The 128119-nt window shown below is 35.6% G+C and overlaps 4 protein-coding genes across 7 annotated transcripts in view; 2 read left to right on the top strand and 2 right to left on the bottom strand.

Moving 5' to 3' along the window:
• Positions 1–7275, bottom strand: part of LOC140142789 (carbohydrate sulfotransferase 11-like) — a 15744-nt gene extending 8469 nt beyond the window's left edge. Inside the window, exon 1 of one of the 2 annotated variants that reach the window (XM_072164789.1) lies at positions 7190–7275. The gene's annotated coding sequence lies outside the window, so the exon portion shown is untranslated. Of the gene's footprint in view, positions 1–7169 lie in introns of both variants that reach the window. The other variant, XM_072164790.1, reaches the window with a different exon arrangement.
• A 42095-nt stretch (positions 7276–49370) lies between these two features.
• On the bottom strand, positions 49371–113902 carry LOC140142793 (carbohydrate sulfotransferase 11-like). Of its 3 annotated transcripts, none has more exons than XM_072164796.1 (4): positions 113749–113902; positions 53568–53744; positions 51305–51363; positions 49371–50745 (listed from the first exon to the last, which is right to left on the bottom strand). In XM_072164796.1, the coding sequence occupies exons 2-4, from the start codon at positions 53692–53694 to the stop codon at positions 49879–49881; spliced, it is 1053 nt and encodes a 350-aa protein (XP_072020897.1). In that variant the 5' UTR covers positions 53695–53744; positions 113749–113902; the 3' UTR covers positions 49371–49878. The 3 variants fall into 3 exon arrangements, with proteins under 3 accessions (XP_072020897.1, XP_072020898.1, XP_072020896.1); XM_072164797.1 differs by lacking the exon at positions 113749–113902 and adding an exon at positions 66403–66476 and having other exon boundaries at positions 53568–53741; XM_072164795.1 differs by lacking the exon at positions 113749–113902 and adding an exon at positions 66403–66476.
• Positions 70945–72267, top strand: LOC140142296 (uncharacterized). Its single transcript, XM_072164265.1, has one exon. It carries the CDS (start codon positions 70945–70947, stop codon positions 72265–72267), a length of 1323 nt encoding a protein of 440 aa, XP_072020366.1.
• A 1105-nt stretch (positions 113903–115007) lies between the features above and the next one.
• Positions 115008–120314, top strand: LOC140142795 (adenosine 5'-monophosphoramidase HINT1-like). The gene is made up of 3 exons (XM_072164798.1): positions 115008–115279; positions 116854–116958; positions 119838–120314. Exons 1-3 carry the CDS (start codon positions 115040–115042, stop codon positions 120003–120005), a joined length of 513 nt encoding a protein of 170 aa, XP_072020899.1. The 5' UTR covers positions 115008–115039; the 3' UTR covers positions 120006–120314.
• Positions 120315–128119: the final 7805 nt, after the last annotated feature.

Raw genomic sequence — 128119 nt, forward strand, 5'->3', positions numbered from 1 at the left:
CCCGAAAATAGATGCAGACCACCTATTAATAGAGGAGTTCGGATTTCTAGTCGTGACTTTTGGAAATCCAAACTTTTAATGTGTCCAAAAGCTAAAATAACCGTCAGAAAAATAGTTCATGATCAGAAGTCCTCAATTTGAGAGCTCATTTTGGACATTTCCATGAAAATTTTCATTAATTTAATTGGATTTCCAAGCTTTTTCAAGTGACATTGGCAACTGGAACTCCAGTCGTTTTCAGAAAGCAGACTTGGAAATCCGGACATTTCTTTGAATGAAAAGTTACTCCTCTATCATGTCTATAGGGAGTTTTTTTATCTTATTTTCTGGAATGGCCTATTCAAGATATATGAGACGCGATACATTTGATATTTACAAATCTGCAATCCTTGATTAAAATATTTAGTTGCATCAAAACAACTTGTTGTCTTGGGATTTGATGTAGCCTAGAAAATGGTGAATACGTTTATCAAAGTTTTATGTAATAAACTACAATATTATGATTTAAAATTGTAAGTTCAATATTGTACAATATTATGATTGTTCGAAATATTACAGATTGTAAAGGTAAAGATTTTTCTATGTATTTCCGTTGTATTAAACTGCTTGGGTGGATTAATCTTTATATCATAATTATGATTATTATTATGGATTTGGTAAAATTAATTATTTGTACCTCAATACAGTATTCTATTACCTCCACAAACCATTATTCAAAATCGCGCACTGTGATTTGTTGAAACGCGTCACGTGAATAACCATTAATTAGCAATAAAGTGGCCAGGGCAACGAACTTTATGCTATTCTCGCATCACAGCGCACAGCAAAGCGCGATGCAGTGTATTAGCGTCGTTACGCATTCTACGCAAAGCATTACGCTTAATTACGCATTCTGCAATACTCGCTATCACTTACGCTTTGGCTACGCGTAGGCGCTCCACCTTTAGGTAAACAACTTGAAATATTTGGGCAAAAATGTGATATTTTCTCTTTAAATCGCACTATTCTGTGGTAATAGAATAGAAATAAAAGGTGCAGCACTACCCTTTACACGCAAATAATGTGTCCTCGGCAGTAAAAAACGTTTAAATAATTATTTCCATTTTTACTGCCTCGGACACATTATTTTCGTGTAAAGGATAATACATTACCCTTTATTTCTTAAATAGTTACTGTAGTAATAGTCGTTATTGTAGTATTAATATTCTTTTTAGGGACAGGTAAATTATTTGTCCGTGCCAATAGTGTCATACTCAGTGCAACAGAGAAACAGAGCCAAAACAGTCTTTATATGTTAAAGAGAAAATCCTGCATTAGGGCTTTAACAGATTTAAAACAATAACCTGAAAAGCACATGTCGTTAGCATGGTTAGTGATCTACAGTAACCCCGCAGACACCATGTTTATAAAGCGCATAATGTACACATCGCTGTCTGCAATAAGCACAGACACAAATTAAATGTGACTATTTGAAAATCAAAACAAGATCATGTCTGATGAATTTAATTGAATATTATAGTTCAAGTTGAAACGCAAACACCTCTCCTCGCTGGTACGCTAAAAATAATTATATGGCGAGTATGAGCACATTCATCACGATCGTTACAGAAGTTATACAATACCATAATTACCTAATTAAAACAATTAAGCTACTACAACAAAAATAAAGACATAGATGTACTGATACGAACATAGAAGTAAGGACTTTTATTATAAAAACCTCGATACTTTGGAATGCTTGTATTATATATTTCAATAGAAGAACGTGAACAATAAAAATCCAAAACACTGTGCAGCTGTTACTTTTCAACACAGTATTACCTAGTATTCGAATTAGTATCATATAAAGTGTCGCTTGTTTATTGTAGAAATTCGTCGGATTGGTCGTATCTCTCGCAATATTATAGTTTGCATGTCTTTTGATTCGCCAGATATCTGATCTACTCATCTGTTACTGTACAAAATGTTTTTTTAGTATTTTATTTATGTATTGTATCGCTGGTTCTCCATTGGTTTTTAGTTCTTGAAGGTCATTTCCACCTTCGAATATTTTGAATATCTAATTTGTATCCGGCCTTGTATCAATGTTAGAATTGAATCAAGATGCCATAAACCTTGACACGGTAGATTAGATTTGCTGTATAATCCAAATAATCATTCCAGAAGAATAACAAATAAAAAACATGAGTATTGCATAGTAATATTCTCCTATGATTACGACTGCACTGTGTTAATCTCATTATCCCCATGTGGTCAGATTAGATGGACAAGGACATCTACAAGGTCAGCCATGGTATGCACATGTATAATGTACATGCGCCTTATCCTTTACTATGGGAGGTATGTTTCTGGCTTCTTTTAATTTCAAATGAATACGGTAAAATATTTATATGCTCTATCCAAATCTAACAGGAGAAACAACTCTAGTCATATATAATTTAGATCCAAATTATATTGGCGGTTTCAAGCCGGATATAAATGTGGTTTCCTCATGTGTAAAGTTTCCCATTAGATCACCATAATATGCTGTACAGCCAAGGTCAAAATGGGACTGATAAATCCATCAGTTAATGCTTCATTACAAACAAATACTACACGCGAATTACTCTGCCGCAGCCAAATTAACAACTGGATAATTCAATAGTAATTAGAACATGCAAGTCTACGTAAAAAAAGTTAGCAGAATAAGTGAAGACCGATTTAGCATGTCAAAAGATCTGAATCTTTTAAAACCAAATAAACCTGATTATTTAAGATAAATTTCAATAAAACCACGTTATTTTAATCAGTATTATCAGCCACCAAGCTATATATTACAAAGCAAGTCATTTGCAGTCAGTGACTTGAAACTGAATGATGAATTATTTAATAGGGAAGCAGATACTGTAGCAATAAAACAATGACTTATCTGTATACGGATGTAATGCAACATAATGTAAATATGTAGGAGTAGGATACGTTATGGCTAACATAAGTGAGATATTGTACAAACCAGGCAAACGAATATGAAACACAAACGGGTCATTCAGATGCAATCCAAGTATAATCGATCTCGCGCGTCGAACAATATTAATATTCATAAAGTGTGAGAAAAAATAATGATTTTAGAGACGTAATTATATTATGCTTTTCATTAAAAATACATTGCTAAAATTGTGTCTTATAATTGACTTGGCCTTCCGTTTAGTTTATTTTGCTCATATTCCCATTGGTTAAATGGCTCATATTGTTAATTATACAAGCCACAAATAGAGAGTAATTTTAAATAAATTAGACGACGGTATGATTAACAAACTCTCCTGATCGATGTTGCTTCTCCAGGAAGTTAACTTTAATTTTCGAGTGAGGAAAATTTGTTATGAAGTAGACAAGAAAATACACAAAATCAGGTATGCTATACCTTATCAATATCAGTGACTTGGAAATCATTGAATAAGTAGTTATTGTAACCATTTTGTCCCTTAAGATCTCCATCTTCATTTTCAATTTTCTTTAAGGTGTGTTCCATTTTTCTTTTCTTCTTTCTCCGTTTCCTTTGAACTTTTTTTCTTATTGAGTTAACAACGCTCTCCTTTGCCTTTCATACGTTTGTGTGTGCATACACCTGTACCGTATTGGCTTGTTTTTCTTATCTCATCGCCGTTTACTTATATTAATGTATATATTTACGCTCGAATGTATCATTAATCATTAGTTGTTGTTGTTTTTTTAATTTGATGTAACTAAGTAATTAGTATGACTCTTAAACTTGTGCTGCAACAGAATGTTTAAATGAAAATAATGTACAAGAAGCCAGACATTCCAAACAGTGGCCAATATCTCCGAACACTAATACCTCTAGTGTATCAAATTATTCACTTTATTTCGTCTTTTTTAACTTAAAAAAAATTTGAGAGAAACAAACTTGATAATGGTGTAATCAGTGAACATTTTAGTAAACTAGCACCATTAATATAATTATCATTTCTGCTTCATTTTATTTTGCTTCCGGGTACATATAATTCAGGGCTCCCATGTATAACAACCTGTGAAGCTGTAACGGTATACCGTGAATGCGTATTGTGAATATGTCTAAGAGCATCACAATGTAATCAATGTAAAAATCTGTACTGTAAAAAGAATAACGTTTCTAATTAAGCACCTTTAGTAAACAATAAAGTAGAAATAATTGGCTGATACAAATTGTGAATAGTGCAATAATGTTACAAAAGCAGATGTACTTACCAGTGAAATTTGTTTATATAATAGCTTTGTCAATAGAATAATAATCTCCGGGAAACCCAAATATTTTGCCAGGGGGGATGGTCCATACAATCACCCCCCCCATGTTGATGTCTGTATGTGGGTTTCTGACCAAATTAACCTCATTTTGGCCATTTTAGCCCCCAAAGTGAAAATTTTTCACGCTTCGCGCTACTTTATTCCACTTTTCCACCATATTTCATCAATTTAGCTTCGATATGGCTTCGCGCGCATTTGAACCATTAACTTATTCTGTCGCTAAAAGTTGCTTCATACGCTTATAGGTCTCCGTATCGGTATAATTGTAATTTTGTAAATGCACTAAAACCATTTCAACAATGTATCAAATTTTATCTAAGCACAATACGTTTATAGGTCTCCGTATCGGTATAATTGTAATTTTGTAAATGCATTAAAATCATTTCAACAATGTATCCACATGCATCTAAGCTCAATACGTTTATTGGTCTCCATATTGTTTATAGTAATTGTAATTTTGTACATGCACTAAAACCATTTCAACAATGTATCAAATTTTATGTAAGCACAATACGCTTATAGGTCTCCATATCGGTTCTAATTGTAATATTGTAAATGAGAAGCTTCTGTAAGAACCTACCATTGGAACCAACATTGGACAGAGAGCGTATAAAAAATCAAATATAGGACATTGCTGCTTATTCAAACTATATATTAGGCTATAGGGGAAAGTGGGGTAATCCCGGGCACCTTTCGTTAAGGCTACACAGGTACAAGATTAAATATAGTTCATCAGTGAAAATCATATCAATGCAAAGTAGGAGTAATGTTCTAACTAGTAACCAGTTTTTAATAACTCAACATCTATAGTTAATAAGTTATAATTAAAAAACAAAATGAAAAAAAATGATGGGGTAATGCCGGACACGGGGTAATCTCGGACACATGATTGTTGCTAAGATGGAAAGTGGAGTAGGATGATAATCCCCTGAATGTATTAGGTACTTCTGTTACCTCAAGCATGCAACTATGGGGGCTGTTGTTGTTGTCTATATTTTCGAAATAACAGGTGTCCGGCATTACCCCATCTGTATAGAGACGCATGTGTGTCCGGGATTACCCCTCACGGTCTCGATTTATTTTTTCAGTGCTTGTTCTACTAATCCATTTTAAGATACCAGAATTCATACATCCAGCTAACAATCAAGTATCAAACATAATTTTCAGCCATAGGCCTACTTAATCTGTGTCCCTTGTCGCTTTAACTGTCACCCAGCTAATAAATCACTGTTCAGATAAAAAGTCAAAATGACAATTTCTGTTTTTCGTAATTTTCACAAAGAAAGACGAGACCCAAAGCGCTGGTAGTAGTACACGTGAGGTACACCTTGAGGTAGCTAATGCCCTAAGGTAGTATAATAGTGCCATCCTTCTCCTTTTAGCTGCAATCGACGTGTCCGGGATTCCCCACAGTCCGGCATTACCCCACTTTCCCCTACATTTACAGCAGCAAGCATATGATAGACAAATCACCATGTAACACTACACGGTGTACTGGACGTTGCTATAGGAACCAGGGTATTATTTCTCCTAATTACCTCCTGGCAATATACATCAGAAAGCATTAAGTATAATTATGAGTTATACTTGATCATTTCATTTACGGAGTGTCAGCAAGATATGACAACACTCGCTAAGTATTATTTCACGAAATCGCATGTGTATAATAAATTATGATGATTAATTTGTTTGGGCAAAAATAACATAAATACATTCACGTATAGCTCAGTGTGTATCTATTTCCTTTCAAAACATCTGTTAAAATATTAACCAACGCATGTTCTCATCATTGATGGTTTGGTGGACTGTCATGTTACATGGATGTAAGCGTGATCCTAAAAATGCCTGTTACAGCGACCCAAACTAATTGCAAGACCTCTTCTACATTGAGGCTGGCTTCCCCTTTTAAAGGGAATTTTTATTGCACATGGAAACGTCTGTCATAATTATAACATTTGCTGAGGAGAACGCCCACAATATTTTTCAAAATTCTGTTTTTACATGATTATATTGTAGTTTGTTAAACTAATATACCCTGCAAAAATCAAGACTGTATGTGCTGTAGTTTTGTCAAAATCCGAGATTTTGAATAAAACGCAGGAACCGTCGTTTTTAATCATCCACGATATTATGCAAATTAAAAGTAACGGTATTATATACGAAGGTAATACAATTGTTTTTGATGTCACGTAACGACCAGGAGGAAGGGGCAGATGGCATCTTTGGCTTCCTTCGACATTTGCGTTGTACAACTCGTCTTAACGCAATTAAGACCACAATTCATGTACATGTTCACGCATATTTGTTCCAATAGAGTTACTTTCAGAGTTGGCCAGCGAGACGATTTTGCAATTTGCAACCTTGAACATTTGGTTTGGCAAGCTAGTGTTGCTTTGAGAATAATTTTATTATCTGACGAGTTTTGAATATTGCCCCAATGTTACTGTTAATAATGGTAAAATAGATACATTCTAAGCTTTTCACTACCAAAAATGCTAAACACGAACTGTGCACTCTGTAACATTCTTACAAAGTACAATGTTGGTTTTCCATTGTGTGCAATACCAAGGACGATTTCTTGAAATCTACACGTATGTATTCCATAATATATGAATCAATTCCAAATGATATTTACTTAGTATTTTTTATTAGTATTCCACGTGTTTATTTATTTTGCGTAGGATGAAAATCTTTTGAGGTGATAAAAGACTTTGATGAACAGTATTAGAATATCGAATTACAAGTCGACATTACACTTCAAGGTGACAATAACAACAAAATCTATATCGGTTAAAAAAATGCATGTCAAGATGATAGTAGAATATATGAGTTAAATACGTATAGTTAGTGATTATAGTAATTATTAATATGACATAATAATATCTTACGTTCTTTGTATCAGTCTTACCAAAGAGACAAGCAACCGTATATCCATATATTCACTTGCAGTATATGTCAGAGCACAACAGCAGCGTAAATTCATCCACGCACGTTACAACAGAATCGTTTCACAAGCTTTAGCTCTATTAATCATCCTAGCTCATCCTTTAGTCCAAATTGCAGTTGAAATGGCATCCCAAGACGGTTGCCATAGTAAATGCATCATTTACTCAAGTGTACAATTCATTAGTGGTGAAAGTCGTATGCATAGAGATGTCATTTTAGTTCACGATTGGTATGGTCTTATAGTGTCTCATACACTCGCAATTTATGGTATTATGTGGATGCCCAATTGCGTATGGATGAGTTTGAGTGACAAATCATGAAAACAGCGCCACGCAGAGACATACGTGAATATTATCTCAATACACTCAAAAGGGCATTTCGTGATCCACAGCCTCATAGCCCCACTTTAAAAAAATGTTGAGATTTTTATACCACTGCAAACCTCTGGCTACATAATGTTTATGTAACATGATGCAGTCATGTCTACAGTAGAATTCAATTCGACCTTTGCAGGACTTAAACCCCACATAGGGCCTGCACTTTGGCTCGTTTTTTTGCAGGTTTACATGGTCCAATAATCACAAGATGACTGACATGTGGTAACAAAGGAAGCAGTCACTGCAATTTGATTATGTCCCATATGATTGGCCATTCAAGACACCCCTGTGAATATACTATAGCGGCCTTTTCAAAATATAATACCTGTTTGCTTGACTGTATTGACAATACCCGGGAACAATACACACAGTATATGCATTGGACAAACTTTTTACAATAAGCATGATAAGTGATGATGTGACCTCCAGATTTATACATCGTTCGTCTCGCACACTGACAACATTTGATTGAATGGTCTGTAGGCTACTGCGCCGTGATTACGGTGAAGGACACCGGTTCAAATCCTTTGTTTGGAGCCAATCGATAAAAGCATGCAGGGCCTCTATACCCATGTAGGCTACAGTTTATCCCTACATAACCTATGTCTTGAATACGCTGGCAAAGTTATGTAATAATCGGATTAATACTATATAGCAGTAGGTAAAAACAAGTTTTGAATAATCCGCGCTATAAAGTCCCATTCAGTGATCCCAGCGAAAGTGAAAAAATCAAATTGTTACGTTTATAATTTTTTTAATGAAAACAAATGGCAAAAAACAAAACAGGAAAACAACGAAGTTGAAGCCCCATTCAAATACATGTAGCTAATTTATATACTGTCAGTACCGGTATATAAATTACAGACTCGCGTAAATGCATTATTTTTTGTCTTAGACACACGGCGCGGCTTTCGGCTGAACCACTGCACTAGCAAGCTATGTTAGCACATCTATGACAATGACGAAAGGTACAAAATCAGCCATAGGCCTTTAGATAGCAGAAGACACAAAAGTGGTGTTTTATGACCTTTGACATTCTTTTGTGGCGAGTGACATGGTCTTTCAATTCACGCCGAGTGTCCTTGACAGGTTTGACTATGCTTCAGTGGTCATGAAAGAATTCAAAAGATAACCTCTGCCCCAATAATCCCAAGCAATTGTCTGAAACTGCTCCTCGGATCAGTCCTCAAATGAAAGTCATAATAATGTCCAAAATATAAAAATTACTGACTATCATTGAAGACTGAGTTCCGCAGTCTAGTATCCAAAATCTGAATTTTGATGATTTTTACGATCGTCGGGATGAAAAAAAGTCAAAAAATCACTGAATGGGCCTTTAGTTCCTCCTCTCCTTACCCTGGCAATATAAATCAAAGAAAAATAAAGAAAAAAATAAAGAAAACAAGAAAAGAAAATTAACCAAATTAAGGGATCTGTTTTGAGCGTTTCGATAGTATTTTTGTGGGACATGAGAGCACATCAGACATATCGAATTGCATTCTGAATACGAAGAATGTCTTTCTGATATCAAATAAATTTCATTGTTTGAAATTCACGATATAATACAAATTTTATGACAAATTATTAAAATTTGATATTTTTCACATTTTTGATAAATAACAGTCCTCGAAGTAAATATCATAAATCTAATGTTATATTCTTAAACAGTCCCTGGCATACAGATACCATACATAGGCCTATGTATAGTAAATTTGTCTGCTTTATCTGTTTTGTGCTGTTTAAGCAAATGGTTAAACATAATTCCCATAAAATGTAAGCTTTTACTGTCAGAGATATGTCCCCTTTTAATTTTGAGCAGAGCAAGTGAGGTAAAGCAAAGAAAATTGAAATTTACTACTACTAGCGCCAATGAATGTTATACGATTGTAAAACGGTACGATCCTCTGGGTGTGTGGGGTGTGTACGTATGTGTGTCCTGCACGCGTATTTTTTTCTGCAACTATAACGGGACGCAATACGATACCGGTATGTTATAAGAATCAAACTTACAAGAAAGATGGCTCTTTTCAAATCCTACAATTCTGTCAGAGAAAATATGCATATTTGCATTATATTTTTAATTAATCGACATAATTGATTAATTAATAAATATTTTATTTAATGATTTACCATAATTCCAAATATGTCAAACAATATGTCAAATTAAAGCTAATGAAATCCTTTATAAATTGGTCAGAGCGCATTTTGCAGAATGCATTTAGTACTTTAGTTACATGATTCCAAACATTCTATTCCAATTTTTTGCTATACACGCATAGGAGCTGTACTTTTAAAATCCGCGCCTAATCAATAATAATAGTATTTCACTCCATTGTCAAAGTACTGTGCTCCCTGTAGCATTATGGAGTGACCAGGTCCTAGAGCACACCGCTCCACGCCATACATAAATTCTCCCAGTCACATTTCCCCAATATGAAATTGAAAAAAAGTTAAATTTTAATTTTACTTCTTTTAAAGTTTGGCAGAGGCGGGGTTCGAACTCACGGCGCACCACGCCGCTTTGGAGATGCTCTATGAGCCTAGCGCCTTAGACCACTCGGCCACTTGTCTTGATGGAATCTTTTATGAAACGTATTTGAAGATATAATCGCAACTTCAATATAGGCCTACCACGTGACAAGCAAAAGCAGAAAACGTACCATATTTTGGAATTTTATTTGCCTAAAAACATTAATGTGTATTAATAGCGCTCAATTGTTGTTAATCCGACAATAAACGTGATAAATGCGCGTCTATATGGACAATACATTATATCGATTTTGACATGTGCTCGCACGGTGTCAGTACATTTCCATGGTCAGTAAAATACTATAGAGGAACCTACCATTTTTCTTGTATACACGTTCGATGTTTTTATCAATTACATAAAAAATCAATTTTAGACCCCAAATGTTTCTTCAGGAAATAAAAGATTAGATTACCATAAAAACGAAACAGTAATCTTTTGCCGGGTCTAATGTTATTTATACATAGAATTTTCAACGTTTTTTCTATCCTTATTCTTGCTCAATTAGAAAAATATTTTGGCGTATATAAAATTGAAATAAAATTCTCTGCCTCATAAACGACCTCAAATGTGCCACAATTGGGTATCACGAATCGTTATATATGATGTGCAGTTAATATTCATATTTTCTTTTATACAGAGGATGCTTCAGTTTTGACAGGAAAAATATTTTCTTGAAAACCCTCTCACTCGGTTATTTCAAAACGGTAACCACGCTTCCCTAGAATGTGCAATAATTTAGCATTAAAATTTTTCTTATTCTAACAGCAAGCGTTTCTAGAATGCAGTATGGCGAAATGTGGTGTAGTCCTAGAGTGTGATGGTTTTGTAGCAGATGACAGTGCTCATTCAAGCCTGTCAAGGTCAGTTAGTAGCCACTTGCTGAATGGATGGCCATGATCAGCTATCAAAGAGATGCCTTGTGCAGCTGCCAATCACAGTAGAGGTTTGATAACATTTTGTTAAAAACCCAAATGTGATATAAGGACAAAGCTGTGCATGTTGGTACTTAATTGTTTGGATTCTTACGTTGAAATTCCCTTGTATTAGTATTTTTATGTGTAGTGTATAGTGGTCATAAATTATATAGCTTTTAAATTTTGGGCATTTTTGCTCTGTTGCACTGTACCATTATGGAATTTGAGCAAATCAATTACCGACACAAGCAGGTATACAGTGTATTATTTTATTTTTATTTCGTATCTCAGAAGCACAGCTCACTTGGTAAGGCATCATAATTTGGTACACTAGCGCTTCGAACTTTAAATCGGAAGGTGGTGAGTTCGAGCCTCATCACGGTCACATTAATTTTATAAACCAAATATTGTTCGAACTTTTCATATTTGTTTTTCTTTTATTGTTTCTTTTCTTTGTCTTTTTTTTCTTTCTTGTTTTTTTTTATTTTTTTCTTTTTTTTTCTTTGATCCATATTGCGAGTGTAAGGAGGAGGGATCTAACGGCCCATTCAGTGATTTTTTTTCATCCGGACGATCGTAAAATCATCAAAATTCAGATTTTGTATTAAGATAGCGGAACTCAGTCTTCAATGATATAGTCAGTAATAATCTTTTGATCATTATTATGACTATCATCATTTGACGACTGAGTTCTTATGATACATCATCCGAAGAGCAGTTTCAGACAATTGCTTGGTATTGTTGGGGCAGAGGTTATCTTTTGAATTCTTTCATGACCACCGAAGCAGAGTTAAACCTGTCAAGGACACTCGGCGTGAATTGAACTGACCATGTCACTCGCCACAAAAGAATGTCAAAGGTCATAAAACATCAACTTGGTGTCTTCTGCTAGTGGTTCAGCCCTAAGCCGTGTAGGCCTATTTAAGACAAAAATAATGCATTTACGTGAATCTGTAATTTATATACTGACAGTATATATAAATTAGCTACATGTATTTGAATGGGGCTTCAACTTCGTCAATACTGCCGTTTTCTTGGGTTTTGTGCCAATTTTGTTCATTAAATTTTTTTATAAAAGTAACAATTTGATTTTTTTTTTTCACTTTCGCTGGGATCACTGATTGGGGCTTTGCAACGCGATATATATTCAAATCTTGTATTCACCTACTGTTATAGCATTAATCCGATTATTACACAACCTCGCCAGCGTATTCAAGACATCCAATGCAAATAATCACCTAGATTATGACGTATCATACCGTAAATATGGCGGAGTACTCAAATTCATTCAACAAAAGCATGATTACAAGCTATTGCAATCTACCGCGACAGCTCGTCTCACACACATAACAAATGCACAAATACGATCAAATAGGTTGACGACAACGTTTGATTGAATGCACTGCATTGTGCCATGATTACGGTGAAGGACACCGGTTCAATTCCTTTGTATGGAGCCAATCAATAATTTCACGCACATCCTCTATTATTGCCCAATTATTGCCCGGGATGATTGCACACTGTAAAAGAGCTATTGTTATAATGTTTGATGAAATCGTGTTTAACTACCGTATTTGCTTAAGAACGGCACAATACAGATAAAGCAGACAGATTGACTACATGTGGTACATGTATATACATATAGGGAATGTGTGTGAGTTGAGTATTACCTAATTATAATAGGGGCGTATCCAAAAATGAATTCACGCCCCTTTCAAATGTCGAGCCAAAGTGCAGGCCCTATGATTAAAAGCTATTAAACCAAGATAACACTCATTGAAAGCAGCTCAACTGATTAAATCATATCTTCTCTGGTTAAATACACACATCATATGTTTCTGCTTTTACACGTACAATGGAGCAATGGCTGGGATTATAGTTTCAGTTGGGTGAACGATTATAAAGCGAGCGCTAGAGAACAATTCTGTGTGGGCTTTTGTTTACGAAATGAGACAAAACTCTGCTTATTGTTAACCAGCGTTCTTGAAAATGAGAAACATGGTGGTTTGCAGACTTAACACGGTTTGGAAATAATTTCTTCATATTTTTTGGTGTTACCTGTCGTTTACATATCATTCCTAAAACACCAAAGTACGAATATTTCCAAACATCTAAATTAGCTCAAAATTTAGGACATGTTACAAAACTATATTGTCTAGAATTTTAGAAGAGTACTTTTAATATTGGCCGGTTATTTTTCACACAGCGACGTTAACTAGGCAATGTACTATTACCTATAACATTAACTAAAACACCAAAGTACGAATATTTCCAAACATCTAAATTAGCTAAAAATTTAGGACATGTTACAAAACTATATTTTCTAGAACTTTAGAAGAGTACTTTTAATATTGGCCGGTTATTTTTCACACAGCGACGTTAACTAGGCATATCCCCATTCTTTTAACGTAGGCTATTTGTAGAGGTCACGCGTCAATGGGAAAGAGCACTGTGTATTATGTATATGAAAACGGACAGTAACTGCAGTATGAAAACAATTTCTTGCAGATTAAGGGATGGGGTATGAACCTTTGGACAGTATTTATTGTGGGACATTAGAGCACATCAGACATATCGAATTGCATTCTGAATACGAAGCATGTCCTTCTGATATCAAATAATTATGATTTGAAATTCGCAATGTAATACACATTTTATGGCAAATAATTAAAAATTGATATTTTTGATATTTAACAATGTTGGAAGTAAACTTTATAAATCTGTTGATTTATACCAAAAAAAAAAAAAAAAACTTTGGGGGAAAAAATCCACATCTTCAATATGAAAGGTCAAAATTTTCAATTGATCATCGGCTTTTCCTCCCAGCTACATACATTTTAAGAATATGTCATTAGATTTATATAAGTTTCTTCGAGGACTGTTAAATATCAAAAAGGTGAAAAATATCAAGTTTTAATAATTTGTCATAAAATTTGTATTATATCGTGAATGTCAAAAAATGAAAATTATTTGATATCAGAAAGACATTGTTCGTATTCAGAATACAATTCGATATGTCTGATGTGCTCTCATGTCCCAGAAAAAATACTGTCGAAACGCTCAAAACGCTCATTCCAGATCCCTTAATTCGTTTAGCAAAAATATCGCGAAAGTAAGCAAGCAAGCGAGCGAGCAAGCAAGCAAGCAAGTAAGTAATACAATTTGGATTCGTTTTCCTTTGAATCAGAGCATATACCTCGCAAATGGATATTGAACAGAACTGTGTCATGACAGCTAGCCACTTATTCACAAGATTACCAAATGGTGGGTGTTAACTAATCTATCACAATTGAGGCATTATATTGACAGTTTTGTTGACATTCGAGAACAAATAAGCATTTACCAATCAATCATGGATTCACTGCAAATCAAGTACACGTGCTTCAGTTTGGGACCAAATCGGATTGACAATATCAAACTACATACTCCTGGTAACAAATTTCTTTCCTTTTCTTTTTTACGTAACACACAATGTTGTATCTAGGTAATTTTGTGTTACTCGCTCCAAGAATTGAACACATTCATATCCTAGAATTTCTTGAAATTGCTCATCAATTTTCAGAGGAAAACAATGTAGAAACTCATGCACCATTGTCTTTTAATTGAGTCGCTCTACATTGACGGGTGTGGTTTTTTTTATCCAAGAGTATATTCTACATAAAGACAATTAGAGGCCCGATGTTATTGACCATCCATTTTCTCGATCAATATTTGGGAGGACAAAATAAATAAATTCCAACCTGATTCATGATTGCAATTGAGCACCAATTTTCCAAATTATGACTTTGATATCAATTTGATATGCCAAACATTAAACATCGCTCAGCAATTATCTACTTGAGTGTCAGGTCCCAATTAGAAAATATAAAATATGATCGAAAATAAGATTTTTCAATTTCTTAGGATGTACTATCAATGTACTATCAATACAAGCCATGCATATGATGAGATCAGGAGCGATCTACTAAGGATAGCATGTATAATTTCAGTCGATGTTAGAGCGGAATGGAGCTTTACGTTTTTATCATTTTTGCTTGTCTATTTTTTTCTGGTAATATTTTACAAAATAATTAAATTATTAGAATGTTATAAACATATTCAACACTTTAATTCCTACAAATGTCAAATATTTTAACGCTTCCTCTTGGATCAATGATAGTTCGTTTAATGAAATCACCCTCGGTGGTATTGCCGGTAATGGAATGAATACTTTATTATTGATGAGGATATTACAATGCCCTTCAGCTTGAGCGTTTCATTACAAAAGTTATAGAAAAAGTCTTTATGTATCTGTCTGCCAAAGGTTTTATCTGATTTGATTTCGGTTTCATCAAATTTAAGACGTCATTCTTTACGAGCAAATGATGAGAAACCAATAAGAGTATATTAATTATTGCTGCCTTAGGCTGCGATCACATAGAAGTATACTATTCGGGTATACGGTGCACGTTTTGTAGGTGCACGCGTATAGCTTAAATCGAGCAAGGCAATTTCATATAGTACCGGGTCACATAAGGCTACGATCGCATAGAAGTATACTATTCGGGTATACGATGCACGTTTTGCAGGTGCACGCGTATAGCTTAAATCGAGCAAGGTAATTTCATAGTACCGGGTCACATAAGAGCTATTCGAAAAGGCCGTACACCTGCGTATAGTATAGTATAGTGGGAATCGTGCGTGTTCGATTTTAGTGCAGCGTATACCGTCCTAATTTAAAAAACCTAAACCATATGTGGGTAAATTATTTTTTAATAGATGCACTATCTAATTCTGCACATTATGACACCTCATTGAATGCAATGTGACCTTAAGAAGTAAAGTTACAAGCATTTGATAAGACGAAGAAAATGGGTAAACTGACATACTCGCTATTGGCTATACGAAATACGCTCATTCGATCAGGCTGAGTTCACATAGTATACTCCTATATGAACTCAGCCTGATCGAATGAGCGTATTTCGTATAGCGAATACCGTATACCGTATACTTCTATGTGCAGTCAAATCAATATAGATTTAAGGGTATTGTTGTCGAAGCAGCCAAAAATCGATATATCTAAATCAATATATAATTGCAAAATAACACTTTGATATTTTGCAAAAGTTCATTCTACAAATCATATACTTTGAAAACTTGCTTGATTGATTGTTGTTAGTGAGTTATGTACGTTTTACAAAAGTGTTGTTGTTTCAGCCCTCTTTACAACATAACTCAAGAACCACAGGACCTACAAAAGTATATATGTGATATTTGAATAATTATTTAACAGTACACACTCGCTATGAACTGATCAATGTATTTTTTGCCAAAGCTCACTACCATTCGCAAGATGCTGTGAACTACCAAATCGCAACAGTTTAAAATAGTTGATAACCTTATAAAACTAGAACTTCATCATTTACAATTTACAAACACCCTGGTTTATCTATCTAAACCTAATTGACGCTATACAAACATGACAAATCCGATCCTGGCTGTGATGGTATACTGATTTGTGATTTGAGGGTTGATATATTTAATATACGTATAATATATTTAATTATACGTTCTAGTTCTACTTTAACCAAACTTGAAATGCCAACTGTGTCGCTCAAGAAACAAAAACAAAATACGCAGGGAATATGTAGCAACCTAGACATTAGGCATTGTCCGGAAGAACAAATCGAATGAGAAACTTCCGTGAAAAGCAAATCTTCTTTAAAAAATATTAAGGTGGACTTTGTTGACGTCACCTATTTGGCTTGATTTGACCACCATTATGCCGCTGTACAATTTACTGTGATTATAAAGTGCCAAAACAATTGAATTTGAATAACATTTGAACTTATATTATTAACTATCGAGTTCATTTTCGTATTTTGATGAAATATTCCATATACTTTAACCTTTAACCAAACTTGAAATGCCAACTGTCTCGCTCAAGAAACAAAATACGCAGTGAATATGTACAACCTAGACATTAGGCATTGTCAGGAAGAACAAATCGAATGAGACACTTCCGTGTCTTCTTTGAAACATATTAAGGTGGACTTTGTTGACGTCACCAATTTGTTTTTAGAAGGCTTGATTTGGCCACCATTATGCTTCTGTAAAATTTACTGTTAATAATTATTGGGAGCATTATAAAACGCCAAAGCAATTGAATTTTAATAACGTTTGAACTTACATTATTTACTATCAAGTTCATTTTCGTATTTTGTGATGAAATATTCCATATAAATCGTGTTGGAATTAAGTCTACATTCAGTCCAGCAGAGTGCCATTGCATAATTATCTTTATATGCCAACGGCTTCACACTACAGTTAAGCTCATTATATGACCCATAGCCGGATCAGGAAATCCACAAGGACGGTGAAGGTTATCAAAGGTAGACAGAAGACATCTTAAATTTCGCAGTGCAAAATCTAGTGTCAACAGAAACACGCATTTCATAGTATGCTGCTTTAGCGCTTTAAGACATGGATTTAAAATAGAGTATTCACATCAGATAAAGAGTCCAGTTTTCTTACGCTGTTCATACGTTCAGAATTAATCACAAAGAGATAAAGTAAGTTAATACCGGCAACGTATACACATAGGGATACATCAGTACGACAAGTATTAAAGAGGCTACGTTTAAAAAAAAAAATCCTTAGTAAGGTAACACATCCTTGAAAGTTTATGTTTAAGCATAAAACACCAGCACCTCTATTCTTTAATGAAGTTTTAAAGAGTAATGCCAGAGACAACATAATAAGTAGACAACGTAAGTCCTAAATTTATCCAAGAACATTCGCGCGAAACTCCAATACCTGTTTACTTTCAATAAGTCTAAAGAAATCTCATGAAATTCAATTTACCCAAAGTGCGTTAATCTTAGCTTGACTCACGGGTGTTGCATAAAAAACAAGTGTGGAGTATATCGGAGAAAAGAAGGCAGAAGATAAAGATGTTTCAAAGGGAATTAATGTTATCAATTGTTTACCAGCTGTACTTCAAACGTATTAGCTTTTAGATTGGGTTATATATGCACCGGCTTTATTGAAGAGTGCTTAGCAAAACCTTGACATCCTTTATTTATTTATAGCTTTTATTTTCTTCAAAGAGCAACTTTACGGAATCACACAATATAGGAAGATAGTTAAATTATACTATGTATTAATTCATCCTATTCTAAAGAAAGTTTTAATATTCTTAAATATCTTAATATGGTATAAATATTTTTTTAAATCTTTAAATCGTTAAAACCATAAACCTTCTTTTACCTCAACTATTTCTTCTAAAATCAAAGAATATGATGAACGAACAACGGTTGCCCTAATACATACAAATCTCTCAATAACAGAGTGATGTTCACAGTGGCTTCTCTCGTCTTACGAATCACGATTCATTATTGTATTCAAAGAAATTACAAAAACAGATGTATTTACAAGTGACATTTGTTTATATAATAGCTTTGTCAATAGAATAATAATCTCCGGGAAACCCGAAAATCATATAAAACTTTGAAAGCACTAAAACCATTTCAACAATGTATCAAATTGCATCTAAGAACAATACGATTATCCGTATCGGTATAATTGTAATTTTGTAAATGCACTAAAACCATTTGATTTGATTTGATTTGATTTGATTTGATTTGATTTGATTTGGTACTTTACGAATAACATACAAATTACACTGCATGAACATGAAGTATAACGAAATTACAAAGCAACACAAGTACCAAGGATAGCCCAAAAAGCCTTGGGAAAAGCTTAACATTGTATCAAATTGCATCTAAGCACAATACGCTTATAGGTCTCCGTATCGGTATAATTGTTATTTTGTAAAGCACTAAACCCATTTCAACAATGTATCAAATTATATCTAAGTACAATTCGCTTATAGTTCTCCGTATCGGTTATAATTGTAATTTTGTAAATGAGAAGCTTCTATAAGAACCAACCATTGCAACCATCATTGGACAGAAAGCGTATCAAAAGTCAAAACATAGGACATTGTTGTATATTCTAACTATTATACATTTACGGCAGCAAGCATATGATAGACAGATCACCATGTAACAATACACGGTGTACTGGACGTTGCTATAGGAACGGCAGGTATTATTTCTCCTAATTACCTCCTGGCAATATGCATTAGAAAGCATTAAGTATAATTATGAGTTATACTTGATCATTTCATTTACGTAAATTGGAGTGTCAGCAAGATATGACAACACTCGCTAAGTATTATTTCACGAAATCGCATGTGTATAATAAATTATGATGATTAATTTGTTTGGGCAAAAATAGCATAAAATAATTCACGTGTAGCTCAGTGGCCCGACTATGGGTATCTATTTCCTTTCAAAGCAGCTGTTTAAATATTTAACCGATGCATGTTCTCATCATTGATTGTTTGGTAGACTGTCATGTAACATAAGCGATATCCTAAAAATTACGATGACCCAAACTAATTACAAGACCTCTTCTATATTGAGGCAGGCTTTCCCTTTTAAAGGGATTTTTTTTATGGAAACGTCTAACTAACCCACCCACGATATTACTTTACTTCTGTTAAGGGATCTAAAATGAGCGTTTATTGCGTTTCGACAGTATTTTTTGTGGGACATGAGAGCACCTCAGACCTATCGAATTGCATTCTGAATACGAAGCATGTCTTTCTGATATCAAATAATTTTCATTTTTGAAAATCACAATATAATACAAATTTTATGACAAATTATAAAAATTTGATATTTTTCAAATTTTTGATATATAACAGTCCTCGAAGTAAATTATATAAATCTAATGACATATTATTAAAGTGTATGTAGCAGGGAGGAAAAGCAGACAATCAAATAAAAATTTTGACCTTTCGTATTGAAGATATGAATTTTTTCCCAAAAGACCTTTTTCTTGTGTGTGTTTTGGGGAAAAAATCCATATCTTCAATACGAAAGGTCAAAATTTTCAATTGATCGTCGGCTTTTCATCCCACCTACATACACTTTAAGTATAAATCATCAGATTTATAAAGTTTACTTCAAGTACTGTTAAATATCAAAAATATCAATTTTTAATGATTTGCCATAAAATGTGTATTACATTGCGAATTTCAAAAAATCCAAATTATTTGATATCAGAATGACATTCTTCGTATTCAGAATGCAATTCGATATGTCTGATGTGCTCTAATGTCCCACAATAAATACTGTCCAAACGTTCATACCCCAGCCCTTAACAAGAAAACCACGTTATCAACTGGGAGGGGCTAAAATCATAGACAAAGACTCGAATCAGTTCACTAGAAAAATCCGAGAAGCCATGTGGATCAGGAGGAGGGGTGACAAAACCATGAATCGAGACATTGGGATGTATTCTCTAGATCACGTCTACGACTCGCTGCTAAACCAATCAAGAACCTGTGGGAATGAGACTACCAAGTCCCACGGCGGGGAGTGCAGTGAGCCTGGACATCTGTGATCAAGATAACATAACCGGTCATCGAAAGCTCAGAAAGTGAGTACTATTTTACTGGATTTGCCTACCAAAAAAATCATTAATTATAACTATCGAGTTCATTTTCGTATTTTGTGATGAAATATTCCATATAAATTGTGTTTGAATTAAGTCTACATTCAGTCCAGCAGAGTGCCATTGCATAATTATCTTTATATGCCAACGGCTTCACACTACAGTTAAGCTCATTATATGACCCATAGCCGGATCAGGAAATCTACAAGGACGGTGAAGGTTATCAAATGTAGACAGAAGACATCTTAAATTTCGCAGTGCAAAATCTAGTGTCATCAAAAACCACAAATTCTAGAAGGAAATGTGGTCACAAATATCTAACCACATTGTCGCCTGGTATACGTGGTACACAAAATGATAAGCAACAAGCATGACAAGTCGCTACGATCGAGAGATCTAGTAAAACCGAATGCAACTGTAATTCGTTTCCGTTTTACCCATTTGATAATATGTTGTTAAAGCGCCTTTGAGACATGGATTTAAAATAGAGTGCTCACGTCAGATAAAGAGTCCAGTTTTCTTACGCTGTTCATACGTGGCGTCAGCATTTATCACAAGGCGATAAAGTTAGTTAATACCGTCCCATAAACATATCGATATCAGTAGAAACCTACACTGAACTTTTATGGCCTAAGGGATAGTAGAGCAAGCTTTCCGAACACGGCAATACAGCGGATAGAGAAAAGGGTAATTAAATCTCTTACGAAATCACTGATGGTCTTTAAATGCACAATTTATTACTATGCAAGGGGTATTATATATATTGAAATAGTTTTATTGATACCGGCTTCGGTCACAGTTTTGAATGTTTAAAACGTGACAGGTTTGGAGAAGGTAACCCCAAGCGAGTTAACATGACCCAATCTTGGTCCCAGAAAAACCATATAATTATTTGTCTAGACTAGTGGGTACTTTCTATGGATAGGCGCGACTTGCTAAATTATTGGTAATAATTCTATTATTTGTTTTATTTAAGCGCGAAGTTTTGGAGCAGCAATCCAAAACCACGAGCCCCCTTAGACTTTAAACCGCGGGTCTGGAAACGTTATGTGGATGTCATTTTTGAAAAGGAAGGTAGATCAAGTGGAATATCTCACCACGCATATCCCTGCATCTTAATGAAACGGACCCAGTCAAATTTAAATACGAGAAAGAGCATACCATTTCTAGACACGTTCATTATGGTTCGGCTAAGCTACTGAGCTACTGATGGCCACTCTCATTTTTGAAAAACGTGGTATAGCTACCGCAGTCAGTCCCCACACCACATCAAGAAAAATGTTGATTCATCCAAATGACAAAAGAGATCCCGTGAGTACAACGGATTGTATTTATGAAATCCCTTATTCAAATTGTGATAATACTTATGTAGGTGAAACTGTGCGTCGCTTTGAAACAAGATTGAAAGAGCACAAAAAGAAACAGAGAAAGTAGCTCATAGTACTTGCCAAACAAGGAAACAATCGGTCAGTGAACAAGAAGGAATGTAATTCGGGAGCTCTGCGTATCAGAGAAGCAATGTGGAGAATTAAGAGAGTATCGAACACCACGATCAGAGAAGAGGGGCCCATTATGACATTATCCTAGTCACATTTACGATCCAATTTTGGCCGTTAGCACGCGCCCTCTGTTGGTATACAGAAGTTGGATCGAAAAACATTACGCAGAAGATGGCCATCGCTCAAGATGGTCGAAACTGTCAGGGGCCCATTACGGCATTATTCAAGTCACATAATACGAACCAATTTTGGCCGCCAGCACGCCCTCTGTTGGTGTACAGAAGTTTGATCGAAAAACATTACGCTGAAGATGGCCATCGCTCAAGATGGTCTAATTGTAAATTTTGCTTTAACAACAAGATAATTTACCACCCTTTATTAGTTTCTCTGATATGAGCTTTAATGGTAACACAAAGATATAAGAACTTAAACTTCAGTCAAAAACAAACAAACAAAATAATCACCCTAAAGAGAGTGTCGCCATCTCTTCCGGGACTCTTGGAGTCCATCCAGCGGTTGTTACACTCCAACGGTGTCATCACCCACATCAAACCTACTAACACCATCAGATCCGTTCTAGTCAATCCAAATGATAAGACTGTCAAATTGGACAACCCTCTGCGGTGACTGTACATCATGTAAGTGAGAGTGCCTGCTCATTGAACACGGGAAACTATCATCGTCCCAGTCACGCAGGCTCCACCCGCTCTATTGATTGGGAAGGAGTCCAAATCTTAGACAGGGGTAGAAATTGGTTCCGCAGAGGAAGCCATCCACATTAAGCGCAAAGATAGTGATTAAAACATATACAAGGGACGCCACTAACTGCCACCAACCTATGATTTGCTCATCCATTTATCTGACCAGCGGAGTCAACATTCGTTGGACGTTGATCCAGTTTCACGCTACTATCAAACCCAAATCAGTCGGCATTAAAGAGCAGTGGATGCTAATCGCAGGCCACCAACTCCACAATGTAAGTCGTGAGAACTTGGTTAAAATGTGTTACTTTCTCGATGTTACCAATATCATTTCATCGTTTTTTGTACATAATAACAAAGTTATAATTTGACGGAAATCGTACATTATACCTTAAAAACGACATATGGGGAAAAGCTGTGCATTTTAGAAACCTTAGCCAGCACAAATTGTATTTACACTTTTATATAACAAACGCCACAAAACGACAAGATTCTTGAATAAAATTCATCGTGATTGTTCATAGATGCAAGTAATCTGGTACTCACTAGTAAATAATATTTTCTACTTCCGAATAAACTGCTTCTTGTTCAATATTCAACGATTTCATTCTTTAAATGGTGGTAGTGACACAGTTTCCATTCATAAATTGTGTAAATAGGCCTTACAATAATGGTTTTGCTTTCTGTATTGAGCATTCTTCTGCCCAACAAGCAAAAAACCCCACGAGGCTTAGACGTTATCGATCTCAAATCAATTTAACGTACCGTCTGCCTTGAGTTAAGCGCTCTACAGACTCCGAGTATTGTACGTACAATATTGTATGCAACATATCTACGTTATTTAATCTATTGCCATTCTATTTCCAGTAATGTTTAAGTTCTAACGAATGTTTGATGATGAAAAATCGATAATATGTTACATGTAATATCTAGTAGAAATATATTATCGATTTTACGTCATCAAACATTCGTTAGAACTTAAACATTACTGGAAATAGAATGGCAATAGATTAAACAACGTAGATATGTTGCATACAATATTGTACGTACAATAAAAAGTCTGAATACTGCTTAATAGTTTGACATCAAGTAAGGCCACTTATATTTCTGTGTCTACAGTAAGTCTTTCTAAGTAATTAAAAATTATCGAAAGTTCATCGCTATTGCGATTACCGCGATAACTGGAAACCATTGCAAGGAATGGTTGAAGCAAAAAACTCGGAAAAATAACTCGGAGTAAATAAAATGCCGAGTAACTTTAAGGGTTGACGAGGTGTTGTTGGTTGAAGCAACTTTCATTAATATCTAAATCAATATATATATTATTGAAAAATAACACTTTGATGTTTTGCAAAAGTTCATTCTACAAATCATATTTTATTGTTATTAATGAGTTATATACGTTTTACAAAAGTGTTGTTGTTTCAGCCCTCTTTACAACATAACTCAAGAACCACATGACCTAAAAAGTTATATATCTGTGATATTTAGATTCTTCTGCACGCTCGATATGAAATGATCAATGCAATTTTTGCCAAAGCTCAATACCATTCGCAAGATGCTGTGAACTACCAAATCGCAACAGTTTAAAATAGTCGCTAACCTTAATGACCTTGTTTTACGAGTATTACTCATCAGTAGCGTATTAGCCGGAGAACATGCGGCAAACATACTTGTTGGCTTGAACAGGTGCTTGTGAAACAAAGAACACCAACGCAGCAGCTAGGGCGTCTCGAAACTACCAACTTGCGACTTTGCGCTCATTTCGTGGTAGTAGGTCACATTTGCGTAACGTTAAATCAAGGAATTGTGTTTGACCATAGAGTATTCCGGGTGCACACCAGTAAATAGCCTCCATTGACTTTCTGTACAAACAGGGTCCAGAGCGACTCAGTTCTTCAAAACTTACCCTTTCTGCAAGTCGAAGGTCAGATGAAGTCATCTATTGTAGAAATTATATACGGAGTCCAGCATTTATTTCCAGAAAAATGTCTGTCAACTTGCATATAGGCCCTGCATCTGTACATGAGGCGCTGAATCGCACAAGACGATGAAGAATATAACAAAGTGAGTATTTGCTACTTTTGCTTAAATCAAAATACATTATAACGTCTTTACGGAAAAACTTCAATCACGCACGAACATTAATTCATTTACTCTACAAAATGAACAATGACAACTAAGAAAACAAACAAGAAGCCTAAAGATGACTTCATATGGGTCTTTAGAAACTTTCATAAATGGGACCAAGTTTAAAAAAGGGTGAAAAGCCACACAGGAAAGATTTTTTAAACTTTGGCCCCTTTTTACGTTTTGAAACCTTTTTGGTAGATATTAATTCTTTTTTTTGAGGTAAAAAATATTGCGCAGTAAGTGGGTTCTTTGTAGCCATGCGAGGCGAACTAGTTGGATATCCATATTTCGCGGTTATTGGTTCTTTGTAGCCCTGCGGGGCAAACTAGTTGGATATCCATATTTCGGGATGAGTGGTTTTTGAAGCTTCGAGGGGCAAACTAGTTGGATATCCATATTTCGCGGTTTGTGGTTCTTTTTAGCCCTGCGGGCCAAACTAGTTCGATATCCTCATTTCGCGGTTAGTGGTTTTGACGACCCGTAACCACCCCAATCAGCTGCATGGGGTAAGAATTATTAAACAAATTAATACATGATGCAGTCATGTCTACAGTAGAATTCATCTCGACCTTTGCAGGACTTAACCCCATTAAAAGCTATTAAACCAAGATAACACTCATTGAAACAGCTCAACTGATTAAATCGGATCTTCTCTGGTTGTGCACAAGTGACTGTTTTCATGTGCGATATCGCAATAAAGCTGGTATTCATAGCTTCAGTTGGGTAACCGATTATAAAGGAAACGAAAGGAAACAATGTTATGTGTGGCTTTGTTCACGAAATCAGACAATGTCGTGCTTTTTGTAAACCAGCATTCTTGAAAATGAGCAACATAATGATTTTTGACTTAACACGGTTTAGAAATAATTTCTTCATATTTTTGGTGTTATCTGTCGTTTACATGTCCTTCCTAAAACACAAAAGTACGACCCTCTCCAAACACCTAAATTAGCTAAAAATTTAGGACATGTTACAAAACTTTATTTTCTAGAACCTATTTAGAATAATTTAAATGTAGCTTTTACCGGTGTTTTTGTGGCATCCTTCAGAAGTGAGCGGTCCGATACCAATATTTTCGGTCAAATCTCCATTCAAATAACACGGGGAGTTGGCTAGCTATGCCTTGCCCTCACTCATATTTTACAAAAGTACGACCATTTCTGAACATCTAACCTAGCTGTAATTTTAGGTCATGTTAGAGAAATATATTTGCTAGAAGTTTTGGAGAATAAATAAAATATTGGCTGGTTATTTTTCACACAGTGATGTTAACTAGGCAAGTGTCCATTCTCCCAACATACATCATTTGTAGGGGTCACGCGTCAATGGTGAGAGCACTGTGTATTGTGTATAGGAAAACGGACAGTAACTGCAGTATGAGCTGAACCGAATAGTTCAGCGAGGGACTGGAAACGACATATTGATGACTATAGAGTGTATTCAATAAACCCAAGCAGAACGAGAGCTGCTAAGTAACCGTTATCCATAACCATAAACACATGCATGATCAGACAACGAGTGTTCAATTTCCTCATAGCTTCCCACGTTGTACACACGTCAGTCGAATTTGGCGGTGTTGGTTTGTTAGCCCTCCAAGCTATAACATCGTTCACTTTTTGTTGAACTTTGTATGTGGGCCTCACTGTAATAACATAAAGATCAGTCTGATCAGTGTGATATCATTTCAAGAGGTCACTTCACATGATTAAGCTAAACAGCCTAATTCGGCCCTGATTTGGTAAAATGATCTAACTTGAAATTAAAATCGCTGTTCGAGAAAAAGAGCTTTAAAGTTGAACACTTTCTTTTTGAATAAAATAAATTATTAAACAGATCTAATGTCTTAGAAAATATATAAAGTCACTGGCCTTCTCCAAACCTCAGGTTCAGATCACTAGCGTTGGTTGAAGGAACAACATACAATCAATCAATCAATTTATTTCATCCATTCATATACATACTATATGCCATTACGGCACCCTTGTTGGCCCTGATAGCATCGGACTTAATGTCCAATTTTCTGCATTCAAACTTTAATTTCCTTTTGGTCACGCCCTGCCCATTTGGTAGATCTTCATTCTCTCCATTATAGCATTTTTTTGTATTAATTTCTTTTCTCTTTCTTTCTTTCTCTCTTTCTTTCTTTCTCCCCTTCTTTCTTTCTCTCTTTCTTTCTTACCTCCTTTCTTTCGTTTTTTCTTTCTTTCTATCATAGGCCTACTTTCATTATTCCTTTCCTTTTTAGTTCTTTTTCTTTTCTTTATTTCTTTCTTCTCTTTTCATTTTCCTTCCTTGCTTTTTTTTCCTTTATTTCATTCTTTCTTTCTTTCTTCCTTTCTTTCTTCCTTTCTTTCTTTCTTTCTTTTTCTTTCTTTCTTTCTTTCTTTCTTTCTTTCTTTCTTTCTTTCATAGGCCTACTTTCATTCTTTCCTTTCCTTTTTCCTTTCTTTATTTCTTTCTTCTCATTTCTTTTTCCTTCCTTTCTTTCTTTCCTCCTTTCTTTTTTTCTTTCTTTCTATTTTCTCTTTCTTGTTCATTCTTTACTTTCTTCCTTTATTTTCATCAGTCTCTCTTCCTCTTTCTTTACATTTCATTTAATATCTAGAGTTTGTCTGCGACTGCTTTCGCTCGCGCTGCTTTAATTTGCGTGTTGCGCCATTTCTAGTACGCATCTTTTAACATCGCGTTTCTCATTTTTATTTTCCGCGCTCGCAGACATTCTCTATTTTGCTCCCTTTGATAAAGTACTTTTGTACGAAACGTCAGTGTATAATTTTATATGAAAACATCGTTGAACAACACCATTTTGTTCAATTACTTTTCATTATTTGGTGGCATGGTGGTGATTTGAGGATGTCACCAATGAAAAGAGCTGCCTCACATTACCCATGATATGGATTTATCTCAAAATGTCCAAATTTCAAGTTATTGTCAATTCATTTTAAGCCAGTGGTAACCAGTATTTCAAAAAAGGGTGTAGCTTTGAATTGATGTGATGGGATTCAATTTTATTCAATATCTATGCCAACCAACAGATCGTTCTACGGTTTCATGATTTAAATTACTATAGTATAGGCCTATGGCCCTAGAGTGCCGAGAAGGATTGATGCAAACATCATGCATGTGAAATGTTCCAAAGGTTAATGAACGAGAATGAAAAGAACAGATTAACTTTATCATGTTTGTGTCCCTATGCATGAGTGCGTATATTTATGGCCTTTACACTATTTCCTTATGTTCTTGTTAGGTATGGGGTATTATTAAAATAAAAAATAGTTATATTAAATGAAATACTGGCATAAATAAATCGTCTTCATTCAATTGTGCTCTGTCTAAAGCAAGTAGAAATAGCTTGTACACTTTCAACATGGGAACACGTTTTGACGTATCTATAATTAGTAAAAGATGTAGCTCAGCGGCCAGCCAACAAAAAGAAAATGTCTATAGTAGGCCCTTAGCTGGCCCTATACGTGAAACAAGATTTTCTCTCTGAATTGGCCGTATTTTACGTGTAAGAAAATCAATCGCATTATCGTGTTCACTCAAAAATTTAGAAAATAAATGGGCACTTCTGTATTTAAGTATGATATATTTTCGATGGTAAATATATTTCACTTTCAAAGTTTGTAGTTTTCATAATTGCAATTTCTGAATATGATATAAAAAGCGGTAATAAGTCTATAAATGTAAGAGTATCGGATCATTTTGAATATTAATAAATGCGAAACGCCGTCGGTAGACACCAGCAATATCAGGGATTGCCGCGATTCTTGCAGTAGCTTTTATGAATAGAATACAATAGTGGATACAATAGCGGATACAATAGCGGAACAATAGAGCTCTCTTACGGGCAAATAAACCTCGTCGCGTTTTGCTAAATTTCACTTCTTCTTTTTCATGAACTAACCGTTATTTTTTAAACTTGTGGCAAAACATCTACCGATGTTTTTAATAAACCAGAGAAAAAAATTGAGCAGTCAGGGTAAACAGCACAAACCAGCGTACGATTATGTTGTTAAAACACTTAAAACACTTTGGGTGTCCCAAAAAAGGTTTACTTGTACATTATTGAAAATAATGTTAACAAAAAATTAATATAAATATTCTTTTCATGGCAAAATTTATGTACAATCTACTAGTACCCCTGTGAATGTCAAGTTCACAACTTGAGTACTTAGCCCGCATTCCACGCATTCCTGAGCAAGATGTTTATGTATATGAACAAATCCATTAGCAATTTACGGTTTCCAAACACAGGTTCACCTCCTAATTTTACTATGTCACTGAGCGAGAAAAGAACGGTAAGGATGAAAAACAGACAAAAATAGTACAATTATTGCCAATGATTATCACCACAACAAAAAATAATCCAATACTTTAAAGGAGTATTTCGTGATCCTAGCATCCTCTTCTTATGACATTTGTCAGTACATATCCACGAAAAAGCATATTCCCAAAATTTCAGTTGATTCCGATTTTGCGTTCGCGAGTTATGCATGATTATGTGTATTACACTGCTTCATCGACAATACGTTGTAATTTTGTTCTGGTGCACCAGAACGAAATTCAAATTTCGCGATATCTTTGCTAAACGAATTAATCTGCAAGAAATATTTTATACATAAACATTATGTAGCCAGAGTATTCCAGTGATATAAGAATCTCAACTTTTTTTGAGAAAAGTGGGGGGATGAGGCTGTGGATCACGAAATGCCCTTTTAATAGCACCAATCATATCTTAATTTTTTGGTTATTGTACCAGATGTAATTCAAACGTATTAGCTTTTAGATTGGGTTATTATGCACCGGCTTTATTGAAGAGTGCTTTAACCTTGAATGTCTTGATTTATTTATATTTTCCATTATCGTTTCAAAAAGCAACTTTATGGAATTACACAATATCGGAAGAGAGTGCAATCAAATTATTCATGTATTGAGGATCATATTCTCAATGAAAGTATAAAAATATTTTTATCTTAGTATAGTATAAATATTTTTTCTAAATCTTGGAATACTCACACACTCTGTGGATTTGGAGGCCTTGCTTCAACGCGTTAATGTGTAATTTTCAAACATGGTATTAAAGCTTTCCATTCACAATATTTTTAGCAATTTTAGCAATTTGTATATAATTTTGTACTTGTTAAGCACTTGAATATTTGAGAGATGTTGTCTGGAGTATGGTGTGAGAGAATAAAAACCACTATATTACCATGGCAACATGACAAGAAAATTGCTAAAACATAATTCAGAGCCTCCAATTTCATGAGGGCCAGTGCAAAGTGCTTAAAGCTAGCAACAGGAAATACCTGGAATTGGATGACCATTACTGGCCCTATTGATTGAGAAAAAACACTTTTTAGAACAGTGTCAGAATTTCAGTTTGTCCCACCAATCCCTTTGTCCACACTTTTCTTGAACCTGTGTCATTTTGTCACGTAGACTACGCAATCACCTATTTCGAACTCCTGTACTTGATCGTAAATTCAATCGAACCCCAACTGGCTGACAGACACTATGTTATAAGTGTCTTCATATCATTTGCTATCCAAGAGACAACTGTCAAATGTGATTACTTACTTAAAGACAACTCTGTTTATATCATCACACAAATGACAGGCAAGGCAGATACGAAGGTATATAACCCTAGATGATATACCCTTAACCTTACCGTTTGGGACAGTTCCTTTGTTTGCTTCTATAGGTAAATTAGTTTGTATCCTGATATGTTACAATCTTTTGTCTCATTTTGACAGTACCATTTGTATGGTAATATTATTGTAACTAGAGCGATAACCGCACCATAGCTGAACCATGTGGCTTCGGCAGTATATTGTGGTAGGCCTATACCTACAATTGAAGCATTTTGAAAACCTGACCTTTGACCCCTTTATTGCCCCTTAATGACCTTAAATGAATTTTAAAATATTTGCAACATGTTTAGAATGTCATAAGAATCATTGCGTTTAAATTTCAGCTCAATCGGAGCATTTTGTAAAACTTGACCTTTGACCCTTTATGACCCCTCAATGACCTTAAATGATTCTTAAAATGTTTTTAAAATGTTTAGCATGTCATAAGGATCATTGCATATAAATTTCAGCTCAATTGGAGCATTTTGAAAAACTTGACCTTTGACCCCTTAATGACCTGAAATGAATTTTACAATATTTGCAACATGTTTAGAATGTCATAAGGATCATTGCGTTTAAATTTCAGCTCAATTGGAGCATTTTGAACAACTTGACCTTTGACCCCTTTATGACCCCTTAATGACCTTAAATGAATTTTACACTATTTGCAACATGTTTAGGATGTCATAAGGATCATTGCATTTAAATTTAAGCTCAATCGGAGCATTTTTGGTTTAAATGACCTTTTTTGACCCCTGGATGACCTCTGACGTTTGGAAATATTTTTATTATATTCCTTATGTTTTCCTCTTTCATATGACACCACTCATGGGGTCATACCTTCGTGGCATTTAGAGATATGTCCATTTCAGACCAAATGGTTAGTTAGTAACATATATAGGCTGATACCATTTCATGGTTCAGCAAAAATGAAGGTTTCACATCTTACAGTTTCACTCAGTAAATATTCAAATTATTTAACTCCACTCAGTGGAATGCACCACGAGTTGCAGTAATTAATATAATTATATTAATAATATTTTCACCCTTTTTACCAACGTGGGTTGAGAAAAGAAATATTATCACAGCTAACATTACACGAAAATATTCATGACCAAATCGCAGACTGGAACTTGATCTTTCTTTTCCATTCAGTGCCTTTAACTGGGCATTAAATGCAATAACACATCAACCTGTTTGTAGATTAACGGCTTTTTAAAGTTAATCGCTTCATGGCCATCTGCATAAAAGAGAGTAGCGTTGATGGTCATCTTTCAGTTCTAATACATGAGTTATTGGTGATGGCTTGACTGACTGTAAATGTCATTAACATGGAACGTGTTTTTATTCAATTCGATATACACGAGCTGGGTCAACTTGTGGTATTAATCAGTATGGTGTTATTAATCTCATTCAATTTATTCAAGTAAAAATTAACTAGTGGTAAATTAGGAGAGTAAAAGTTTATCTCTATTCGAAGAGAATAATTATTACATTACAAGTTGACACTTGTTGCAATTTTTTGTTCAGGAGAAATTGTGTGGGCAAAGTTCAGCCTCGTACGTGTTCTTTCCCCGTTTGAAGCGTACGTGTTCTCCCCCGTTTGGCTGATGACGTAGGTAAATGAAGCGGGCACTTTATCATGCTCTCATCATACAATCACAATCACTTTGACAAGTTTGACATTAGCAACAATGAGTTGTACTATCACTTACCATAACAATGCTGCATAACAATATTATTGTCCTCATTTCGGGAATAAAGCTCACGCAGTATTGTTACTATGCATTTGCTTTGTAATATTTCATCCAACTGAAACTATAACATTGCAATATACAGGGAAATCAGATACATGAGTTTGTGGACTTAACACGGTTTATATGCTAGTCTCAGATGAAATTCTACGCGCAAATTACGTATTTATTTTTTAAGCCTAATATTTCTCATGATATTGATATACATATGATTTGTAATATCACAATTGTCTAATATATATAAAAAAAAAGAAGCGGCTGATTTTATCCATATGTTTAAAAACCATTAAATTTGTAATACTTAATTTGGAATTTTTTTCTGTGAACAACAACAGTATACCTTCTGTCCATTGAGAGCGTTTATAGTCCCTTTTCTCAAAGCGGCACATCTCATTTCATGACGTCACCGTTTTTCTAGGCCAAATCTGTCTCGTTCGAAGGAACTCACCGCTTAAGTTGGTTTTTGCGGAATATCAATTTTAAACGTCTTATTTTCTCGAAAAAGGAGTCATTTTCATTGTCCTCATAATATTAGCTTGCCAATGATATGATGTTGTTTTTGCAATAGACCTGCCCTTTAATAGCATTATAATGATATTTCAATTTTCGGTATTCACAAATGAATTCGCAAACCAAAGCATAGGACCAATCAATAATCCACGCTGTAATCTATTACACTGATTTGAAGTGTGTAAGAACAGTCATTCTCTGAATAAAATGATATTAAGATTTCGTCTTAAACTTTATTTGACTTTTGCTTACAATTTTTGAACCATTCTTTCGATTTGATTTACATGACTTTACCTGAAAATGTTTGTCTCGGAACGCTGCGATATGTTATAGTTTTAATTACGTTGACCCTTGTCTCAATTATTTCCTTCCCGGTGTACTAAAACGGACAAATAAGCGCCAAAATCACTTGAGCTAATGTCTTAAGTTCACCCCCTACGGTCATTTTAGAAAACACAATTAACTTACCATCTTACCCGGGGATAATGTGGTCGATTAAATTTCCAGGGTATGGGGTTGTTGAGACAAAGCGATTTGTTATCACTCTTACACATTACATATTCTAAGTAATATTGAGTTGATTTGATATTTAAATTACAATAGCGATTTCCTTTCATATTTAAACAAAAAGATCAGTGATAATAAATTATTGCAGCAAATTTTGTAAGATTTTTAGCCAAAAATATAATTTTGAGCTATGCTTTGGCTAATATTAGCCTCTTTAAAGGTTTTTAAACCAAATAGATTCCCTAGTAAGGCAATGTTGAAAGTCTATATTTAAACATGAAGCGTCAGCACCTTTATTCTTTATTGAAGTAAAAGTAATGTAAGACACAATTCAAGTAGACAACGCGAGTCCTAAATTTATCTGACAATTTTCCCCCGAAACATCAAAAGCTGTTTACATTCAATAAGACTAGATGCAACAAGGACTCTGATGAAATTCAATTTACCCAAAGTGCGGTAATCTTAGCTTGGCTCACGGGTGTTGCATAAAAACAAGTGTGGAGTATATCGGAGAAAAGAAGGCAGAAGATAAAGCTGTTTCAAAGGGAATTGGTGTCATCTGTTGCTTTACCAGCTGTGCTTCAAACGTATTAGCTTTAAATTGGGTTATATGCATCGGCTTTATTGAAGAGTGCTTAGCATAACCTTGACTGTGTCGGATTTATTTATATTTTCATTTTCATTTCAAAAAGAAACTTTATGGAATCACACAATATCAGACTAGAATGAATGTGTAAATATTTTTATCTTAGTATAGTATTAATATTGTTTCTAAGTCTTGATGTCATTCTAAGCATGACATTTCTTATATCTCAACTAAACATCACAAAGGAAGTAACTAACCCCCCTTAAATAATGGATATTATTCAAAAAAGGGTGATTGTATTACAAATCTGTGAAATGCGTTGGAAGCAGAATGTATTTCTGCACATTTTGACACCTCATTTGTAGCAATTGACTAAATATTGACAAACATTTGTATGTAGGTGCAACTTTCAAATCTGGACCTCACTACATTAAATTGAATATATGAATACAAAAACCACCTAAGTCCATACTTAAACCAAATTGAGTTAAGCATGGGAAAGTGTTCCTTTACATAGGCCTGTCATATGTATGAAAGAACAACTCAAATTCATCCTCTGTGTCTATTGAGCATGTGAAAAATAGCATGTATGAAAGAATCACCCAATTCCATGATTTGAGTCTTGTAACACATTGATTAAAATCCAGTATGTATAAAAGTCCACTTGTAACACATTCATTGCTAGAGAGTGACTTTTGAAAAAAAAAAATGGGTTTAATAAAGGAAAGTGTGTGGTTTATATTACATGGCAGAATGCTTATTAACATTATACATACCTGTGCGCTTTATTTTGTATTATCTTACTAGTGGTAATCTCATTCTAACATTGTTGTCTTTGTATATGATTCAAACAACCACCTAAGTCCAAAATTTAAAATGAACCCCACGAAGTCCCTGAAATGCTAATCGTCATACCTAATACAGGTTAATCCACTCATTTGCACGTAAAACTTACCATATTGACCAGGTAAATCTAATTGAAGGAATTAAAATGATACACAGGTTTTTCTCTCAAAATCACTTCCCATGGACTTAGGTGGCTTTTGTATTCATGTATTCAATTGACCGGTGTTTTATTGTTTTTTGGGCTATCGTATCAAATGAGGTGTCAAAATGCGCAGAAATAAATTCTGCTTCCAACGCATTTTACAGATTTGTAATACAATAGCCCCGTTGTGAATAATGGCCATTATTTAAGGGGTTAATTACTTTTTTGAGATGTTTATTTATCCTACAATCATGAATGTAAAGAACGAACAACGATCGATCTACTTACAAATTTCTCAATTACAAAGTAATGGTTTCTCTCTTCTTACTACTCAGAAAGATTCAAAATTCATTTATTCAAAGTGATTGGGAACGCCTGTTTTAATTTAACTAATAACATGTGTCAAATATTGAGATTCATAAACCATATAATTAATGCGTTTTATACTCATGAGGCCTTGCTTCAACGCGTTAACGTAGTCCTTCAAGAATGACCCACGGCTATGTGGGGGGGGGGCTCGGCGAAGCCGAACAACGAGGCCGAAGGCCGAGTAGCGAGGCCGAAGGCGGGCTTTGCCTCAACATGCTCAATACTAGTATACATTGTAGTTTTAAACTTCTCAAGCCGAGAGTCATTCTTGAAGGACTACGTTAACGTGTAATTTTCAAACATGATATTAAAGCTTTGCATTCACAATACTTAAGCAATTTTAGCAATTTGTATATAATTTTGTACTTGTTAAGCACTTGAATATTTCAGAGATGTTAAATCTGTAGTACGGTATGAGAAAATAGAAACCACTATATATTACCATGGCAACTGCTTATGACAACATGACAAGAAAATTGCTAACACATCAGACATGATGGGTAACTCTCATAAAACATTACATCTTCATTACCATTAGAGATAGAACTACACTGTCTATTAAAAAAATCATTTCTCTAACAGATGCTTTCCCATAGTTGAAAGTGTGCTTGATTCGATGTGTGCTCATGACAACATGACAAGAAATTGCTCAAACATGATGTGTAACTCTCATGAAACATTGCATCTCAATTACTTTTAGAGATAGTGCTACACTTTCTTTTAAAAGTCAATTTCTCTGACACATGTTTTTCCTATAGATGAAAGTATACTTGATTTATCCGTTTTGATACTTCATGCAGCAGTAACTTTTTTCGACTTTAGCATCACTTACGTCAACACGTTTGTCGCTTGTAATTCTAACAGGTTTTTTATTTCCACTTTCCGTAGCTTACAATAATCATTATTGTCAATATGTTTCTCATATATACTGTAATATTTTTAACGTCTACCGCGTAATATCATTTGTGCCTCGTCTAATTTCTCCCCCTTCTTGTTATTCACTTTTCACTTCATTTAGATCAAACTAAATGAAGAAATATATGTAATTGTTTTCGTTTATCATCACCATCATCATCTCCATTATATTTTTTTCTTCTGTATTCATGTTACTTTTTTCTATTTCTGGAGTGCGTTTTCCATAAAATGTTTGAATTAATACCATTCCATATTCCCCGTTAGAAGAAAAAATCCGAATAGACGTAAACCACCCAATTGCAATGCCACAATAACTACCCAAAATACCGGGCAAATTTCAATATAGGAGCCTGAGTAACCAACACTTTTTCCCTCTCTTTCGAACATGCAGTAAGTCATAAGAATTCTAATATCATCCCAAAGATAAGACCCAAAGTATAAGCCAAATCGGCATTAGAAGTTTGTAATGCATTGTGGGACAGTTTTGGGACACTTTGCCTTCTGACCTATTGGGAAAATTCAGAAAAATTGGTTTTTGTGCGTACGAAATGTAATCTAAAATGTTTTACAAGAATGAAAATAAACCCAAAAAACATTATTGGATAAATTAATTATTTAAATATATTTAATGATAACATTATGACAATAATAAATTAATTGATAATAATTACAGCAATTTCCCCGATATGTCAGAGGTCAAAGTGTCCCAAAACTGCTCTCAAAAACCGTAAGTTAGAATGACGATGTGGCTTATTGACCTTAAGATGATTTTATTCCCTGAGACTTGAAAGGACAAAGTGTTGGTTAAATACATTTGTCCCTAATCCATGCAATTCGACATTACAGCAAGTCGCAACCGCCTCGTGCTCCAGAAGTGAGTACCGTACAGTTTTCGCCAGAGAGGTAACGCTGCTCATGAGGAGAATTAAGACCAGCCGCGCACAGTATCATCGCCCCGATATCTTCATGGCAGAAATCGCCATGGTAGGTTGAATCCACAGCCACGCATGGCCATTTTGTTCCGACCTTTGAGACACATAATGAGCCGAGGGACATCCGACTAAGGCTACTGACAATAGCCTGGTAATTGACCTCTCTGTGTGTGAGTGAGCATGCATAAGCCATTGATGAGGTAAATGGTCATATGTGATGCGATTAAGCAAAATCGGTCGGAACTCGGAAATATTGATTTTGAGATATAGCCACACAAAGGAAATATTTTCTTTTGTTTCCTCTTGTTTTGGAAACTCTTTAATTTCAATGGGGTTTTCTGTAAAATCCTGCTTTGTAAATGCTTTTTACTGTCCTTTAAGAAACAGAAAATTTGATGTTTCCGAGTTCCGACTGATTTTGCTTGATCGCATCACATATGTGACCGTACAGCACGAATGAGCCGTAAATGTCCTCAATTGTATTCTGAGTTACAGTGTAAAATGGGCATGAAGGTCGTATTCATAGGTACCTCAATTTGGTGCTACGTGTACCTCATTTAATGAGATACACGTAGCACCAAATTGAAATACCTATGAATATGACCTTCATGCCCATTTTACACTGTAACTCAGAATACAATTGAGGACATTTACGGCTCATTCGTGCTGTACGGTCACATATGCTTTTAGACTGCTTGCAGAAGTGAGTGCATCTAGCCTACGCTACGCTATAGTTCGGCACATATAAAATCAGAATATATTTGTCAGTTTTTGAGTTCAAGACACAATGGTTCTTTCTCAAGACGCAAGCTAACGACTATCATATCCGTTGAACATGTATATTCAAGTGCAAGGAACAAAATCTGGCTTCTTTAGACTAAATCAATTACGGGAGATATTCATCATTTTCTACCCCGGTATCCAAAGATTTATCGTTCAATCGTGCATAGCACATTCACGATTGATCAATATCAAAGACCCTAGATACAAGAGTGGATACAAAATCTGCCATTGGGCTTTAAAATAAGTTGACTTCCTCTTATCGACCGACCCAAAAATGTCCCCGGAAATGTGTGACGGAAATTGTGTTCAGCCACATTTCTTGCATTGATTTGAATCACATTTATTTTCCGTAGTACGATTAATACCCGCCTAAGACGTTGAGCTCCAGAAAGCATTACGCGTCACATCATATTTTTGGCTAAAATTTAAAAAAAAAGTTATATCGACCGACCGACCCAGTTGCTGGCACCACTGGCAAGTCAACTATTTTTTAGGCTTTGTGCACTGTACACACGAACATCAATAGTGATTTTATTGTCCAACAGTCAATAAAATCAAACTAGATTGAAGAGAAATATTATTTTGTACTCAATCCTGCATCTAGGGTATCCAATATTGAACAATGAAATTGATCGTGTATAGGCGGCATAATAGTAACTGTCCTGTGGCTCAAATGTAACCTCATTTTGCTAGTAACACAATGAATTCAATCATAGATCCTAGAAATAAAAATTTTCTAGGGTCTATGATTCAATCGAGAAAACCATACTCAAGCAATAGCTTTAAAGCCATAATGTGCGATTTCCTTTCAATCTTAATTTTGTTATTCTTTACCCAACATTCTTAAATAATATTAGTAATAACTGTCGAGAAGGGTTTCTGTCCATTTTATGCCGAAGACAAGGTCAAGTGAAAGAAACCCCACTTGCTATTTTGGCCGTTTAACATAGAGTTCTATGGCGAACTTAAAGTCATAATATGACTTTATGTCAAAATTTCTCTGTTGACCTACAAACACAACACATTTGGCCGATTCCATTTAAAGCCATAATGTGTGATTTGCTTCACAGCGACGCCCTCAATTTGACTCGGATTTCTACTTTTTGCATAATTATAATGCCCAGTGGTGTACAATACCACGTAAAAGACTAGCCTGAAGTGCTTTAATAACAGTAAAATTTAACCTTTTATATTAAAACCGGGTCGACCCGGTTTTATTCAGAGTTCATCGATCGACTGCTTGCTAACATCTCCCGTGGATGTCAGCTTATGTGTACACACGTCAAGCGCGATGCTCCGTGTAGTATTACATCGCAATTTTCTTTCTTATACCTCATTTGTTTGGCTCGAAATTAAAAGGGGACAATGTGATCGGTGAAAACAAACATTTAAATAGGAATCTATTCTTTGTGCAGATCACACATTATTGCTTTAAGTGCAAGTTGCGTCATGTGTAAAAATTTCAAATATGCTAAAAAGTCAGGTTAAAAAAAAACCAATTTTATATTATAAGATCGCATTTTGTGGCTTAAAGCCATAATCATATAATGTGGATTTATTTTTGGCAAATTTGTACTGTTTACACATGTCCCAATTTACAACTAAAATGGAATCAGCAACAGGGAGTTGGTAAGTTGTGTTTGTATAATGTGGTAATTAACACATTAAGTTCCTCATAAAACTCCATGTTAAGGGAAGGTGTGCACCAAAAACACTTTTTTCTTATTAAACCGGCTAGACACTTGGTGTCAAGGACAATGCGTTCCCATTGAAAATCATTGAAAATGCAACTTTTGATTTTTGGGTTTGAGGCCGGGGCCACTGCCATTTACAAGGTGGACACCATGCTCGGGTGATGCACGCGCGTACAGTGCAAAGGGTGTCAAATTACCAAAATCGGGAACAAAGGGTATACTTTTACAACAGCTTGGATGCGTGTAAAGGGTAGTTAAATCCAATCACACTCTTACCTCCGAAATCGTCATAATAAGATAATACTGCCCTAATAACAGCAAGGATGACTATAACTGACGAGTTTCTTGATGTGTCTGGTGTATGTACAGGGTGTCCCAAAAAAAAGAGGCCCCACATTGCGCCCTCTTTTTCACATATTTTTGAAACGTTGATCAAATATATTTTGGTATGTAAAGAAACCCTAAATCGTTAGCTTTAATAAACCAAAACAATTCTTTCAATCGGCTCACAATTTGTGAAGATATGCCTTCTTTAAGAAATGTACCCGTTTTTCACTCTGTCCACGGATGAGGTTTGGCTACATCAAAGATTTAAACGAAACACACGGTTAATGACATGGATAGATAATAGCATTAGTCTTGGTAAACCATTCACTATAAGCGAGGATCACCAGCTAGCTTCAAACATCTTCGCAACTCCGTATTACTGCTGCATTCGCAAGTATCCGGCGCACAAGGCCTTAAAGATGGTACGCAACGCAATTAATGCAATGAGAACTAGGGCTGAAACCTGTATTCGTCACGAAGGCAACCAGGTAGAGGGCATAGCAGCACAGTAAACTCACTTCACAAGAACCAAAGACAAACTAAACAGCCCTTTTCAGGGCTACCTTTTATTCCAAAAAGAGAAATGACTTATGTTGTCAATAAAAAGAAAGCAAGAAACGAGAAAAACATAAGTAATTGCAAGTATAGCAAAAGAAGTCCCATCCCACATCAATTTCGCCCAAATTAATGACACTTAACATAACCCATAAGGCCACCGGTAAAGCCCATTCCCTTAAATAAAGTTGTTATTTTATAAAGTTATCATCGAGGAATGTTTTATATTCATGCATGGTATATGCACTTTCATATCTTTGAAGTAGCCAAACCTCCTCCGTGGACAGAGTGAAAAACGGATACATTTCTTTAAAAGGACATATCTTCAAAAGTTATGAGCCTATTGAAATAATTGTTTTGGTTTATTAAAGCTAACGATTGAAGGTTTCTTTACATACCAAAATATATTTGATCAACTTTTCAAAAATAGGAGAAAAAGAGGGCGCAATATGGGGCCTCCTTTTTTGGGACACCCTGTAAATAGTACTGAGTACAACTAGCGCTTACAATTATAGTAATTCTTTGGCTTTCTCCGTTGACTAATCTCCTGCTGTCAAATAAGCATTAACCCACGAGGCATAGACGTTATCGATTTCAAATCACCCGCACGTGTTGTCTGCCTTGAGTAATAGTAGATATCACGGAAGGCAAAATATTCCTTGTCTACCATTCTTTCTAACTAATCGAAAGGTCATCGCTGTTGGGACTGACTTGCTAATTAGAAAATATTGCAGGGAATGGTTGAAGCAGAGAACACAACAGTTTAAAGGAAAGAAAATGTCGAATGACCACTAGTGTTGTTTTAATATTCATCAGTAGTGCATGATTAGGTGGGGGGCAAGACTTGTTTACCATTCGCTGATCGGGTTACCCTGGGTAAATATGATGTAATAAAATAAATAAAAAATCTATATAGCACGTTTACGGCATCACTACACACTTTAAGGGTAGGCTAGGTATTTTCATTATCAAAATCAATATATTATTGAAATATAACACTTTGATATTTTGCAAAAGTTCATTCTAAAAATCATATACTTTGAAAATTTGCTTGATTTATTGCTGTGAATGAGTTATGTACGTTTTACAAAAGTGTTGTTGTTTCAGCCCTCTTTGCAACATAACTCAAGAACTACAGGACCTAAAAAAGTATATCTGTGATATTTGCATTCTTCTACACACTGAAATGATCAATGCACTTTTCGCCAAAGCTCACTACCATTCGCAAGATGCTGTGAACTGCCAAATCGCAACAGCTTAAAATAGTTGCTAACATTAAGCCAACCAATAGGCATCCGCTAGTGCACTCGAAGGACAATCAACCACAGATCAAGAACTTACATAGACACCTATGCATTATAAAAGAAAAACACAGGGCCAGGCAGTGGTTCACAGCAGTTCAGCAACAGCAAGAGTGAAGTGGTACAGCAAAGCGTAAAGCATCAGACATGAGCAATAAGATGCTTTCCTTGGCGTTGTTCTTTCTTAGTTTCCTGAATAAGCGGCGCTTCTTGGTTGCTGATCGTTTGCAGTGGTCATTAAACCATACCTTGTCGCCAGTCTTCTTGAAAACACGCTTTGCTGGTTTAAAAATCTCCATTGCATCTTTGATAATAGAGGTGATGTTGCTTCAAGTTTCTCTGGGTCATTAGATTGTTGTGCAAGAGACCAGTCTACAGATGCAAGAAAACCTTTCATTCCCCCAATACCGTATTCACTCGATAGTTAGCACATGTGCCTTCTATCGAGGGCTTTTGAAAACGTGCAAAAAACGAAAAAAAAATGAACAGCGCCATCCACAAAAGTGACAAAAGTGTAAAGGGTTTTGAGCAAGTCATCGATACACATAGCTATATACGAACAATTAAACCTGCAAATTTGTGTGTTAACTACATTAGCTCAGTTGGTAAAGCGACAGACTTTGAATCATCTTAAAAAGAGCGAACTGAGCAGGAGTTTGAGGCTCGTTATAAACTTTTCCGTTGCTTTATTTTTATTTTGGGGTTTGAGCTTTTTCTTTTTTTGCTTTGTTTTTCATTTTGTTTCTTTATTGTTTCTTATTTGCTTTATTTTGTTTTGTTTTTTCTTTTCTTTTCTTTTCTTTTTCTTCTTTCTTTCTTTTTTGTTCTATTCATACTGGGGTCATGGGCTATTTATTCAACAATGTAGTTGGGTATGCCCTCAATGTTAATGAGGTGGTCATGGTCCTCTTTGCCATTACACGCTACAGAAATTCCATATTTTCAAAGGCTCTGATGATGGTTCCCTTCTATCAAATGACTATCATTGAAGACTGAGTTCCGCAGTCTATTTCAAAATACTGACTTCGTTTTACATCAAGAAGGACACAATAAGCTACAATAACTGAGCCTTAAACGTGATATGAACATGCTTTTTAACCGCAAAGAAATCTTCTGCATTTTATAATTTTAATCTTATCCATTATACTTTTATGATTTTGTGCAATACGAAAAATAAAAAAAACAAAGAGCGTGTTTATAGTGAGCCAGATTATGCGGTATTTAGCTGGACTGCCACGCAGTCTATATTTGTTTATGTTTTACTAACCATTGCAAATCTAGACTATGCGGTAGTTTAGCTAAATAACGGAAAGATTGTCTCACTATAAACACGCTCATTGTGTAACATGTAAAATCCCGCTCCGATTCAATTGTGCCTGTTACATTGTGTGCTTTATTGAATCAGGGACCTTTATGGAGGGACTGGAAACAATGCTGGAAACGGCTTCCACCCATTGTACCATGCGAGTTGCTGGTTTACAAATTATCCTCAGTTGAGCAAGCATGAATAATAGGGCCTACGTTGATCAATAGACCCTGGTACGAATCCAAGCACAGTTACAACACAGCGCATGGATTGTCTTGTACATTGCCTATAATGACAGACTCTAGAAATGCTAACATAAATCTTCAAAGAACATCATCTTAAGAATTATTTCAGTACATGTATCGAAATCAGTAGGAATACCAAGCGTCCGGTGTACACATTCCAGAAAAAATATAATTTTGTTTGTTCTAGCATTGTGTATCTTCACAAAATTATCACATTTTGTCTTCAAAATCCTATGTAAATGATTTTCCATGCTACACAGAAATTGTGTTCGACAAAGGATAGACATTTTACACAATTTTACATAACTTAACTTATTTTGATGTTTTTTTTAATATTTAGTAGGGCAACATGAGTAAATAATAAAATTCAAACATAGCGCCATCGGCGCAACTCGCATACAATCGAAGGTCGAAAAGATACTCTGATAACAATAGCTTGACAATAGCTATCAATAATCTGTTTCCACTTTCCAGTCCCTTTATACACGGTCCCTGATTGAATGGCCAAAAATACGCCAACAATGACATAACAGCAAGCCAAAGACGAATTCTGATCACGAAGTGGGTTGGAGAAGTATGGAAGGACATTGACACTACAATGAAGGGAACCAGACATAGACCTACTGTACATATTTCGAGGAGCATAACAAACACGAATTGGTGTCGTATGACCTTTGACATGCATGCATTCTTTTGTCGAGACTCGAGAGTGACATGGTCTTTCAATTCGTGCCGAGTGTCCTTGGCAGACTTGACTATGCATCAGTGGTCATGAAAGGATTCAATAGATAACCTCTGCCCCAGTAATCCCAAGCTATTGTCTGAAATTGCTCCTCGGAAGATGTATCATACTCCTAGTCATATAACGACCAAAAGATAAATGACTGACTATCATTGAGGACTAAGTTCCGCAGTCTAGGTGAAGCTGAGTCCTATCAAAATCAAACAGAAAACAATTTCGTGCCTAATTTTAACACCGGGATTTTTTTCAAATGTATATCCAAGAACTATGTTTTTATTCAACATTTTTTATTCAACATTACTGAAAAAAAGTATTTTATTTGACCGAGAATTTTCAGAGCAAAAAGGCGTATTTCTGAATTGTCTGAATTGTGCTGAGTTCAACATGTATCGACCGACTTTTAGCACGACTATGCGTAACCATTCGCAAGGGAAATGTTACGTGTAATCCGATTATCACTATGTCAGCTGGATCACGCTTTTGAGTTCTGCACCACGATCGATATGATCGCAACACAAAGTCTATGGCATGCAACGCCATTTATTGTTCTGTTGTGTCCCAGCTATGTCTGCCATTGATGTAGCATGGGTGTAGGAATGCATGAAATTGGATGTAGGGGTGAAATTTTAAAGTCCAATTATTCGCCAGCGAAGTGTTACGTGTAATCCGATTATCACTATGTCTATTTTTAATCTAACTGATCTCTAATTGTTCCTTTGGTAAAAATAAATAAATAAATAAAAAGCCCACAAAAAACCCTTCAAGAATGGTCAAATGTAGGCCTATATTCGTAGTTACAAAAAGACCTGTAAAACAAACATGGCAGAGAAAAAAAAATCTAGATAGTGAAATACTGAACAGATTTGAACTTCATCGAGTCTCAAAGTCCGGCGTTTTCCAAACTGAGCTAATGGGGTTCAGACCAGACGGGTCTAATTCTGCATAAAACCGGGCAGCCTTATTTCTATAGATCTGCTGCACATTCAAATTGCATTGTATTGCATCGTAATTTCATTTGTGTCTATGCTAATTATGTTTACACAACATGAACTCACGTGTTTTCAAGCAAATTCGCCGATAATAGGTGATCAAAAGCGATCGGAATGTTACAAAAGTACAGGTCGCATTCAGCTTACTTCATATGAGATGATCTTTGGAAAAATACGGCATAATTGGTCTTGGTGCTTGCGGAATGCCATGCAGTAAAATATTAAAACGTTGCGGCAATTCATGATTGACAACTAGCAATCGGCGTGTCCTTCGTATCCTCCGCTGTCAATTTCTTATCAACTCACTAATTCTCACAAAAGCTTTGTGTTGATTACGTAATGTGTGGAGGCAAATTGCAATAAGTACAATGAAATAATGAGTAGGGCGGGCTCCGAGGCGGGTTTCTTCTTCATCTTACGTAACAGTATTGTTCTCCAAAAACCCGGAAGCTTGTCGTTTGGAGCTCTAGCTGAAATACAGCAAGATAATGTAAGATAGTAAATGTAAACCTGTATTTTAGCTAGAGTATCTCGAGCTAGTTCAGACATACATTTGCAGGTTGAATTGTTCGTATATAGGTATGTGTTGAATAAATAACCCATGACCTCAGTATGAATAAAACAAAAAAGAAACAAAATAAAGCAAATAAAAAACAAGAAAGAAATAATAAAGAAAAAAAAATGAAAAATAAAGCAAAAAAATAAAGAAAGAATAAGTAGTTGAAAAAAACGAGTGTTAGATTAAATCAGGAAAGTGGAAAAAGAAGGAGGGAGAACGGAATTATATCCTTGAGATAATCCCGTAGGTAATCCTGTCGCACCTATTCATAGTCATAGTCCTTTATTCTCAAGTAGTTACACATCTACTTGAAAGTAGCCTTTGATGTGATGTGTGTTGCCGACTACGGTTGATTAATTTTCACTCCAGAATTGAAACCATATCCAATGTTTCTATAGAGAATCCCTTGAAAGTATGACACGTGTGTGTTAAGTACCTGATGTTGCTCTGAAGGGATGCCACACGTGGATACTATAAGAAAGAAATGTAGTTTTGTAAAGATTCCAAAAAATCCGCCCATTTTGGAACATATATTAATTATTAGGAGAGTGTTTTAGGATTTTGTTAGAAAAGGGATGATTTTTGATCATCTATATTTTATTGTTTTATGTATTTTCCTGTCATTTCCTGCACACCTAATAAAGATATTTTGATAATTGAAAATAGGCTGTATCATAAATCGTAGAGGTTGAAAGCGTAACCAAGCGTGCAAAATTATTATTTGCCATGGAACTTCGGTCATATTTTATTTGAAATAAACTGGATGTTAGGATCTGCATGCATGGTATGCATAGTATTGATGGTATACAGACACTGACCTTTCCCTAAAACTAGTAAGCAGCAACTTGTGTATCACACCCGTCATGGGTTCGAACCCTTTTGTTGTATTTTATTGTTAAACCTAAATAGCGTGATCGCTTTTGAATGAGCGGCAACACACATATTTTGTTTGAGGATAGCTGGATCTATCTCCTTTCTTTACATCTTCTCTGATTAAATTTATCAAGAAAAGCTCAAACACCAAAATAAAAATAAAGCAACGGAAAAGTTTATAACGAGCCTCGAACTCCTGCTCAGTTCGCTCTTCTTTAGATGATTCAAAGTCTGTCGCTTTACCAACTGAGCTAATGTAGTTAACACACAAATTTGTAGGTTTAATTGTTCGTATATAGCTATGTGTATCGATGATTTGCTCAAAACCCTTTACACTTTTGTCACTTTTGTGGATGGCGCTGTTCATTTTTGTTTCGTTTTTGCACGTTTTCAAAAGCCCTCGATAGAAGGCACATGTGCTAACTATCGAGTGAATACGGTAGTCGGCCTTATCGCACTGCCACACTTTACGTTTAGGTTCTTTGGCAAATTGTGTTAGACCAAGAGCATTACAGATCTCAAGTGGGCGGCGTCCAGCAGCATCTTTTATACGGCTGCCAAGCCACTCCTTGTGGTGAACATTGAAATCGCCAAGAAGAACTACTGATTGTGCATTGCATTCAGAAAGCTTCGACAAGGGGGTGGAGTTAAGATAGCTGATGATATCACTGTTACACAAGGTGATCAATAGACAGCAGCAAGAGTGTTTTCTGTCACTTCATTGTTACTGAAAACCATATCAGCTCCAAGTCCACTGCATAAAATATGGCGATACCCTCCAGGCAATAGATGGCGATCCCTCCTTCCTGGTATAGGTATACAGTCAGCACCATCGTTCACAGTAGCATCCAAGAAGGTTTCCACTATGATAATAATGGATGGCTTTAGTTCACGGCACAGATTGGACACCTCACCTATGTTCGAACGTAGTCCTCTGATGTTCACTTCTAGTAAAGTCAGATGCGTTGTAGCAAGAAAAGTTGAAGAGTGGGGAGGTAGCTGGCCCCCTCAACCCAGATACACACCTAAGCGGTGCGGTGGTATACATTTAATAGTATACAGTGTTCAGTGTGCTGAAGATCAGGACATTGGTGTGACACCGACCAACCCAGGCCCTGTAGAATCACGTGTCCCAACATAGGCGAGCCAGTTCAGGTGATAACGACTCGACTGTCTATAAATATCTTCAGGGCAATGGCACAGTTTTGACATTGATCATGTTCTCATTTTGGACCGTGCACACCGTTGGTTTGAATTGGGAGGCAAAGAAGCTGTATTGGTACGAGCCGAGTAACCGTCCCTCAACATGAATGGGGGCGGTAGCATTAATATGCCACATAGTTGGATCGGGTCATCAAGCAACTTCCTCGCCGATTGACCTCGGTCATCCACCCAGCCGAAAACAAGAGTTTTTTCTGGTTGACATGATTTAATTAATAACAATGTTTATTATTTTATCAAAAACACCGTAGATACAGGTAGGTACACGTTATTTTACGGTAAAATGACTGACAACTGGGATGCCAGCACTTTACAATAAACTATTATGGAAATATCCCATATATATTTGACAAAAAAGTGACCGAAAAATATATTTGGTTTCGTTTGTTTCTTTTTCAAAATTATAACATTTTCCTCAAGTATCTATACTTTTCCCCGATTTCTGGAGACAATTTGGAAAAAAAAAACCACCCCATCTCTAAACCAATTTTCTGACATTTCTGACCCAAATTTACACCAAAAAACCTGAAAATGTCCCGGTAAGACCCTACGGAACTTACAGTGTATGATTTAAAAATGGAACAGGAGTCATGTTTTCTTATATTATAGAAGGTTTAATAAAACACTTTGATACGTAATTTTCTGTAATTCGAAGTAAAGCCGAACGGATTGTATTTGTGCAATACTCCTTAAAACTGTGCAACCATTACGAAAACTTTAAATGGTAAAAAAACTAACACTTACAAGCCTAAAATCCTCTTAACTTGTTTAACTATACTAAAGCCAATGACGCATTTCTAAGGTAAATACCATTTGCACGATGTGTGTGCGTGAATATAAAAATACAAATTTACCTATATATAAAAAAAAAAAGAACTTTGATAAAAGCTTTTGATAAAGACACACAATCAAAAGGAAGCAATTCAGATATTGTGAATGAAATAAGTGGAGATTGTTTCAACACTTAAGTTTTATTTTTATCATTTAGTTAAACTTTGTCCCACGCCCAATGACGGCGATGAGTTAAGTGGAGATTTTCTACTTAAACGAGTTCATTCCCACGCTCTACCGGGATGAGAATAGGTATGACATTTATAGGAAGAAGGGTTACATCTCAATGTAATGGAGGCAATGCAAATCTGATTCTAAGGTCATGTAGTTGCCTGCCTTCTATTAAAGATCAAAGTCGTGATAAAACCTTGGAGCCGATATCATGTAAAAGTTTTCGAATCGCGATTAAGATACGCTGGAGATACATTGTTTTAGGGATTCAATCATGTTTCACCGTTGTTCATCACCGATTAACAACGATGCGTTCGCGTCGTCTGCGTGGTTTACTTCGCGAGGGCAGCTTTAGCTGCCCGAGCGAGCTAAAGATCGTATAATTCACATGATTATTGCATGAGGAATGTGAGTTAATCATTGACAGTCAGCCTTACAAAAAGATCGGTGATTTCTGTTGATATCAGCAATAAAACTGAATAAAACGGCAATCTTTATCCGATACTTCCAAAATACTGAATTCAACTTGCAAGCGTGATACGCACACATATTCAAGACATGACGAATTTTACGCGCTCACGCGTAACGCGGATGTGCGCTGGCGTTCGCGTATACGCTTACTGCAAAAGTGTGGATTCATCATGGATTAACTCCTGTTGGCTCCTGTACAAAAGTATAGGAGGAGTTGTTGAATTCATGTTCAATCAGATTGCTTTGAGATATTGCCCAAATTAATTGTTATACGTTGTCATCGCTGCTCGAAAAAAACCCCATATGTATTATTCCAAAGGGCAAATGCAATACCATATATGTAACAAGTGGGCCCCAGTTACATCAATCTCAAGTGCAACTTTGGTCAAATTCCTTTTTGTATGTCAACTTCAAGAAAATGCCCCGACACACCTTTACATTGAACTGTAATCTGTATCTGTAAATAACTAAAAACCAACACCATTTTTATACAAACCCTGTTAATTTTAAACATTTTTTTTTGCGTCTCAGGCAAAATGACAAAATCGTTACATATGATATTAATGTAAGTGGGGCCCACATGTTACATTTTTTTGAATTGTGAATTTGACCTTAGGAATTACATGAAATTTTCCCGCCCAGCGACGAATTTAAAAGTAAAACAGAATATTTCTGATTTACTTCCTTTGATCGGCATTATTATTGAAAAGTCAATAATTTTAAAGTTTGTGTCAGCTTTTATCAAACTTCATTTCACTGTACCCAAATAATTCAAAGTCAAGCTTGTATTTTGCATATAATTTCTTCATATCACGTCTAGATACTTTGGAATAATATTCTTTGAGCACTTCTGGTTTAGAGCTATTTGTTGGACTACTTTGCTCTGCTTGTGGAAAATGAATAGTTTGGCCCTTTCCAATAAGCTTCAAAATATACTTTGCATCCGTTTCGAGTGTTTCAAATCTACCGATGACATCATATTTAACGTCACAAGGAAAGCAGCTATCGTATACTGACTTCCAGTGTCTATTGTCGGGTGAATTTGCTTGAAGTAGAAAACTTATAAACTTGGGAAATGTCAAAGAGGAGTTTGTAATTGACTTTTTGTCTTTAAATTTTGACGCTATCACTTTTCCTAATGTATTTTGCCACTTTTTGGCTCTGTCAAAAGTCGATCCTGGGTCCAGTTTATTTCTATATACAGACAAGACACGACTGTAAGGGTTCCGTGTGAACATGAACTTCTTATAATGTCCCAAAATATACCGTCTCTGCGGCAGTGTATACTCCTCCAGGACACTTAGTTTTTTCAAACCCGGACGATTAACAAAGTACTGTGGAAGAGTCTTTCCAGGATGTAAAAAGCCATTTAACTGTAGAAACACCATCTTCCAACTCGTGCAGGCAACTTTCGGTACAAAGCAATATATCAGTTGGTTTTTATCGTCCACAATAAGGTTACGAGGCGGATCTATGGCCATGTTGAGATGCGTGAGTCGATTTGATGACAAGTAACATCCTCGTTCTAGGATTTGTTTTCTTCTCTTCTGAACATTTGTTTGTATTTGCATAAAATCGTCATTGTCAAAATGGTAACTCTGAAAATCAAAATATAAAGTAACGAATTAGTCAGATATCGATCATATACTTCTAAAATGTAAACCATTTGATCAGATGAATGCATATTTTCCATTCAAAATGCCTTCTTTCAGCGAACAGTGATTATTTGAAAATGGTACACAATAACACTCGGATTAATGTCAGTTGAATCTTGCATTAGATTGTTTCGATGTGTCGGGTACACAAGGGCAATATTACAAGTGGGTAAGCCCTATTGTGTCTTCCATACTTCAAACAGCTAATGTGAAATAGAGAAAGTATGTGTCATTCTCTTCATTATTCGGCCAAAAATCTCCAAGAAGCCTCGTAATTTTGCCTTTTGGGTGCTGAGCAAAAACCCACCAAATTAGTACAAGGGGCTTTTTCTAGATCTGTTCGTCGTACATACGATATAATGCTGGTAAACATTCAGTGCAAGACATAATAGCACGGTGACCTCAAGATAGCTTCCGCGGTATAAGAGATTCAAGAATAACAACCAGATATTGTATATTTTCTTACTACGTTTCAATAAGTCCCTTTATTCTTCATACATACCTCGTTCGATTGACGAGCGTTTATTTGCATATCATAAATAGTTTTCTCTATGAGCAAATCTGAAAAAGAAAGATCAAAATGTTAACTTTAAAGACTACGGCGGAATTTTTTTTTTAAAACAAGCAGTAGCAAGTATCTTTGTGAATTTAATTCATGTCACACTTTGTCCTAGCGTCCTTTCATATGTTAATAATATTGAGTTGTTATTACCCTTTGCCTCCCACTACCGGTTAGTGGTAGTGCATTTGTCACACGATCACGATTGTTTGATGGGATTATTTTTGTATTTTTCTTAAACATTATTATAATGTTGAATTCTAGACCTGAATAATACCAACAGCTATAATAACACACTAATAAACTGTATATACACATATATTTTGTAGCAATTTTTAACATAGATTTTCATTTCTATATCAAATTATTCATCTTTTTCTGCTTTTTTGTGGTAATTTTAATTCTATAAACTGTACATTTGTTTACAAATTGAGGGCGCTATTTACATATATTCTTAATTTAAACTAGCCAAATAATATGAGTTATACCTTACATTTCATGATAAAAAGTTTTTGGAAAATTCCCTTGTCATTTGTGACCCGGCAGCACAAACGAGCCGTAAATTCCCTAAATTGTATTCTGAGTTATGGTGTAAAATGTGTACGAAGGTCGTATTCATCGGTCACTTAAGCTGGCGCGACATCTGTCTTATTTTGATAGTCACAACACCAATCAATAATCCTATTATTGAAGTGGATAATAAGCTTCTACCTTAGATAGCTATAGAACTTTTAATAGCTCTGGTCTTTGTTTGCTTTTGCTAAATCCTTTTCAAGTGGTGGGTTATTTGTATAGGTATGCATAACCAACAATAGAGGTTATCCGTGTTCTATACACCTATCCGACTTCGCCATTACTGCGGTGTCCCCGATGTAAAACTGCGGTGTCCCGAGGTCGGGGGTTCCATCCATTATTTATTGTGTTGCCGTCAATAGAGGGCCAAATACAGTAAACGCTTCTCGGATTGGTGTATAAGCTGCATATCCTATCAACGACTGCTATACCTTGTTTAGGACTTTCAAAAGAAGTACCTGCATGTGCAACCATGACTGTTTCAAAATAGCCCGCCAATAGTCATGCAGGTAACTCCGAGGTCATGCATTGAATTGTTTTGAATAAGGAATACTACGGGAATCAGCGCCTTTTGTTAGAAGTCACACATGAGTGAAGTGGATAACCTCTATTAACAATGAGAGAACCTTCTTAAACCTCGTTGACTTGGGGATGATTTGAAATGACCGCCAATTATGACTGTTTGATATTTATTGCCAGCAATGTGGAAAAAGAGACACACATAGAAACGAACAAAGCTATAATTTTGTTGAAGGAGCAAAGTTTAACTAACCATAACTCCGCTTCTGGATATCGTTTGAAGTCAAATGATATACCATTTTAAAGGTTATGATGTTTATTTTTAAACACGAAATAAAACAAAATTGACCGAGGGAGGAATTTACGGCTCATTCGCCGTGGACGGTCACATTTGTTAGTCTGTTTTCTGATGTTCTAATCCCATTTTACAAGTGCCTACCCCTTGTAAAGATTCAAACTAAATTTTAGATAAATAGCGCCATCATTTTTCAACTTTTCTTTAAAATGACTCGGTTTTACATGCCATCAAACAACCGTGCGATCTGGTCCATAGAGGCCATACTTGACGTTTACGACTCTTCTTCATTCCCTGCTTATCTCATTTGTTTTGCACTTACGAGGGTACCCAATCTAAGGGCGGGGGCAAAAAAATCCAATATTAAACCTTTTTTTTTCACTGTCCAGAACAATAACTTAGGGGCTGTGCAATAATTATCAAATTTCCAAACGGCTCGCCAAAAATCGCACCCCCCCCTCTCGGCCCGCCAAAATCGCTTGCCCCCCCCCTCTCGGTCTGCCAAAAATTGTTTGCCCTCCCCCCTTACACATGCCAAATTTTTGGGATCCCAATTTCCAAACCTTAAATGGTCTATATGTTGCGAGCGCAGCGTGCAGGAAAATATGCATATTTAAGCGTTTCCGTACTGTTTTTCTAAGCATTTTAGCGCGTTTTATTTAAAAGGCGCCCCATGAATGTGTGCCCAAAATCGCTTGCCCCCCCTCTCGGCTTGCCAAAATTGCTTGCCCCCCCCTTCGGCTCGCCAAACATTTCTTGCCCCCTCCGCCCCCCCAATTTTACCCTCCCCAGGGCTCATAATTATTGCACAGCCCTTACCTGGTTCTCTGGAGACATAAGAATAATTATCATCGAAGGTTCCGGGGGAGCTCACATAGAATAGAGTACACAGAATGAATCCCAATAAAACCATGAAAAGCCCGACGAGATTAGATGATATTTTCATGATAAGCTGACACTCATTCTACAGCCGTTACCTCATTCTTTCCAATTCTTCTGAAAGAACAATACAATATTTACACATAGTGAGAATCATCACACTCAGCCCAACCCATACTGCTCTATTACTCCTGTAAAATGAAATACGAGCTACACACTGAAACAAGAAAAGATCCGGAAGGTTGGACATTGATAATTGTCATCAATGTTTTAACACCTTGTTAGGTATCCGACGTGTGAAACGTTAACACTAATTGGGTCAGACTGTTCCACAAACATTTTATCCCAATTTTATCGCAATCACAAAATAAGTGCATCAAGGATTTCTCAGAATTATTATAAAAACTACGAAGTATAGAATCAATTCTACAATTTCATGAGGGAACTTGTTTGTGCAAATTGCTTTGTAAAATCTACCCTTGGTAATAAATAATGTAAGGTTTCAGCTACAGAAAATGGTTGGACAATAGCTAATCATGTTTTCAAGGATGTACGTAATGTATCCTGGGATATTGCATCCCATGTTTATTATTTGACTAGGCTGTAGTACACGTACAATAAAGTGGTGTATTCATATAAATGAGAAACCTTTCAGATTGGAACTTCTTAAAAGAATATAGTCGAATTGTTAAGATTAATGCTGATCAAGACACCATAATCACCCAATTCTGCCACTAATTATTTTCATCATTTCTGCTCTCTTGAATATTCTTCGGAATATTCAGAATCCTAAAACATTGGTAAGGTGATCCTAATCTCAGTTTGGCACACAAAACAACCCTAGATTAAACCACGTACTTTGGCTATACAACACAGGTGGGCGTCGTCTGCACTAGATGTAGAACAGATTGCGTTGTTTGCAAATCTTTCATGTTTTTACTTTACCAAACCAAAACCAGACAATTGCTTCTCAAGAACCAATGTGAATGGTTAATGTTACTTTATTTCATGGCTTATATTAGTAAACTATCTCTGTTGGGATGTTTACAAACAAATGATATTCGTCAGACGTCACTGGGCGGGAAAAACCTCATAATACTATTTCAAATTTCAGATTCAAAACCTCATGTGTAAAATGTGGGTCTCAATTACAAAACCTCATATGTAACGATTGTCATTTTGCGTGATACCCAAAAACATAGAAAATGGCGTCGGTTATTTTGCTATTTACAGAACCTTACACAGTTTACAGTTAAAATAGAAGTATCAGTAGGTTTAAAAGGACATTTTCTTCAAGTTGTACACAAAAGATGAATTTGACCGAAATGGCACATATGACGTTTTGATATTGGGGCCCATTTTTACACATGAGGTTTTTCATTTAACCTTTGAACAAATGAGGTTTGACGAAGAGTTAAACAAAATAATGAAACGCAATAATGAGATTGCAAATCATTAGTAAACCCGTATAGTCGTTATAGAATCGTATATGTGAGCGTCCACGTCGAAACGCTCGTAAAGTCGGCCCCTGGTCAATTTTGTTTTCTTCCGTGTTTAGAAAATATATATCATAAGCTTACTCCCTCAGTAAAAGGGTACATTAGTTTGTAAACATTTTACTACTTCCTAATGGACATCAATTTCATTCATCAACTTTCACTGTGCTAATGCACTTTTCCATCTAATTAAATCCAAGCAAGAATGACAAAGAAACTTAAAAGTATTCTAAGCATGCTAAGTGTCAAGTAAGGGTCAATCAAGACAGTGACAATATGTGATAGAATTGGTTCATCCTCTTTTAAAGCGAAACATAATAATTATACAAGGTAAGTTCATGAACATAGAGCGTGTTTATAGTGAGCCAGATTATCCGGTATTTAGCGTGTATTAGCGTACTAGCGTGTATTAGTGTATTAGCGTATCCGGTATTTAGCGTGTATTAGAGCACGGTGGCCTAGCGGAACGGGCACTGACTCATAATCGGAAGGTTGCGGGTTCGAGCCCCGGCGACGCCATCGTGTTGTGCCCTTGAGTAAGGCACTTTATCTCGATTACTCCTCTCCACCCAGGTGGTTAAATGGGTACCGGCATTCTTAAATGCTGGGAAGGTAACAGACTCGCTGTAGAGGAGGTGTAGCGATCCCCCTATAGCAATATTACATAGGAGTCTGGCCCAATCGCCAATGAAAGAGAGATGGGCACTCCGATCACTGTTTATACAGGATCGCCTCCTTTACCTTTACCTTTACTTAGCGTACTGCGAAATCAATTGTTATTGCAGTATAATCTTTACGTATATAAGCACGTTCATTGATTAAAGCTACTTCAAGTTTACACGTCAGACTTTTGTCGAAGGAAAATCATAATTGTCAATATGTTTGTATTTCCCTACACATGCTTATCAACACCTCCGCATAATTTTGTTTTCTTTTTTATTTGAAGGGTTGTTTGTTAATGGCATTCAATAAGGTCACAGCTTTTAAAGCAACAGGGGAATGAATAATATTGATAAATTTTCTATAGAAAGAAACTCGGCATCTTAATTGAAATCTATTCCGGAATCAGATTTCAAGGTCACAAAAACTAGGAAACGTAATTTTTATTTATTCTGACACATCATCTCAAGAACTGAAAGACATCTTCAGATGTAAGTGCAAAATTTTTATTTTCTTACTATCTTAAAATGTTTACAATATTCTTTTCTTATACAGGCTGTCCCAGAAATAAATACCGGGTGAATGAATTTGGACATAAGTCGAGAAATAGACATTGGAATCAAAACAACAAAAATTAAAAAGCGCCCCGTAGCTCATTTTATCGTGCATCATATAGACGAATCCAACGAGCCAAGTCATGGTCAGGATTTGGTCGGCCATATCTGGTTCCCCGCATGCACCAAACAGGTGTTGTGAGTGCCCAATTGGGTGGATTAAACCAAATACATTTATATACCAGTACCAAGGCCCACAGAAGTGCTAAACAAGAATCAATGGGAATACAAAAGTGCACTAGAACAAGTGATGAAAATCATTGCGCATATAAACAGACAAAGTTCGATGGCCAAAAATTGCCCATTCCAGAGCCCACAGAAGGGTCAGGAAAACAGTACAAAAGTACACTGGAAGTGATGAAAATCATTGTGCACATAACAGACAAAAACAACCGATGTTTTGAGCAGATAAACTGCTCTTCAAAAACTGAAGGCAAGTTCAAAATAGAACTCAGTAGCAAACAAGACAACAAACTCAGAGCAAAATAAGCTGTGTCTTAACTCAATGGAAGCAAGTTCACCAGAAGCAAGTTCACTAGATATTTACAAGTATCGAGCATCATCTTACATGCAGGCTTTTATTTTTAATATCGTGCAGTATTGTCAAATTTGAAGAAAACCTAATTAAATTTTTTGCAAGAAGAACGAAAGGATTTCACCGAACAAAATCTAAAGCCCATTTACATGTTAGCCAATACGCGAATTCAGGGTTTCCCTGCCGAAATTCCTTCCCACAATGCAATAAGCGTTTTGCATAACTATATATACAGTTTGGAGGTTAATCAATATTCTTTGTTATGCAATACGCATATTGCATTGTGGGAAGGAATTTCGGCACAAATTGACTTCCGGTAGAGAAACCCTAAATCCGCGTATTAGCACATTGTGTTGAGTGACCTTTCTTTCAAACTTTGCAATCAGTCAACCGATTCAAGTACAATTAGCGTATAAGATGCAGAATAAGATGGGCTACACGCTGTGTTTTACATTTTTGGATTATGATGCCAAATTCTCGACCTCTCTCCAAATTCATTCACCCGGGGTTTTTTTTCCTGGGACACCCTGTATTCTTATATTCACCCCCACTGTATCTTTTCAAACATAATACTGAGAATTTGTCTACAAAATTATAATGCATTTAGCTTTGCCAAGCTTTTTGACGCTAATGCCGTGTATTTATCGATGTCGGACTTAACTGTATGTAGTGGGTTTGCAGTTACTCGTTAATAATCCATTTAGTGCTTTCTGTCAACGACAATGTGTCTTTTGGGACCGCAAGTGATACACAATGATTAGTTTTATAAAATCCTCCAGGATGTACATAATGTATCCAAGGATATTGTATTCTCCGTTTATTATTTGACTCTGGCTGTGGTACATGTACATTGTATAAATACTTTGACGGTTTCATCATACAAGTGAGAAACCTTTAAGATGGCAAATTCTTAAAAGAATAAAGACGGCTTGTTTAAGTTATTGTTAATCATCACACCACAATCACTAATCGCTATTTTTTTCATCATTCTCGCTTTCTGAATATTCCGAATCCTAAAACATTGGTAAGGTGAACCTAATCTCAAATACTGCACAGTTTGGCACACAAAATAACCCTAAACCACTTTGCTTATGCAACACATACGGGCTCCAACACTAAATGTAGAAGAGATTACGTGGTATGGAAATCGTTCATACATGCATTTTACTATACCAAATCATAATGAAAACACGAATTGCCACTACTGCGTAACTGCATCGTAACGTCACCTGTCAGCTTATATAACTAAATGTTTAAAGTGCACTTAGAGTAAGTAGCCTGTAAGTAGAACATTTTGAGATATCAAGCAATAGCCTCAAGGTTGTACTACTACTAGCTCCGAAAGATCTTGGCGAATGAATATGGAAACTTTACCGGGAAAGTGTATACATACATGTATACATAAGTATAGCTTTAACAGAGAAGTTCCTGCCATTAGTAATCACCATACACACATTCTAATAGGGTTTGTTTTAGTGGTATAAGCAAGCATTTTACTACTTCCTGGTGGATAATTTCATTCATGAACTTTCGCTAATGCACTTTTCCATCTCTTTAAATCCAATCAAGAATGACAAGTGCCAAGTAAGAGTCAAACAAGTGCTGGTATTGCAGTTTGGCACACAAAACAACCTTAACCACTTGTAGCTATGAAGAGCGGTGCCTGGTGGCTCCCCTTCCCTTTTTTTATACTATGAAACACATTACTCACGCTACGCCACTGAACACAGATGGGTGGAACACTAGATGTAGAAGAGATTAAATAGTTTTAAAATCTTCATGTTTTAATACACCAAACCAGACAATATTATTTCTACTCAAAAGTGTAGGGTTTAATGTTACATCATTTTATGGCTTCTGTTAGCAAACTCTCTCTGTTGGGATTTTTACAAAGAAAAGGATCTAGTATTAACGACAAGATTCGCTGAGATTACGACTTTATCATCATTGTTATATACTCGCACAGTTCCTCATTTTTTCAAATTAAAACACGAATTGAACTATCCAATCAGGCATATGTTCAACGAGGTACTTTTGCTATTTCGAGATTGTCACAATTACTCAAAATGTGTCTTAATCCCTGATACAAACTTGAATGCTAAGAACAACCTCATCCATATATTTATCGTGTTTATTATGATCGTCTTTCATTCTTGGAATTATAGGGTAATGGAAAATCACTTTATGTTAAAGGATGATACATAGCAAAGACAATAGCACTGACTACATTATTTATTCAACAGTGTATATTATTGTGAACAATGCACCCACATGAATATCACAAGAGCGTTTTTCTCAAAGGACATTTGAAAGGTCTGATATGAATCGGAGCAGCGCTAGCGGAGAAAAGCAAAGTTAAGGAAATGTAGATTGTATATTAGTAAGAGGGTAATTGTTCGGAATTCCTAATTATTTGCCAAAACTGTTGGAGAGTATCCTTACATTCGTTGACGTATAAATTAGAATCACTTTATTTTAAAGGATGATACATATGCACAGTCAATAGTACTGACTACACCATTCAACTGTGTATATCATTGTGAAAAATGTACCCACAATCGGTTTAATGTACATGTACTATATAAAGTGATACATCAAGGACAATCTAAACGGCTTGTATGTAAGCGCATTAGTCCATCCTAATGCAAAGTGGCGCCAATTCCCAGATACTATATTGCACAATGGTTTACTTCAGAGAGGTAAAAATATGAATTGAAACAAGAAAGAGATTTGGAAGATGTTTATATAGGTTGCATGGATGACGCCATTCCACTATTAAAGTCGGAATTGAAACAGCAGAATCATGGCTCTTGAGGAACCTCGACAAGAAGTCATTTGGGATAATATTGAATTATCTGACGCATATAAATAAATAGGCAAGGGTAGGATACAGAACATTAAAATTACTTCGATTAAACCAGGTATATCATAAGAGCTTTTTCTTAAAGGACATTTGAAAGGTTTGATTTGAGGCGGAGCAGCGCTAGCGGAGAAAAGCAAAGTTAAGGCAATGTAGATTGTATATTGTGTAACTGTTTGGAATCCCTAAGTGTTGGCGAGTACACGAAAAGTTTATACATTTTAGCTTTGGAACAGAGGAGTGTCCCGATGGGCGATTATTCCGAGCTTATTCAAAATGCACGAGATACAACTGATGCAAATAGTTATTAACCTAATTCATAACCGACTCTTAACTCTTCTCTTTGCAAAATTTTTATTCGCTAAAATTTGTTTTAAAAAATAAACAATTTTAATCACCACAAGTTACATTTTGGCCTTTAGGAGTTTCGTTTCGTTTACCTTAAAACACCCACATTAACCTGCTCAATTGCCTTTTTGAGAAATATACAAATCTGATATACTTGACTGAAATATTTAGTTGCATCCAATTAAAGGTTTATAATGATTATCATTTTTTATAATAAAATATAATAATTATGATGGGTCAAAATATTGCAGTGTGTACATGTAAAAATAGGAGAAAGATTTTCTTTGTATATAAACTGGCCTCCAAAATATAATTTTTCACAAGGTCATATCTTAAAATCCTGTCCATAAAATGAACAAAAATTACACACAGGATTACTTCAATACTCTACTCTAAACACATGTCAGTAATTAAGCAGTTGTCCAACTGACACAACAGTAAAATGCACTGACACGGAACAGCTTCCGGGACCACATTCACAGGCGAATAAATGGAACCCAGGTCTTGTTCCACACTATTCCATTTACTCACAGATTTCTTGTGTTGGGTGCCAAATATTGGGCTAGGAATGTGGTCTAAGAAGCTGTTCCATGTCAGTGCATTTAGCTGTTGTATCAGTTGGACAACTGTTTATTTACTGAACAGTGTTTATAGTAGAGTATTGAGGTAATCCTGTGTTCAATTTTTGTTTATTTTTATGAACAGGAATTTAAGATATGACCTTGTGAAAAAGTTAAAAGTTTCTTTTTGAGGCCAGTTTATTTCTGGTGTATTGAAAATGCATAATTATAACAATTATTTTGGATTTCTTAAATCGTTAAGTATTAAGATGAGAGTGTCGGAGATGCAGATATATTGATACGGTAAGACAATTAACACACTATACGTGAAAAATGAAAGATGTTATGATGCAATGAAAGTAAGACATAAAACACATTAGTGGCCCAGGCTAATTATGTCATGCTCTGTACCATAGAGCTGAAACAATCGTGTGCCGGCTTTTGAAAGCATGCATTAGGCAGATGGTTTCGTTATTATATTAGGTTCAACTTAAGATACTGCATATTATAATGGCTTATAACCAGCAAAACAGTGTCGTTAACGTGGTTAGTGATCTATAGTAAACCAGAAGACATATATCATGTTTATAAAACGCATAATGAACACATCGCTGTAATATGCACAGAAAAAAACCACAAATTGAATGTGACTATTTGAAAATCAAAATAAAAGTATATATAATATCTGCTCATCAAATATTATACTTAGTCGATAACCAAACACTCCTCGTTGTTATGCTGAAAATATATGGTATCTATGAGTATGAATGCATTCATCACCAGGTTATACGATGCCGTAATTACGATAATTAAAACAAAAGAACTAATATAACAAATATTAAATTAATACAAAAGAACTAATATAACAAAAATAAAGATGTAGATAATGCGTATACATAAAATACAAACATAAGAAAAGATATTGACTATGAAACCTCGGTACTTTTGAATGCTTGTAATAATATATTTCAATAAAAGAGCGAGAGCTACAAACACCGTGCAGCTGTTTCTTTCCATACCTTATTACCTAGTATTCGAATTCGTGTGATATAAAGTATCGCTTGTTTACTATAAATAGAAATTCGTCTTCAAGGTGGATTTGTCGTACTTCTCGAATAGCACTTTTATATTCCAGCTGTTTATTATGTTATCATACTTATATATCTACTGACTACAGTGAATTCCTCTGTACTTAACTGTTGTTTGATGGCATATAGAACTGTATATTCATTTTTAAGCGAAGTTGAACACTGATGGCGCTATTTATCTTAAATCATATACTTGTATAATGACATTAAAACATCAGAAAAATGAGTAGGAATATGGAAGGAATAACACACATTTGTTGAGCTAAATTAAACGTAAATATATGTAAATAGCGCCCTCAATTCGCACACAAATATACAATTTATAGAATAAAAATTACCACAAAAAGGCAGAAAAAGGTGAAAAATTGATAAAGAAATCTAGGTTAAAAATAGCTTTAAAATATATGCGTGTATTTAATAGTATGGTAGCTGTTGGTATTGTCCAATACTAGAACTAATAATTATATAAAGTTTTGTTAGAAACATTAATAAACGATCAAATCAAACAACCGTGACTTTCATGTCTTTTGATTCGCCAGATATCTGAGCTACTCATCTTTTACGGCTTTTAGTATATGACTTATGTATTATATCAAAGAGACTCAGTGCAACAAAGCCTCATCTCCCATTTTTGAGAAAATTGCGCTTAAGGCCATGTGTCCTGAACTCGCCAGCCTTAGCATTACATCACAAATATTATGAATTTTTATACCAATCGAGCTTCTAATTAGATTATCTCCACAATTATCAACCCGAAACTAGCAAAAGTATACATTTTATGGAAAGCTGAAGGCTTAAGCAATTCAAATATATACATTTCAACTCATTATAAAGGTGACCTTCAAGTTATACAGGGTGGAATAAAAAAGATTCGAATAAAAAATGGGTTACTTAATGCATTGCTTATTACCAACTTGCAGTAATGAACTGGAAGTAAACAACATTCATTTGGTTAGAGGATAGGGGGAACCCATTGGTAATCTCGGAATACAGGGTGTCCCAAAGTATGTTCGAATTTTTTACATGTTTATATTTTACATTTAAATTTACATTTTGCCCCTAACCCACGCAGTAAAAGTAAGTCCATATTTAGATTCCTCATCACATTTCCCTTCAGAAATTCTATACTTTGACTATGGTAGGATAAGTAATTAAAATTTTACAGTAACTTTTAGATTTGAAGTGCATCCGCGTTACTTTCTACAGTGTTTAATATGAAAACGGGTAGTTTGTATGGAAAAGTTTGTATTTTCTAGACTAAACCAATGATAAATGATTAAAAACAATTAGTACAATTGTTTAGCTGTAAGGTCATGAGTCTTTTAGATGCTAAATAGAGTCAAAATCCAATTTACAGCCTTTACAGGAGCAGATTATGCACTTAATATCAATCCCTTAGAGTTTGTGTGTACCACATCCCCCACCTCCACATCCCCCACCGCCGCCACCCTGCCCATTCTGAATTCTATGAAGCACAGTGTCAGTATTAAAAAAGCTAACGCAATTCTTTTTGCAGGGTTTAAAGTGCATTTTATTAGCAATAAAACGAGACCACAAGCATGACAATAACTTCTTGCTTAGCAGAGATATCATCATTTAATTTGAGTCGAATTTGGGAAAATGTAACATCGCCATCTTTTTTGAGTGGCGAGTTCAAGACGCACGACCTTTGTAAAAGATTCTTTTATTTCCATAGTCTATGCTGGATCTCCAGTGGTTTTGTTGAAAGACATGTCCGTCTTTGAATAATCAATATATTGACTATTTACTTTGTATCTGGGCTTGTATCAAGGTTAAAATTGTATCGAGGTTTACAAACAACATTTGTGACGTGTCATGTCAAAAAGAGACACTTTTGGGCAGGTTATGAATTTTGAGGTTTTTACATATCTTAAATATAGAGATATTTTGCTCCACAACGCCGTTTTCCCCAATGAAATCGGACATTCCTAAGCGAAGATATTGAGTTCGGAAGTTATGGTATTATAAAATTGGAAATTGAGATATCGGCCTTTAAAAATATTATTGACAATGTTGAGAGTAGGAATTAACTTGAAAAATGTCTCAAAAAATACAAGATGCCAGTTATATTTCGGTCTGAAACTATCAGACAATATTTTTAACATTAATAACATCACAAATTCGCAACAAACCCAAATTGTGAAAAAATCACCCACCGGCAGATTTTTGGCTATTTCTCCATTTACGATCCTGCCCAAAAGTGTCTCCTTTTGACATGACACGTCACATTTGCTTTACAAGCCAAATATTCAGTCCAGTAGATACAAAGGGAACATGAGTATTGCACAATAACATCCTCATGATGGACGATTTTCATCCCAGATACATACACTTTAAATATGTACATATCATTAGATATATAAAGTTTACTTCGAGGACTGTTAAATGTTATAAATATTATTCTTTAAGAATTTATCATATGATAAAATTTGCATTATATCGCGAATTTCAGAAAATCAAATTATTATTTGATATTAGAATTATATATTCTTCGTATTCAAAATGCGATTTGGTGTGTCTTATGTGCTCTCAGGTCCCACAAATATACTGTGCAAACGTTGCTATCCGAGCCCTTAATCAGCTTTGCAAATGGAATATGATAATAAACTCAAGGAAACCTGAAAATCACCTAAAACTTTGAAAGCACTAACACCATTTCAAATAGCTTCTGTAAGAATCGACCATTGCAACCATTGTTGGACAGAAAGCTTATCAAAATTCAAAATATACGGTATTGTTGCCTAATATGTATAGCAGCAAGCAATAGATAAAGCATGTAACGCTACACGGCCTACAAAAGGTTGCTATAGGAACGGCAGCTACAATACCTCCTAATTGTATCCCTGGCAAAATGCTTCTGAAAGCATAAAGTATATTATGAGTTATACTTGATCATTCAATGTACGTAAAATGGCGCGTTATCAGGATATGACAACACCCACTAAGTTTTATTTGACGAATAAAACAGGCAAGGGTAGGATACAGAGCAAATCACTACGACAAAACTCAAAGGACATTTGGAAGACCTGATTTGAAGCATAGATAACCAAGGTTAATGAAATTAGGTCGTATATTGGTAAGAGGGCAATTGTTCGGAATCCCGAATTAGCTGTCAAACATATTTGTAAGTACCCTTACATGCTGTTCCCGATTTGACCAGTTTTTGTCCCCATGAATTGAAACATAAATACATTTTGATGCGGGTTTAGTTTGCACCCAAGACAAAGGCGTACCCCTTTCTCATATAACATCGTCCCCTGAAAATCACATAAAACTTTGAAAGCATTATAACACCATTTCAAATAGCTTCTGTAAGAACCAACCATTGCAACCAACATTGACAGAAAGTGTATCAAAAGTCAGAGCACACGGCATTTTTGCTTATACTAAATATTACATGGCAGCAAGCATAGACAATTCACCATGTAACACTAAACGGTGTACTGAACATTGTCTCCCTGACAAAATACATCGGAAAGCAAAAAAGTATAATTATGAGTTATACTTGATCATTCAATTTACGTGAAATGGGGTGTTATCAGAATTATGTCAAAACCCGCAGAGACTAATGAACTAAGATAATAAAATCGTTTTCCTGTGACGTAACGACCACCTGACACATTTCCGATTCATTTGACAATGTCAACTTGTGCAATTCACATTAACGTTCACGTATGTGTGTTCCAATTATTTTCAGAGTTGACCAGCGAAACGACTTTGCTATTTTGGAACCTTGAACATTTTCTCTGGAACGCTAGTCTTCCTGTGAGAATAATTTTATTATCTGAATACTTTTGAATATAACCCCAACGTTACTGTTATTAAAATAATGAAACCTTTAAAAATATTTACCAATGTTACTGTTAATAATGACACGTTAAATCTTTATCACATAGAAAAATTGACGGCGATGATTACAATTTAGAGGGTCGGGGACGAGCATATTTTATTCCGGCTTTACTAGGATTCTTTTGAAAGTTCAATTTCAGACTATTATTGCCCCAAACGAAGGTGTGTCTTATCTTATGGGCCAGTGCTCGCAAGCAATATTTAGCATTTTTACCCTATTTGGGCCAAATTTTTTCGTGCTAAAAAGGAAGAAGCACAGGGTAATTAATGCTTTATTTTGTCTTCTATTATAACCATGGGGGTCGGACCCATGTAGAAATTTAAGGGGGCTCCGCTGCCTAGGTAAGCTTTTCAAAAGACAAATACTAAACACAAACCGTGCTCACCATAACATTCTATCCTATAAAATACAAAGTTAGTTTTCCATTGCCGGCAATACCACGGAGGACGATTTCTTGAAATCTACACTATGTATTCCACAATAATTACGAATGAATTGCCAAATCATATTTGCTTAACGTTACATCAAGTTAAGACGAAATTCTTTTGCATATGATGAATCCTTTTGAAGTACAAAAACACTATGATTAATAACATTAGAATGTGGCGTTACAATTGGACATTTTACTTCAAGGTGACAATAACAACAAATTGTATGACAAAAATGCATGTCACGATGGTAAGAGAATGAGTAGTAATTAAATAATTATAGTATAATGCATCATAATATTTTTACGTTCTTACCAAAGAGCACAAGCAACTATATATCCATTCATTCACTTGCAGTATATGCCAGGACATAACAGCGTAAATTCGTCGTTTCACCCGGCGTTTCACAAGCTTTAGATCTATTAATCATCCTTTAGTCCAAATTGCAATTTAGACAGCCTCCCAAGACGGTTACCATAGTAAATACATGATTACACAAGTGTATAATTCATCGTGTTCAGTGGGATGTCATTTTAGTCAACATTCCTCTTAGGCTGACACAAGCGCAACTGATATACTCGCAATATATAGTATGAATGCCCAATAGCGTGTTGGTGAATTTTTGTGGCTTGAATAATTTTATTATCTGAATACTTTTGAATATAACCCCAACGTTACTGTTATTAAAATAATGAAACCTTTAAAAATATTTACCAATGTTACTGTTAATAATGACACGTTAAATCTTTATCACATAGAAAAATTGACGGCGATGATTACAATTTAGAGGGGTCGGGGACGAGCATATTTTATTCCGGCTTTACTAGGATTCTTTTGAAATTTCAATTTCAGACTATTCTAGCCCCAAACGAAGGTGTGTCTTATCTTATGGGCCAGTGCTCGCAAGCAATATTTAGCATTTTTACCCTATTTGGGCCAAATTTTTTCGTGCTAAAAAGGAAGAAGCACAGGGTAATTAATGCTTTATTTTGTCTTCTATTATAACCATGGGGTCGGACCCATGTAGAAATTTAAGGGGGCTCCGCTGCCTAGGTAAGCTTTTCAAAAGACAAATACTAAACACAAACCGTGCTCACCATAACATTCTATCCTATAAAATACAAAGTTAGTTTTCCATTGCCGGCAATACCACGGAGGACGATTTCTTGAAATCTACACTATGTATTCCACAATAATTACGAATGAATTGCCAAATCATATTTGCTTAACGTTACATCAAGTTAAGACGAAATTCTTTTGCATATGATGAATCCCTTTTGAAGTACAAAAACACTATGATTAATAACATTAGAATGTGGCGTTACAATTGGACATTTTACTTCAAGGTGACAATAACAACAAATTGTATGACAAAAATGCATGTCACGATGGTAAGAGAATGAGTAGTAATTAAATAATTATAGTATAATGCATCATAATATTTTTACGTTCTTACCAAAGAGCACAAGCAACTATATATCCATTCATTCACTTGCAGTATATGCCAGGACATAACAGCGTAAATTCGTCGTTTCACCCGGCGTTTCACAAGCTTTAGATCTATTAATCATCCTTTAGTCCAAATTGCAATTTAGACAGCCTCCCAAGACGGTTACCATAGTAAATACATGATTACACAAGTGTATAATTCATCGTGTTCAGTGGGATGTCATTTTAGTCAACATTCCTCTTAGGCTGACACAAGCGCAACTGATATACTCGCAATATATAGTATGAATGCCCAATAGCGTGTTGGTGAATTTTTGTGGCTTGTCATGAAAACAGCGCCACGCAGAGACATAAGTAAATATTCCTTACACAGACGCCACAGCGCAGAAGCCTTCTCAACTGAATACACTTAAATTTGATACCTTTCTTTCAAGGACAGCAGCAATATTTCTTGTTCAACTTGATGACTTCTTAATATTGATCAATATGGATTCCTAAAAGAGCGCGATTTCCATGTGAAAATATATTTTGGAAAATAGCATTTTGACTCGTTTTCTCTTTGATTAGAGCATCTACTTTCTAAATGGATATTAATGCTCCGTTTGCTGGCATTGTAGGCTTCAACATGAAAAGTTTCGAGATATTTTCTCAAAATTTCAAGACCCATCTTTAAAACCACTGAACAGTTCTAGGATTGTTTGACCTCATTTCATACATTTTTTATGCTGATTACAACTATGGTCATGAAAATTTACATTTCTGACATTTTTGAAAATTCTAAACTTGTCTGCAGTTGACACCCGCATGGATCAAGTGCTTACAGCTGTACGTGTGATGTTTGGTATCATGCAACATTATATTGATGTTTAAAAATAATAATTTTGCACTACCATTTCTTGGAAATATTCCAAAAACATTAATGTGTAAGAAAACTTTTTAAAGTTGTCTTACACATTAATGTTTTTGGAATATAACCCTTCATCCAGCAGGAATTCTTTATGCAATAACTATATTAACTTAAACGAAAAAAGGATATTTACAAAAAAAAAGTGGGTAATGGTGAATCCAACGGACGAGGACACAAAACACATCCATGCATCAAGGATCAATAATTGATACAAGATGATACCTTGAATATAAAAAACAGGAAAGAGCAAGGTATACCCTGTGGGGAAACAAGTAAAATACAGACTAGACAGTATGCAGGGGGACAAAAACAGCAAATGTAGGCATTAGAAGTAGGCAAAGTTCGATAGCCAAACATTACCAATACCAAGGTCCACAGAAGTCCTAAATAAGAATCAATGGGAATACAACAGTGCACTAGAACAAGTGATGAAAATCATTGTGCATATAAACAGACAAAATATTGCCAATTCCAGAGCCCACAGAAGTGTCAGGAAAACAGTACAAAAGTACACAGGAAATGATGAAAATCACTGTGCACATAACAGACAAAAAACAACCGACGTTTCGAGCAGATAAACTGTTCTTCTTCAGGGGGCAGACAGCAAAATATAAAAGCAAACAACGAAAACTACATACTGTAGTTTAAAAACAAATTCAAGTCAAAAACTGAAGGCAAGTTCAAAATGGAACTCAGTAGCAAACAAGACAACAAACTCGGAGCAAAATAAGCTGTGTCTTAACTCAATGGAAGCAAGTTCACCAGAAGCAAGTTCACTAGATATTTATTTATATTTTATAAGTACCAAGCATCATTCATCTTACATGCAGGCTTTTATTTTTAATATCGTGCCGTATTGTCAAATTTGAAGAAAACCTAATTAAGTGTTTTGCAAGAGGAACGAAAGGATTTCACCGAACAAAATCTAAAGCCCATTTACATGTTAGCCAATTAGCACATTGTGTTGAAAACCTTTCTTTCAAATTTTGCAAACAGCCAACCGATTCAAGTACAACTAGTGTATAAGATGCCAAATAAGATGGGCTAAGCTGTGTCTTAACTCAATGGAAGCAAGTTCACCAGAAGCAAGTTCACTAGATATTTACAAGTACCAAGCATCATCTTACATGCAGGCTTTTATTTTTAATATCGTGCCGTATTGTCAAATTTGAAGAAAACCTAATTAAGTGTTTTGCAAGAGGAACGAAAGGATTTCACCGAACAAAATCTAAAGCCCATTTACATGTTAGCCAATTAGCACATTGTGTTGAAAACCTTTCTTTCAAATTTTGCAAACAGCCAACCGATTCAAGTACAACTAGCGTATAAGATGCCAAATAAGATGGGCTACACGCTGTGTTTTACATGTTTGGATTCTGATACCAAATTCTAGACTTATGTCCAAATTTATTCACCCGGTATTTTTTCTGGGACACCCTGTATTCTTACACTAGTATTCAATGTATCTTTTCAAACATAATACAAAACTATAATGCATCTAGCTTTGCAAAGCTTTTTGACACTTATGCCGTGTATTTGTCGATGTCGGACTTAACTGTATCTAGTGAGTTTGCAGTTACTCGTTAATAATCCATTTAGTGCTTTCTGTCAACGACAATGTGTCTTTTGGGACCGCAAGTGATACACAATGATTAGTTTTATAAAATCCTCCAGGATGTACATAATGTATCCAAGGATATTGTATTCCCCGTTTATTATTTGACTCTGGCTGTGGTACATGTACATTGTATTAAATACTTTAAGGTGGTTTCATCATACAAGTGAGAAATCTTTAAGATGGCAAATTCTTAAAAGAATAATGGCGGCTTGTTTAAGTTATTGTTAATCATCACACCACACTCACTAATCGCTATTTTTTTCATCATTCCCGCTTTCTGAATATTCCGAATCCTAACACATTGGTAAGGTGAACCTAATCTCAAATACTGCACAGTTTGGCACACAAAACAAGCCTAAACCACTTTGCTTATGCAACACATACGGGCTCCAACACTAAATGTAGAAGAGATTACGTGGTATGGAAATCGTTCATACATGTATTTTACTATACCAAACCAAATAATGAAGGTTTAATGTTACATCATTTTATGGCTTATGTTAGCAAATTCTGTCTGTTTAAGTTGGGATTTTTACAAAGAAAAGGATCTAGTGTTAACGACAAGATTCGCTGAGATTACGACTTTATCGTCATTGGCAAACTCATATAGGCGCTATATACTCGTACAGTTCCTCTTTTCTTTCAAATTGAAACACGAATTGAACTATCCAATCAGGCATGTATTCAACGAGGTACTCTTGCTATTTCGAGATTGTCACAATTACTGAAAATTTGTCTTTAAAATCCCTGATACAAACTTGAATGCTAAGAAAAACCTCATCCATATATTTATCGTTTTATTTTGATCGTCTTCCATTCTTGGAATTATCGGTTATTTTAAAGGATGATCCAAAAGAAGATACCTATTATTTGTGATCTTATTATGTCTAACAACCTCGACATATTAGCTATAACGGAATCCTGGTTAACAGGTGATCATCGTGATGATCATGCTATAGCAGATTTGACGTCAACTCTCCCTGATTATAACTTGCATCATATCCCACGGAAAAACAGAGCAGGTGGTGGTGTATGTGTTTGTTTAAGGAAATCATTTAAAATTAATATGTCTACCATCAAAGAATATGATTCATTTCAGTATATTGATCTTGCAATAACTTCTCGCTGTCAAACTCCTCTCCGTCTCATTGTTTTGTATAGACCTCAAAAAACCGAATGCAAGCAAAATACAGCTCCTATATTTTTCCGTGAATTCCCATCATTCTTTGAGGAAATTGCTACTACACGCAACAATCTTCTGATAACAGGAGACTTTAATTTTCATGTTAATGATCCAGCTGATAGAGAAGCTTCTTTATTCTTGGATCTCATCGATTCGGCCGGTTTAAAACAATTTGTAACTGTACCCACTCATATTAAAGGGAACACACTCGATCTTATTATCACCCGCTCTACAGACAATTTTGTATCCAATGTAAGTGCCACTAATTTCCTTCCTTCCGACCACGCAGCCGTCTTGTGCTCACTTGATATTGTTCGCCCTGAGACTACAAAAATGGAAATACGTATACGAAAACTTCGCGACATTGACTTGAATACTTTTCGCAATGATATTTTACAGTCATCTTTATATACTTCTCCTTCTCCTGATCTAGATAAGCTAATTGCTCAATATGAAAATGTGTTACTCAAACTCAAAGACAAACATGCTCCACTTATTACTCGCACGGTCAAATGTCGTCCAAATGCACCATGGTATAATGAGCAACTCCGTGACTTGAAACAAAAACTCCGTCGCCTTGAACGTCGCTGGCTCTCTTCTAAATTAGAAATTGACAAGCAATGCTTCAAAGAACTCAGCAATCAATACCATGAAATGATCAATCAAGCTAAACTTGATTACCATAAGATGCAGTTTGAAAACTGCAATTCAAAGCAACTGTTTCAACAAGTTGAGAAATTAAGCAAACCAAAAACATCTAAAGTTTTGCCATCAGAAATTCCTAATGACCCTCTCGTTGAAAGATTCTCCAGCTTTTTTGCAGAAAAAATTCAACGTATTAAAGCTAATTTGGAAGAATCACCACCATCACATTTAAGTGTTCAAACAAGCTATTCTTGCACTTCGACACTTTCTGAATTAGCCATGGTGTCTGAGGAATCGGTAAAGGAAATCATCATGAAATCACCATCTTCTTCATGCACGCTGGATCCAATACCAACATGGCTCCTTAAAAATGTATAAATGAGCTTGTTCCTATCATCACAAAAATCATCAACTTATCATTCCAGCAAGGTAAATTTCCTGATGTTTTAAAATCTGCACTCATCACACCACTCATCAAAAAACCAAGCTTAGACTGTGAAACTCTGAAAAATTATCGTCCTGTGGCCAATCTCAAATTTCTCGCTAAAACTATTGAACGTGCATGTTCTTCACAAATACATAAGTATCTCACTTCACAACATCTTCGCGGTAAAATGCAGTCGGCCTATAGATCTGATCACAGTATTGAGACAGCGCTACTTCGTGTATATAATGACTTGTTGTTGGCAGTAGACAAAGGAAAGGAAGCTGTTTTAATACTTCTAGATTACTCTGCTGCATTTGACACTATCAACCATGATATTTTTATTGACCGCCTTACCCAGAGATATGGTATTACTGGATCTGTATTAAACTGGTTTTCATCATACTTCAACAACCGCTCACAATTTGTTTCAATCAATAACACTATTTCTAAAGCGCATGTGCCAAAGGAGGGTGTTCCACAAGGATCTGTGATTGGACCATTATCATTTACCATGTACACAGCCCCTCTGGAGGATGTTATTAATGCTCATGGCTTCAGTAAAATGATTTATGCCGATGACACTCAAATATATATTGTGCTCGATGAATGTGAACGTTCATATCTTCTTCCAAAGCTTGAAAGATGTATAAACGACATTAAAACCTGGTCAAACATGAACGATTTAAAACTAAATGAGGACAAAACGGAAGTAATCCATATCACATCTCGTTTTAGACACAATTCACCTTTACCACCTGTTCAAATTTGTGACTCATTTATCCAACCTGTAAATAATGCTCGCAATCTTGGTGTAATTGTCCAGAATGATCTGAGAATGGATTCTTTTGTTAATAACATTTGTCGCTCAGCATCTTTTGCTCTGTATAAAATTGGCCAGATCCGAAAATATCTTGATAAAATTGTACTGAAATGCTTGTTCACGCTTTTATTACATGTCGCCTTGACCAATGCAATAGTCTTCTTTATGGTTTACCCGACTCACAGATCTCCAAACTCCAACGAATTCAAAACTCGGCTGCCAGATTAATTTCGCTTACTAAGAAACGTGATCACATTACTCCAATCCTTCATGATTTACATTGGCTACCTGTGAAATACCGCATTATATACAAAGTTCTCCTCCTCACTTATAAATGTATTAATGATCGAGCACCTGTCTATCTTCAAGAACTCATACAGCATTACACGCCTCCACGTAGTCTTCGATCGTCAACACAATTTCGTCTAACTAGCTCATCATATTCTACTCAGTATGGTCATCGCTCATTTTCTATTGCTGCCTCTGAACTTTGGAACAGTTTACCATTACATGTGAAAAACTCTCAGACTGTTAATCAGTTTAAAACATCTCTGAAAACTTATTTATTTAAAATTGCATACTAATGTTTATTTGTTATGTTTTTGTCTATGTATAATTTGTTTAAGCGCTTAGGGACTTTGGTGTAAAGCGCTATATAAGCATGGTTTATTATTATAGCACAGACAATAGTACTGACTACACCATTCAACTGTGTATATCATTGTGAACAATGTACCCACATGAATATCACATGAGCGTTTTTCTCAAAGGACATTTGAAAGGTCTGATTTGAAGCAGAGCAGCGCTAGCGGAGAAAAGCAAAGTTAAGGAAATGTAGATTGTATATTGGTAAGAGGGCAACTGTTCGGAATTCCTAATTATTTGCCCAAACTGTTGGAGAGTATCCTTACATTCGTTGACGTATAAATAATTAGAATCACTTTATTTCAAAGGATGATACATAGCACAGACAATAGTACTGACTACACCATTCAACTGTGTATATCATTGTGAAAAATGTACCCACAATCGGTTTAATGTACATTTACTATATAAACTGATACATCAAGGACAATCTAAATATGGCTTGTATGTAAGCACATTAGTCCATCCTAATGCAAAGTGGCGCCAATTCCCAGATACTATATTGCACAATGGTTTACTTCAGAGAGGTAAAAATATGAATTGAAACAAGAAAGAGATTTGGAAGATGTTTATATAGGTTGCATGGATGACGCCATTCCACTATTAAAGTCGGAATTGAAACAGCAGAATCATGGCTCTTGAGGAACCTCGACAAGAAGTCATTTGGGATAATATTGAATTATCTGACGCATATAAATAAATAGGCAATGGTAGGATACAGACCATTAAAATTACTTCGATTAAACCAGGTATATCATAAGAGCTTTATCCTCAAAGGACATTTGAAAGGTCTGATATTTTGAGGCGGAGCAGCGCTAACGGAGAAAAGCAAAGTTAAGGAAATGTAGATTGTATATTGGTAAAAGGGCAACTGTACGGAATCCCTAATTATCTGCCAAAACTGTTGGAGAGTACACGAAAAATAACATTAATTAACTTATTCACTTAAAAAAATAACTTCTTAATCTAAACATATATCTATCAAATGTATGTAATGTTAGGTATATATTATTTTGGCATAGAAATAAAATATCTATTTATTTATTCCGAGCTTATTCAAAATGCACGAGATACAACTGATTCAAATAGTTATTAACCTAATTGGAACCCAGCAAAGGTCTTGTTCCACACTATTCCATTTACTCACAGATTTCTTGTGTTGTGTGCCAAATATTGGGCTGGGAATGTGGTCTAAGAAGCTGTTCCATGTCAGTGCATTTAGCTGTTGTATCAGTTGGACAACTGTTTATTTACTGAACAGTGTTTATAGTAGAGTATTGAGGTAATCCTGTGTTCAATTTTTGTTTATTTTTATGAACAGGAATTTATGATATGACCTTGTGAAAAATTAAAAGTTTCTTTTTGAGGCCAGTTTATTTCTGGTGTATTGAAAATGCATAATTATAACAATTATTTTGGATTTCTTAAATCGTTAAGTATTAAGATTTGTCGGAGATGCAGATATATTGATATGGTAAGACAATTAACACACTATACGTGAAAAATGAAAGATGTTATGATGCAACGAAAGTAAGACATAAAACACATTAGTGGCCCAGGCCAATTATGTCATGCTCTGTACCATAGAGCTGAAACAATCGTGTGCCGGCTTTTGAAAGCATGCATTACGCAGATGGTTTCGTTATTATATTAGGTTCAACTTAAGATACTGCATATTATAATGGCTTATAACCAGCAAAACAGTGTCGTTAACGTGGTTAGTGATCTATAGTAAACCAGAAGACATGTATCATGTTTATAAAACGCATAATGAACACATCGCTGTAATATGCACAGAAAAAACACACAAATTGAATGTGACTATTTGAAAATCAAAATAAGAGTATATAAAACATCTGCTCAGTTTAATCAAATATTATACTTAGTCTATAGGCAAACACTCCTCGTTGTTATGCTGAAAATATATGGTATCTATGAGTATGAATGCATTCATCACCAGGTTATACGATGCCGTAATTACGATAATTAAAACAAAAGAACTAATATAACAAATATTAAATTAATACAAAAGAACTAATATAACAAAAATAAAGATGTAGATAATGCGTATACATAAAATACAAACATAAGAAAAGACATTGACTATGAAACCTCGGTACTTTGGAATGCTTGTAATAATATATTTCAATAAAAGAGCGAGAGCTACAAACACTGTGCAGCTGTTTCGTTCCATACCTTATTACCTAGTATTCGAATTCGTGTGATATAAAATATCGCTTGTTTACTATAAATAGAAATTCGTCTTAAAGGTGGATTTGTCGTACTTCTCGAATAGCACTTTCATATTCCAGCTGTTTAACTAATGATATCATACCTATATATATCTACTGACTACAGTGAATTCCTCTGTACTTAACTGTTGTTTGATGGCATATAGAACTGTATATTCATTTTTAAGCGAAGTTGAACACTGATGGCGCTATTTAGCTTAAATCATATTGCATCTTTACTTGTATAATGACATTAAAACATATGGAAGGAATAACACACATTTGTTGGGCTAAATTAAACGTAAATATATGTAAATAGCGCCCTCAATTCGCACAAAAATATACAATTTATAGAATAAAAATTACCACAAAAGGCAGAAAACGGTGAAAATTTGATAAAGAAATCTATGTTAAAATAGCTTTAAAATATATGCGTATGTTTAATAGTATGGTAGCTGTTGGTATTGTCCAGATCTAGAATTAAAAATTATATAAAGTTTTGTTAGAAACATTAATAAACGATCAAATCAAACAACCGTGACTTGCATGTCTTTTGATTCGCCAGACATGAGTGCTACTCATCTTTTACAGCTTTTAGTATATGACTATGTATTATATCAAAGAGACTCAGTGCAACAAAGCCTCATCTCCCATTTTTGTTTAAATTGCGCTTAAGGCCACGTGTCCTGAACTCGCCACCCTTAGCGTTACATCACAAATATTATGAATGTTTATACCAATCGAGTTTCTAATTAGATTATCTCCACAATTATCAACCCTAAACTAGCAAAGTATACATTTTTTGGAAAGCTGAAGGCATAAGCAATTCAAATATATACACATTTTAACTCATTATACAGGGTGACCTTCAAGTTATACTGGGTGGAATAAAAAGATTCGGATAAAAATGGGTTACTTAATGCATTGCTTATTACCAACTTGCAGTAATGAACTGGAAGTAAACAACATTCATTTGGTTATAGGATAGGGGGAACCCACTGACTTTGGAAGAAACCAAAATCACAGCTGTTTGGTAATCTCGGAATACAGGGTGTCCCAAAGTATGTTAGAATTTTTTACAACTTTTTACATTTTTACAATTTAAATTTAAATTTACATTTTGCCCCTAACCCATACAGTAAAAGTAAGTCCATATTTAGATTCCTCATCACATTTCCCTTCAGAAATTCTATACTTTGACTATGGTAGGATAAGTAAATAAACTTTTACAGTAACTTTTAGATTTGAAGTGCATCCGCATTACTTTCTACAGTGTTTAATATGAAAACGGGTAGTTTGTATGGAAAAGTTTGTATTTTCTAGACTAAACCAATGATGAATGATTAAAAACAATTAGTAGAATTGTTTAGCTGTAAGGTCGTGAGTCTTTTAGATGCTAAATAGAGTCAAAATCCAATTTACAGCCTTTACAGAAGCAGATTATGCACTAAAAATATTAATCCCTTTGTGTGTAGCACATCCCCCACCTCCACATCCCCCACCTCCGCCACCCTGCCCATTCTGAATTCTATGAAGCACAGTGTCAGTATTAAAAAGGCTAACGCAATTCTTTTTACAGGGTTGAAAGTGCATTTTATTTAGCAATAAAATGAGACCACAAGCATGACAATACAATAACTTCTTGCTTAGCAGAGATATCATCATTTAATTTGAGTCGAATTTGGGAAAATGTAACATCGCCATCTTTTTTGAGTGGCGAGGTCAAGACGCACGACCTTTGTAAAAGATTCTTTTATTTCCATAGTGTATGCTGGATCTCCAGTGGTTTTGTTGAAAGACATGTCCATCTTTGAATAATCAATATATTGAATATCTACTTTGTATCTGGGCTTGTATCAAGGTTAAAGTTGTATCGAGGTTTACAAACAACATTTGCTTTACAAGCCAAATATTCAGTCCAGCAGATACAAAGGGAACATGAGTATTGCACAATAACATCCTCATGATGGACGATTTTCATCCCAGCTACATACACTTTAAGTATGTACATATCATTAGATATATAAATTTTATTTCGAGGACTGTTAATTGTTATAAATATTATTCTTTAAGAATTTATCATTATGATAAAATTTGCATTATATCGCGAATTTCAGAAAATCAAATTATTATTTTATATTAGAATTATATATTCTTCGTATTCAAAATGCGATTTGGTGTGTCTTATGTGCTCTCAGGTCCCACAAATATACTGTGCAAACGTTGCTATCCGAGGCCTTAACCAGCTTTGCAAATGGAATATGATAATAAACTCGAGGAAACCTGAAAATCACATACAACTTTGAAAGCTCTAACACCATTTCAAATAGATTCTGTAAGAATTGACCATTGCAACTATCATTGGACAGAAAGCATATCAAAAGTCAAAACATACGTCACTTTTGCCTATTAAATGTATGACAGCAAGCATAAATAGATAAATCACCATGTAACACTATACATGGCCTACTTAACGTTGCTATAGGAACGGTAGCTACAATACCTCCCTAATTGTATCCCTGGCAAAATGCGTCTGAAAGCATAAAGTATATTATGAGTTATACTTGATCATTCAATGTACGTAAAATGGCGCGTTATCAGGATATGACAACACCCACTAAGTATTATTTGACGAATAAATAGGCAAGGGTAGGATACAGAGCAAATCACATCGATAAAACCAGATGTACCATAAGAGCTTTTTCTCAAGGACATTTGAAAGACCTGACTTGAAATTAAACGTAAATATATGTAAATAGCGCCCTCAATTCGCACAAAAATATACAATTTATAGAATAAAAATTACCACAAAAAGGCAGAAAACGGTGAAAATTTGATAAAGAAATCTATGTTAAAATAGCTTTAAAATATATGCGTATGTTTAATAGTATGGTAGCTGTTGGTATTGTCCAGATCTAGAATTAAAAATTATATAAAGTTTTGTTAGAAACATTAATAAACGATCAAATCAAACAACCGTGACTTGCATGTCTTTTGATTCGCCAGACATGAGTGCTACTCATCTTTTACAGCTTTTAGTATATGACTATGTATTATATCAAAGAGACTCAGTGCAACAAAGCCTCATCTCCCATTTTTGAGAAAATTGCGCTTAAGGCCACGTGTCCTGAACTCGCCACCCTTAGCGTTACATCACAAATATTATGAATGTTTATACCAATCGAGTTTCTAATTAGATTATCTCCACAATTATCAACCCTAAACTAGCAAAGTATACATTTTTTGGAAAGCTGAAGGCATAAGCAATTCAAATATATACACATTTTAACTCATTATACAGGGTGACCTTCAAGTTATACTGGGTGGAATAAAAAAGATTCGGATAAAAAATGGGTTACTTAATGCATTGCTTATTACCAACTTGCAGTAATGAACTGGAAGTAAACAACATTCATTTGGTTATAGGATAGGGGGAACCCACTGACTTTGGAAGAAACCAAAATCACAGCTGTTTGGTAATCTCGGAATACAGGGTGTCCCAAAGTATGTTAGAATTTTTACAACTTTTTACATTTTTACAATTTAAATTTAAATTTACATTTTGCCCTAACCCATACAGTAAAAAGTAAGTCCATATTTAGATTCCTCATCACATTTCCTTCAGAAATTCTATACTTTGACTATGGTAGGATAAGTAAATAAACTTTTACAGTAACTTTTAGATTTGAAGTGCATCCGCATTACTTTCTACAGTGTTTAATATGAAAACGGGTAGTTTGTATGGAAAAGTTTGTATTTTCTAGACTAAACCAATGATGAATGATTAAAAACAATTAGTAGAATTGTTTAGCTGTAAGGTCGTGAGTCTTTTAGATGCTAAATAGAGTCAAAATCCAATTTACAGCCTTTACAGAAGCAGATTATGCACTAAAAATATTAATCCCTTTGTGTGTAGCACATCCCCCACCTCCACATCCCCCACCTCCGCCACCCTGCCCATTCTGAATTCTATGAAGCACAGTGTCAGTATTAAAAAGGCTAACGCAATTCTTTTTACAGGGTTGAAAGTGCATTTTATTTAGCAATAAAATGAGACCACAAGCATGACAATACAATAACTTCTTGCTTAGCAGAGATATCATCATTTAATTTGAGTCGAATTTGGGAAAATGTAACATCGCCATCTTTTTTGAGTGGCGAGGTCAAGACGCACGACCTTTGTAAAAGATTCTTTTATTTCCATAGTGTATGCTGGATCTCCAGTGGTTTTGTTGAAAGACATGTCCATCTTTGAATAATCAATATATTGAATATCTACTTTGTATCTGGGCTTGTATCAAGGTTAAAGTTGTATCGAGGTTTACAAACAACATTTGCTTTACAAGCCAAATATTCAGTCCAGCAGATACAAAGGAACATGAGTATTGCACAATAACATCCTCATGATGGACGATTTTCATCCCAGCTACATACACTTTAAGTATGTACATATCATTAGATATATAAATTTTATTTCGAGGACTGTTAATTGTTATAAATATTATTCTTTAAGAATTTATCATTATGATAAAATTTGCATTATATCGCGAATTTCAGAAAATCAAATTATTATTTTATATTAGAATTATATATTCTTCGTATTCAAAATGCGATTTGGTGTGTCTTATGTGCTCTCAGGTCCCACAAATATACTGTGCAAACGTTGCTATCCGAGGCCTTAACCAGCTTTGCAAATGGAATATGATAATAAACTCGAGGAAACCTGAAAATCACATACAACTTTGAAAGCTCTAACACCATTTCAAATAGATTCTGTAAGAATTGACCATTGCAACTATCATTGGACAGAAAGCATATCAAAAGTCAAAACATACGTCACTTTTGCCTATTAAATGTATGACAGCAAGCATAAATAGATAAATCACCATGTAACACTATACATGGCCTACTTAACGTTGCTATAGGAACGGTAGCTACAATACCTCCTAATTGTATCCCTGGCAAAATGCGTCTGAAAGCATAAAGTATATTATGAGTTATACTTGATCATTCAATGTACGTAAAATGGCGCGTTATCAGGATATGACAACACCCACTAAGTATTATTTGACGAATAAATAGGCAAGGGTAGGATACAGAGCAAATCACATCGATAAAACCAGATGTACCATAAGAGCTTTTTCTCAAGGACATTTGAAAGACCTGACTTGAAATACCTGATTTAAAGCGGAGATAACCAAGGTTAATGAAATGTAGGTCGTATATTGGTAATTATCTGTCAAAATATTGGTAAGGACCCTTACATGCTGAGCCAATTTTTGTCCCCATGAATTGAAACATAAATACATTTTGGTGCGGGTTTGCTACAGTTTGAGCCCAAGACAAAGGCGTAACCCCTCCCCATAAAACATCGTCCCCTGAAAATCACATAAAACTTTGAAAGCACTAACACCAAGTAGCTTCTGTAAGAACCATCCATTGCAACCAACATTTGACAGAGCACACGGCATTGTTGCCTATACTATAAACTATTACATGGCAGCAAGCATAATTATGGACAAACCACCATGTGAACAATATACGGTGTACTGACAATTGCCATAGGAACGGGAGGTATTATTTCTCCTAATTGTCTCCCTGGCAAAACACATCGGAAAGCAAAAAAAGTATAAAGAGTTATACTTGATCATTCAATTTACGTGAAATGGAGTGTTATCAGAATATGACTAATGAACTAAGATAACAAAATCGTTTTGCTGTGACGTAACGACCATGAGGAAGGGGCATCTGACACCTTTCCGCTTCCTTCGACAATGCCAACTTGTGCAATTCACATTTACGTAATCAAGACTCCTGGCCATGTTCACGCATGTGTGTTCCAATTATTTTCAGAGTTGGCCAGCGAAACGACTTTGCTATTTTGCATCCTTGAACATTAATGCTACGCTAGTGTTCCTGTGAGAATAATTTTATTATCTGAATACTTTTGAATATAACCCCAATGTTACTGTTATTAAAATAATGAAACATTAAATCTTTACCAATGTTACTGTTAATAATGACACATTAAATTTATCACATAGAAAAATTATAAGCTTTCAGTGGCGGCGAAACCATTAAAATTTAGAGGGGTCAATTCAGACTATTCTAGCCCCAAATGAAGGTGTGCCTGCTATCTTATGGGCCAGTGCTCGCAAGCAACATTTAGCAATTTTACCCTATTGGGCAAAAAACGTGGTGTTTTTCGTGCTAAAAAGGAAGATGCACAGGGCAATTAATGCTTTATTTTTTCATCTATTATAACCATGGGGGTCGGACCCATGTAGAAATTTAAGGGGGCTCGGCTCCGCTGCCTAGGTAAGCTTTTCAAAAGACAAATGCTAAACACAAACCGTGCTCACCATAACATTCCGGCAAAATACATTGTTAGTTTTCCATTGCCTGCAATACCACCGAGGACGATTTCTTGAAATCTACACTATGTATTCAACAATAATTACGAATGAATTGCCAAATGATATTTGCTTAACGTTACATCAAGTTAAGCAGAAATTTTTTTGCATATGATGAACCCCTTTTGAAGTATTAAAACACTACGATTAATAACATTAGAATATCGCGTTACAACTGGACATTTTACTTCATAACAACAAAATGCATGAAAAAAATGCACATCACGATGGTAAGAGAATATATGAGTTAAATACGTAGTAAATAATTAAATAATATAATACATCATAATATTCTTACGTTCTTACCAAAGATCACAAGCAACTTACTGTATATCCATTCATTCACTTGCAGTATATGCCAGGACATAACAGCGTAAATTTATCAACATCATATCACAGTCATCACGCATGTTGATGTAACAACAGTACCGTTTCACAAGCTTAAGCTCTATTAATCATCCTTTAGTCCAAATTGCAATTTAAACATCCTCCCAAGACGGTTGCCATAGCAAATATATGATTACTCAAGTGTACAATTCATCAGTGCTGCAAATCGTGTTCAGTGGGATGTCATTTTAGCCAACGTTCCTCTAAGGCTGACACAAGCGCAACTGATATGCTTTTATAACGTCTTCACTCGCAATATATAGTATGAATGCCCAATAGCGTGTTGGTGAATTTTGGTGGCTTGTCATGAAAACAGCGCCACGCAGAGACATAAGTGAATATTCCTTGCGCAGACGCCACAGCGCAGAAGTCCCCTCAACTGAGTACACTTAAAACCTTTCTTTCAAGGACAGCAGCAATACTTCTTGTTCAACTTGATGACTCCTTAATATTGATTAATATGGATTCCTTAAAGAGTGCGATTTTGATGTGAAAAATAACATTGTGATTCGTTTTGTCTTTAATTAGAGCATCTACTCTGGAAATGGATATCAATGCTCCGCTTGCTGGCCTTATAATATGCTTCAACATAAGTTTTGTGATATTTTCTCAAAATTTCAAGACATTTTTTCGTGCTGATTCCAAATATGGTCATGAAAATTTATATGTCTGAAATTTTTGAAAATTCTAAACTTGTCTACAGTTAACAACCGTATGGAGAGAATTAAGCATACAACAACAGAAGACGAAATGTCAAAACAACGTCATATTGACGTTATATAACGTCAATATGATATATCAACGTCCAAAAATCAAAGTCGAAAATAACGTTGTCACAAGTTCTCACAACACGAATACGAGTTCACAAATGGACGTATTTACAACGTAGATGACAACCTAGAATACTTTTATACGACGTTGTAACAAAAAAATTGTTGGCTGGGTTTAACTCTAACGATGAAGGGTAGTTGCTACTCACCTCCAAACGGCTCTATATAATTGCCCGCTCATCATTTGCGCTCATTTTAGCGAAGCAATTGACCATACCCACCTTCCCCGGGGGTAAGGAAGGTCGTCCAACTTCGAGTGCAGGGCCTCTTCGTCAATGGTGACACCAGGAATTTTTTTCGGGAAGGCATGGGAGGGGCAGAGTGAATTTCCGGGGGGCGCAAAATCGACCAATTTTGCGCAAAATTTCCACAAAAAGTGGAAATTTACGTAACTTTGGGTGTTTTGCCTCAAAAGTGGGGCAAACTGGGGGGACAAGAAATTATTTAGGGGGAATGCCCCCTTGCCCCCCTCCCCCGTAGCACCTCCACTGCTCTTCGTTAGACGTGTAACAAAGCAAGCCTCAGTTAGACGAAGAATACATTATAGAATCTATTCTCATCTTCTCTGGTTCGATGCACCCAAGGTGAATCAATGGGTGCTCCCTATATCTATAGATATATTTGTCTCAGCATATCGCCACCATGAGCTTATTGCAATTCGTCGGTCGCAACACATAGTGGCGTACGTGAAGGACAAAATACGTTTCCGAGCAAACCGTTTTTGAAGGATATGCTACTAGTAACGGGGTCTATACTTCTCCACTGTTATCTCTCAGTGGCCCGATTCTATTTGAAATTGAAGTTTAAGGTTCAAACTATTAAACTGTGTCTTTAATAGTTAACAAAGAATAACTGTTATAGGATAATAGTAAGCTCTAAAGCTATACGCCACTATGTGAAACGGAAAATTTGGAAAATCACTCTACGCCACTATGTGTTGCGACCGACGAATTGTGTTTAGATGTAGTCTCAGGTCAGACTGTATGCGGCTGTCACGAACATATTAGGAACGAGGAGCGTTAGGACCAACACAAACTGGCTGTGTGGAAGGCTAGTTTGGATATGAACGGCACTATGACGTTCTACCGCACAATGTCGTAATACGTAACATGTATAGCGTTAGCAGTGAACGCGTCTTCTCAATCTCTCTATAGTAAGTCACTTATTACCGGTAATAAGTCACTTATGTCCGACAGTGTGAACACGACTATAGTCGTTCCTTACGTGGCGTCAGAATTAATCACAAATAGATAAAGTAAACTACCTCCCATGAACCTATCGGTATCAGTAGCAACCTGTCACGAACTTATGTGGCTTAAGGGATAGTAGAGTAAGCTTTGCTAACTCGGTAATACCGTGAAGAGAGAAAATAGCGTAATTAAAACACGTACGAAATCACTGCTGGACTTTCAATGAGTTTATTTAATAGCGATTTTTTTGTCACAGTTTAAATGTGACAGGTTTGAAGAATAGAGTAGAGATTTGATGATCTGGAGCGGCTCAACTTGCTCGACTGGGCTTCATACCACATAATACACACTGACAGTTTATAGACAAATACCTTAATCCATTTGACATGAAAAAAGGATACCTAGGTTTGAAAACTTTCTAAAACTAACATAATATCCATCCATTTGATTGTTTATCTACAGAATTTAGGTTATGCAGATCATGTGAGAATGTTATTCCTTGTTTCACGGGCCTTGTTGCATGGGAACTCACTCTAGAGGGTTTAGAATGATATCTTATCGCCTTCTGATAAATGCAAATTCTTTCAATTTCACTGCTTTAAATAAACAGTTGAAGGAACAACGGAACGATTGTCGAATATGGTGCAAATCTACCATGTCTACTAGTCTTATTACAAGAATGCCCTACCCGAACCCTAAACCCTGTCCCTAACCCTAAACTCTGCCCTGTTCGGTAATTGTACCGGAACAACATGTTCGTCTTTGTCGTTTCAAGTTGTCAGGCTGCAGATAAGATGGCGTATTCGGTTTCTTTGGATTTGAGTCCTGGATGATCAAGAAAATTAATAGGAGGACAGTGGGTGCTTTCGAGATCTGGGACGGAATATGACACTTCGAGCTAACATCAAAAGGAAACTAAGCTTCTTTGCCATATCACAAGCCACGGGACACTTAACATAGATGACCATACGGGTATGCTCCCCCGGAAAGACCCTTTTTTTGGATTTCGCAGCTCCAAGACCCCAAAAATTTGAAACATGATTTTGATAATTTCACCTCTTAAGGAATCGGATAGTAACGTTGGCACTGTAGTTTTTGTGGTACATGAGAACACATCAGACACACCAAATTGCATTCAGAATGTCCAAAAATCGCCCCCCCTCGGCTCGCCAACCCCCCCCATTTTACCTCCCACCAGGGTTCATAATTATTGCACAGCCCCTGATATATATTTAATTTATCAAAAATTGATTATGGCATAGTCTATTGTCTGGCGGGACTCCCACTTATCCATCTACTTTATATGATATCCCTGTCTTTTAACGCATTACATATTTGAGCAGACTTTCAATTTCATTTGCATTTCACAAATCGGCTTTAAAAGGCAACTTCAAAAAAAGTTGTATCATAACGTATCTTTTAAAGCTTTTATTAATGTCGTATTTATATTTGTTTTTTCGATAAAATATTAAACCAACAGATTAAATATTATTTTTTCTTCACGAACCGGTTTTTGCCGTTACTTATACATAACATACACGTGCCTTTAATTTTGCTTTACAAATAATGAATATTATGCCTTCATAATGATATGACGGCAATATGAGCTATCTTTATTCTACTTGTTTGTTGAGACGTCTCGTATAACTCGAGTGGTCATATTATTTTGATAAAACAAATAAAAAGCAAGACAAATAGGTCAGAGAGCTACAGACATATCCCAGGATGCATCTTGATAAGTGCAGCAAAATCGCCATTGTTATTGGACGCTATAAATATATTCCTTTACACAATTCCCCAACATTCTTGATCAAACGGACCAAATCGCTACTGTCAATATTATTATGCTTATTATGGTTATCAACATCAGATTATTTCCCTTTAGATATTGTTTGTCATCATCATCATCAGCCCATATTATGCCACTGCTGGGTAAAGGCCTCTCCAAAATTTTTCCTATCTCCTGCAATTCATGTCTAGGCTGCTGTTCCCAATTAGCTCATCTCCAACTCATCTCTTCATAGCTCAAGGTCGTCCTCTTTTTGCTCCATAATGACGGTTGCCACTCTATTGTGAGCCCACGTCCATTTAATTATCTTTACTATTGTTAGCACATCCTTTATTCTCGTTTCGTTTCCTAATCCAGATTTCATTATATTGTATACCCCAGCAACATCCTTTCCATACTTCTTTGTGTATTCTGAAGTTTCCTTTCCATATCTTTGTTTAATGTCAATGTTTCACTTTCATATTATGTTATGGTAAATGTTATATGTTTCTGATAACAAGAGCACCAATGGCGCTGTGGCTCTGTGCTTTTTGAATGTGAAAGTAATTGCAGTCGAATGTGCAACAGGTGAAATCATATACATTGTATGTGCCAGATCACACGCAATCATACATCTTGCTGGTTGGTAGCTATATCTTATTTGCAGAGCATAATACATCCATCAATAAGTTTCATATCCACATGAGGTTTTAGTAATTTGACCACAGATGACCCCTGAGTGACCTTGGATGACCCCAAAATGACATTCCAAAAATTTGGCTTGAAATGTTGACTGTACCCACCAAGTTTCATGCCCATGCGAGTTTTTAGTAACTGAACCTCAGATGACCCCTGGGCGAACTCGGATGACCCTGAAATGACCGTCCAAAAATTTGACTCGAAATGTTGACTGTACCCACAAAGATTCATGCCCATACAACAGTTTTTAGTAATTTGACCTCAGATGACCCCTTGGTGACCTCAGATGACCCCAAAATAACCGTCTGAAAATTTGACTCTAAATGTTAAGTGTACCCACCAAGTTTCATGCCCATACAAGTTTTTAGTAATTTGACCTCAGGTGACCCCTTGGTGACCTTGGATGACCCCTGAAATGACCGTCCGATAATTTGACTCTAAATGTTGACTGTACCCACCAAGTTTCATGCCCATACGACAGTTTTAGTAATTTGACCTCAGATGACCCCTTGGTGACCTTGGATGACCCTGAAATTACCTTCCGAAACTTTGACTCATAATGTTAAGTGTATCCATCAAGTTTCATGCTCATACGACAGTTTTAGTAATTTGACCTCGGATGACCCCTAAGTGACCTCGGATGACCCCAAAATGACCGTCAGAAAATTTGACTCTAAATGTTAACTGTACCCACCAAGTTTCATGCCCATACGACAGTTTTTAGTAATTTGACCTTAGATGACCCCTGGATGACCTCGAGTGACCTTCACCCACTAACCAATACAAACTTGTTCTGTCTGGGGTCAAGATGCACCCGCCCACCAAGTTTGAAGAATGTGTGACCCCTAGTCTCCGAGAAAAAAGGTTTTTGCATATTATGCATAAATTATGCAAATTAGGTAGGTAATTACCATATTTTGCGCTGAAAATCGAATCAGGTCGAGATCCTCTGGTCATGCTACCCCCACCACGTTTCATCATCATAGGGCTATTAGCATTCTTACGGATCCCCAGAAACAGCTTCACAAGGCGGATTTCTTCAGATTTCCAACCATTTTGTAGAAGCGTTCCGCATAAATTATGCAACTTAACAACTAAATGCGCATACTTTTCGCCAAAAACTAATCAGGTGATCAGCAGGTGTGTATCATTCCTGTCACAAGGTTTCGTTACCATGCACCGCTATCAATTTGCGCTGATATTCGCATAAATTATGCAAATTAGCTATGTTAATTTGCATATTTTCACCGAAAACATACAATTACGGAGCAAACTTGGATACCCTTCCTCCCACCAAGTAGCGTCCCTGCAGGTCTTACGGTTCCCCAGATACAGCTCCGGACAAACATTCGGACATCCCACCCCCACACACAGACGGAAATAGTGATTACTAAGTCCCATCCTGAACAAAGTTCAGAAATGAAATTTTATCAATTTGCGCTGATTTTTTGCATAAATTATGCAAATTAGCTATGTTAATTTGCATTATTTTTCACCGAAAACATACAATTACGGAGCAAACTTAGATACCCTTCCTCCCACCAAGTAGCGTCCACGTACTGCGTAGGTCTTACAGTTTCCCAGCTCCAGACGGACACACGGACATCCACACCCCCGGACAGACAGAAATACTGAGGCGAGACAAAAAATGAAATTTTATAACAAATTTTTGTGACTTGAGATCATTTGCATTTTTTGTAAACACCAAAACTGTTCTGTCCTGACATGTCTGTTGTGTCATGTGTGTTGAACCCGGTCCAACCGAACAATCGTAAGTTCTGTTCGGATCTGGATCTGCCTGGTCTGGATGCTGTACTCCGATTAAGCAGGACTAGCCTACATCACATCAGTGTTTATTTCTGATAGATTTCACTTCATGATTTTTTCTTCAATTTCATCACTTACGAAAGTACAAAAGTAGACAATCTAGTAGTCAGTATAACCTCGGAGCAGTTCGTGTGAGACCTACGTACATGGAATAGTAGTACATCATGGCTTCCGAATTTGGAACTTCACATGTTCAACTTGTCATGCCGGTCGAGTCCCGCGTTTACAACTAAAATCAAACCACTTCTATATTAAGTCCATCGCTGAATTTTACAAATAACTTAAATAAACATCTTTATATTTAATAAAAAAAATATTATGGTATGCTCGTAAATGCTTCGGAATGACATTTACCAGAAGCTCATGAGCTCAGAATGGTAAACAAACTAGCGTATTTTCACCTCGATTATGCACCGTAGCTCTCTGTGGTTGAGTTTGCAAGGTCAGTGGGTCAGTGAACTTAGTCTCCTATGCAGCCAGTTTGGTTACGCTCCCTCCACAAAAATGTTTGTGTGGAAGGGCGGAACCAAACTGGCTGCTGTGGAGACTACTGCAAGAATCGATCAATCACACAAAACTGTTTGCTGATTGGTTCAGAAATGGTGATGTCATCAATCAAGAAAAACTAATCGATTTATTGGTTCAAAATAGCCTCATAGAAAAGTACGAAGTTTGTTGAGCATCGCAGCTTATCGGTAAAAACGTGACCTTTAACAAAAAAATCGGCACAGTGCTTTCGTACTGCACTTGCGCAAGCCAATTAGTCCCCCAGAAAAGTCATTTGTTCAGATTTATTCGGGGATTTATTCAAGATTCAGACATGTTCTTGACTATTTTTTGACATTCCTTACCTATCTCTTTATTTAAATTATAAAGAAATAGTGAAGAAAAGTTAAGAAGTAGTCAAATAATTTCTGATCTGAACTAAATCTTAAGAAATGTACCTCCATTGGTTTCCGTCTGTATTACGCATCTTAAATTATACAGACCAGAATAATCTCTAGCACACACAGGAACCAAGATATAACTCGATTATCGTGACTATTTTGGTCTTTTTACCCAAAAATAATACTTTTATCGCCTGAATTTCAATAAAATCTGGAGTGCAATCGATTCGAAAATAACTTAGCCAAACTTAGAAACGAAACTTAAGTCTTCATATCAGTCATTAAATGATCCTTAGCATAAAAACCAACAGCGTATTGTGGCCTGAAAATGAATGCTAGTTAGTTGCATGACAAAGGCACTGATAAGCTCCGCTCAGAGCCAAAAATTGGTTCACTGTCATCATGAAATCTTAGTATAGCTATGGCATTGCTATAGATTTCCTGGATGGTCTTAATTTAGATTATGTCTTGGTTTTAATTGTTAGGATGACTGCATTTGTTTCCACCTAATCAAAAGCTTTTTCATAGTCTACAAAGGCGTTAAGGAAGGCCAAGCAACTGGTATTCCCTAGAATTTTCAGCAAGTTGATTCACTGCCTGTAAGTGGTCATTGTGGAGAAATTGCTCCTGAATCCAGCTTCTTCTGCAGGCTGATTTTCGTCCAGTTGAATGGTTAGTCTGTTTGTGATCTCTTTGGTGAAGAGTTTTGTACGTGAAGGCTAATTGGCCGGTTGTTTTTAAAATCTTTAGTGTCGCCTTTTTTGTGTGCAGAATAATAACATTAGCACTCTTCCAACTTGATGATATAGTGTTGGTTCTTAAACATTTCGTAAAGAGTTTTGCCAATGCTTGGATGACTATATCTCCTCCACACTTATTCATTAACTTTAAAGCTGCTTCCACCTTTTCTGCTCCCACATCACGGACATCTTCCGCTTCATGTTCTGGATCTATGTCAGGTACTGGGGTTTTATTGATTATGTCTTGGAAGAATTCTTCTGTCTTTTTGATTATTTTATCCCTGTCATTGATAGTGTATTGATGATGGTGCCATCTTCTTTCTTCATTCAATGATTTTATTTTTTTTCCATATGACATTTTTTACACTCCTGTTTTTTCCATTGCCGTGTATTAATATTGCGAATGTCGGTTTTCATCTCCTTTCTTGCTGATTTACATAGCTCTTAAAGGAGTATTTCATGATCCCAGCATCCTCATTTTATGACATTTTTCACTAGATATCCACGAAAAAAGCTTATTCCCAAAATTTCAGTTGATTCCGATATTGCGTTTGCGAGTTATGCATGATTATGTGTATTACACTGCTCCATAGACAATGTGTTGTAATTTCTTTCTAGTATACCAGAACGAAATTCAAATTTCACAATATCTTTGCTAAACGAATTAATCTGCAAGAATTTTTTGTACATAAACATTAAGTAGCCAGAGGTTTCCAGTGATATAAAAATCTCAACTTTTTTTGAGGAAAGTGGGGGATGAGGCTGTGGATCACGAAATGCCCTTTTAATATGTTACAAATGTATTGAGTAATGAGATACCTTGCAACGTTTGTAGTCTGTCGCACATAATATAGTCGATTTTATTCTTGTAAAAGCCATTGGCTCTTCCAGGTTCACTTGCGGTTTTCTTTCTTTTTGAAAAAGGTATTCACTATTTTAAATTTATTTGCCTCTGCAAAATCTATTAAAAGATCCCCTCGTTCATTTCCCTTCTTGTATCCAAAGTTGGCATGTAATGTTTGTTACATCTTCCTTTTCCCAACTGAGCGTTAAAGTCTCCCATAACGATTTTAAAGTGTGTCTTTTCCTCTTTCACAAGTTGATTTACTTTCTCATATAACTCGTCCTTGATGTTCTTGTTCACCAAAAGGCCCACTCCACTGTTGCTACATTGTACTTCTTTATTATGTTTGTCATATCACAGTATAAAATATCTGCAAAAAAAAAAAACTAGTCGTACGTATCCCGGGTATACGTACATACTTATAGTTCCAGTCAAAGTCAACCCCAAAGAAATCCTGCCTGCTGCCTGCGGGCCTTGTGGAAGCTTAAACATGTTAAATGTCTAATTATAGACATTTAAGGCTCCACAAGGCCCGCAGAGTGCTCAGACACATCAAATAAGCTATCTTGATCATGAAAAAGGGGGCCAACACATTCAACCGAGACGAAGGCAACCACTTCCTATCCCACATTTAAGACCAATTACTCCACTTCAAAACGCCACCAACGTCATGTTCCAACAGACGAGGATTGGTAGGGTTGATCAGTCAATTTGAGAAAGTACTACGTTGCAGTACGAAACGTCATTATGTTTAACATCTTTATACCGAAATGGATTTGCATACAAGAACTAATATGATGGAGAAATAATTAATGCACTACGTCATAAGATAATTATAAATCTATCTTATAATGGATAAATATAGACATCGTAATGGATACGCCATCCAAGACACAGCTTAGTATTGTCAAAATGTGATTACTTATTTAAAGACAATTCGCTCTGCGCTGCATTACCAAACACATGCCGGGCAAACATGACAGGTCCGTGGTGACTCAAATAATATGTTAGGCCAAGTAAAAAATAAAACATGTTTCACGTCCTGGTTTTCGAAAAAAAAGGAGGAAGAGTGGGCTTTTTATTTTCTATTTTTTATCGCAAAATTGGTGTAAATACCCATACTTAGAGCTGTTTTAGCGTATACAATAAGGCCTGGAAAAAGAAGGAGGCCCTTTTTTTATTTGTTGTTCTGAGAGTTACACTCCCCCTCTAATGATCACAAAACCTTCCTAAATTGTTTCTTGTATCTTAACAAGGCTATAGAAAGCATCCCAACTTCCTAGACATATTTTTTTGAAAAGTTATAACTGAATTTCAAAAAATAAAAATATATTTGAGGAAACCTCAAAAAAGGAAGCGGGAGGGGACGTGAAACATGTTTATTTTTTTATTTGGCATTATGCATGCTCGTTAATATAAACGGCGTAAAAAGAGCTGAAAATGTCGGATTTTAAGCATCCAGCGGCGTCGACGTTTAGGGTCCTTTTTGGCTACATTTAGGTTCCACGGGCTACAAAAGGCCCGTTGACAGGATTTCTTTGGGGTTGCGAACTGCGGAGGACTAAACAGTGGAGCGGTTTACCGAAGAAGTATACTTTTTGCTCACTTTCTTTCAAAAAGGGCGGAATTTCAACGTTTTTCAAAGTGTACTTTATTTAGATTGGCATTTGTCTCCACATTCTACGGCTTCGAGAGTCCATTTTTGGCTATAGCATGGTATCACTTTTATATTCGAGTGACACCCTCCCCCATGACAAGCAAGACATAAATGACAGTGTATCACTCACTATATAGATGATTATCATGAAAAGCCATAATTCTTTTAAAGATGTTATAAACTGAATATTATAAATCTTTGAAAAGAGCGGTATTGTTACAATGAATCTATGATTACAGACATACACAGGTGATAAGTGCAACCTGCTTGTAGTGCAGGGCGATATATTCAAAAATTGTTTCAACTTTTGCTATGGTAGCTAACCCTGTTACATTATCACTTCTACGGCGAAAACTTTCGAGTCTTTGTGTATAGCAAAAGTGGCTGAATTGAGTTGAATCATGAAACATCTGGTCGAGTGGTCGGTGCTCTACGATGGGTAACTTTAAACAATGGGGTATTTGAAATGGTCTTTTAATTTATGATTTTGAAATAAATATCATATTATTTATATATTTACGAATCTCAATTTAGTGAAAGCAAAACATCTGCCTATGCACATGATGCATGAGAGCTCATTTTACACGGTACAAATTTGACGCGCGAAATTGGCAAAAAGTTGCCCAATTCGGGCGATTAAGTAAAATCGGGCATAGCATTTTAAAAAAAATAAATGCATATATTTATATAGCGCGTTATGCCGTAAACAGCCTCAAAGCGCTTTACATTTATTCTGCCGTCATTAGAATATGTCGGAACCACGTTTGCAGCCTACAAGTGGCGCAGGGTCCATTAGTACAACGACTGTGACTACCCCTAACAGCTTCCCATTGCACCTGGGTGGGGTGAGGCAAGCGAGGCAGAGCGCTTTGCCCAAGGGCGCAACACGGTGGTGGGACGGGGAATCGAACACACGCACGTCGAGCAAGATAATATCCAAAATATCTAAAATATCCTAATTAACCCTGATTAACCCTAATAATAGCCAAATTATCTAAAATATCCAAATATCTGAAATATATAAATATCCATGATATCCTTGATAATATCCAAATTATCTAAAATATCCAAATATCTAAAATATCAGTAGGTGCAACTATTATCCAAATTATCCATAATATCCTTTAATAATATCCAAATATCATAAATATCTAAATAGCTTAATAGCTGAAGCTAATTGGATATTTGTCAGGATAATTTAGATAGTTACAATCCCGCACCTTAATGACATTTTGGCTTTAAAGACATTTGGCTTTAATGTACGATTTCTGTCTAATTTTAATTTTGTTATTCTTTACAAAACTAGAAGTAGTAATACACCTGACAGGAAGGGTTTCAGTTTATTTTAAGCTGAAATAACAAGTTAAAGTGAAAGAAAATCCACTGGCTATTTTGGCTGTTTAACATGGAGTTCTATGTGATTTAAGGGTAAACGAGGTATTGTTGGTCGAAGCAACCTAAAAATCGATTTTCATTATCTAGATCAATATATTATTGAAAATTAACACCTTGATGTTTTGCAAAAGTTCATTCTACAAATCGCATACTTTGCAAACTTGCTTAATTTATTGTTGTTAATGAGTTGTTGTTGTTTCAGCCCTCTTTACAACGTAACTCAAGAACCGCAGCACCTATAAAAGTATATCTGTGATATCTTAATTCTTCTACACGCTAGCTATGAATTGAGCAATGTAATTTTTGCCAAAGCTTACTACCATTCGTAAGATGCTGTGGTGAACTACCAAATCACAACAGTTTAAAATAATTAATAACCTTAAAGTATAATTATTACTTTATCCGGGACTTTATGTCCACATTGACATACAGGGTGTATCAAAATGATTGGTACCGGGCTATGTGACATTTTCAAAAATATAAAATGACTAATTAATATAGTTTTTGTACTATAAATAGAAAGGGCATATGTTAACTTATTGATCTAATAATCTGAAGATAATAGGTTGATGCATCTGGGAGCTATTGTCATTTAAACGAAAATCGACGTAATCATGGTTTTACTTACAAAACACAAGACGAATAGGTTCACTGCTTGAACTATTTATTGCAAACATGCTCTTCAATATCTCACCTCAGTCTACATAACACAAAATTACTTTACACATGCTGTTAGAAAGATAGTTCCTGACGTCCCTGACTAACGACTCTGGCAGTGTGCGGTGAAGCCCTATCTTGAATGAACTTAACACCTGGGATGGATCCATGTTGTAACTGCCCATCTTGAAACATTGCAAGTAATAGCATATTTGCATGGGATACTCCTTGCTCTTGGAAACTGTCTTCTAAATCTTCTCTGCACTTCTCCATAGCTTCGTGTCAACCAGTAATTCTTTACTATATATGAATGTTCGCTAAAATGTGGAATACTGTGGAGCCATTCCAATAACTTTTAGCAGGTCTAACCTACACTGTCTACAGTCTATAGCCATTCTCCCACACCATCTACTTAGTAATCTCAATGCATCTTCAGATCTCACACCACCAAATCAGAGTCCCATAGAGATATGTGCTAAATTTGCCTTAAGAAAACGTCATTTTTCCTTTACAGGAGCGACTCAGTTTTAAGCGACAGCTGTGATGGTTGAAGTATCAGATTTCACACCACCAAATAGAATTTAAGCATTTAAGCATTAAAATGAGCAGAAATTTGCATAATTTTAGCCAAATTTGGATTGGTCATGATTAGTAATATTAATTCCTGCAAGTGTACCACAGATGGGAGAGTTCGAATAACTTTTAATGATTTTAAGCAGCCTTTTCTTTACAGAAACACTGGCATGGGTTTGCCTGTTAAATAGGCAATTCCCGGACATCGTAGACTTCGAGGGTCAGTCGTAAAAAATAATGACGGTCAACCTATATTTTTTCCCAGCCAGAGGGATCAGGCAAGGGCTGATTTCAACCATCACAGCTGTCGCTTAAAACTGAGTCGCTCCTGTGAAGGAAAAATGACGTTTTCTTAAGGCAAATTTAGCACATATCTCTATGGGACTCTGATTTGGTGGTGTGAGATCTGAAGATACATTGAGATTACTAAGTAGATGGTGTGGGAGAATGGCTATAGACTGTAGACAGTGTAGGTTAGACCTGCTAAAAGTTATTGGAATGGCTCCACAATATTCCACACTTTAGCGAACATTCATATATAGTAAAGAATTACTGGTTGACACGAAGCTATGGAGAAGTGCAGAGAAGATTTAGAAGACAGTTTCCAAGAGCAAGGAGTATCCCATGCAAACATGCTATTACTTGCAATGTTTCAAGATGGGCAGTTACAACATGGATCCATCCCAGGTGTTAAGTTCATTCAAGATAAGGCTTCAACTCACACTGCCAGAGTCGTTAGTCAGGGACGTCAGGAACTATCTTTCTAAAAGCATGTGTAAAGTAATTTTGTGTTATGTAGACTGAGGTGAGATATTGAAGAGCATGTTTGCAATAAATAGTTCAAGCAGTGAACCTATCCGTCTTGTGTTTTGTAAGTAAAACCATGATTACGTCGATTTTCGTTTAAATGACAATAGCTCCCAGATGCATCAACCTATTATCTTCAGATTATTAGATCAATAAGTTAACATATGCCCTTTCTATTTATAGTACAAAAACTATATTAATTAGTCATTTTATATTTTTGATATATTTTTGAAAATGTCACATAGCCCGGTACCAATCATTTTGATACACCCTGTACTATAAGATCGTACATTATGGCTTCAATATATAATTTTAAATTTTGTGAATGGCAAAAATATCAAAATTTGACTTTTTGTCAGGTAATTCCAACCAAAGGATTTAGGATTGTGCCATTGCTGCTGTAATTATGTTTGAGTTGCTAAATCAGAATAATGTGTTTCTAATTCCACAAAAATAGTGCTAATCGGTACTATGCGCCACTGAACGGTACCACCTACTGAAAATGGTAGGTAGCGAACATTTTGTGCTTTTAGCTTTAAAATTGAAAAGGAATATCAATATGCTGTACGTATTGAAAAATACAATGAAAATGCTGTAAATGTCCGTGAACATTTTAGTGTAAATTAAAATGACTTTTTACAGTAATTGATGTGTTTACATTTTTGGAGGTATCACTGCCTAATACGGATAAGGTACGTTTCCTTTGCCTGGATGTTTGGATGAATGAATAATTGATGTATTGGTCGGTATTAACCTGTTTTACAAATAACATTCGTGTTTTTTGTTTGTTTGCTTGTTAATTTTTAAAGGCAAATAACGGCTTCATTGTCATTAATTTGCACATTATATAAAAATCGAGTTTCATTATCTAAATCAATATAGGCCTACTAGTATAATTTTAAATCAATATAGGCCTACTAGTATAATTGAAAAATGACACTTTTATGTTTTGCAAAAGTTCATTCTACAAATCATATACTTTGAAAATTTGCTTAATTTATTGTTGTGATTGAGTTATGTACGTTTTACAAAAGTGTTGTTGTTTCAGCTCTCTTTACAACATAACTCAAGAATCTCCGGAGCTCACAGGACCTACAAAAGTATATCTGTGATATTTGAATTCTTCTACACGCTCGCTATGAAATAATCGCTATGAAATGAAATGGCAATTTTTGCCAAAGCTCACTGCCATTCGCAAGATGCTGTGAACTACCAAATCGCAACAGTTTAAAATAGTTGCTAATTAACAGATAAAAGGAAAACAACCGAACACCGAAATTCGTGTGATAAGGGCACCCGTATGTAAAACTAACATTTATATCTGACACAAGAGTTCCGAGAGACAATCTTTGCTAAGAATTTATAACGCTATAAATCGACGACAACTATAGACGAATCTAAATTCACGCATTCCTACACCTGACTAGCAGCCTTTAGTTGGGTAGCCGTCGGCTACAATGCACTCAAAATGTGAAATGATTCGGCTTTGGCGGAAATTTTAAACTGCATTCCATCACCCGTTTTACACCTTAATACATAATAAATTAATAATCGGATTAACTACACGCAGTATCTATGCTATGATGTACTTCTCGTCCTTGCATCTTCTCTAGGTGTTAGGCGGCTTTTATTTGCACAATTGGACGCTCAAAACACTAGGTTGGTGCAAGCGGCTACCCAAAGATGTCCGACCAAATCCTGACCATGACTTGTCACCAATGACACCAAGACACAGAGCAAAAGCACATTATATTTATAATATAAAAAGACATATTATATATAGGATGATTGAATCCAGGTTTTGTCACCAATGACACCAAGACACAGAGCAAAAGCATATTATATTTATAATATAAAAAGACATATTATATATAAGATGATTGAATCCAGGTTTTGTCACCAATGACACCAAGACACAGAGCAAAAGCACATTATATTTATAAAATAAAAAGACATATTATATATAGGATTATTGAATCCAGGTTTTGTCACCAATGACACCAAGACACAGAGCAAAAACACATTATATTTATAATATAAAAAGACATATTATATAAAGGATGATTGAATCCAGGTTTTGTCACCAATGACACCAAGACACAGAGCAAAAACACATTATATTTATAATATAAAAAGACATATTATATATAAGATGATTGAATCCAGGTTTTGTCACCAATGACACCAAGACACAGAGCAAAAACACATTATATTTATAATATAAAAAGACATAATATATATAGAATGCTTGAATCCAGGTTTTGTCACCAATGACACCAAGACACAGAGCAAAAGCACATTATTATTATAATATAAAAAGACATATTATATATAAGATGATTGAATCCAGGTTTTGTCACCAATGACACCAAGACACAGAGCAAAAGCACATTATATTTATAATATAAAAAGACATATTATATATAGGATGATTGAATCCAGGTTTTGTCACCAATGACACCAAGACACAGAGCAAAAGCACATTATATTTATAATATAAAAAGACATATTATGTATAAGATGATTGAATCCAGGTTTTGTCACCAATGACACCAAGACACAGAGCAAAAACACATTATATTTATAATATAAAAAGACATATTATATATAGAATGCTTGAATCCAGGTTTTGTCACCAATGACACCAAGACACAGAGCAAAAGCACATTATTATTATAATATAAAAGACATATTATATATAAGATGATTGAATCCAGGTTTTGTCACCAATGACACCAAGACACAGAGCAAAAGCACATTATATTTATAATATAAAAAGACATATTATATATAGGATGATTGAATCCAGGTTTTGTCACCAATGACACCAAGACACAGAGCAAAAGCACATTATATTTATAATATAAAAAGACATATTATGTATAAGATGATTGAATCCAGGTTTTGTCACCAATGACACCAAGACACAGAGCAAAAACACATTATATTTATAATATAAAAAGACATAATATATATAGAATACTTGAATCCAGGTTTTGTCACCAATGACACCAAGACACAGAGCAAAAGCACATTATATTTATAATATAAAAAGACATATTATATATAGAATACTTGAATCCAGGTTTTGTCACCAATGACACCAAGACACAGAGCAAAAGCACATTATATTTATAATATAAAAAGACATATTATATATAGGATGATTGAATCTAGGTTTTGTCACCAATGACACCAAGACACAGAGCAAAAGCACATTATATTTATAATATAAAAAGACATATTATATATAAGATGATTGAATCCAGGTTTTGTCACCAATGACACCAAGACACAGAGCAAAAGCACATTATATTTATAATATAAAAAGACATATTATATATAGGATAATTGAATCCAGGTTTTGTCACCAATGACACCAAGACACAGAGCAAAAACACATTATATTTATAATATAAAAATACATATTATATAAAGGATGATTGAATCCAGGTTTTGTCACCAATGACACCAAGACACAGAGCATATGAACATTATATATAAAAAGACATATTATGTACAGGATGATTGAATCAGGTATGTAGACATTTTATGTATATACGATTGAATGTGGGTTTTGACACATCTGGATTTGGAGACACTATGTATATGGATCTTTTTAAATTCCCTCCTATTCAAATGTTAACTACGGAAAAAAAGTTCGCGTCCCGCACGCCGTGTACGTAGGGGTGTGTTGACATCGCATACGCGTTCGACTAATATTTCTATCGTAATAATAAAAGGCTGATTCAGGAGGTTTATTCCAAATCTCGGATTTTGACAAAACTACAGCACCTAAAGTCTTGATTTTTGCAGAGAATCTTTGTTTATTAAAGTACATTACAATCGTGTAAAAATCTGAATTAAAAAAAAAATTTGAGGGCGTTCTCCTCAGCAAATGTTATAATATGGCTTTAAGTGATCCAAGCTAAAGTGGAAAAAGCAAGCTAAAATGACTGCAGCTAAAAAATATTGTGAAGGAGACTTATGTAGGCCCTATACAGTTTTGTCAGCTCATAAGGCCATTCTAATTACTAGCAGACTCTACTGTTTGTATTAATTAAGGCTCAAACAATTTTGGTGTCAAAATGAATCAACTAATATTACAAAACAACTAAAATGTTGAACACAAGCTTCGAAAATGCAATTTTTTTTTTTTTCTTCAGAATGCAAAAAAAAAAAAAAAAACTTTTTCAGGAATTTCCAAAAATAGGGTCGGTATTCTTTTGTACAGTAAATTAAAAAAAAAACCTTTTTTCTGAATAGTAATTTGTTCTAACTTTCCATTTTCATATCTAACCTACTCTGCACTGATCTTACAATAAATTAGTGATTTGAGGCATAATGATAACATCCTGACCCTGGCTAATATATTAACACTCCAGCAAGAAACGACTCGTTGAAATACAAACTTTCAAATCAATCACTATCATAGGCCTATTGAAATTTAATTATACCATGCAGATAATAACCTTTGCCCAATAATAATGGTTCCAATTAAGATAAGCAAACATTACTGGGTAGATAACAGGAACTAAATTTTGTCAGTTGGAAGTAATTGAGTAAATCGCCTGTATCAAAATATGCAGCGTATTTTTTATTTATGCAGTAATATGCTCAGCCTTATCACAAAATAAACAATAGTATTGACCTTACCCACCAATCAGTAATGCCTATTATAATTATGTGATGGCTCAATCCAATAGTAAACATGCTTAGAAAAAAAGGCAAACAAATAGTCCTGGCTGGCATTGTCTCAAAACAAGATAAGATGTGCTAAAAAGTCCTTGTCATGTGGGGCAGGATTAGATAAAGGGATACAAACCTGGGTATGAGACATCAGTAATTATTTCCTAGCCTCTTAGCCACAGGGTTGATGGGCTACAACAGCTATTCAAGACACAGTGTATGCAAGGGATAAACTGTGCATATGAGATATGGGTTCAAGTGGGGGAGATGTTCACTCCGTGAACAAAAATCGCCCATCACTAATTGCAACAGAATCCATTTCGCATGCGTCCATCTCCCAAAAGCTAACACAAAAACATATCAAAAGTCCCAAAAATCCAAGTAGTTTTAACATAAATCAAAAATGGCTGGTTGCAGGGGGTGAAATTTCAAATTTGATAAAATCTTGCTAAAAACCATTCCTTTTTTCATTAAAAGATTCAGAAAAAGTATAGTTTGACCTATCTCCAATGTACATTTCGTAAGTTATAGGGGAAAGGTCAAATGTCAAAATTTGGACTCTACAGGGGACAAAGAAATGAAAGATTCTCCGATTTTGATTTAAAAATGGTCTCATGTTGCTCCGCTTGCAAAAGCATTTAATAAAAAGAATAGTTTGCCATATCTCAAGTTGTGTGTTATCTTGGTACCATGGTAAAGAAGATCAAATTCCATTGAGCTGTGTTGACCGTGATTTTGTGATGTTACCTATCCACCTTTTTTTTTCATTTTGATTTATTTTTGCCAAAAGAACAAATTTGAGACCAGTTGGGTTAAAATTGGTGCCTATTTTAATTGAAAACGTCCATTGGCCCCAAAATTTGAATGGTAGTCAGCTTTGGCAAAAATCGCATTGCTCATTTCATAGCGAGTGCATGCGTGGAAGAATTCAAATATCACAGATGTACTTTTGTAGGTCCTGTGGTTCTTGAGTTATGTTGCAGGAGGGCTGAAACACCTGCAACACTTACATAAACGTACATAACTCATTAACAACGATAAATCAAGCAAGGTTTGAAAGTATATGGTTTGTAAAATGAACTTTTGTAAAACATCAAAGTGTTATTTTTCAATAATATAGCATATTGATTTACATGAAAATCGATATTTTTTGGCTGCTTCGACCAACAGTACCTTGTCTACCCTTAATATACCGGTACTCACTCTCTTCCACACACGTACACTGGCGTGTTCTGCCAGAAAATATAATAAGCCTTTTTGAAATATGGCGGGCACAAAACGAAAGGGCGTACTTTGAAGTGAGTAATCTTTTGTCAGCTGAGAAGCATACAAAAGATTACTCCCTTCAAAGTACGCCCTCTCCTGTTGTGCCCACCATATTTCAAAAAGGCTAAGGCCTATATTGTCTAGCTTAGCACCAGTACTAGCCCACCCAGGTCGATGCCTGTCTGCAATCATTTATTGACCCAATACCGAGGGCCAGTATCAGTATCCAGTGGCGGCGCTACGGGGAGCAAGGGGGCATGGCATTCCCCCAATAGTTTTCTTGCCCCCCCCCCCACACACACACACACACTTTTGAGGCAAACCCCGAAATTACGTAAATTTCCACTTTTTGTTGCAATTTTGCGCAAAATTTGTCGATTCGCCCCCCAGAAATTTACTTTGCCCCCTCACCCATGCCCCCCGAAAAAAATTCCTGGTGCCGCCACTGCCACTATTGGACTTGTATTGGCCCAGTACTGCAATGTTTGCTGGGATGTTGTTGCCATGGTCATCATTAATAACGCCTAGTGTAAACCCGATCACGTTCAACATTAATGTGAAGTTGTTCATTGGTTAGTCTACGAAATTATTCAGCCTTGGACACAGAACACCATTCGCTAGTGTTTCTCTCTAGATAAACAATATAGACTTGCTAAAAACATAGGCTCTATATATACCTTAATTCGCTATGACATCGCCGTATTCAGATTCACAATGTTTCTAACCCATTTACTTGTTTATTTGGGACGAGCTCCGGTATGGTTAAAGGCACATCCGTCAGACTCTCATCACTCTGCCGATTTTAAGGTACACCTAAATAAGTCTCATCACCGATTGTGTCTTCTGTATTATACCCATTTCATGCTATTGTCGAATTCTATTTTTTTTTTGCGTTTAAATATTTGTTATGCAACTTAAAGACCTTTTAAGTGATCCAAGCTAAAGTGGAAAAAGCAAGCTAAAATGACTGCAGCTAAAAAAATTGTGAAGGAGACTTATGTAGGCCCTATACAGTTTTGTCAGCTCATAAGGCCATTCTAATTACTAGCAAACTCTACTGTTTGTATTAATTAAGGCTCAAACAATTTTGGTGTCAAAATGAATCAACAAATATTACAAAACAACTAAAATGTTGAACACAAGCTTCGAAAATGCAATTTTTTTTTTACATCTTCAGAATGCAAAAAAGAAAAAAAAAACTTTTTCAGGAATTTCCAAAAATAGGGTCGGTATTCTTTTGTACAGTAAATTAAAAAAAAAAACCTTTTTTCTGAATAGTAATTTGTTCTAACTTTCCATTTTCATATCTAACCTACTCTGCACTGATCTTACAATAAATTAGTGATTTGAGGCATAGTGATAACATCCTGACCCTGGCTAATATATATTAACACTCCAGCAAGAAACGACTCTTTGAAATACAAACTTTCAAATCAATCACTATCATAGGCCTATTGAAATTTAATTATACCATGCAGATAATAACCTTGGCCCAATAATAATGGTTCCAATTAAGATAAGCAAACATTACTGGGTAGATAACAGGAACTAAATTTTGTCAGTTGGAAGTAATTGAGTAAATCGCCTGTATCAAAATATGCAGCGTATTTTTCATATATGCAGTAATATGCTCAGCCTTATCACAAAATAAACAATAGTATTGACCTTACCCACCAATCAGTAATGCCTATTATAATTATGTGATGGCTCAATCCAATAGTAAACATGCTTAGAAAAAAAGGCAAACAAATAGTCCTGGCTGGCACTGTCTCAAAACAAGATAAGATGTGCTAAAAAGTCCTTGTCATGTGGGGCAGGATTAGATAAAGGGATACAAACCTGGGTATGAGACATCAGTAATTATTTCCTAGCCTCTTAGCCACAGGGTTGATGGGCTACAACAGCTATTCAAGACACAGTGTATGTAAGGGATAAACTGTGCATATGAGATATGGGTTCAAGTGGGGGAGATGTTCACTCCGTGAACAAAAATCGCCCATCACTAATTGCAACAGAATCCATTTCGCATGCGTCCATCTCCCAAAAGCTAACACAAAAACATATCAAAAGTCCCAAAAATCCAAGTAGTTTTAACATAAATCAAAAATGGCTGCTTGCAGGGGGTGAAATTTCAAATTTTTGCTAAAAACCATTCCTTTTGTCATTAAAGGATTCAGAAAAAGTATAGTTTGACCTATCTCCAATGTACATTTCGTTAGTTATAGGGGAAAGGGCAAATGTCAAAATTTGGACTCTACAGGGGACAAAGAAATGAAAAATTCTCCGATTTTGATTTAAAAAATTGTCTCATGTTGCTCCGCTTGCAAAAGCATTTAATAAAAAGAATAGTTTGCCATATCTCAAGTTGTGTGTTATCTTGGTACCATGGGAAAGAAGATCAAATTCCATTGAGCTGTGTTGACCGTGATTTTGTGATGTTACCTATCCACCTTTTTTTCATTTTGATTTATTTTTGTCAAAAGAACAATTTGAGACCAGTTGGATTAAAATTGGCCCCAAAATTTGACCTTTGACCTTTTTGCCTAAAACTTGGAGACTTTCTGAATCCTTATGAGGAGATAAATGGTTGTTAATAAGATTGGACTAACTTTGAAAAGCGGCCATTCAGAATTTATGCAAATTAGGCACTCTTCCACTATGGGGATTTTCGGGGACTTTTGATGTGTTATTAAATATAGGCCTTTTCTTTTCTAGTTGAATGGTGGTTAAATGGATTCTGTTGCACAACTTATTGGAGGGTTAACCCCTTGTTTTTCTTAATTTTATTGGCATATAGCTCTGCATGCTATCTTCAGTAGATAGCGAAAAAACATTATAGGCATACGTCAAAATTATACCAAAATACTTTACTAAAATACTTTCCTAAAAGTATAAAACGTGTTTTACCCGCGTTCAGAAAATTGTCATTAAAGTTGCGTTATAAAACGAACTAAAATGACGGCAGCTGATGCGAGTAGAAAGGACTCAATGACGGTATAATTCTGCATGCACCGTAAGTATTCGATGTACGGAAAGTAGTCCTAAATACCCCCCTGGTGCTGTAAAGCAAATGGAGGCAAGATGTTTGTATAGGCCTACAATATAAATCACACAATTGAAATGTTTTAGCATATCTCAGCGTTTACAGCATCAAATTTGATCAAATCTTCGCAATTTTACAGCAGTTTTCCCGAGGAGGTGAAATTTAAAGGTCTTTGGAGCTCAGCAGACCACAAAAAATGACGCCCAAGATGAAGTTCAAAATGGCTGACAAAATATGCTTTCTCAAACAAAAATGGGTTAGAGCGGCATTAAGACAGCATTTAAACATGTCTTTGGAGGCTATGCAATTGAAACATTTGTACCCAAACTCTGCCATTCATAGGTTTCAAATTCAAAATGGCGTCCAAAATGAGGTCCAAATTGGATAAGAATATGCATTTTTCCGGCCAAAATGGTCTAGAGCGACATTATATTATTAAAGGGTACAAAAGAAACAGTTGTAGGCCTATTTGAACACGATGGCGACAACAATATCAGATCAAAAAAGCAAAAAAAAAACTTAAGTAGGCCTATTGGTAATTTTTTACGAATTTCCATCACTTTTTAACCTTAAATATATAGGGGGTATTTACTTTCCGGCCGTACACGGAATATACTCAACCCTAACCCTAATCCTAACCCTAACCCCAACCCCAACCCTAACCCTAAAAAATAGGGTGCGTAGGTTATTAAACCAGAATTGTGTGCACAAATTCAGTGTTGTTAATGGCCGGCTAATTAAAAATGACGGTTAATGAACCGGTAAATTGCGATAATTAATGTAAATTATGAAAATACAAAATTGCAAACTTTACTTTCTAAGAAACTAGGGGCCTAATTGAAAGTAGAGGATAATAATTGTAGCAAAAAAAAAATGAAACTCAATGATAACATAACCCCAGGCCGAAACACTTCAAAATTTCACCATAACAAGGACAAAATAAGCTCCCCCCCACCGCAATCCAGCCAAACTGCAACGTTTTCAGGGAAAAATTATGGTGATATACCGACTCACAACACTGGAATATCATTTGTTAAAAGTTTGAAAACATGTATAAATTACATCATTATTTGTCAAAAGTTTGAAAACATGTATAAAGGCAATCAATATAAATTTTAAGAAATTGTATCACTTGCACGCTCTTATTTTTATTTGATATTTCTGTTACCATGGTTACCGTGATTTCCCCAGATCAGCGCAGTGAGAGTAAATTGGCCTATCAAAATCAAATTTAAGAATGTGTAAAAAATTTGACATTTACTATATAACTAAATCTGGGGGAAACGGGTATTATGTTGGGTATTGTTTCCATAAGACACCCTATAAGAAACGTACATAGCACCTCACCACAGTGGTAAGCATGCAGGTTACCAAACTTTAAAAAAAAATTTTGCATTAATTTGTCATACCGAAAAACAGTTCAATGGCCATCCGGGAGGGCAAAGGCACCCCGCCCCCCCCCCCAAAAAAAAATCATGGTTACGAACGATTTCGGGACTTACGAAGTGAGTTACGAAGGGTTAGGAGTTTTGTGAAATTGACCCCAGGTTGTCTGTCCCCGTGAAAGTCGTCTTTCTCCCCTTTCGTCCTACTTCTCCTGAAAGTCCTGGCTACTATGCCACTAGCAGATATAGAATTAATGTTATTAGTAGACCTCCAAAATTCATGCAAAAGTTCATTCTACAAATCATATACATTGACAAAGTGCTTGATATATTGTTGTTAATGAGTTATGTACGTTTTACAAAAGTGTTGTTGTTTTAGCCCTATACCATGTTTACAACATAACTCAAGAATCACAGGACCTACCAAATATATCTGTGATATTTGAATTCTTCTACACACTCGCTATGAAATGATCGCTATGAAATGAAATGGCAATTTTTGCCAAAGCTCACTGCCATTCACAAGATGCTGTGAACTACCAAATCGCAACAATTTAAAATAGTTGCTAATTAACAGATAAAGGAAAACAACCGAACACCATCGAGAAACTCGAGAACATCGAGAAACTCGGGGCACCCGTAACCCGTATGTAAAACTAACATTTATATCTGACACAAGAGTTCCGTGAGAATTAATGCTTAACGCTATATAATCGACAACTATACGACAAAAATTTTGAATTCAGAGAAAGTTGGCAAAAAAAAAATGACCGCCATAATAACATACCGGTACGTGCAATTGGGGGTAATACCGGTACTCACTCTCTTAATACCCACATAGCCTACATCAGCCAGAAAATATAATTATATATTATTAACTAGCCCAGGTCGATACCTGTCTGCAATCATTTATTGGCCCAATACCGAGGGCCAGTATCCAGTGGCGGCGCTGCAGGGGGGGCATTATCCCCATATTTTTCTTGCCCCCCAAAAAAAAACTTTTGAGGCAAAACTCTCAAAAATTACGTAAATTTCCACTTTTTGCGGCAATTTTGCGCAAAATTGGTCGATTTTGCACGATTTTGCAACCCCCCCCACCCTGACATTCACTTTGTCCCCCTCCCCAAACCTCCAGTACCTATTTGCCCAGTTCTGCAATGTTTGCTGGGATGTTGTTGTCATGGTCATCAATAGTTTGTATCATAGAGTAGGCCTAAACCCGACCCAAAAACGTACAACATTAATGTGAAGTTGTTCATATCTTAAAGGTGGGTGACCTGATTGATAGCCTCTCCCCAACTTTACCCCATCAAAATGCAGATTTTGGTATCAGGTGAAAGCCCCGGTGAAAGCTCATATTTTTCTCATTAACATATTGAAATTAGACATTCCAAATCTTTCATTTGATATCAATTTTTTACATGATCATGATCGTAATAAAAACACTGTAGACTACCAGTTTTACGCTGTATTTATTATGTCAGTAATTCCATGAAGAATTAGTCGCATTTACAATGAACATTTACACGATCTTTTTGCATGCATGCTTGAAAGGGACAACAGTTCCTGTTATACATAAGTTTTAAAGAATTTGATTTCAGGTCCCCTTCCTTTAATAACAATTATTGCATTGCTTTATAGCCTATGATGGCCAAGTTTCCTTGGTTAGTCTAAGAAAATATTCAGCTCTGGACACAGAGCACCATTTGCTAGTGTTTCTCTCTAGATAAACAATATAGACTTGCTAAAAACATAGGCTCTATATAGCCTATACCTTAATTCGCGATGACGTCGTATTCAGATTCACGATGTTTCTAACCCATTTACTTGTTTATTTGGGACGAGCTCCGGTATGGTTAAAGGCACATCCGTCAGACTCTCATCACTCTGCCGATTTTAAGGTACACCTAAATAAGTCTCATCACCGATTGGTTCATCATGTGTCTTCTTTATTATACCCATTTCATGCTATTGTCGAATTCTATTTTTTTTTCGTTTATATTTGTTATGCAACTTAAAAACCCGTTAAGGGCCTGTGCAATAATTATGAGCCCCCGGGGGTAAAATTTCCAAACGGCTCGCCAAAAATCGCCCCCCCCCCTCGGCCCACCAAAAATCTTTGCCCTCCCCTTTGCACATGCCAAATTTTTGGGATCCCAATTTGCAAACCTTAAATGATCTATATACATGTTGCGAGCGCAGTGAGCAGGAAAATTTGCATATTTAAGCGTTTCTGTACGGTTTTCCTAAGCGTTTTATTTAAAAGGCGCTCCAAGAATGTGTGCCAAAAATAACTTGTCCCCCCACCCTCTCGGCTTACCCCCCCCCCTCCTTTTGGCTCGCCAAAATGTCTTGCCCCCCAATTTTACCCTCCCCAGGGCTCATAATTATTGCACAGCCCCTAAGTGATCCAAGCTAAAGTGGAAAAAGCAAGCTAAAAATGACTGCAGCTAATAAACATTGTGAAGGAGACCTATGTAGGCCCTATACAGTTTTGTCAGCTCATAAGGCCAAGAAAAAAAATTGTTTGCTTGCCCTCATCAAATGAATTTTAACAATTGGGTCGGTCGGTCAGGATTTCTTTTTTTCTTTTTTCTTTTTAGTTATTAGCAAACTCTACTGTTTGTATTAATTAAGGCTCAAACAATTTTGGTGTCAAAATGAATCAACTAATATTACAAAACAACTAAAATGTTGAACACAAGCTCTAAAATGCATTTTTTTACATTTTTAGAATGCAAAAATTTGAAAAGAAAAAAAAACTTTTTCAGGAATTTCCTAAAATAGGGTCGGTATTCTTTTGTACAGTAAATTAGAAAAAAAAAACCTTTTTTCTGATTTCCGAATTTAAAATAATTCTCCGATTTTGATTTAAAAAATGGTCTCATGTTGCTCCGCTTGCAAAAGCATTTAATAAAAAGAATAGTTTGCCATATCTCAGGATGTGTGTTATCTTGGTACCATGGTAAAGAAGATCAAATTCCATTGAGCTGTGTTGACCGTGACCTACATTTATTTTGTGATGTTACCTATCCACCTATTTTTGTCATTTTGATTTATTTTTGCCAAAAGAACAATTTGAGACCAGTTGGATTAAAATTGGAGCCCATTTTAATTGTAAACGTCCAATGGCCCCAAAATTTGACCTTTGACCTTTTTGCCTAAAACTTGGAGACTTTCGGAATCCTTATGAGGAGAGAAATGGTTGTTAATAAGATTGGACCAACTTTGAAATTTCATAAGCAGCCATTTTGAATTTATGCAAATTAGGCACTGTTCCACTATGGGGATTTTCGGGGACTTTTGATGTGTTATTAAATATATTCTTTTCTGAAATGAATGGTGGTTAAATGGATTCTGTTGCACAACTTAGTGGAGGGTTAACCCCTTGTTTTTCTTAATTTTATTGGCATAGCCCTGCATGCTATCTTCAGTAGATAGCGAAAAAACATTATATAGGCATACGTCAAAATTATACCAAAATAATTTACTAAAATACTTTCCTAAAAGTATAAAACGTGTTTTACCCGCGTTCAGAAAATTGTCATTAAGGGAAGGGGTATGATCGTTTGGACAGTATTTATTCTGGGACATTAGAGCACATCAGACATATCGAATTGCATTCTGAATACGAAGAATGGCCTTCTGATATCAAATAATTTTGATTTTTGAAATTCGCAATGTAATACACATTTTATGGCAAATCATTAAAATTGATATTTTTGATATTTAACAGTACTCGAAGTAAACTTTATAAACCTGATGATTTCTACCTAAAGTGTATGTAGGTGGGATGAAAAGCCGACGATCAATTGAAAATTTTGACCTTTCGTATTGAAGATATGGATTTTTTCCCAAAACACCAAAAAAAATAGGTCTTTTGGGAAAAAATCTATATCTTCAATATGAAAGGTCAAAATTTTCAATTGATCGTCGGCTTTTTCCCAACTACATACACTTTAAGACTATATCATTAAATTTATAAAATTTACTTCGAGGACTGTTATATCTCAAAATGTATGTGAAAAATATCAAATTTTAATAATTTGTCATAAAATTTGTATTATATCGTGAATTTCATAAAATGAAAATTATTTGATATCAGAAAGACATTCTTCGTATTCAGAATGCAATTCAATAGGTCTGATGTGCTCTCATGTCCCACAAAAAATGCTGTCGAAACGCTCATTCCAGTTCCCTTAAGGGCTGGGGTATGAACGTTTGGACAGTATTTATTTTGGGACATTAGAGCACATCAGACATATCGAATTGCATTCTGAATGCGAAGAATGTCATTCTGATATCAAATAATTTTGATTTTTGAAATTCGCAATTTAATACACATTTTATGGCAAATCATTAAAATTGATATTTTTGATATTTAACAGTACTTGAAGTAAACTTTATAAATCTGATGATTTATACTTAAAGTGTATGTAGGTGGGATGAAAAGCCGACGATCAATTGAAAATTTTGACCTTTCGTATTGAAGATATGGATTTTTTCCCAAAACACCAAAACAAATTAGGTCTTTTTGGGAAAAAAATCCATATCTTCAATATGAAAGGTCAAAATTTTCAACTGACCATCGGCTTTTCCTCCCAGCTACATACACTTTAAGAATATATCATTCGATTTATATAATTTACTTCGAGGACTGTTATATATCAAAATTTGAAAAATATCAAATTTTATAATTTGTCATAAAATTTGTATTATATTGTGATTTAAAAAAATGAAAATTATTTGATATCAGAAAGACATGCTTCGTATTCAGAATGCAATTCGATAGGTCTGAGGTGCTCTCATGTCCCACAAAAGATACTGTCGAAACGCAATAAACGCTCATTTTGGATCCCTTAAAGTTGCGTTATAAAACGAACTAAAATTACGGCAGCTGATGCGAGTAGAAAGGACTCAATGACGGTATAATTCTGCATGCACACAAGTATTTGGTGTACGGAAAGTAGGCCTAAATACCCCCCTGTGCTGTTTGTATACAATATAAACCACACAATTGAAATGTTTTAGCAGATCTCAGCGTTTGACAGCATCAAATTTGATCAAATCTTCGCAATTTTACAGCAGTTTTCCCGAGGAGGTGAAATTTAAAGGTCTTTGGAGCTCAGCAGACCATAAAAAATGGAGACCAAGATGAAGTTCAAAATGGCTGACAAAATATGCTTTCTCAAACAAAAATGGGTTAGAGCGGCATTAAGACAGCATTTAAACATGTATTTGGAGGCTATGCAATTGAAACATTTGTACCCAAACTCTGCCATTCATAGGTTTCAAATTGAAAATGGCGTCCAAAATGAGGTCCAAAATGTATAAGAATAAATGCACTTTTCCGACAAAAATGGTCTAGAGCGAGACAGCATTAATATATTATTAGAGGGTACAAAAGAAACAGTTGTATTTGAACACGATGGCGACAACAATATCAGATCAAAAAAGCAAAAAAACTTAGGTAGACCTATTGGTAATTTTCTACGATTTTCCATCACTTTTTAACCTTAAATATATAGGGGGGTATTTACTTTCCGGCCGTACACGAAATATACTCAACCCTAACCCTAATCCTAACCCTAACCCCAACCCCAACCGTAACCCGTAGGGTGCGCGTGCGTAGGTTATTAAACCAGAATTGTGTGCACAAAGATAAATAAGTCAGTGTTGTTAATGGCCGGCTAATTAAAAATGACGGTTAATCAACCGGTAAATTAGCGTTAATTTACGATAATTAATGTAAATTATGAAAATACAAAATTTAGGGGCTAAAGATTGAAAGTAGAGGATAATCTTGTAGCAAAAAAGATGAAACTCAATGATAACATAACCCCAGGCCGAAGAACTTCAAATTTTCACCATAACAAGGACAAAATAAGCTCCCCCCCCCCCGCAATCCAGCCAAACTGCAACGTTTTCAGGGGAAAATTATACTCACAACACTGGAATATCATTTGTTAAAAGTTTGAAAACATGTATAAATTACATCATTATTTGTCAAAAGTTTGAAAACATGTATAAAGGCAATCAGTATAAATTTTAAGAAATTGTATCACTTGCACGCTATTTTTATTTGATATTTCTGTTACCATGGTTACCGTGATTTCCCCAGATCAGCGCAGTGAGAGTAAATTGGACTATCAAAATCAAATTTAAGAATGTGTAAAAAATTTGACATTTACTATATAACTAAATCTGGGGGAAACGGGTATTATGTTGGGTATTGTTTCCATAAGACACCCTATACGAAACGTATACATAGCACCTCACCACAGTGGTAAGCATGCAGGTTAACAAACTTTTAAAAAAATTTTGCATTAATTTGTCACCGAAAAACACAGTTCAATGGCCATCCGGGAGGGCAAAGGCACCCCGCCCCCAAAAAAAATCATGGTTACGAACGATTTCGGGACTTACGAAGTGAGTTACGAAGGGTTAGGAGTTTTGTGAAATTGACCCCAGGTTGTCTGTCCCCCTTGTCCCCGTGAAAGTTGTCTTTCTCCCCTTTCGTCCTACTTCTCCTGAAAATCCTGGCTACTTACTATGCCACTAACACAGACAGAATTAATGTTATTAGTAGACCTCCCGAATAAAACACATGAAGTAGGCCTCGCTTGAAGTACACCTAATAAAATGGAAATGATGCAATACGAAATATGAGCCAACTTACCTCAATATTATAGAAGCCTTGCAAACATGGTCAAACTTAAACGTACTAAAACGTAGGTCTTTCCTGCCAAGCAAGTCAGTTGTGTTGACTCTATTCCCGTCATGAAATACAGCGTTATGATGAACTACAATGATATAGCTAATGATCAATCGTTTTTAATATCATTTCATTAAAAAAAAAATGTTTACTCTGAAATGTAATTCTATACTATAGAGACATGTCAACTCATCGTAGTTGTTAAATAACCTGAGCTATAAAACTTCCATGAACAACAATTTTGTGAATATAATATTGAAAAACTGTCTAGCCTTATTGAGACAGAATTTAATTTAAAGTGCGGAAGTTCCTGACTCACAACAACGACGACATGGACGGTCATGTCAAATGGCAAATAAACAGCGATTATATAATATAGCCTAAATAAGATTTATATGCTCTCCTACAATAATTATTATAATAAAAAGTTAACCTATGAGTACGAGGCTTGACGAAGGACAGATTAAAAATTCTTAATCAAATAATATGAACTGGGCTTTATTTTGGATTTAAAGATTTATTTTTTTAAATCTAAGTTTAGGGCTATTATAGGTTATATCATAAAAAAAACCTCTAAAAATTGATCAATTGGATTACATTATTAGCCAAAGCCACTAATCCAAGACTAATCCAAATTTAGATGCAAAAACATTTTGTTTTTAATTTCAATTCATTGATGGGGACAATCTTTGACAAAATGGTCAAAAAGGGGAAAAAACGTAGGCCTACAGGGCCCAAATTATGGATCAAAAGTTGTCACTGGCCATGCCATTGATTGATTATTGATTGTTTTATTGATTGATTGATTGATATGTTGATCAATGTGTTGATTGATTTATTGGTTAATTGATTGATTAACAGGGCATTTGTTGATTGATTGGTTGATTGATTGGTTGGTCGGTTTATTGATTGATTGATTGATTGATTGATATGATGATTGATCATGTTGATTGATGTAGGCCTATAGGCCTATTCATTGATTGATATGTCGATATGTTGATTGATTGTGTGATTTGTTGATCGATTCGGTCGATCGGTTGACGGATGATGTCAAAACAAAACCTCTCATTAGATCTCATACATGATGTTTCATGTCAACATGTCAATGTCGCAATTTTCCAAAATGGGAAATCCCCATTTTGTGGCCAGATGAGAGCGGACACCATGAAAATGGTGGCAGTATTTATTTACAAAAAAATCAAAATGGTGAAAAACATGGTCTTCCTGCCTGTCTACCGAGATGTATTAATGTAGGATGGTAAATCTTCCAGGATCAAAAAAGTGTTTTCTTTTCTCACTAGTGATTATAGTTTCTGTTTTCTCGCCTTGGCCCTGGCCTTGGTTTGGTGCACAATTGCAACGTGTTTTAGCATCATCATACAAAATGGCCGACGAGACAGCGAAAGCCCAGACTGCAAAGCCTGGAGGAGATACCATTTTTGGCAAGATTATAAGAAAGGAAATTCCATCCGAATTTGTCTATGAAGATGACCAGGTTTGTGGTATAAATGGGGAACAAAATTTTGTTGAAATAGTGTGTTGATTTATTGTTAATTACGAAATAAGGGCATGCATGACATGCAATGAAAAAGGCAAGCTTAACGTATTGTAATACTCACTACACTGTGCAGTCTCATTCATGTACATGCACTGATGCATAGTAAACATGATATAACAAACATGTCATGTCAGCGTAGTGCATAAATGCATGGATGTTTTCTCGTCTACATTTTGAGTGGTTATTTATAGTTTGAGAGGTTACTTTTGATAAGCTTTAACGACAGCCCGTCACCCAGTCCCACTCCGGCCCAATTCCCACATAACCAGGTCCATCTAGCATGCAATTGTTGCAACCATAATGGGCCGCAATATGCTAAACCAGGGCTGTCAATTTTTTGGAATTGCTTGCCTTGGCATGAGACACTTTCGAACAGTTTTTTGCTGACGTCGACTACAATATTAGTTTGTCCGATTTTACAACCTTTAGTTTTGGCATGACATTTACTACCTTTTTAGGGATGTTCATAAAATTTTGAAGTTCAATATTTTTAGCTGGAAGTTCTTTCATGTGAAAGAGAATTAAATTACCTAAACAATAAGGGGTCAATCATGTTTCTAGTGCATATACTTTTGAAGTTACAGACAAAAATAGTGTCATCAAATTGCCCAAAATTTTGTGTGTGAAATTGTGACAGCAGGCACATGTACAATGCACACTACTGTATGTGACCCCAGATGACCTCCTATAATTTACTGTAAAGAAAGCTGTTTTGGATGGTCTTGATTTACACACAAATTGCTTTTGAGCTAAATCGGCGTCGACTTGGTGGAACATGGATTGCACTATGTGATAGTTTATGAATCCAGTATCATGCCAGTACCAACATAAGTCAACATCACTTAGGTTTTGGTTGTCAAAATTAATTTTAGTGATTTTCTCCATTGAGCCCCACAGTAAAGCCATTTTTGGACCGTACATGCACATTCCACTTCCCTATGGACGAATAGCACCACCTATAGTGTGTGATGTGAGCTAGCCTACTTGGGTGACAGTACCTTGGCATGACATTTTACTCCCTTGTTTGGCATGAGCTACATGTAGTACCTGACTCTGAATGTGTAACAGTTGACAGGCATGACTAAACCCTAACCCTAGAGGTATTGATGCTCACGTTGCAAAAAGAAATTAAGCGTCCAGCAATTAGCATCCACCCAGGCATGATAATGGAAGTTAGAGTTGTTACTTCCATTATGACAGTGACAATAATGCGTGCATGGCATTTGGCTTCCTTGAAGTGCATTGAAATGCTTGCTCCAGTGGACACAGAAAGCCCGAGACCAGTCCAATTTAAAAGCAGTTGCCTGCATACGATGGGTGTAGCATTTGTATGCGCAAAGTAAAACTGGGACAAAAACAAAAGTATACTGCCTTAAGGAAGTCAAATGGACAATAGTAATTAGTATCAATGACATCAACCCCAGGTGTGGCTACACTTCCAAATGAAATCCTTGATTGATGCTTGGTACCCATGAGACATTATTATCATTCAATTGTCTTCTTTATTTCAGTGTGTCGTTATCAATGACATCAATGCAGTGGCTCCAGTACATATGTTGGTGATACCTAAGAAAGCCATAAATGCAGTGTCAACTTCTGATGATAGCGATGAGCAGGTATGACTTTGTGAAGCAATATTGGGTGAAACGAGGCCTTTTTTGTTTTGAGGAGAGCGGGATCTATCACTCTCGTGCAGCTCTCCTTAAATGCTTTTGGTGTGAGCTATAAGTCACTCCCCTTAAATACAATCAGGGGAGCTGTTTTTTATGACTTGACCCAATACAGTTTCGCAGAAGTTTATTCACAAATTGTCCTATCATTAAAACATACCAGAATTCTGTTGATAGATTTTGCCCAATTCAAAATTAAACTTTTTGCATTCCAGGTGTCCTTTATCAGGCATTAATGTAGAACAACTCTCCTGGCTCGCCAACCACTCTCCATAACAGCTCGACCAGTCTCCTTAAAAATGTCAGGGAAGTGGTTTGAACAACTCTCCTTAATACGTTCAAGGGGAGCTGTTGACAGCTCACCTGAAAATATCTAAAACACAAGGCCTGGTGAAACCAGCTATTACATTTATAGGCAGGGACACTAGCTCCATTAGGGTCTAAAAAAGTTTGTATTAGTCTATTAGGCTGATGAAAGTCGATTCCTTGTTTCCCGTTACCCTACTCCGCTCAAAACCAATTGCTGGCCAAATATTTCATTATTTTGAATAAAACATTGATTTCTAACAAACTTTAACATACCAATAAAAAATTGTGGTTTTAAATATATCATAAATCTCTTTCTGTTGATTTTCAGGGATTTTCTTTGCAGTAGGAGCATGGCATATGGTTAATAATGAATTAATAATGAATACCTACTCACTTCTCTGTCCCGCACTTTTGATCTGCTCTGATCTCATCCCGTAAAAAAAAAAATATTGTGAAACTTTTGATAATAGTTGTACAATCTCCTTCATGTGGTTGTAAACTACATCTGTAAACTACAAACTGTGATTTATCACATGTATACATTGGTAGTTATTGGTTTACACCTGTAACAGATGCAATGATGAAATGGTATGAAATAATGAAAAATGAACTGGTCACCTACACAGTCATGAAAAATTGTGTAACGGGAAACAAGGAATTTACTTTCATTGGCCTTACCCATAAAAAGTTTGAATTGTCCTTGGTCGGTTGTGGTTGACTTCGTTTTTCTTTTTTTCATTTTAATATTTTGCCACTATACAATTGCTTCTACCGTAATACTTTTTATTATGAAAATTCAAATGTGAAAAAAAAATTTTGTTTTGTCGGAAAAGGGCAATAGAATTTTTTAGGCCTTCAGGCTAAAGCAAAATACAGCCCTCTTTGTGACCTCCGATATGGCCCACAAAGCCCTTTGTTAAAAGAATAATGGTGTTCATTTGATAAGAAGATGAATTTTCAAGACGAGTGTCGGTCACTTACTGTAAAAGTGGATATTTTCATGCCTGGTAGTTAAACACCCGCTTTTGTATTTAGCATGTACATTGACACAATGACAGACAGTTTTTATGAACAAAATACCTTTAACATGTTCATTGATTCCAAAAATAAAGTTTAAATTGAATTTCGGCACACAAATTCACTAACCTTGAATTTTGGATGTTTTTAACATGTCACTGTAACACTTCAATGATGGTACGTACATGTTTCATATTACTGAATTGGTAATCATGCATGTGCTAATAAAACACAAATTCAGTTGGGTTTGAAGCCATCCATTATGTCTTTCTGAATACAGTCCAGCCTTCTTTCTTCTTCTTCCTTATAAGTGCCTCCCTCATGTATGAGTATTGTCGCACTGCGTACAGACAAGCTGTACTTATATTTTACTCTGGAACCTAGAGTAGATGAGTGTATTTTGAAGTACAGTCAACATGACCGGGATGATCCCCTGCTCTTTTCGAATAGCCTGTGACGTTCTTTAACGTGCACACTACATTATTATGTGAGAAAATATGCATGTACACGGGACCGACAGCTTAAAGTGCCCTCCGAAGCACTAAGCAAGTAGAGTGAAGAGTCTTGCTCAAGGACACAAAGAGCCGGACCTGGGATTCGAACCCTTGACCCTTGGGTTCACAGTCCTATGCCTTAACCGCTAGGCCACGCTCTCCTCTCCTCTCCTTTATCCGGACCTCTTTTATATGGATCTCTCTGTTATCAGGACATGCAAGTGAGCTTCATAGGGAAACATGTTTAGGATGACACATTCACAACTATTTTTGTACAACAATAAAATACCATCTTTCAGTGTTATTACCCCATTTATAGTAACCCTTTCCTGTCTCAATGTTAGCACTTCAAACATTTCCGGCATTTCCATCGCAGCCGAACTGACGCTTTCCATAATTCCCTCTTTGTCGCATTTCCCAGGTTATGGTCCACCTTACCAAATGATGTCTCCAGTGAAATTGTTTTTAGTTTTAGTTTGTTTTCTTTTTCGCGCATAACGCGTAGTTGTATGTACCTTTATTAAAAATGTGTTGTATGTGCGTTGTTTTTTTTTTTTAATCGCTTTTATATATATAATATCTTTCGTCAACAGGGTTATCGGAGACCCACTTCAAAGTGATTTAGTTCGCTATTAGGGAATCCGCCAGGGAACCTGTTGACTATTGTATTTGTGTTTATTGTTTTAAGGCTTTTTTTCTGCTATTGTATGTATGTTTGCCTGGATTATCAATAAATCAAATCAAATCAAATCATTCAATGCAGAATACTTCACTTATTTAGATTTTTCCTTATCCGACCAATACTTGGTCGACCGGTCCCATCATAGCCTGATGAGAGGTTGGACTGTATTGGAATTTAAGCATAATTAAAGGCAACAATTTCGTATGTCAAAGTTTCCAAAGTATTATGGAGCTTCACAGTCTAACACTGTACCCATCAATATCTCACTCAGTTTATTATAGTTTAAGATATATTTTTTGTATCTGAATTTATTCTTCATACAGCTTCTAGGACATCTACTAGTTGTCGCCAAGAAGGTTGCTGCTGAGAAGAATCTTAATAAAGATGGATACCGCCTGATCATCAACGATGGACGCCATGGAGGACAGTCGGTCTATCATCTCCACGTACACGTCATGGGAGGGCGCCAGATGAACTGGCCACCAGGCTAATAATGAATGGTTACCGCTAGATTGCTCTCCTCTGTGCAGTGACTCTGTGCACTCTTTGCATGCATTGTGACATAATCATATTTATTTTACTGTTTATGTGCGCATGGATGGTGCACAAATTCAGTAACACGTAGTCATGTGACTTGTGCACAGTCATATTTACATAGAGGAAGGCAAGGGAGTCCTTCAGAAGGGCTAAAATGATACGAACAATAATATAATTATAATTGGATAAAGGTAAATTTACTATGAGTAATATGATGATATGTTCCTAATATCACCCGATTTCCAATACGATACAATATTTTTTTTTAAATACTGAAGAAAAGTTATTTCGGAAGTATTATTGTCAAAGCTGGGTAAAGTTGTACATTTTAATTACTTTTGCTTCTATTGAACAGCTAGCAATGCATACCAATTGAAAGTGTCCCTGCTAGTCAATACAAGCAACAGTATTTAAAATGTACAAATTGATCCAGCTTTGAAAAAAATTCTTTCGAAAAATAACTTTTTTTTTGTAGTAGCAGTATTTCTCCACTTTCCAACCTTCAATAATAAGTGGTTTAGGGTCTGTAACTTTTTTTTAGATTTTCCATAAAAAACACATTTTTTTACCGATCCGATATTTTACCAATGACGCACATATCGGTACCGATCCATTAATCGGTTCAGCCCTACTAGAATGTTGGTGAAATGAAAGGAATCTTCTGTCAAATTCAAAATATCCTGTAGTGTAGTTCTGATTTTTTTTGTTCTTGCAGAAAATTATGCTGTCACAAAAACAAAAGAGTAAGAGTATTGATTGACCCCTGTATATTTAATGTGTCATATATTTTAATAATCATGTGTGTATGTAACAGCTGTTCATTCTCTTTTCTTTCTGTCAACTAATTTGTATCATGTTCACAAATTATAATAACTAACTTTGGCACACCTCAAGTTTGGTAGTGACGTCAATGCCTTTTGGCAAATGCGCCATAAGCATGCAGACAAACCGCCCTTATATGTGTTAGTGTATGCTCTGCATGATTAACTTTACGTGCAAGCGTGCAAGACTCGATATTGCCATAGCAAAATACACCGCTACGCGACTACTGAACTTCAGGTGAACCAAAGTATAGTAGGTGGTGTTTGCACTGCCAGATTATATGCTTTTTATCTGAAAGAATGCAATATGCCATCATAACTGGTAGCTCATGGCTAACATACAAGAATATTTAAAAATTCAGTTGCCACTGTAATTGGCTGTGTTTACTTCTAAACTTCCATTGTTTACATAGTGTTATACTTCATGATTTGTACTACATTTAAATAGCTCAAAACTTAGCTTCAAATGCAAAGCATCAGTGAGCTACAATCCAGGAAAAAAAGGTTGGCACACTTTGCCTGTCTTTTGGTATATCTCTGCCCCCCTCCCCCAATTCAATGTTGGACCAAGCCATGTTGTCAACAGGTCCGTGAGAACCTCCAACATTGAAAGATGGGGAGTGGGGAAGGGTGAGATATAGGGGAAATCTGTACTTCACATTATATTGCATGCATGTTTCACTTGCTTCTCCAATTTTGATGTGAGTCCAAGCAAAGTCCACTCAATTTGCATATATGACATTCATTTACCATCAATTAACTGATTAGCTGTGCAAATCCAGTACGGTATTATATGAATACAATTGTATGTAAATGGCTATATGTTGTATTTCATAAAAACTTTTCCACAATCAAGAAAATGTAGTTGTACCAAATATGTTAGCAAAACATAATTTTCACGAGGTGACAAAGAAAAAAAACCTGATCTACGGACCTGACTGACCCAGATTTTAAAAAGTTGGAGAAAAAATGTTTCCTAAAGTTACAAATGCCAACCCAAATTTCAAAAATTTTAGCATTTTGTTGTTGTTGATATTTCAAAAAATTTCAAAATATTTACAAATGTTGTTAATTTTTAGGGTAAACAGGATTTTTTTTTTTTCAGCCCAATGTAAGAAAAAACTAAATGTCATGTTTAAACCTAAATCTATAGTTGCTCCCATTTCTGAATAAGTTGTGACATGTATTACTGAAGACATTGGAAACCTGGGGTGTACAGCTCGTAAGCATGTGGTTATTAAAAATGTGATTTTTCTAATAATTTATATATTGTAGTGTTGTGCATTTATTTGTGTTTGAATCCATGTCATCTTTTCAGGAAGAAGTTTTAATTATTTTAATTCCAGAGTGTTAGAATTGATAATTTTTATCTTATCACTATCAGACACAGTGCTTAAAATAAGCCAAAATCATCAACACTGGGGTTTGAAATCTGCGGGCCCTTGTCAATTTTCATGGGACTAAAACTCAAATTGTAAAATTTTGATGTTAAACTGGTGTGCATTTTGTTAGTGACACTTCAGACTTGCAAAAAAATAGACAGACAAACGTTTATTCAAGCCTGATAAATTAATTTTAGTAGCAGAGACGACAATTAAAGTTGTTCCCCACAAAACTTAAGTCATAATGTACAATTCCTGTCAAATTTTGTTGTTGTTTTTTTGCCAAAAATTATGAAATAATATTACTGGGTAACAACTGGTCAGGAAGGTTTTCTTATTAGCTGAAATAATGAGGTAAAATGAAAGAAAACATACTACCATGGGCACTTAAGTGACTTAACTTTGGAGCTCTTTGGGGAATAATTTACAATTCGCTGTAGAAGTGACGTAATAATCGGATTAACTATCATAGCAATAGATGAATACAATTTTTGACTATATCGCCCTTCACTACAATGTTCACGCAGTACCTATGCATTGAAAAGAGCGGTATTGTTTTCAATCTATGATTGCAGACATACACAGGTGATGAGTGCAACCTGCTTGTAGTGCAGAGCAATAAAGTCTAAATTATATTCATCTATTGCTATGGTAGTTAATCTTATAATTAGGGATGACCAATGAGCCATCAACTTGATTAGAACACTCCCATAGACATGCAGGGAGCTCAACTGTGCACTGCTTGCACAGACATTTATAAATTGAGCTCATTCTTTTATTTTTCATTATTTTTCTGTAAAAATTGGAGATGTTAATGCCAATTATGTTTTGTAACTATCCTGCAAATTACAGCAACATAACTTATTTGGTTTTTCTGTAAGTGTGAGTCAAAATTGGTCCATCGCCACAGTGCGCTTAATTGCCAGTGGCCAAATGCAGCACTGCTCAGAATGGCACAAAATATTCAGATGAATAAGATCAGGTGAACACCTTGACCTACTGAGCTGTAATTTGGCAGAGTTGTCGTTCTTACCTCTATCATACCCTCTGTAAAAAGGTTAAAAAAATGGACAAGTAGATCTCGAGTTAAAAATTAAATCACCAGCTTCCCTTTGGAATTTCCATACACCTTTCGAATAATGTTAAATAGACACCTTTCTGAACATAAATGTGATGTTTCGTGCTCATTTGATGTATTTTTCACCTGATCTCAACCCTAAACATTTTCTTATATTTATACCATCTGCACTGACTTGCTGCTATACACGCACAGGAGCTGTACTTTTAAAATACGCGCCTAATCAATAATGAGTCTTTCACTTCATTGTTAAAGTACTGTGCTCCCTGTAGCATATGGAGTGACCAGGTCCTAGAGTGTGATGGTTTTGTCAGGGATCGATACAAAGGGATGGGCATCCTAGTATTACGTAACAAACCGGAAGATGTAGTTTAAGTCTAGACAATAGGCGGATTAGCGGCCATTTTGTCTTCTACATGATTTTATTCACGTGTCCTTATACTTTAGTACACAAGTATATAAGTTAACAGGTTTACAATTTTAAAATTATATTTTGTGTATACAATATATTCTGTAGTAAATCGATCAAATGACGGTGATTGTTCAGGTATTATATGCTTGATAGAATTAAATTGTCTGACCAGCTAGTATTCTCCTCCGCTGTCATTGTGATTCCAGTCACTCCACGTGCCGTGTTGCGAAGGTGGAGGAGACTAAAGCTGTATTAACGTGAAGCGGAAGGGGTTAAAAATGATGTAGTTTAAGTCGAACAATAGCGTGACGTAGTTTCCGGCATTGTTCCTATGCACTTTCACCCTCCTGGTTTTGTAGCAGATGACAGTATTCATTCAAGCCTATCAAGGTCAGTTATTAGCCACTTGCTGAATGGCTGGGCATTATCAGCTATCAAGAGATACCTTATGCTGCTGCCAATCACAATAGAGGTTAAACATTTTGTTAAAACCCCAGAAGTGATATCAGGACAAAGCTGTGCATGTTAGTACTTGATTGTTTGGATTCCTATGTTGAAAATCCCTTGTAGTACATTAGTATTTTTCTTATGTGTAGTGTATATTGTTGTGGAAAAATGTTCACCTGGACTTTTGATTTTGTGCCACTTCGGCCATTATGGATGATTTTGAGCAAATGTTTTCTAAAAGCATGATTTCAGTGCCTCGGTTTGAGAAATACTTAATGCTATTGACTAGTAAAGTGCCATTTCATAAGAAACCCCTTTGATACATTCACAATATGCTTGTTTCATGTTTGCATATATATTAAAATAAAGAAATATAAAAAGGTAAATATATGCTTATACCAATTTTGCTCACATTGCTATTTTTAGACTTTGTCAATTTATTTCGTTCCAATGACCGGTCAGAATGGGAAACTTTGAAAATTCATAATTCGAAAAGTTTTTTGACCGATTTTGACAATTTAACCACCAAAATACTTCTGTTGATGAGTTCTTTCCAGAAAACAATCTTTTATAGCAATAGGGGCAACATGAAATTATGATGGTCATCCCTATTATAATTCTTATTATGCCACTTCTACAGCGAATTGTTGTCCTACAAATGATGAATTTGGCCAATTCCAGCAAAAGCTTGGTAAACATTACAAATATGCCAAAAATTGGATTTGAAAACAAAATTAACCATATTGATTTTAAAAGATCATACTTTATGGCTTGATTATATAGTGGTCTTGATTATTTTTACCATAAAATTTAAGGAAAAACAATGACTAAGAATTTTTGTGACTGCTACTAATTATCATTGCTGTGACTTCAATAGAGGTTGTGCATATGACGTATCATACCGTGAATATGGCGGACTTCTCAAATGCGTTCAACAAGAGCATGATTGCAATTTACCGCGACAGTTTGTCTCACACACATAACAAATGCACTACGATAAAATAGGTTGATGACAACATTTGATTGAATGGACTGCACTGCGCCATGATTACGGTGAAGGACACCGGTTCAAATCCCTTGTTTGGAGCCAATCGATAAAAGCATACAGGGCCTCTATTCATTATAATGCAAGACAATAATTTTTATACTAACAAAAAATCACACATCAACAAATAAATCTGTTTTAAGAAAGATCTTTTTAATATCAACCTTTATACAATTCAATCTGTAGCAGTGATTCTGTTTGGTGCCTTGGTTATACAAATATATTACACATAATATTCAGTGACAATACATTCAAAGTATTCAGTAAGATTATGAACTATTGGCATACCCCAAGGCACTTTACTAGGACCCCTTATGTTATACATTGCAGAAAAACATTAGTAGAGAATCTGGTTTCATAAAGATGCGTCACCCATCTCAAGTACAGGATTGAATAAAAGATATAAGGGATGAAATCAAACTCGACAGGTGGTTGACCGCCGGTACCGTCCGGTTGATATTATTCTAAACAATGGCAACCGGATGGAACCCCGGTCAACCGCCGGTCGAGTTTTGATTTCATCCCTAAGTTCTAAACTTAGCAGTGTTGGTTTTTGAAGTTACAACAGGTATAAGTTTGCAATGGGTTATAGATCTATGTGAAGCCATGTCAATATGAGACCTGTTCTCACAAAATGAGAAGAAAGTTATTCATACTCTCTGTACTGGACCATAGCCTTTAAAATGATAACAAACTTGCTGGGATTGATCCTTTGGTGGTCAAAGGTCAATAATTCAAATTCTTTTGTTTTCTGACATGTTCAATGAACCATATCTCCATCTCTGGCAACTTTCTGCTCATTTTATGAGAATAGGTCTCATGTAATAAGTTACCAACTGGTTTTATATACATATGCCATGTAAGCTTTCTTACTCCCAAATCTTATGTATTATTACTGTTGCAACAGTTACTACAGCACATTTTCAAGATAAGAGAACTGTGTTATACCTAATGTGTACTCCACACTGCCACTGCTGTGACATCTTTATCACCTTAGTGAAAAATGGGTGGTGGCTAATGACAAAAATGCCTCGCGATTTGATGCTACGGCATGCTAGCGACTTATCAAACAGATGTAGACAATCCATTTTCCGAATGTCACAAAAACGCTATGTTCCTAGCAATGCCTAGTATGATGTGGGCATTAGAGTGGAGTATACAGCGCTAGATTCATCTATCCTGGAGTTGATTATTACTTATTAGTTATTACTGTTTACAACAATTAACTCTCTGCCTATTAAGTTTCTACCCGTTTGCCACTATTCTACTGTTTATTAGATGATCTTTCCATATCTAAATGTTGTCTTAAACTTAATTCATAATCTCACTGAATACATTTGTATGCGCTCTCTAATTTCAAGCTCATTAACATCAATCATTAAGGCAAAGTTCAACAATACCTAGCTGTATGGAATTATGGCTGTGACTTGTGGTTAATTTCAAATGGGGTTACCTAAATGGGCGACTCCATTTGAAATCTACACCCACTGTGTGGGGGATTATGGTCATATCTTCCATAGGTGTGTGGATTTCAAATAGAATAGCCATTTTGGATATACTGTAGAAGTGGTAATTTTCGCGTACAGTTATTTTTGCGATTTGGAGAGAGACACATTTTCGCGGATGTTATTTTCGCAATTGCCCAGTCCCTCCCTATACTTTAAAAGCCTACTATATTTTGCATATTCAGAAGCATGCAAAGCGACCATCAAGCCCCTTTCGGCAAGTACATTTTGTAATGTCAGAGAGGGCTTGTCACGGTCCCCTGTACGCACTGAACAAGTGCCAATTCAGAAAGGTGCACATTAAAAGAACTATGCCTTAATATTGGGTTTTTGATGCTAGTAGATTAGAAAGTTGGGTTACTCCTTCATGTAAGAAATCACTAAAACTAGTGTGCAAACTTCATTGAGGGATTATAAGCTTTAATAATTCCATTTCATACACTCCTAGATAGAAAGAACCAATTAGAGCAAACGTTAGTAAATTACTAGCCGTGCATAAATGTTGTACAATTGCACGGGCGCGCACTCCGCGTAGTACGCGCAATACTTTTGGACGCGTTCATTTTATTTGCGGGTTGATGCATTTATATTTGCTTGCATTTTCCAACATTTTTAGTGACAATTTTGTTATAAAAATTGCAAAAATCACAGGATTTTTTCTCGTGTATGAAATAGGTTAATAAATGCGTATCACTTCGGGGCTTGTGCATTAGACGCATCAACATCTCAGTACGTGTGCATTATTTTGTACAATTTCACTCCCAACAAGTGCAACGTGTTTATTAACCTATAAATAATCTCTCAATGAAGTCTTGACCCTAGTCTAACTCTGCATGTCTTACATGAAGGAAGTTGGGGTATTATTAAGGGGCAGGTGTCTTTGAGAAACAAGCCTTCATTGCAAGCAAACACTGACAAACCTATATCACACAATTTCATCCATTATTACATTGTATATTTAATACACATTTTGCACTCTTGGGATCACTGTAGATTACAAACTTTGCACTCTGTGGATCGCCTTTTTATATTCAGTTCGGCTCAAGCTCAAGCTTCAAAATTTCCCTTTAATTACATTACACATGCAATCTTGATATGTTCTATATATATATCATAATCACATTTTCATTTAAAATGTACATTTTTAGTGCATCATTAATAATTTTCATAGTTGCTTCTGACACATTATAACATGCTTTATAAATCTGATAGAAAAAAAAATAATGTTAAAATTTAAGCGCCCTTAATTTACCAGAAAATGTTTTCTGACTGTTTCACAGAAAAAGAGATTGTAAAAATATTCATCAATAATGACTGAGAATTTTTTTATATCAGTTTGAGCCAACATTTAATTAGTCAATATAAAGATGTTTACACT

The sequence above is a fragment of the Amphiura filiformis genome, chromosome 20 (genome assembly GCF_039555335.1).
Source record: "Amphiura filiformis chromosome 20, Afil_fr2py, whole genome shotgun sequence".
Lineage (NCBI taxonomy): Eukaryota > Metazoa > Echinodermata > Ophiuroidea > Amphilepidida > Amphiuridae > Amphiura > Amphiura filiformis.

Excerpts from the sequence above, each read along its gene's own strand:
- LOC140142793 (XM_072164796.1), bottom strand. The coding sequence starts at position 53,694 with ATGAAAATATCATCTAATCTCGTCGGGCTTTTCATGGTTTTATTGGGA. Across the intron at positions 51,364-53,567 it reads TTATGTCTCCAGAGAACCAG|ATTTGCTCATAGAGAAAACT; the intron begins GTAAGGGCTGTG and ends TTTCTTTTTCAG. Across the intron at positions 50,746-51,304 it reads ACGCTCGTCAATCGAACGAG|AGTTACCATTTTGACAATGA; the intron begins GTATGTATGAAG and ends TTTGATTTTCAG.
- LOC140142795 (XM_072164798.1), top strand. The coding sequence starts at position 115,040 with ATGGTAAATCTTCCAGGATCAAAAAAGTGTTTTCTTTTCTCACTAGTG. Across the intron at positions 115,280-116,853 it reads TTGTCTATGAAGATGACCAG|TGTGTCGTTATCAATGACAT; the intron begins GTTTGTGGTATA and ends TCTTTATTTCAG. Across the intron at positions 116,959-119,837 it reads CTGATGATAGCGATGAGCAG|CTTCTAGGACATCTACTAGT; the intron begins GTATGACTTTGT and ends TTCTTCATACAG.
- LOC140142296 (XM_072164265.1), top strand. The coding sequence starts at position 70,945 with ATGTCTAACAACCTCGACATATTAGCTATAACGGAATCCTGGTTAACA.